At 35.6% G+C, this 144179-nt stretch overlaps 5 protein-coding genes across 8 annotated transcripts; 2 read left to right on the top strand and 3 right to left on the bottom strand.

Moving 5' to 3' along the window:
- Positions 1-1448: 1448 nt before the first annotated feature.
- KCS1 (3-ketoacyl-CoA synthase 1) lies at positions 1449-3564 on the bottom strand. Its single transcript, XM_022033965.2, has one exon. It carries the CDS (start codon positions 3280-3282, stop codon positions 1693-1695), a length of 1590 nt encoding a protein of 529 aa, XP_021889657.1. The 5' UTR covers positions 3283-3564; the 3' UTR covers positions 1449-1692.
- Positions 3565-43614: 40050 nt separating this feature from the next.
- CIPK9 (CBL-interacting protein kinase 9) lies at positions 43615-48888 on the bottom strand. 3 transcript variants are annotated; one of them, XM_088220377.1, is made up of 15 exons: positions 48540-48885; positions 48133-48195; positions 47470-47541; positions 47217-47324; positions 47009-47089; positions 46512-46565; positions 46298-46423; positions 46117-46206; positions 45850-45972; positions 45550-45657; positions 45120-45236; positions 44928-44984; positions 44350-44424; positions 44070-44140; positions 43615-43958 (listed from the first exon to the last, which is right to left on the bottom strand). In XM_088220377.1, the coding sequence occupies exons 1-15, from the start codon at positions 48714-48716 to the stop codon at positions 43952-43954; spliced, it is 1329 nt and encodes a 442-aa protein (XP_088076503.1). In that variant the 5' UTR covers positions 48717-48885; the 3' UTR covers positions 43615-43951. The 3 variants fall into 3 exon arrangements, with proteins under 3 accessions (XP_088076503.1, XP_088076505.1, XP_088076504.1); XM_088220379.1 differs by having other exon boundaries at positions 48487-48626; XM_088220378.1 differs by lacking the exon at positions 43615-43958 and having other exon boundaries at positions 43965-44140; positions 48540-48888.
- Positions 48889-63005: 14117 nt separating this feature from the next.
- LOC110808465 (DHHC-type zinc finger family protein) lies at positions 63006-86028 on the bottom strand. The gene is made up of 7 exons (XM_022033964.2): positions 85549-86028; positions 84917-85169; positions 84321-84412; positions 64474-64600; positions 64291-64376; positions 63905-63970; positions 63006-63388 (listed from the first exon to the last, which is right to left on the bottom strand). The coding sequence occupies exons 1-7, from the start codon at positions 85735-85737 to the stop codon at positions 63272-63274; spliced, it is 930 nt and encodes a 309-aa protein (XP_021889656.1). The 5' UTR covers positions 85738-86028; the 3' UTR covers positions 63006-63271.
- Positions 86029-96602: 10574 nt separating this feature from the next.
- LOC110808471 (GRF1-interacting factor 3) lies at positions 96603-102391 on the top strand. 2 transcript variants are annotated; one of them, XM_022033970.2, is made up of 5 exons: positions 96603-96730; positions 96835-96972; positions 100833-100909; positions 101652-101736; positions 101850-102391. In XM_022033970.2, exons 2-5 carry the CDS (start codon positions 96895-96897, stop codon positions 102243-102245), a joined length of 636 nt encoding a protein of 211 aa, XP_021889662.1. In that variant the 5' UTR covers positions 96603-96730; positions 96835-96894; the 3' UTR covers positions 102246-102391. The 2 variants fall into 2 exon arrangements, with proteins under 2 accessions (XP_021889662.1, XP_021889663.1); XM_022033971.2 differs by having other exon boundaries at positions 96607-96730; positions 96818-96972.
- A 1031-nt stretch (positions 102392-103422) lies between these two features.
- On the top strand, positions 103423-104664 carry LOC110808470 (S-adenosyl-L-methionine-dependent methyltransferases superfamily protein). Its single transcript, XM_022033969.2, has one exon. It carries the CDS (start codon positions 103561-103563, stop codon positions 104545-104547), a length of 987 nt encoding a protein of 328 aa, XP_021889661.1. The 5' UTR covers positions 103423-103560; the 3' UTR covers positions 104548-104664.
- Positions 104665-144179: the final 39515 nt, after the last annotated feature.

Here is a 144179-nt window from a genome sequence, read left to right as displayed (position 1 = left end):
TATTATTATTTTATTAGTAAATTATAGTTATTTCATAAATAAAAATTAGTTATAATTTATACATTTAGACCATAATGAAATAAACTCTACTTATAATTAAATAAACTTTATTTATTATTGAATCTAAAGATCTTGACTAACTTATACTTATACTAGATGACTCTTAGAAAATACTGAGATCAAGAGAAGGAACTTTTTCATGTACAAATTTAATGTACATGAACCTAGGATATGCATAATATCAAACTCTATTTTTAATTTCTATGATTTAATGATATTTACAACAATCTTTTTAAGAAAATTTATTTTTATATTATTATCATTACCATAAATTTTATAACTATCTATAATACATAATATAAGATATTATTTGTCTCATATTGAAATTATTAGCTATCATTCGAATAATTAATAATATGGTAAAAATATATGAAATTATCACTGATCTCTTAATATTTTATATAAGTCAATCATGATAGAATTAAGGCAAAAGAACAACTTTTATATTATAATTAAATTTTTGTATTCACATAATATAATAATTGAAAGAATTTATCTGTTCAAGTTAATTTAATTAACTTTTTCTTATAATATATATATATATATATATATATATATTCAACCGCACTAATATTTAAAAAGATTTAAAAAACATACGAGTTAGGTAGAAGAAAACTAAAGTTTCTGTCTTTTGACTCCTTAAGCTTTATATGTTTTTAGAACTCGAATTCTTATGTCTATTCATCATGGAGAGAAACTGACAATAAATAATTGGTAGAAGGAAATATAATTTTATTAACTTACATACAAATTTTATCATAGTAATTAAAAAGGAAAAAAAAAAAAAACAGAACAAAGTTATTATTGAAAATTTAAAGCTAAAAAGATGTTAAAACGAAATTTATTAATGTAGACCACAAAATATTAAACAACATCTTGAGCTTCATGATGGATTACTTCAAATATTTTGGCCCTACTTCTTTTTAGTTCTTTTTTTTTTTTTTTGTTGGGTCTAAGTTAAATAATACTTTCCTTATATATCAATTTCACCATTCGATTTCAAAACATATATATGATCAAAAATTTGCATATTAAATGATACACATCCCATAAACATTATTTCAATTACAAATTTTCTCAAAGAGAGAGAGAGAGAGAGAGAGAGAGAGAGAAAGGATCCCAAAGCTTTTTCATGTTGTGGGTAACGTAAAATATAAACTTTCTTGTACGTAGTATAATTACTCTTGGGCTATTATCTCATTTTGTTTTTATTAATATCTTCAATTACTTTCAATATTACATTAATCTATTAATTTTAGAAAATTTTAACTACATTTTAATTTTGTGAACATTAAAGTAGCTAGAATTTTTTCAGTTAATTCTTGGGAACATTTATATAGATTCCATAATACATCTTTCAAATTAATAGGAAAAAGTAAACAATTCAATTAAAAACAAAAAATAATGATAAAAATTAGGGGAATCGTACAATATTAACCCTTAATTTTGGAATTACAAAATATATATATATATATATAAACAGTGATATATTCATCAACAATTAATTGCTTTTCTTTTTCTTCCCAACCACTTGAAATAAATTTTTTCTTTTTAAAAAAAGAAAAATTAAAAGAAAAGGATCCACAATCACGTCACCGTCCCCATGCTCCATGTTGTTCCACGTGGTCACAATCAAGCCTGGGGAACTTTGACCGGATACTTATCAACTGAGTCAGACCACGGGTTGCCTCGCGACTCACTCATGGGAATTACCCTGAGTGCTTTCCACACTGCACTGTTACACTTGAAACCGGACCCAAAAGCAATCTGCCAGACCCGGTCTCCACCCGAAACCCGACCCTTAGCCTCGGCGTAAGCCAACTCGTACCAGAGCGAGCTACTAGACGTGTTACCAAATCGGTGCAGAGTCATCCTGGACGGTTCCATGTGCCACTCAGTGAGTTGCAGATTCTTCTGAATAGCGTCCAACACGGCTCTGCCTCCAGCATGTATACAAAAATGCTCGAAAGCAAGCTTGAAATCGGGTATATAGGGTTTAACCTTGGCTTTAAAAACCTTCTTCCGAACAAGGGTAACGAAGAACATGAACTGTTCCTTTAATGGTAGAACCATAGGACCTAGAGTGGTGATATTAGTCTTGAGTGCATCGCCAGCTACAGCCATTAGTTCTCTCGCGAGAGAAACCCCAATTGTACCTTTATCGTCTTCTTTCTGGTACACGCAGTTATAACTTTGATCATCCGAGCCTTTGTGGGTCCGAACCAGGTGTACCAGCTGATACTTGGATCGGGCTCTGTCTCGTGCCTTGTTGGACAAAAGAACAGCTGCGCCACCCATGCGAAAGATACAGTTGCAGAGCAGCATTGAGCGGTCATTACCGAAATACCAGTTTAGGGTAATGTTCTCTGTGCTCACCACAACGGCGTACGTGTTAGGGTTTGCTCTGAGGAGGTTTTTAGCGAGTTCGATGGATATGAGCCCCGCACTACAACCCATGCCACCAAGATTGTAACTCTTGATGTCTTCACGTAGCTTGTAGTGGTTGACGATCATAGCGGAGAGAGACGGGGTGGGATTGAATAAGCTGCAGTTCACGATAAGGATCCCTACGTCCTTGGGTCTGACTCCAGTTTTCTCAAAAAGCGAGTCTAGTGCTCCAAACATGACGAGCTCGGCCTCTGCTCGGGCCTCCTCCATGCAAAGATTGGGTGGTCTTGACGTTATCCCTATGGGTAAGTACGTTTCATCTCCCAAACCGGACCGGGACGATATCCTCTTTTGAAACTGAATAGTGTCGTCCGCAAATGCACCGTTCTCTTCTGTCATCTTCAAGAAGGAATCGACTGAGATTTTACATTCATCTTCTGGTTTGTAACAGGAGAAATCGACGAGGTAAACGGGTTTGGAGCGCTTGGCAAGGTAGAGGCCAAAGAGGAAGCAAAACACGAGAGAACCGGCTGCACGTGTGGCTACGTCGATGTTTCCGAGGATAACAGCGTGGTTGGACCATAGCTGTGACATCGGGTCAAGTTTTAAGCCGGTGATTCGAACCAGTGTTGATAGAGATAAGGGTAGGATGAGAGCGAACATGAGGATAGTAGCCGGGTTGCATGAGTAACCGTTATAACCCAACTTGACGTACTTGAGCTTGACGGACTGAAGGAAATCAGGCAGCCGTCGGCGGATTTTAATGACGGCAGAGGAGGAGTCAAACGCCATCTCCGCCGTCAATCTCTCCTTATCCATGATCTCTATGTCCATTTCTGTAATATAGTGACAGTGAAGAAGATTTTAGGTTTTGATAAATTTATAGACAACAGTGTGAAAGAAGCTAGCTGAACTAAATCACCATCCAACGATAAACAAACGCCAAATTCAAAGCAATCAAACCCTACACGCTTTCATAGAAAACAGTTGGTTGGGTGTGAAAGGGAAGGAGCAAATTAATAAAGAGAGATTTTAACCCAAAACCATGGGGGAAGGGGAAAGTAAATATATATGTACGCTCCAGCAAGAAATGTAGAATGATATTCTTGAAAATTAATTGGTAGGTAGTTCCTGGAAAGTATATATAGCTCAACAAACCCAAGGAATTGTGTGCTATTACTATATATAATAATTATATATAATCTTTTTTTTTTTAAATTGATTAAATTTTTAAAAGGGACCCATTAAATTTGGTTCTGATTAATAATTAAAGATTTAGTTTGGGAAATATTTGTTACATCAAAGTTGTGTTGATGCGGGGAGAGTGGCCTAATCATGTGATAAGATGGAGAGGTTTCTTCCAAGAAAGCTAACTAGTCTTTTATCCCTCTTAACATTGCATGGATAGCGCTTGTTTCCCACATGCAAACCCTTTATAATCAACAAAAATGGGTCCACGTCATGAACTTATAATTATATGAACACATACTTACCTAATTATCTCACTATATATATATATATATGTGTATATATGTTCACACTGATCACTTAATTATATCTTGGTAGCTAGCTCGCTAAGAGCTTGAATTTTTTCTTTTAGTAGGTTGATAGAAGAGATTTTTAAATATGTCCGAGATTAAATTAATTTTTTGGGATCAAAACTATTGAAGATATATTTAACATTTTATTTTCTTTAAGTAAACTATTTGTTTTCTTAATAAGAGGTTAAGTATTTTGTATGAAAAAAAGAAGATTTAAATAATTGAAAATGCATTCATGCATGTATATATACAGCTCTCTCTGACTTTGTAATTGTGTAAGGATGGGCAAGTGAGGGACTGTTGGTATATTTGTATACATATAATTGTACAGTGCAGCAATTGATCAACTACAAAAGGAAATAGAAGTATCCAAAGGGAAAGTTTTATAAAAAGTCGGTGGGGGTGGGTAGGTGACTGCCCATCAAGTAACAATTAATGAAATGGAAATAGAGTTGCCGCTAACCAAATTATTATATGAAACAGGCATATGTTTCTTTCCATTTTCATTTCTGTACACGTGGAATATTTAAGTTTAATTAGGTGAAAATTTGGTGTACTCTTCAACAACCAACGCATCCTTGTGTTATCAAACCTATTGCTTAGAATCAAGTCAATAATTAAGAATATTATGTCAATTAATATATACCCTAGTCTGTATACATGATATATTGGACATCATGTTTAGTAATTTATTAAATTTCTTAAACAGAGGTGCTTATTTTTTTTTTGTTTTGAGAGAATGAGGCCTTTATTCATATAATAATTAAATCAAGTATTAAACAAAATATAATTGTATCAAATATATTTAAAAATTCAAGTACTTTGTTAACATTTATAAATATATTTAAGTTACTAACACCTCCTTAAGGAATCGATACAACCTATTGTGGAGTGAATTAAAATGGTTCTCAACCATCTATTTTAGGAATGCCAACAAATACAAATTAGAGTATTTTGTATGTTTTCCCAACTAGTGCCATTAAGATCAAGATTAATATTGATGCATTTTATAGTGCCTTCTTCTTGGATGGGGTCAAGAAGACAGGGTTACCTTAAAAGCCACTATGCATATTTCAAAACAAATTTGGTGGAGCATAACCAATATTATTTTGGTCATGTCATGACTAATTAGATTCTCATTAATGGCAATTGTCGATTTGCTACCACTGAATATTATTGTTAATTCTTTTTGTTTCTCACCAATATCTTCTATGATCCTTTTTAACTAGACTGCTTATATGGCAATACGAGCTGTTGCTACATACTCAAGTTCAATTGATAATAAAGTTACTACACTCTACTTCTTTGATGACCATGAGTAAATACTCAATCTAAGTGAGGAAGCATATCCTAATGTATTTTTCATGTCATCAACACATCTAACCTAATAACCTTCTATATAGTCGATCAATTTTGAGTTTGTGTTAAAAGTGGTGTTTATGATGGCTGTCAAGTCAGTAACATTATTTGTATTTAAATTTAAAATTTTCAAAGTAGTGCTTCCCATGTTTTAGGAGTTTAGTATTTTTTTAATTTATCATGTATACTCATGACCTATTTTTAGGATCATGAACTTAGTAGTTAGTTACTTTTCAAATATATATAATGTAAGTTTTGAATTCAATGAAAAACTAACTTATCTTCTAAAGTTGTTTTTGTTTTTTTTTTTGCTATAACTTCACAAATAACAACAATTGGTATCAGAGCATCTCTTCTTAAGAGATTTATGAGTATTTTAGATTGATTTTCAAGTGATTGTCATGGACGCAGAAACCAGCCTCTCATCAATCACTCCTCCTACTTTTGATGGTAAAAATTATCAAATCTGGAATGTGAAGATTGAGGCCTATCTGGATGCACTAGACCTCTAAGAAGTAGTAGAAGATGATTATGAGATTCCTCTACTACTAAACAATCCCATAATAGGTCAAATAAAAAATTATAAAGAAAAAAAGACAAAGAAGTCGAAGGCAAAGGCTTGCCTATTTGCAGCAGTATAATCAATCATTTTTACTCGAGTCATGTCACTCAAATAAGCAAAAGTAATATGGGATTATCTTAAATCAGAGTATGAAGGTGATGAGAGAATCAAAGGGATGCAAGCGCTAAATTTGATCAGAGATTTTGAGCTACAGAAGATTATCAGAAACGATTAAAGAGTATTCTAACAAGCTTCTCAACATCAGTAATAAAGTGAAATTGCTCGGTTCTGATCCACCTGACTCGAGGATTGTTGAAAAACTAATAGTAATGTTACTTGAAAAATTTAAGGCTACCATTAAAATCTTAGAAAACAAAAGGAACCTGTCAAAAATATCTCATGTAGAGCTCTTAAATGCTTTATAAACACAAAAGCAAAAAAGGATCATGAGGCAAAAAGGAGCAATTGAGGGAGCCTTATCTATGAAGCATAAAGATAATATGAAAATTAAAAGAAGAAAAACAAGAAGAGAAGTACTGATAGTGAAGCAGGTGCTAACAACAGTAAAGGAAAAGGTAAAAATACTAGTAGAAATCTATCATCGTGCCATCACTGTGGCAAAGAGGGCCACCCTCCTTTACGATGTTGGAGAAGACCTTATGCAAAATCCAGTAAATGCAATCAAACCCATCATACTCAATAGCAAAACATGGAAGCACAGGTTGCTAATCAAAAGGAGGAGGACCAGCTTTTTGTTGTAACATGTTTCACAAGTTGTGAATCGATTGAAAGCTGACTTGTTGATAGTAGTTGTATAAACTACATGACCTATGACAAGAATTTTTCAGAGAATTGAGAAGTATAGAAACCACAAAGGTCAGGATTGAAAATGGAGATTACATTGCAGTCAAAGGAAAATGAGTGATTTTAATCACAAGGTGTGTTGGTACGAATTTGATTTCTGATGTACTTTATGTTCCCAACATTAACCAGAATTTACTCACTGTCAAGCAGCTAATTGAGAAAGGCTTCAAAGTGTATTTTGAAGACAATCATTACTTGATTAAAGATACAACAAATTAAGACATGTTCAAGATCAAAATGATAAAGAAAAGCTTTATGTTGGATCCTATGAAGAAAGAAGAATCAGTTTATCCAGCAAGGGAAAGTGTGACTAAAATTTGGCACAAGTGGTTTGGTCATTACCATCAAGGAATGCTCAAGCTAAATTTGAAGCAAATGATAAGGAATTTACCTGCTCTTGATAGTGATTTACCCCACTGTCAATTTGGAAAGCAACATAAATATTCATTTCTAAAATCAACCTGGAGAGCAACAAAAAAATTACAGGTGATACATACAAATCTTACAGGCCCAATAAAGACTTCCTCTCTCAATAGTAGCTTATATTACATTATATTTATTGATGATCTAACAAAAATATGGTGGATTTTCTTTTTGAAACTCAAATTGGAAGTTACTAGCTTATTCTGGACGTTTAAAGCAAGAGTATAAAATGAAAGCGGCTGTATAATCCAAAGTCTAAGGTCAGACAATAGCACTGAGTACACATCAAATCAATTTAATATTTTTTTCAATAAAGCAAGAATACAACATCAGTTGACAGAACCATACACTCTATAACAAAATGGTGTTAGTGAAAGAAAGAATCAGTTCATTATGGAAATGGCAAGATGCATGCTGCATGACAAAGATTTACTAAAGTGTTTTTGGACAGAAGCGGCAAATACAATAGTTTTTCTCCAAAATAGACTTTCAACTATAGTTATAAAAGACATGACACCATTTAAAGCATGTTTTGGTTATAAACCCACTATGAGCTTTATAAAAGTATTTATGAGTCTTTGTTTCACTTATATTCCTCAAGTGAAACATGACAAGCTAGATAGAAGATTGATACCTGGAAGTTTTGTTGGTTACAGTACCGTTTCAAAAGCTTATAAGATCTTTCATCCTCAACAACAAAGATAACCATAAGCCGATATGTATACTTTATGGAAAATGAAAAGTGGAATTGGTTCGAAAATAAGAACACTCATCCAATCTCAACTAAGATGAAGATCCATTATCCTATCCAAGAAATGGAGAAATAGCGCATAAATGAATAGGAGTACGAGTTTGTAGATGATGTTCCAATCAGAGGCACTAGTTTACTCTCTAATATTTATCAAAATTGTAATATAGTTGTATGTGAGCCACCAAGTATTGATGAAGCAAAACTGGATCAAAACTGGATGGTTGCAATAAAGGAGGAGCTGTATATGATTGAGAAAAATAATACGCGACAGCATGTTAACAAACCTCAAGATAGAAAAATCATTGGGGTCAAATGGGTTTTTGAAACAAAGCTCAATGTTAATGGCTCCATCAACAAGCACAAGGTGAGGCTTGTGGTTAAAGGTTACGCTCAGATTTTTGGAGTGGACTACTCAGACACATTTGCACCAGTGGCCAAACTAGACACCATCAGATTGATACTTGCTATTGCAACACAAAAGGGTTGAAAAGTGTACCAGTTGGATGTTAAATCAGTATTTCTAAATGATTTCTTGTAAAAAAAAATCTATGTTGAGCAACTTATATGAGTATAGACATGGATCAAGTTGGCAGAGAGGATATCTCATTACCAAGTAAGCCCATTATAAGGGAGACAACTAAAAAATTACAACAAATCTTTCAACTTTTTGTCCAAGCATAGATCAATGAGGAAGATGGGTTTGGACCCATTAAAGAAGCATAAGAAAAGAAGACAACATGACCATTAATTCAAGAATATCATAGTATATATTATTCACCCCAAGTGCAAAAAAAAAAAAATAAATAAACAAGAAAAAAGAAAATTTCTGCAAGACATAAAAAAAGAAAATTCTCATATAATTTTATTTCCTAATAATGTAGAAAATCTTCACAATTAAAGATCAACCAAGAGAGAAAATTGCTCCTAAATTGCAAGCTATCTTGAGAAAGAAGTAAACTCCTTAAATGCTAAATCTCACGAAAAAGAAAAATATTTTAGAAAGAGAAAAATATTTTGGCAAAATCTCTTCCCTTAAATCAATCACAATTAATTAAGATATTACCTATTTAAAAAGTTTTCTTCATAAGGAAATCATATTTATCATATTTTAGTTGTAATTTTTGCTATTTTTTTTTATTCTAGTCTGGATTTAATTTTCTATTTAATTTCTACTATTATTAGGAAATTATTTTTTTTCTTATTATTCACATAGCCTACACTATAAATAAGCATTTAATTTAGAGTTGTAATTTAATTCAAAAATTTTAATTTATTAATAAAATTTAGGTATTTTTGTTTTAAGCTTTCAAGAGTGAATTGGTGAATTTTCGACCGACTTGTTGTGATAAGAACTGGGATCACTTATCGAGATAAGTCTCATGACATATTTTCAATTCTAGTTCTTTATTTCTTTCCCAATTATCTTGGTTTTTACTCCCATGTTAGGTGCGGGTCAAGTAGGGAGGGTTTGCTAAGAATTTTGGATTTTTGATTATTGATGTATATGCAGAGTTTTGGATTCCATTGTTGATCTTGGGTTCTGCATCAGTTGGTATCGGAGTGTACGTTTTTTATTATTGATGTATATGCAGAGTTTTGGATTCCATTGTTGATCTTGGGTTCTGCATCAGTTGGTATCAGAGTTTACACTCCGATAAATCTATTGTCTTTCTTATTTATTATTTATATTTATTTTCTTACATAAAATTAGTACTTGTTACATAAAGTGCTAATTCATTTAGTTTGTTTTCAATAATTTTTTTTCGATGTTATTATAATTAAAAAAAATAGAGAGAGAGATTCTTAAAAAAAAAAAACAGAATCTGTGAAAAAAAACAAAGCAGTAAAAAAAAACAATAGAAAGAGAGGTGTGTGATGTTGGATTTTTTCTAATATGTGCGCTTAATGTGGGTTTTGATATGCATATCAAACTATCAATTTAATTAATTTCTTTAAAAGTAATCAAATATGGTTAAACAGTATTGTGTCTTAATGTATCGGATTTAAGTACGAGTGAAATGATAATTACAAAAATTTGTCGATATAAAATACGGTTATGGTCCATGAATAACAAAGTTACCATTCTTATTTTTCTGAAATTCCGTCACCAGAAAAAATTAATTTTGAGGCATCATGTAGATTCAGAAGATTTTACTACCGGATGTGAATAATTCTTCTGCGATAGATTCAATTACGCTTTTATTTATATTTTTCATTAATTCAGTACGAGATTGTGTGTTTAGTTTTTATAGATCAACAATTTTGAAATGTATTTTTTATTCCAATAATTGATATTAGAGCAATTCTCATATTAGATTTTTTAGAATTTTTTTTATTTTACAATTTTAGATTTTGGATTCAGAATTTTGGATTTTGAATTTTATTTTTTATTTGGCTGAATTCATATATATATATATATATATGCAAAAATATATGCAAAATAAATAGATGTATGTATATATATATAAGATTAGAAATATATATATGAATATTAGAAATATATATATATATATATGCAGAAGATTAAAATATATATATATGCAGAAGATTAAAAAATATATATGTATATATATGCAGAAATTTAGAATTATATATATATATTAAGGACGTATATATATTTATATATATAAAGCAGAAAACAAGAAGAAAAGCAGTGACTGACCGCTGCTGCATAAAGAAGAAAGTCCAGCGGTCACACGACTGTTCGATAGTCGTTCGATTATCGAATCTCGCGCGTAACGGCTGGAAATTTCCAGTCGTTACTGTAGCAATTAATTTCCAGCCATTACAGGCTGCATGGAGAGAGAAAAATACAGGAAAAAATTAAGTTTTGGGCTTATTGAGTTTTATTTTTTGTGTTTAAAATTTTTTAAGTTATGTGGGCTTGATCCACAAGAATAAAAAGAAAGGAAAAAAAGAAGGAAATGGACAAGCTCAATCAGCTAAGCCAAAGGCCAGACGGGTTTGGACTGGGCCAACCCAACCTAGACCCAATCCAGTCTAGGACCCGACCCGGTCAATGGTCAATGGTTGGTCGATCAATGATCAACGGCCAATGTTGACTTTGACCGATCAACGGTTAGCTTTTGACCCAAAAAAAATTTAAAGGTATTTATGGCAATTTTGTGGTTAATTTTCTTCATAATTCAGTTTTTATTTTAATTTTCAATTTTAATATTAGTTTGTGCATTATACATACTAAAATAAATTAATTTTCATAACATGCTACCAAAGTGACATCTTTTGTGAATAATTTATTTATTTTATAATATATATAGTTGTATGAGTATAATTTATGTGAATATTAATTAACTCAAAGGAATGTTAATATTTAATACTATTTTATTCTATTTTTATAGTAATGAATACGTGACAATTATTCAGTATAACATGTGAACTTTAAATCAGCTTAAAAAAAAGTTTATTATTTGATGTGTTTCTACTATTCGTATTTAATTACTATTTTAGGATACCACTTATAAGTTAATATTTTGTCTAAAGATAGAGTGTTCGGTATCTTGATATGAGAATATATCTTTATTTAAAATTCATTATTAAATTTTATGATTTACAGTTTTATGTGAGTATTCATTAATTTATTTATTTTTTGTATGTTCTCTGTTCAGCTTCCTTTTCTACTAGAAGTATCACCATGAATGTAAATTCTATCTCGATGTTGAACAACACAAACTTCAAGCAATGAAAGAACAGTGTTCGACTTGTATTTGGAGTTATGGGTTTGGATTGGGCTTTACAGATTGATCAACCTGATCTGATTACTCCTAACAGTATCTCTGAGAAAAAGAAAGAGTTTGAAAGATGGGATCGGTCAAATTGTATGAGTATATTGGTTATAGAAAAAGACATTCTAGTGATTTTTCGGGGCACTGTATCCGATGAGATCACAACAGCTAGAGATTTTCTTCATTCTCTAGAATAACATTTCACCATAAATTATAAGACTGATATATGTACACTTTTGTCGACTCTTGTTTCCATGAGGTATAAGGAAAACAGAAACATTAAAAAGCACATAATGGAGATGCCACATGTGTATGCAAAGCTTAAGGTACTTAGAGTGGAATTATCAGAAGAAGTACTTATGTACTTTATTTTGATTTCTCTTCCACCGTCGTTTAATCATTTTAAGGTGATATACAAATGTCAGAAAGAATTATAGAATCTAAATGAGTTCATTTCGCAATGACATCAAAGGATAAGAAGAATAAGTAAATCTGTTGCGGTTCTAGCACAATATAAGAAGCAACAAAAGGTTCAGACCGAAAATATTTTTTTCTTCTGTAAAGCTACGGGACACCAGAAGAAACAATGCACTAACTATCATGCGTGGTGCACAAAGAAAGGTATACTTCTTAATTTTGTTTGTTCTGAGGTTAATTTAACTTATGTACCTATACGCACCTGATGGATAGATTCTGGTGCCACAACTCACATCAGTGTGTCTATGCAGGGTTGCTTCTATTGTTGCAAGCCAAGTGATGGTGTTAGATTTATTTATGTTGGTGATGGCAAACGAGTCAAGGTGGAAGCAATTGGCAAATTTAGACTATTGTTAAGAATCAGATTTTATTTGGACTTAGAATAGACTTTTATTATACTATCATTTAGATGGAATGTGATTTTTGTTTCTGTATTGGATAAATTTGGTTATTTATGTTTATTTAGAAATGAAAAATTTAGTCTTTTTCTTAATTCAAATTTGGTTGGTTCTAATTCTTTATCAACGCATGATAATCTTTATTTACTTAATACAATTGCTTCGTATAATGAATTCTTATATGTTGGTAGAAGAAGTGTAAAGAAAAAATTAACCAATGAGAATTCTGCTTCATTATGGCACAAGAGATTAGGTCACATCTCTCAAAGGAGAATTGAGAGACTTGTGTCAGAAAGAATTCTAGATCCCCTTGATTTTACAGATTTTGACACGTGTCCATTATATCAAGGAAAAACAGAGAAACATTAAGAGATTATGTGTTAATAGGGCTATGGACGTATTGTAAATCATTTATACAAATATTTGTGGATCGTTTCTTACGATTTTTTTGGAATGGTCAACAATATTTCATAACGTTCATACATGATTATTTCATATATGGCTACCTATATCTCATTCATAAGAAGTCCTAGTCTCTAGATGTGTTCAAGAGTTTTAAAGCATAAGTTAAAAACCAACTCAACAAAAGGATTAAGGCTATTAGATTTTATCGTTGTGGTGAATACTATGGTAAATTTGACGGATCAGGAGAACAACGTCCAAGGATGTTTGTTCGATTCCTAGAGGAATGTGGTATCATCCCACAGTACACCATGGCAAGTTCTCCTAGCATGAATGGTGTAACTGAAACCCAAAACAGAACACTTAAGGATATGGTGAGGAGTATGACTAGTCATTCTACCTACCTGAATCCCTCTAGGGAGAAGCATTAAAGACTATAACATATTTACTCAATAAAAAAGGTCTAATTAAATCAACTACAAATACCCCTCATGTACTTTGGACGGGCAAGAAGCCTAGTTTGAGATATTTTCGTATTTGAGGATGTCCAGCTGAGGCTAGGCCTTATAGGCCACATGAAAAGAAACTGGACTCTAGAATAGTTAATTTCTATTTTGTTGGCTATTTTGAGCGATTCAGGGGTTATAAGTTTTATGATCTCACTGCTAAGATAATTTTTGAGATGGAAAATGTCCAATTCTTTGAGAATGGTGAGTTTACAGGGAGAGAAAAAGTTCGAGAACTTGTCTTTGAAAATGAATAGGTCGATATTCCTATTCAATCAGTTGCTCTTGACAATGATCAAGATCAGGTTCTTATACCTAGCATTGTTCAAGAAGTAACTCCAGATCAAAATAATGTCATAGTATCTCTCATTCATGTTCAAGAAACTGTTCTTAAAGCACAAACTTTACACCCTTAAGAACTTATATAATTAAATAAATTCACTAGAGAGAGAAAAAATGTAATTCCAAATGGTTATATTATATATATATAAGAACATGAGTTTGACATATGTACGGTGGAAGATGATCCTATCAACTTTCGTCAAGTCATAAAAAGTTCTAACTCTCAAAAGTGGATTGATGCCATGAATGAAGAGATAAAGTCCATGAAGGACAATGATATTTGGGATCTTGTCCTATTGTCTAAGGATGTGAAACTCATTGGTTACAAATAGATATTTAAAACTAAGAGGGATTCGAAAGATAATGTGGAGAGGTACAAGGCCCATCTTGTCATTAAGGACTTTACACAGAAAGAAAACATCGATTATGAAGAGACTTTCTCTCTGGTTTCGTCAAAAGACTCTTTCAGGACTATAATGGCTTTAGTGGCACATTTTAATCTTGAGTTACATCAGATGGATGTTAAGACAACATTTCTCAATGGTGACATTGATGAGACAATTTATATGGTGCAACTAGAAAAATTTATGTTTGAACATGCACAGCAAATGGTTTACAAACTAAAAAATCCATCTATGAATTTAAGCAAGCTTCCCATCAATAGTATCACAAATTTTATCAAGTCGTCATCTCGTTTGGTTTTGAAATGAATTTAGTGAAAGATTGTGTATATCGCAAGTTTAGTGGGAGCAAGTATATTTTTCTAGTTTTATATCTTGATGACATACTGTTTGCCAATATTTTTCTAGTTTTATATCTTGATATAAGTTTATTGTGCGAAATTAAAAGATTTTTATAAAGAAAATTGATATGAAAGATCTTAGGAACGCCTCTTTTGTATTAGGGATCCAGATACACTGGAATCACTATTGGGATATTGTTGGATTATCACAAAAGAATTATATGAAAAAGATTCTTAAAAGGTTTAACATGCAGAATTGTAAACTAGGTGACTCCGCTATGTCTAAAGCAAGCAGGTTTACTCTAAATCAATGCCCTAAAAATGATTTAGAGACTACAGAGATGCAAAAAATTCCTTATGTTTCAGCTATAGTGAGTCTTATATATGCACAGGTTTGTATACGTTCAGATATTGCGTATATTATTGGGATATTAGGTAGATATTTAAACAATCCAGGAATGAATCATTAAAAAACAATCAAACGTGTCATACAGTATTTATAGAGAATAAAAGGTTAAATACTCATATACAGGAGGTCAGATCACTTAGAGATCATTAGTTATTATGATTATAATTTTGTTGGATGTCAAGACAGCAGAAAATCTATATAAAACTATATTTACTTGCTTGTTGGAGGAGCTATTTCCTGGAAGAGTGTCAAACAAACACTTGTACCCTCTTCTACTATGGCAGCAGAGTTTGTAACTTGTTATGAGGTATCCAATAATGGAATATGGCTGCGAATTTTTATCAATGTGCTGCATATTGTTGATGGAATAGAAAGACCATTAAAAATATTTTGTAACAATAAGTATGCAGTTATATATTTCAAAAATAATAGGAGCTCGACGAAGTCAAAGCATAGAGATATCAACTTCCTCATTATTAAAGAAAGAGTTCAAAGTAAGCAGATATCGATAGAGCATATTGAAACAAACTTCGTGATTGCAGATCTACTCACTAAGGTATTACTACCTAAGGTCTTTTATGACCACACTACTCATATGGATATTATATCCCTAGATGATGTGTAGTTTCAGTATGAGTCTTGTACCATAGTTGTATTTATTTTATAAGACATGTCATAAACTTTGTACTTTATTTTTGTTTATGTATATATATAGTTTCATTCTAGCTTTTGTGTTTTGGTTTTGTTTATATATATTATCTTTAAGTTTTCTTACTATTGATCTCACTAAGGTTAAGGTAGGACCAATTAGAAATAGGCATGCTTAGATCACATAGCATGTAATTTCCATGCTGCTCATCCATGTTTGATCCATGTCATTCGGTTATACTGATATACGTGACCATTGATGGGTTTAGTTATGTTAGTTGTAGTGAAGGCCTCTTTGATCTTATGTCTTTGTGATCGATGAACGAGATTATTTGGTGATGCATTCAAGTATTGATAGCACAGTTCTGAATACTCCTATGGTTATTTAACGCATAGTTAAGGTTTAACATAAAGCCCAAGTGGGAGATTATTGGATTTTTTTTTTACATGTGGACTTAATGTGGGACTTGGTATGCATATTATGCTATCAATTTAATGGACTTATTTAAAAGTGATCAAATATGGATAAACAATATTGGGTCTTAATGCATTGAGTTTAAGTATGGGCTTGTAATGTGCATATACCATTTTTGTAATATTCTCATTTTACGATGAGCAAAATAGAAATTACAAAAGTTTGTCGATATAAAAGCGGTTATGGTCCCCGGATCACAAGGTTATCATTCTTATTTTTCTAAAATTCCATCACCAAAAAAATTAATTTTGAGACATCATGCTGATTCGGAAGATTTTACTACCGAATGCAAACAATTCTTTTGCGATGGATCTAGGTATTCTTCCGCTTACATTTCTCATTAATTCAGTATGAGGTTGTGTGTTTAGTTTTTATAGATCTACAGATTTGAAAAGTATTTTTTATTTTAACATGTGACTCCTTGGTTCTTTTTACAACATTACATTCAATATTCTGCATTAGCATCTACATCACATAAACTCAAGTGAGTCATAGAGCACAGCCATCATTGGAGTAGAATAATCAAGTATAACATTTTGTTTATATCTATAGGGATTAATCGGATCCTTGATTCTTTAAGTCTATAATTGTATTTTTCTACTCTTAGTTTCACTCTTTCTTAAGTTCTATTATACATTTAAATGGTTAATTGCATCCTAACTACTTAACTATAAGCATAAGAGCATCACATATTCTTCTTTTATGTGCTTACTTATGAACTTTTAAAGAATAAGATCCATTTTTAGGATTCTTTGCAGAGTCTTAAAAGACAACCTTGCTTGCCTTGATTTAAGAGATCCAATTCCAACACTCAACTTGACGGAAAAAGACATGAGAGGTAAACATGAGTGATTGAAAGGGAGTGATTTCTTTTTTCATTAACAACTTTTTGCAGATATGTCACAGCTTAGTGAAACTAACCGACCTATGACCTTAGAAGAATGCATGGAGGCTAGGATAGATGACATGTACAATAAAGTAAGCTTAGTCATTGAAGGTGTAGCAACAAGAATGGATGAGAGAGATGGAGGAAGGAACCATAGTCATCCCAGACACCGACACCGCAAGGATAATGATGAGCCACATAGCAACAATAGTGAAGTCAGTAGAAGAGAAATTCGGAGAAGATCATGACATCAGATCCATCAAGATACAAATACCCTCGTTCAAAGGAAGGAATGATGCAGAAACCTATCTGGAGTGGGAACAAAAGCTAGAGTTGATTTTTGACTGCCACAACTACAGTGAAACCAAGAAAGTAAAGCTAGCAACAATCGAGTTCACAAATTATGCACTTGTTTGGTGGGATCAAGTGACCGCCCTCAGGAGAAGAAATGGAGACCAACCTATATCTACTTGAAGAGAGATGAAGTCTATTATGAGAAAGAGATTTGTCTCATCTTATTATGACAAAGAATTGCACCAAAAGCTCCAAAGATTGACCTAAGGATCCCTCTCGGTGGAAGGTTACCACAAGGAGATAGAGATGGCAATGATCAAGGCTAGAGTTTATGAGAGCCTAGAAGCCACTATTGCTAGATTTCTGAGTGGTCTGAACAAGGAGATTGTCAATGCTATGGAACTGCATCACTACATAGATCTCGATGAGATGGTACACATGGCTATGAAAATTGAAAAACATTTAAAGTATAGAGGTTCCTTCAGAAGTAATTCTCATCTACCTCTCAATTTAGTTCCAAATGGCCTAAAAAGGAAGAAAGAAATAAACTTGAAGAAATGATGGACAAGCCCAACTCTAGTGAATCTAAAGGTAACATTAAACCACCTATTGCTACTTAAAGACCAAGTTCTATTAAGTTTTTTAAGTGCCTTGGAGTTGGACATATTGCGTCACAATGCCCTAAAAAAAATCTCATGTTACTGTGAGACAATGGCGAGATAGAGACTACTAGTGAGTACAACAGTGATGATGATAGTAGAACCTCATTAGATGATTGCGAAGATAATTTACCAGTCCTAGTACAGGATGAGATATTAGTTGTTCAGAGAGCCCTAAATATACAATCTAAAGAGACAGACAATAATCAAAGAGAGAATATCTTTTACACCAGATGTCATATGAATGAAAAGTATGCAGTCTGATCATAGACGGAGGCAGTTGTGCTAATGTCATCAATATTTTGTTAGTTGATAACTTAGGGTTATTTTGTACTAAACACCCTAACCCTTATAAACTACGTTGGCTCAATGAGTGTGGAGAAGGCAAGGTACACAAGCAAGTCAAGATTCCCCTCTTCATAAGTAAGTATAAAGATGAGGTATACTATGATGTCATTCCCATGCATGCCAATCATGTCCTACTTGAATGACCATGGCAGTATGATAGACAAGTACATCACGGCGGGTTCAAGAATCAATACTCTTTACGTCTAGATGGCCTAAAACATATTTTGACACCTCTATCTCCAAAAGATGTCTATGTTTATCAAATTAAAATCAAGAAATCCTTTAAAGAATATTAAAAAAAAAAGGTTGAAAAGAAAAAGAATGGCCCACTAGGAGAAAAAGAGGTTGACAAAAATAAAGAAAGCCCACTGAGCATTAAAGAGGCCCAAAAGAAAAATAAAAAATGCCCAACGAGAGTAAGTGAGAGAGAGAAAAGAAAAGAATATTTATATGTGAGGGAGAGAAAAGTGAGGAGGGCGATCTATGAGAAGCAAATCTTAATTGTACTTTGGTACAAAGAAGCTTATCTAACTTTTTCTTACCTTGACACTTCATTATGTAGTTCTGTTTTCTCTCTTTTATAGGAATATGAAGATGTGTTCTCGAAAGAGATTTCGGATGGTCTACCACCTTTATGAGGGATTGAACATCATATTGACTTTATCTCTCGAGCTTTAATTCCTAACCGTCCAGCCTATCGAAGTAATCCTGAGGAGACAAAGGAACTTCAGCTGTAAGTGGAGGAGTTGTTAGGTAAGGGACATTTAAGAGAAAGTTTGAACTCTTATGCTGTTCTAGTATTACTTGTGCCTAAGAAAGATGGCTCTTGGAGGATGTGTGTGGATTGTCGACCCGTCAATAAAATTATGATAAAGTATAGACACATTCTCCCTAGGTTAGATGATATGTTGGATAAATTGAGTGGATCTACTATTTTCACTAAGATAAATTTAAGAGTGGTTACCACCAAATCAGGATGAAACCTGGAGATGAGTGGAAAACTGCATTTAAAACTAAGTATGGGTTGTATGAGTGGCTAGTAATGCCTTTTGGGTTATCAAATGCCCCTAGCACCTTCATCAGACTTATGAATTATGTTTTATGACCTTTTCTAGGTATATTTGTGGTATTTTACTTTGATGACATCCTGATTTACAGTAAGTCTTTAGATGATCACCTTCAACATATCTGATCTGTCCTTGAGGTCCTTAGGAAAGGACAGTTGTATGTGAATGCCAAGAAGTGTAACTTCTGCAGTGAAAAATTAATTTTTTTGAGGATTTATAGTTAGTTGCACAGTGCATTGAGGTGGATGAAGATAAGGTGAAAATAATCATAGAATGGCCTACTCCGACATTAGCCAGCAAGGTAAAGAGTTTTCATGATTTAGCGAGCTTCTACCACAAGTTTGTTAGAGATTTTAGTTCCATAGCCACACCATTGAATGAATTGGTAAAAAAAATGTAAAATTTATATGGACTGAAAAACAAGAGCATGTTTTTACTTTATTGAAAGATAAATTATGTTCTGCACGTATTTTAGCTTTACCTGACTTTAACAAAACTTTTGAGCTTGAATGTGATGCTTCAAGTATTGGTATAGGAGCAGTTCTAATGTAGGAAGGGCGTCCCGTGGCTTATTTTAGTGAGAAACTTAGTGGCGCGCCGTTGAACTACTCAACCCATGATAAGGAGTTATATGCCTTAGTGAGAGCATTAGAGGTATGGCAACACTATTTATTATCAAAGGAGTTCATGATCCATACAGACCATGAATCCCTAAAACATCTGAAAGGTTAAAGTAAACTCAACCCTCATCACAGTAAGTGGGTCGAGTTCATAAAATCTTTCTTCTATGTAATCAAGTATAAACAAAGTAAGATAATATTATAACTGATACATTATCTCGTAAGTTTGCTTTGATTTCTACACTTAGCTCTAAGTTGTTAGGATTTGAACATATTAAAGAGATGTATGCTAATGATAAAGAGTTTTTCACTGTTTATCATACATGTAAGCATTCTACATTCCAGAAATTTTATAAGCATTATGGTTTCCTCCTTAGGGATGATAAGTTATGTGTGCCTAACTATTCACTCAAGGAATTACTAGTGCGTGAGGTTCATAGTAGGGGATTAATGGGACATTTTGGGGTAGCTAAAACTCTATATATATTAAATGAGCATTTTTATTGACCTAACATGAGAAAAGATGTTAAACGCATTTATAGTAAGTGCATTGCATGTAAGCAGGCCAAATCTAGGGTTCTACGTCATCGATTATATACACCTTTACATGTGTCTACAGCATCTTGGATAGATATATTTATAGATTTTGTATTATGATTTACTAGGACCATGAGAGGCAGTGATAGCATATTTATCATCGTTGATAGATTTAGTAAGATCACACACTTCATTGCATGCCATAAGACTGATGATGCAACCAATATCATAAATTTATTTTTTAAGGATGTTATGAGACTTCATGATATTCCTAAGATAATTGTGAGTGATAGGGATATGAAATTCCTTAGTCACTTTTAGAGAGTTCTGTGGGTAAATTAGGAACTAAGTTGTTATTCTCTACTGCATGTCACCTCCAAACTGATGGTTATACTGAGGTCGTTAATAGGACCTTAGGATCCTTGTTGAGAGGTATAGTTGGCCGAAACTTGAAAACATGGGAGGATTATTTGCCTGTGATAGAATTTGCATATAATAGGAGCATTCATAAATGTACAAGGTTATCACTTTTTGAGATTGTTTACGATTTTAATTTTTTAACTCCATTGGACCTCATGCCTTTACTTTGGTAGGAAATTCAGGATACCAATGGTCAGCGAAGAGAAAAACTTGTTAAAACCATACATGAAAAGGCTAAGCAGCATATCCAGAAGAAAAATGAATCCTATGCATGACATGCCAACAAAGGAAGAAAACGAGTAGTGTTCCAACTCGACGATTAGGTATGGGTTCATATGTGAAAGGAAAGATTTTTTAATCAGCAAAAATCTAAGTTGGACCCCCGAGGAGATGGACCTTTTCAAGTTCTAGAGGGTATCAATGATAATGCCTACTATTAGAAAATATTAGGACTAACCTTAATATGGAAGCAATAGGATAAAATAATTGATTTTCTGCCCACAAAGAACAATTGTTGATGCCCTTTGTTTTCTCTTAGATACTACTAGAGTTCCGGGTAATCTTCATAACCCAAAACCCAAGTTTGCTTATGATTTAACTTAACATGAGAGAGATAATGGTAATATATTTTTTCTGAATGTTATCTATTTTCTTCAATTAAATAGAAATAATTTTTTTCTTCCTTATATACTCACCAAGAGTCATCTCTTTTACAAAAAGAGTTTTTATTTTATAAATTTACGAAGGGTTATGTCTTTTTATAATGAGTATTGTGAACATTTCTAGTTTTATACAACATTTCCCACTCGGTCACACAAGCTACATTAACCACAATATACTACCACATCGTTATATCTCTCACGCTTCATACAGGATATGGGGTGTGCAATTAAAAGGCAATAAGTAGTGTTATATTAAGTCATCATATAACTAATATAACACTTTCATATTTATAATACTCCAGATCATTTGAACATCATCATTAGTATACACTATCCCTCTATGCTATAATTAAATTACTTAGATATACAAAATATAACTGCTCGGATTTATGTGATGGTGTCAGAAAGATTCTTCCTTAGACACTTATAACAATCCATCTCAACTTGACTATTTTCTTAACATGCTCCGCTGGACCGTATAAGTCGTGGCCCTTAGAAACATATTAAAGTAGCAACATCAAATCTTGACTTCATGTGATAACTCTAAGTCAAAGGTATCATACAAGGAGGACCCAAGAGTCCATAGGTTTCACACAGTGATAAAGTAGGAAATTATTTTATCACTCCCTATATCGGTCATCATATAACACATACAGCATGATATGTATGTCACAACATAGCTCCCACTAAGTTGGGCATGTCACTCTTCTATGTCGTGCGAATCACAAGTCCAGATACTACTCAAGTATCTAACTCGAGCCACTTGATCAACATAGTCAATGTATGACCTGATACTCAATATTCAGCTCTAAGACTTTAGTATTAAATCGGATATATTTCATATTTGACTCTATAAAGTCTCATCTTAGAATACTAAAGCGACTATAAAATTTTAATATTTTGTCATTAATACAACACAAGTATAAAGACAGTCCATATTGCACATACTTAATGCCAATATGATTTAGTCTTATCCTACCTACTACTCAAGCATTAGGAAGCTCACCCGTGTGATAAGGTCGATCATAAATCCTGGTGACATTATTATGTGCCTAATCATGCAATTATATTCATGAACATTTTATAAGAAAATAAAAACTTTTATTTCATTAATGATCAATACACAAAAACATATGTCCATTATATATCAAATCCCACTTGAAAATTAAAGCCTACACAAACCTAAACTCTTCACATGACCCCAAAAAGCATCTCTAGGTATAGGCTTAGTCAAAGGATCAACAACCATTTTACTAATGGATATATACTTAATAACAACTTCTCTTTTTTTTATGGCACCTCGAACAAAGTGATAATGCCTCTTAATATGCTTGGTTTTTCTATGGAATTTCATATCCCAAACATATTAGATAGCAGCAATATTGTCATAATGCATTTCTACAGGTTCATCAACTTTGGGGGTGATATTGAGATCCTATAAAAAGCTTCTCAACCAAATTGTCTCTTGTACATCAAGACAACTAGCAACATACTCTGCTTCCATTATAGATAAAGCAATGTAGTCTTACTTTTTACTACACCAAGATATGGCACCACCACTAAGGATAAAAACATATCCTAAGGTCGATTTAGACTCATCCCAGTCGCCACCCCAGTCTGCATCTACATATCCTTCAACCTTAAGTCTGCTCCTTGATAACAGAGGACTAGGTCACTTGTACCACCAAGGTCGTGCAAGATTCTCTTGACAGTTTGCCAATAAGCAAGTCCAAAATTGCTTTGATAACAACTTACCAAATCAACTGCAAAATAAATGTTCGGCTGTGTACACAACATGACATACATCAAACTATCTATTGCACTAGCATAAGGAATGTTGCTCATTTTCTTTTTCTCTTCATCTATCTTTAAGCACTGCTCAAGACTTAAGGTTAGACCTTTTTCAACAGGAGTGCCAACGGGTTTGGAGTAATGCATCCGAAATCGTTCTAAGACTTTATTAATATATGCTTCTTGGTACAGTCCTAAAAGCTTCTTGGGACAGTCTCTCATTATTTCCACACCAAGGATAAACCTGGCTTCACCCATGTCTTTCATTTCAAAAACATAGGATAACCACTACTTAGTGGCATTAATCATCTCCATGTTGTTTCTAGCTAATGGTATGTCATCAACGTATAAGGAGAGAAACATAATCCCTCCCATTGTTTTCTTGACATACACACAATGGTCTTTATCTATCATGGACAAGCCAAACAAAGTAATGGATTCATAGAATTTGAAATACCATTATCTGAAAGACTGCTTGAGAACATATATGGATCTTTTAAGACGATAAACTTTATTTTTTTGACCTTTTCAGACAAACCCAATAGGTTTATCTATATATATTTCTTCCTTAAATGTACCATTGAGGAAAGCAGTTTTAACATCCATTTAAAATAACTCCAAGTCCAAATGGGCAACCAAGGCTAGAAGGAGGCGAATAGAGCCAAACCTTACCACATGAAAAAAATCTCTTCATAGTCTATACCCTCAATTCGGGTAAAATCTTTTGCCACTAGTCAGCCCTTAAACTTTTCAATTGATCTATTTGCTCCACGTTTTATCTTGAAAACTCACTTGTTTCCAATTGACTTACGTCGAGGCAGGAGATTAACTGGTTCCTAAACTTTATTTCTTGTCATTGAGTCCATCTCATCCCTCATGGCATCAATCCATTCTTTACTATTTGGTGAATTCACAGCCTCTTTAAACGATGTGGGTTCCTCAATTTCTAAATGAGTACATAAGAAAATTTCTCCTTCGATTTAAAAATATCATCGAGAAATTTTTCCACATTCACTCTTTCGGATTTTAGTCCCTTCATCATCTGGCTGACTAGATGATAAATCTTTTTCACTGTCCCTTGGCATTAGATTTGGAACTTAAAAATTAAGCTCATGTTCCAAGCTTGGATTTTGAGGACTAACCCCATGTTTCAATGGATTATCATTTGTAGGCAAGTTTTCACATTTAAAATAGTAGGATCACTCCCATTATCTCTTTCATTTAGTAGAATGTCACTATCCTTGGTGACTTGGTAGGTTTTCAATACCTCCCTTTCACCAATAGATAGTTGTATGTCCTCTTGTAACTCATACAGTTCATAATTCTCTTTTATTTTACCAATGCTTGGGAACTCATCCTTAAGAAAATCAACATTGTGGGAGTCTATTTTAGTCATGCCACCCTTTGGGTGTTCTCCAAATATTACATATGCTTTTAAATATTCAGAATATCTAATGAACACCATCTTAGTTGCTTTTGGATCTAGTTTTTTGTGCTTGTGGGTTGGATTATGCACATAGTCTGTTAACCCACAAGGACGTAAATGATCCAAAATGAGTTTCTTGTCGTTCTATAACTCATATGAAGTGACGGGTACACTTTTACTTGGTACATGGTTAATGATGTAAGTTGTCATAAACAATGCATCTCCCCAGAAATTATTAAAAAAGTTGGCATGTGCCATCATCGATCTAACCATGTCTAGTAATGTACGATTCTTTTGCTCTGCAACACTATTTTGTTGCGGAGTATGGAAAATTGTAAGTTTCCTACGTATACCCTTTCTCACACTATTCTTTGAGCATATCAGAAAGGTATTCACGACCATGATCGATTCAAAGAGTCTTTACTCTTTGATCCATTTAATTTTTTACTTCTACTCTAAAACGTTTAAATATATCTAACAGTTCATAACAGTGAGAAATTAGATACACATATCCATATCATGAATAGTCATCTATAAAAATAAGAAAGTATATGGCACCATGACGTACTTTGATATTTAAAGGTCCACAAATATTAGAATGGATTAATTCTAAAGGACTTGACGCCCTTGAAACCTTACCAAAAGGCTTCTTACTCGCTTTACTGGCTAAGCATGACTCATATTTAGGTAACTTAACCTTATTAAGTCAATTTAAAAGACATTTTTTAGCCAGTCTACTCATTTGGTCTTGGCCAATATGGCCAAGTCTAGCGTGCCACTTAACAGATTCAGAATCACAATCAAAGTGAGAAACATAAGCAAACATAGAATTATTATATATATTATCTTCCAAGTCAAGAACAAAGAAATTATCTCTTAAAGACCCATGACCAAATACAACGTCATGATATAAAATGTCTGAAGTACCAGGCTTAAAGTTAAAAGAGAAACTCAATCTCAATAAGAAAATAACTGAAGGTAAACAACATCGCACCCCGGGTACATAGAGAGTATCATAAAGGAGTAAAGTATTTCCTCCATGTAGTTTGAGTTAGTATGTTCTGATTCCAAGGACATCCTCTTCGTTGTCATTGCCTAATACAATAGTTTGCGAACCCACTAGGACACAATGATAGTCCACGAATCCAGCTCGATCTTAAACTACATGTTTGTTTACTCCCATGTGTACAATCGAATTAGGAAAAGAATTAGCAACTAATGCATGGGAACAAACAAATAAATCAAGAGGCAAAATAAAGAAAGGTACCTTATTCGGCTCGAAACAATCATGAGTGAAATGAACCATGTTGCCACAGTTGTAGCACTTCATATGCGCTACATTTTTCTCTCTATGGCCATTAACCTTATGTTGTTTGGCCACACCACCTTTAGGTCCATTTGCTTGGAATGGGCGCTGAACTTTCTTAAATATTTTGGCACGATTAGGTTTTTTTCCCTTGGGTCTGACCCCCTGGGCAACAAGTGTCATATTGGACGGATTAAGTGCCTTTTGATGCTCAACTTCTATCTCAATGTGCCTAGTAATTTCAGAGAAAGTATTAATGTGTTCACTATGAACCATCAGGAGTTTAAACTTTTTCCAACATTCAGGTTCATCTAAAAGTAAACGATTCACATTCAGAACTACTCTTGATCTCTTATGTCACGCCCTCCAACCTTAAGGCCACGAACTATAGCACTCATGACACGTAAGTGTTCAGATATACTGTGCTTTGGATCCATTTCATATTTCATCCACTTTAAATCGAAGGCACGGAGCCTTATAGCGGATATCTGGCCATAAGTGACCTTAAGCTTGTCGCACATGTCTTTAGCCGTGGAACAACTCTCAAACTCTCCAATGAGATTGTTATACATGCAATATAAGATAGTATAGCACGCAGAACAATCCTTCTTGGACCATTTCTAGTATGCAGCTAGATCCTCATTGTACCAATCACTACCAATAATTTTTTGGTTCAGGTACAATAGTGGTCAAGGTTTCCAAAATCTCGCGATCATTAAGAAGATACTGAATCTTTCTATATCATATATCATAATTTATCTCATCCAACTTCTCGTTGGTAGACAAATCAATAATCATGTTCTTGGTTGTCATTTCTACAAGTATATAAAAAATAAAATGAACATTAGACACGAATTTTATAATTAAATTATCAAAATTTTATTATTTATATCACATGTTCGAAAATTTCGCTAGGCTCATAACTATCACATATGATACACGGAATACTATTAATTTAATTATTGTAACAAAAAAAATTAAATAGAACATATCCATATAACCCTTTAATTTTGCCAAACTAATTAGCGTAAAAAAATATCACATAAATATATGTAGTTATCTTAACTTAACAAAAAAAATACATAACTAACTAATATACATAAACTAATTAATATACATTAGTACAGTGATGATTAAAACAACATTACAAAATACTAATATGACGTACAAATAAATAAAATAATGTGCATACACGGAATACTATTAAAATACTCGTATTGCCAACCAACATGTATCCTCAAAAATACAAACATGCATCTATATGTTGAGTTAGCCCAATGGTGATGAAAGTGCTAAATTAAGAGTAAGGTTGGAGAGGTAAGAAAGAAAAAAATAATAAAATAAAAAGGCTTCTCTTCTTTTGCAAGAATCGACTATATATATATATATACATATATATCTATATATCTCATCTTCTTCTTTCTCTCCCCTTCTTTTCCTTCTTCTTTCACGCACACACAATACACTTTTTTTTTAGTTCGCACATCACAGCGCATAATCCTCTTCCTTTTTTTTTCGTTCAAGCACACATAATACTAGTCCTCTCTCTAATTTTGTTTTTTTTTCAGTATTATATATATATATATATGCACACATATATATATATATCTTCAACATTTTTCTTTCTCTCCCAGTTTTTTTCTTCCTTCATGCATACACTGCACACACACCCCTTTTTTTTATTGTTCCACCGACAATAAAACAAAGTATTTGGGGTTTTCTAGTTTTCACTAATTATACTAATAGTGTTTGACACAGAAGAAAAAAATGGGAGTTACTGATTCTAAATGAAAAATATATACATGTGAAAAAAATATATATGTCATCTGGATTCATCATAAAAAAAATCAACAAATTTAATTTAGATTGAGCATGATTATTATGGGGACAGATACAAGTAATTTGGCTCTAATACCATTGTTAGAGAATATTAGGACTAACCTTAATGCGGAAGCAATAGGATCAAATGCTTACTTTTTTTGCCACAGAGAATAATTGTTGATATCTTTTGTTTTCTCCCGGATATTACTAAAGTTCAGGGTAATCTTCACACCCTAAAATTCAAGTTTGTTTATGGTTTAACTTAATGTGAGAGAGAGAATGGTAATATATTTTTTCTGAATGTTATCTGTTTTCTTCAATTAAGCAGAAACAATTTTATTCTCCCTTATATACTCACTAAGAGTTATACTTTTTTATAAGAAGTGTTTTTATCTTATAAACCTACGAATAGTTGTCTTTTTACAATAAGTGTTGTGGACGTTTATAATTTTATACAACACCAACAAAATTAATCTCCCAGGTGAGTGCAGTGTGTTTACTACCTTTAATATTTTTGACCTTTTCTTTTTTTATATAGGTCCAGATTCGAGGATGAATCTTTTTGAAGAATGAGGGGATGATGTGAGTATGGACATGGATCAAGTTGGTAGAGAGGATATCTCAATGCCAAGTGGGCCCATTACAAGAGAGAGAGTTAAAAGATTACAACAAGTTTTCTAACTTTCTATCCAAGCGTGAATCAATGAGGAAGATGAGTTTAGACCCATTAAAGAAGCTCAAGAAAAGAAGATAACATGGCCATTAACCGAAGGGTATAATAGTATATACTATTCACCCCAAGTGCAAGAGAAAAATAAACAAAAAAAGGAAAATTTTCTGCAAGACATGAAAAATAAAAATTCTTATGGAATTTTATTTCCTAATCATGTGAAAAATCTTCACAATTAAAGATCAACCGAAAATTGCAAGGTATCTTGAGAAAGAGAAAAACTTTTTAAATATCAAATCTCATGGAAAAGAAAAATGCTTGAGAAAGAGGAAAATATTTTGGCAAAATCTCTTCCTCTAAAAAGTTTTTCTCATAAGAAAATCATATATATCCTATTTTAGTTGTAATTTTTGTTAGTTTTCTATTCTAATCTAGATTTAATTTCCTATATAATTAGGAGGTTTTTTCTTCTTTATTATTCACATAGCCTACACTATAAATAGGCATTCAATTTAGAGTTATAATTCAATTCAAAATTTTCAGCTTATTAATAAAATTTAGGTATTCTTAGTTTAAGCTTTCAAGCTTGCAAGAGTGAGTGAGTATATCTTTGACCAACTTGTTGTGCTAGAAATTGGAATCACTTATCGAGATAAGTCTCATGGCATCTTTTCAATTCTAGTTCTTTATTTCTTTCCTAGTTATCTTAGTTTTCACTCTCTTGTTGAGTGCGGGTCAATAGAGAGGGTTTGCTTAGGATTTTGAGTTTCTGATTGTTAATGTATATGCAGGATTTTGGATTCCATTGTTGATCTCAGGTTCCGCATCATCAACCAAACGGATCTGTGAAGAAACGTGAAGAGGAAAAAGTTTCCCTCTTCAATAAGGCTTTCTATGGCTTAAAACAAGCTCCAAGAGCCTAGTACAACATAACTGATGATCATCTGCTCAATTTAGGCTTTGTAAAAGTCTATCTGAGTCTACTTTTATGTCAAGCAATTTGAGGTTGATATTCTTGTTATTTCTCTTTACGTAGATGATCTTTTGGTGACTGAAAATAATGCAACTCTAATCGATGAATTCAAGATAGAAAAGATGAAAGTTTTTTAGATGACTGATCTTGGATTGATGATTTATTTTTTGGGAATAGAAATCAAGCAAAGTCAAAATAAAGTTTTCATTTGTCAAAAGAAGTATGCAAAGGAAATTCTCAAGAAATTTCATATGGAAGATTTGTAACACCCAAATTAATTTAATTATAATTTAAATTAATTTATAAATATAATTTTTGAATTTTTTAAATTTTAATTTAATGTAAAAATGAAGAAAAATAGGAGGGGGATGAAATTGAAAACAATTTTAGAAAAAATGGATTAAATTTTGGCTTCTTGAGGTATTTTTGAAAGAAAAATTAGAAATTAGGAGTCAAAATATAATTTAAGATAGTTGTGCCACATAGGATGCCCAGTCAGCAGCCCCGACAAATCAGAACGCGTTGTGTGGCAACGGACACTGACGCGGTGCCACGCAAAAGGCCATGCGAGCAATCCTTGTGCCCATGATCGGACAGTCTAGATTCACTCTCGCGCGCACGGACGGCCCGGATGCGTTCCCTCCCCAAACATGATCAGACGGTCAGATTTAAACGCGATCAACAGTTCAGATCTACTTCCTATTTAAACGCGATCGGATGGCCCATATCAGATCATGATGAACTGTCTATATTTACTCCCTATTTAATCGCGATCGGACGGTTCAGATCAAATGTGATGAACGACTCAGATTAAAAGGGCATGAATATAAATAACCCTCTTTACACCCTCAGGGGTGAAGAAGACCCAGCCTTTGGGAAGGAGAGCCGCCGGCACCCACCACTGCGCCGGATCCACCTCCGACAGCCAAAATAGGTAAAAAAAATTTCCCTCTACTCGGAATTCAATTTCAAACAACCATGGCCAAATCGGAGCAAAAAGTCCAGTGGATTAGCCGAAAACAACGAGAAAAGCCTGACAGCGCCGCCGCAGGAAATTTTAAAAATGCCTCCAATGAGGCCCTTCCCGATTCGCATTTTGCATAATTCTTTCACCATTTTAACCACTGTTTTCTTCTCTACAGGTTGACCAAAGTAAAACACCCAACCGCAAAGGTGAGCTGGCGGACCTGCTGCACCGGAGAACTCCGTCACCGGTGAGTTTTGATTTTTTTTTTTTTACTCAACCAAGGCCCCTTAATGTGTTTTCTCACAGGAATTGATGCAAAATCGATCGAAATCGACTGAAAATGGCCAAAAACAGCTGACTCAAGGCAAACTACCGCCATGGATAGCACCGCTGCCGCCAGAGCACGGCGGAGACGCGGTGCTGAAATTCTGAAATTGGCCAAAAAGAGGTCTTCATACCGATTTTGGATTTTTGGGATATTTGTAGGTACTTGTAACGCGTTTTAATTTCTAAAAAAAATTCAGGAAATCCGGGGACCGCCAGTAGGCGCAGTCAACAAGTTTAGCTTTTCGGATATCAATTTGAGTAAGAATCCTTCACCTTATTCTCTGTTATGAAATTGAAGTCTAATTAACAATAATACGGTATTTTGTGTAATTTAGAAAAATATCTATAATTAATTATGGGTTACTAATGGAGCCAAAACCGAAAATTATTCTCTGTTGATTTATTTTACAGTTTGAATGCATAATAATATCCGATTGATTGATTTTATGGTTTTGAATGCATGTATTACTGCCTTATGTGACTACTGTTAAATTGAAAAACCTTGATATGATTGCATTTCCTGATGCAAGTTGTGTTTGTTTTATATGATTACGGTTGAATTGGAAAATTGGAGATTAAAGTTAGATAGAAAACTGTGTGACTATGTGAATGGACAAAACAACAGCCTTACTGGATATCTTGGGAGATGGTGAATGGACTGGGTACATAGAAAATCCTACCGTGAACGTTGCATCATACTGGACGGGGTATTGAGGTTTGGTAGTTTGGCGCTCGTACCAGACGGGGTATGAGGACGACCCATTTCACCCTCATACCGGACAGGTATTGAGGTTTTGTAATTTGGTGCTCATACTAGACGGGGTATGGGAATGACCCGTTAATTGAAAATGTTAAAGGAAAGAGTTCACACATTGTGGAGACATTCCTATGAACCCCCATGGATACCAATAGTCTGATAAAAGAGAAATTTTTGTTCCATCCAATTGCATATGAAATCATGATATGTGTTATGTTATTGACTCTACAGGTTGTTTTTGTTAATCTCGCTATGGTAAGTAGACAGTAAATGATTTTGTTATGATAAAGGAATTTGATTTATTAAGAGCTCCATTAGTTATTTTGATTTTTCTACCAACCTCCATTTCTGTGTCGGTGAGTAGCGTGATATTCTTACTATGCTAGTGTAGCTCATTCCTTTATTAACCATTTCAGATCAAGAGAACTAGGATCCAAAGCCCGATCCACAAGAGGGTTGCAAGTAGGATGCCAGTTTTATTTATTTTTCGTTTATTTCCTTAATTTTTTGTATTTTTCTTCAAATGATAATTCCCATAGCACTATTTGGTACTTTAAGTTTTTGTGTAAGGAATGTAAACCCTAATTAATTATTTCACTTCCACATTTAATTTATAATTTATTTCTTTTGAAATTTTCAGGGTCGCTACAGTTAGTATCAGAGCTACGTTTCTCGAACCCCATTCCTTACACAAAATCCTTAGGAAACACCAAAAATAATGAATTACACTCAACCGTTCCTTGTGAAATACAGGTACATATAGATGAAGAGAGGAAGACCCCCACTAAATCGAACATCCCGGTAGAGTTTGCTACGAAAGGATGTTGACCAATTATTTGAGATGTTGAAGAGACTCATCACTGCCCAACAGGCCTGGGAGGAAAGGAGGGAGCTACTTGAGCCTCCCCCGCTGTCACAAGTTGAGCCACCCCTGCAGCGAGAGGATCTCAAACCACCTTAGTACGACCCTGCTCCTCCACAGTACCACCCTGCACTACCACAGTATGATCTGGTGTCTCATCCACAATACCACCCGGCACCACCATAGTATGGTCTGATGCCCCAACCGCATCACCCAGCACCACTACAATACAATCCTGTACCTCCACCGTATCATCCAGTACCACTGCAAGGTCACCTAATCCATCCTCAGCACAGTCCAGTCCCTCTTCCATGGGACCTCGCTCTTTCCATGATGGACTCAGGCTACATCGAGAGGTATAAAAGACTAAACCTATCTACTTTTATAGGGAAATCCTCCTTTGAAGATGCCGAGTACTGGTTAGCTAAGATAAAAAAAGCCTTCATGACGTTTGGGGTGATTCCTGAACATAAAGTCATCCTTACTACCTACATGCTAGTGGGAGAAGCAGGTCGCTGGTGGTAACTCAAGCAAGTCACCATGCCTGTTCTAGTCACTTGGGAATAATTCTTAATGGCCTTTCATGCAGAGTACCTTCCAGAGCATCTCCAACATCTGAAGGAGATGGAGTTTGCACACTTGGTCCAAGGGGACATGACTGTATCAGAATATGCTCGCAAGTTCCTAGAGTTGGGCTAGTATTCCCCTGAGAACATGACAGATGAAGGCAGGAAGGCTAGAAGGTTCGAGTGGGGTCTCTGTCTTGATATCAGACAGCATTTATATGTGCTCGAGCTCAGAACTTATTCGACTCTTCTGGCCAAAAAATAGTTAGTGGAGAGGAACCTTTGCAACTTCCCTCCAGCAATAGGGAACCTCAGGCCCTCGGCTCCACACCATAGACCAGCACCTACTACACTTGTTCAATAGAACAAGAGATTAAGGCCAATGACTCAGGCTTCTCCTCAGGTTCCAGCAGCAGGGCGCAGTAAGACCTGTCAGCACTACGGCAAGGATTATGGGGACTGACCCTGCTATCGCCTCAACAACACCTGCCACATATATGGTAGCACCCAACATTATGTAAGGGAGTGCCTGAGGAAGCAGAACCAGACCAGACCTCCTATCTAGGGTAGGGCTTACAACCTCACTCAGCAGGATACAGAAGCCAACTCGGATGTGGTACAGGGTATGTACACTATCTGTAACCATTCTGCTCATGTTTTGATTGATACTGGTGCATTGTATTCATTTGTTTCACATGTTTTTACATAAAAGATTAAATATATTACCTGAAAAACTTGATTCTGTGTTGTTTGTGTCTATTCTTAGGAGTAGACACTTCTAGGAGAAGTTGTATACAGAGCTTGTGTCATAGATATAGCAGATAGAAAATTGAGTGTGGAACTAATAGAAATTGATACAGGGGACTTTGATGTAATTTTAAGAATGAACTGGCTAGCGGTGTATCACGCCACCGTAGATTATTTTCGCAAGAAGGTTGTATTCAACCCTTCTAATGAGGAGTCATTTACAAATTAATAAAATTTTTTAACAGTTTTTTTCCTCATGAAAAATTCTCTTATTATCAAGTACTTTAACCAGACTGTTTTTTTAACTAGGCAAACCCAAGAAAAAAATTTGTGTTCAAGAAATTTCGGTAGTACAAGACTTTCCATATGTGTTTCGGGATGAACTACCTAGACTGCCAGTGGACAAAGAAGTCGAATTCACCATAGACCTTCAGCCAGGCACCTAGCCTATTTCGGTTGCTCCTTACCACATGAGTCGTGTTGAGATGAAAGAACTGAGAAAACAGATCACTGAATTATAAGACAGTGGATTCATCCGACATAGTGTGTCTCCTTGGGGTACCAAAGTCACATTTTCAAGAAAGGGAGATGGGACATTGAGGTTATGTATTGACTACAGAGACCTGAATAGGGTCACGGTCAAGAACAAGTACCCCCTCCCCAGGATCGATGACTTTTTCGATCAGTTGTAGGGTGCCTAGGTCTTTTCCAAGATAAACTTGCGTTCAGGTTTCTATCAGGTACAGATCAGGGCAAAAGACATTCCCAAAATAGCCTTTCGAATCAGGTACGGACACTATGAGTTCCTGGTCATGCCATTTGGACTAACCAACGCTCCAGCCATCTTCATGGACTTGATGAATAAGGTTTTTAGACAATTCCTGTATCAATTCATCATTGTGTTCATAAATGATATCTTGGTTTATTCAAAAAGCAGAGAGAAACATGCTCACCATCTAACTCAGGTTTTGCAGGTTCTTAGAGAGAAGAAGCTGTATGTAAAGTTAAGTAAGTGTGGGTTCTGACTTGAGGAGACTACCTTCCTAGGGCATATCATATCAAAAGATGGAGTGTCAGTGAACCCCGAAAAAGTTAAAGTAGTGCTCGATTGGAAAAAATTGACCTCGGTTAAGGAGATCTGTAACTTCTGGGGATGACAGGTTATTACCGCAGGTTTGTGGAAGGGTTTTCTAGCCTAGTTGCTCCTCTGACTTGGCTCACAAAGAAGAACGTCAAGTTTGAGTGGAACAAGGACTGTGAAAGAAGTTTTTCAGAACTAAAGAAACGGTTGACTACAGCAACTGTGTTAGCCTTGCCATGCGGATCGGGTAGATATACAGTTTATAATGATGCCTCCTACCTAGGGTTAGGTTGTGTATTGATGCAACATGGGAAGGTCATAGCTTATGGGTCCAGGCACTTGAAGAGTCATGAGAAAAAATACCCCACTCATGACTTAGAACTGACCGTAATTATCCACGTCTTGAAGACTTGGTACCATTACTTGCATGGAGAGACCTTTCAAGTCTATAGCGATCATAAGAGTTTGAAATACATATTCACTCAAAAGGATCTCAACATGCGTCAGAGAAGGTAGATAGAACTCCTCACAGATTATGATTGTAACATCTTATATCACTCGGGTAAGGGTAACGTGGTAGCCGATGTACTCAACAGAAAAAGTGCAGATATATTAGCTCGTTTGATAGTTTCAGAATGTAGAGTAATAGGGGCTGCACAACAGGTACAACTTCAGGACCTGAAGAGAGTCACATGTTTGGCCCACCTGATCATTCAACCTGGGTTAATCTAGAGAATAAAAGAAGCTCAGTCTGTCGATTCCATCCTAGCAGCCGTCAAGAAAGATGTAGAACAGAGAGTTAATTCAAAATTTTGATTCTCTGCCGATGGGTTGCTCAGATTCCAAGACAGAGTGTGTGTTCCAAGTGACAGTAAGTTTAAAAGGAACATCATGACAAAGGCCCATAGCTCAAATTTTTCTATGCATCCCGGAAGCACTAAGATATATCAAAGTATGCGACCCCGATTTTGGTGAAACAGGATGAAAAAAGATGTGGCTGACTTTGTTTCTAAGTGTTTGGTATGCCAGCAGGTCAAGACAGAGCATCAACGCCCCAGTGGACTACTCCAACCATTACCAATTTCAGAGTAAAAGTGGGAACATATCACTATAGATTTCGTGACAGGATTGCCTAGGGCACACTCAGGACATGATGTCATCTGGGTAATTGTTGACCGGCTTACCAAGTCTTCCCACTTCTTAGCCATTAGGATGACCGACCTCTTGGACAAGTTAGTAAGAATATATATCCGGGAGATAGTCAGATTACAGGAGTACTAGTGACAGTAGTGTCCGACAGGGACCCCAAGTTCACTTCTCGGTTCTGGTCTAGCTTTCAGAAAGCCATGGGAACAAAACTATCAGACCGATGGACAATCAGAAAGGATGATCTGCACACTTGAGGATATGCTCTGAGCTTGTGTCCTTAACTTCGGGGGCCATTGAGATGACCATCTACCCCTAATAGAGTTCGCCTATAATAACAGCTACCAAGCAAGTATTAGCATGGCTCCGTATAAGGCGTTGTACAGCCGCCCATGCAGGTCGCTGATATGTTGGGAAGAAGTGAGTGATAGGAAACTGTTCAGCCCAGATCTCGTAGAGGAGACTACAACTAAAATAGTTAAGATCATGAAGAACATTCAGACGGCCCAGAGCAGGTAAAAGAGTTATGCGGACACCCAGATGAGAGATTTAGAATTTGAGAAAGGCGATCGAGTGTTCCTTAAAGTCACATCTTTCAAGGGGATCCGTAGGTTTAGCAAGAGACGGAAGCTGAATCCTCGGTTTATTGGACTATTTAAAATCTTAGACAGAATTGGTATCGTCCCTACAGATTGACACTACCTCCAGAACTTTACAGGGTCCATAATGTGTTTCATGTGTCCATGCTACGCAAGTACAACCCGAACCCCTCTCACATCTTGGCCCACGAGCCTCTTTCACTCCAAGAGGATCTATCCTACGAGGAAGTACCGGTCGGTATTGTGGATCGAAAGAGCATATTACTCTGCAACTGGAAAATTTCCTTTGTTAAGGTCCTATGGCAGAATCACACACCGAGAGAAGCCACATGGGGGATAGAATCAGACTTCAGAGCCCAATACCCCCCAATTGTTTGATTGAGTGAGAAAGAGACAAATTTGAGGAACCAAATTTTTTTTAAGGAGAAAAGAGTTATAATACTGAAATTAATTTAATTGTAATTTAAATTAATTTTTAAATTTTTTGAATTTTAATTTAATATAAAAATGAAAAAAAAAATAGGAAGGGGATGAAATTGAAAATAATTTTAAAAAAATAGGTGAAAATTTGAATCTTGCGGGTATTTTTGAAAGAAAAATTAGAAACTGGGGATCAAAACATAATTTAAAAAAGTTGTGCCACGTAGGTTGCCCAGTCAGCAACCCAAACAAACCAGAACGCGTCGTGTGGCAACAGACACTGAGGTCACATGGGCGATACGCGCGTCTGCGATCGAACAATCCAAATTCATTCCCGCGCACAGGAACGACCCAGATGCATTCCCTCCCTAAACGCAATCGGAAGGTCAGATTTAAACACGATCAACGGTTCAAATCCACTTCTTATTTAAACGCAATCGGACGGTCTAGATCAGATCGCGATGAATGATCCAGATTCACTCCCTATTTAATTGCGATCGGACGGTCCATATCAAACACGATGGATGGCCCAGATAAAAAGAGGACGGATATAAATAACCCTCTTCACACTAAACCCTAACCTTAGCTGCCAAACACCCTCGCTGGAGAAGAAGACCCATTCACTGGGAAGGAGAGCCACCGCCGCGCTAGAGCCACTTCCGATCGCCAAAAGTGGTAAAAAAATTTCCCTTTGCTTGTAATTCAAATTTAAATACCCCCATGGCTAAATTAGAGCAAAAAGACCGGCGGATTGGCCAAAAATTGCGAACAAAGCCCGGCGGCACCGCCACAGGACATTTTTAAAAAATGCCTCCGATGAGGCCCTTCCCAATTCTTGTTCTGGATAATTCTTTCACCATTTTAACCACCATTTTCTTCTCTGGAGGTTGACCGAAGCAAAACACTCAACCGCAAAGATGAGCCGGCGAAGCCACCACACCGAAGAATCCTACCGCCGGTGAGTTTCGATTTTTCATTATTTTTTTTTTTTGCCAACCAAAGCCCCTTAACGTGTTTTCTCACAAAGATTGATGCAAAATCGGCCAAAAATAGCTGACCTAAGGCAAACTGCCGTCGCGGGCGACAGTGCCATCGCCAGAGCACGGCGGAGCCGCTGTGCTGGAATTCCAAAATTGGCCAAAAAGAGGTCCTGACACCGATTTTGGGTTTTTTGGATATTTGTAGGTACTTATAGCGCCTTTTAATTTTTGAAAAAAAAAAGTTCAGGGAACCCGGAGATTGTTAATAGGCGCAATCAACAAGTTTAACTTTTCAGGTATCAATTTGAGTAAGAATCTCTCACCTTATTCTCTGTTATGGAATTGAAGTCTAATTAATAATAATATGGTATTTTGTGCAATTTAGAAAAATATCTATAATTAATTACGGGTTACTAATTGAGATAGAACTAAAAATTATTCTCTGTTAATTTTTGTTGATTTATTTTACAGTTTGAATGCATGATAATATTTTATTGAACGATTTTATGGTTTTGAATGCATGTATTGCTGCCTTATGTGACTACTGTTAAATTAAAAAACCGAGATGTGATTGCATTTCCTGATGTATGTTGTATTTATTTTATGTGATTACGGTTGAATTGAAAAACTGGAGATTAAAGGTAAATGGAAAACTGTGTGATTAAGTGAATGGACGAAACAGCAGCCTTACTAGATATCCTGAAAGATGGTGGACGGACCGGGTACATAGGGAACCCTACCGTGAATGTTGCCTCATACCAAATAGGGTATCGAGGTTTGGTAGCTTAGCACTCGTACCGGATAGGGTATCGGGACGACCCGTTTCACCCTCATACCGGACGGGTATTGAGGTTTTGTAATTTAGCACTCATACCGGACGGGTATGGAGACAGCCCGTTAATTGAAAATGTTAAAAGAAAGAGTTCACACGTTGTGGGGACATCCCTATGAACCCCCCATAGATAACAGTAAGCTGATAAAAGAGAAATTGTTGTTCCAACTGATTGCATATGAAATCATGATATGTGTTATGTTATTGACTCTACAGGTTGTTTTTGTGAATCTTGCTACGGTAAGGAAATGGTAAACAATTTTGTTATGATAAATGAATTTGATTAATTAAGAGGTTCATTAATTGTTTTGATTTTTCTACCAACCTCCATTTCTGTGTCGGTGAGTAGCGTGATTAATTGTTTTGATTGTGTAAGGAATGTAAACCTTAACTAATTATTTCGCTTCCGTACTTAATTTATGATTTATTTCCTTTGAAATTTCTGGGGTCGTTACAAGATTGCAAGTCAATAAACATCCTATGAATTAAAAGGAAATACTAAATAAGGAAGATGGAACTAAGAAAGTGGATGAGGCACACTTTAGAAGTCTGATTGGGTGTCTGATGTATATTACAGCAACAAGGCCTGACATCTTAATTGCTATGAGTATTTTATCTCGGTTTATGCATTATGCAAGTGAAATGCATTTAAAAGCTACTAAGAGGGTGGTTAGATATATCAAATGTACAATCAATTTTGGCATCAAGTTCAAAAAAGCCAATGAGTTCAAGCTGTTTGATTTTTCTGATAATGATTGGACATGATCCATTGATGATATGAAAAGTACCTATGGGTACTGCTTTAGTTTTGGATCAGGAATTGTTTTTCATGGAGTTCGAAAAAACAAGAAATAGTGGCTCAATCTACTGCTGAAACGAAATTTATTGTTGCAACTGCGGCTGTAAATCAAGCCTTGTGGCTGAGAAAAATATTAAGTGATATTCATATAGAGCATAAAGAAGATACAAACATCTTGTTTGATAATCAAGCTGCAATAGCTGTCTCTCACAATCCGGTTTTCCATGGCAAAACTAAACATTTCAACATAAAGTTATTTTTCTTGAGGCAAGTGCAAAAGAATGGCTTTGTCACTTTAGTTTATTATAGAACTGATGATCAAGTAACATATGTATTTACCAAACCTTTTTCAAATAGTAACTTTGAGATAATTAGAAAGAAACTTAAGAGTTTGTAGCATCTAAATAAGGAAGAGTGTTACAAGTGGTGTTTCGGATGGCTGTCAAGTCAGTAAAAATATTTGTGTTTAAATTTAAAAATTTCAAAGTATCTCTTATGTTTTAGGAGTTTAGTATTTTTTGAATTATTATGTGTAATCATGACCTATTTTTAGAATCGTGAACTTAGTAGTTAGTTACTTTTCAAATCTATATAATGTAAGTTTTGAATTCAATGAAGAACTAACTTCTCTATTAAAGTTGTCTTTATTTTTTCTACTGTAACTTCACAAATAACAATAGCTTGCTACTAGTTTGTACCATACGTCATAGTTTGTTGTATTATATTGGAGCATCCTTTTTGTAGCAATGAAATCTAGTTAACTCGGGTTATTAATGTATCTTGATGGTGGATTGAAAGTAAACATGATGTTTGGTCACATCACAGTCAAATATAACAGACTCTCAACTAAACTTCTTTAAGTAGTTTCATCTATCTTTTTTGTTTTATCCTCGTTTTGCAACTTTTTGTTTGTCAATAGCAAAGTCACTATTGACTTGCAACCTTGCATCTTGAATTTTGTTCAAAATATTTTTTGTATGTCTATTATTTGATATACAGACGTCTATATTATCTTAACATACTTCAAGACCCAACATATAATGTAACAAGCCAAGATTAATCATTTTGTATGTCTATCATATCTTTCTTAAACTCCTTTACCATCTTCTTATTTTTACTAGTATAAATTAAACCATCAACATATAATGAGACAATTAAAATATTAGTAACTCTTTATTTGACATATAAAGTAAGCTTACTCTTGCTTTTCTTAAATTCTTTCTGCGGAAAGTATTTATCTATATGACTATACCATGTTCTTGGTGCTTACTTCAAATCGTATAATATTTTATTTAGCTTGTAAACCTTGTTATCTCTCCCTTCAACTATAAATCCTTATGGTTGCTCGATATAAATTTTTTTTAAAGATAGTCATTCAGAAAAGCTTATTTAACATCAAGCTTATATGACTGCCATCTTTTTTGAGCTGTTAGAGCAATAATAATTTTCATTGTCTCTAGTCTTACTACAATACGTCTCGTTATAGTCTATACCATATTTTTGCTTGAAGCCTTTTGTCGCGAGTCTTACTTTATATTTATAAACTAACCCGTTAGAATTCAGTCATGTCTTGTAAGTATATTTAACATCGATTACTTCACGATCTTCGTATCAATTTACTACCTTCCAAGTATTATTATTTTCTATTATGTAGATTTCATCTTTAATAACTTTAACCCAATTTTGTTATTTTTCAGCTTCTTTAAAGATTTATGCCTCAACTAACAAGAAATTACATGATTCATGAATTTTTGTTAAACTTCTTACCCATCTTGAAGCTGACTCTGGAGTAGCAAACTTTTCTCAGCATTTTTATTGGAACTTGAGCTTGAACTTGGATTGGAAGTTGAGCTTGAACTAAACTCATCTTGCCTTAGAGTGTTATCTTGATCATGTGGGTCTATTATATAATAAGTTGGTTGACTCAATGAAATAATAGTTAGTGACGTTTGTTTTCTTAAACATTCTCTTATTCCCAATTCCATGAAGTATTCTCTTCGAACATGACATATCTATTAATCATCACTTTTTTCCTTCTAAATTATATACCAATCCTTTTGTGTTATCAGTATAATCAACAAAAATGTATCTTTCACTTTTGTTATCAAACTTTGATCTATTATTAGTTGGTATATGAGCATAACATATACAATCAAAAATCTTCATATGAATGATCACTGATTTGATACTACTTCATGCTTCAGTTGAAGTTCAATTCAAAATATATTTTGCTAGACTCCTACTTAAGATGTAGACTACCGTATTTACTGATTCCACTAAAAATGTGTTAGACATGTTTTCTTCCTTAAGCATTAAGCTATCTATCTTAATAATCATCATGTTCCTTCTCTTAGGAATATCATTTTATTGAGGAGTATAGGTCATTATCAACTATGTTGAGTACAGTGTTCTTCATAAAAGCGATTAAAGTGTTTTGAGGTGAACTTACCGCTTAGATTATTTCATCATACTTTAATTTTATAATCATTTTGATTTTCCACCATGGTGTTAGACTTCTTAAACACTTCAAATGTCTCTAACTTCTCTTTTAGCAAATACATCCATGTCATTCTTGTATAGTCATCAACAAAAATTAAAAAATAGCAGTTTTGACCTTGTCATGGTGTCTGTTTCTTTTCACATATGTCAGTGTGAACTAACTCAATAGGTGCACGTGTTCGTTAAAATCCTCCAAATAGAAAAGATGGTTGATGTTGTTAGCTAAAAATACATCCTTAACAAGTGCTCGAATTTGTGCTGATGAAGGTTTTGAACTATGTTTTTAACTCTTAGCAACTTGAAACAATTATAGTTGAGATAGTTGAGAAAATGGAAAAGATGTAAAAGATGGTTATGATGTTGGGACTAAAATAAAGATTACAAATTGTTGTTGATGAAAATTTTTTAATTGGAGGGATATGTTAAAAATTTTCAACAAAGAACATCATACTTCTATTTGATAAAAAAAGGAATACAAATATGCAATAATACATTACTTATATATAAATAGTTATAACTGTCTATTAATTTTACTCTTTGTAACAGCCTATTAATTTTATTTAATTGCTAAATTAAATTTAATATTATTTTATTTTAATTTTTTCATAACTGTCCATTTATGATTTTCCCTTATAATTGCTCATTTATGATTTTTTTTTTTCTTCATAAATGCTAATTTATAATTTTTCATTAAAAAAATTAATTAACATTCTAATACCTGGCTGCCGCCACATGCAACCACCAGCCTCCATTATCAATTGCGGGTGCGCCACTAGCAGCCTTCTCCATACCAGATATAATTTTTTTCGGCTTTCTTGTGTACCTCTTTTATATATATATATATAAAGTATGTATATATTTTGAGAGAATTATTATGCGCAAATTCAAGATCGTTACCCAGCAAATTAGGCTAGGAACTTCAATATATATACTTTTCAGTTTATATTTTCTTCTTTTCGGATGGTGTTTTTTTTTTTTTTTGTAAACCTTTTTCCTAATTTTATAAGGTAAATTTTTGTTTTATATAATAATACATGCTATTATATATAAAATATATATGTATTATATTTATAAATTTATATCTATAGATAATATACATAAAATTTATTTTAGTATATGCAGTTATTTTAATTAAAAATCTAATACTTTTGTTTATTCTTTTTTTATGTTTTTTAATAATTTTAGTATCAATAATTACTTTTACTAAATTCGTAATTTCAGTTCAACACTTTTCACTGTTATTTTTGTTAAACATCAAATAATTTTTAACTAAAAGTAATTTAATTTAACAACTATTTTATTATTATTTTTAAAACTTACATGCGACAAAGAATCTAAACTCTCATTTTTTTCCAATTAAGATTACCAGTATTAGTATTTTTAAAAAATAAAAATAAAAAGTTCATGAATTAATTTTGTAATAAAAAAATATATAATGCTAAAATGAAAAATAGATCAAAAATTAAAGATTAGAATGATAATTTATCCTAAATTATATATTAAAAGAAAAAAGAGAGATCTCTGTGTTACAGAAGTAGGGAAGACGTCTTCAATTCATGTCAGTAATCTAAAACTCTCAGTATTTAATTCGAGAGATATGGAAGAAATTTTGGGCTAATAAACAACCACATTCCGGCCCACCTTCGTGGGCATTGTAGGTCATACAACTTCCTTCCTCCATTGTTTCTACATTATATAAATTTTACTATTTCTCAAATTTCTGTATTCACAGTGCCAGAACCTAGACAAGTAGATTTATAAAAAGAATTCCAGAAGAGGGGACAATGCCATCGTTCATCTTATGAACTGTTCAAAAAAATTACCAGAAAAAATTTAAAAAACAAAAAATAAAAGAGATGAATAATTCACAATACTAGTTAGTTGAAGACAAGGTTATATAGAGGGGAGAGAGATCACCTTGGCTCTTCAGGTACCTCTTCAGCTTTCCAGACTACATCTTTTAACCCACATGAAAAATTTTTGTAGAACTGCAACACGACAAAAAGTCAGGATTTTGAAAATGGCTCAGTGGTAAACTTGGCTCCCGTGTTTTTTATTTAACCCGTTTCTTGAATACTTTAGTGATTATATTAGCATATGCACGTTTTGTAGAATTCTCCAATTTCATGGAAATGAGACATGTTGAAATGCACTTTCCTATAAACCAAACTAATTGCAAATGAAAATGCTTATATACCTTATGAAACTCTAATGTGTCACCACCAGTTTTCCTAAGCTCTACCATGTGCAAGGAGGGAGCAACTTCGAACACCTGAAATTAGAAAGCAGTGGATTACCAATGCCATTGCTAACACCATTTGAGATTAAGGTTGAAATTGGTTTTTCAAGGTTGAAATTGATTTTCAGCATGACTCTCCCCATTTCAATGAAACAAGATATTACCATAGGTTATAGTTCCACAAAACAAGTTATTTAGCTAGCGACCACTTTGGCATATAAATCATATAAAGTTTTCCAAACTCTGTTCCTAAAAATGTGTCTTCTGAGTTATGCAGAATCAACTTTCAAATAGGTTGGAAGTGCACATACAGCTCTGATTAATTGAATCTTTCCAACTCTAGAATCCCCATTTACGTTGCTAATAAAAAATCTCAACACGAGGAGACAAAACTAAACACCTCTGCAAAATTATTTGCTATATGTGCTGATTTAAAAGCCATTAGGGCCTAGAAATCTAAAAATAAGGTGGATAAACCCAGGGCAAGAAAATGTTACATGCCTGGATTTTGGATTCAATGAGAAATAATAGAGTACCTCTGTAGCAACTGAAAGCTGGCCCTTCCTCCCAGTTTTATCACCTTTCAACTTCATCTGCAATGATTCAAAAGGAACAAAAACCATTCAAACCAGAAGTTTCAGATGTACAAGCACACATCTTCAATTGAGGAGAACTTATTATCTCAAAAGTCAGATAAAGAAGCATGTATTGGGGAAAAAAGTAAGAACCTTATAGTTATGTTTGCAAACATTAAATCCTAGTGGCTTTGCAGCTTCCTCAATTTTAGACATGATTTCATGTGCTGGCCGTTGAGAAGTAAAACGGGTTTCTCGCTTCACGAGCCCCTGTATTTCAATTTTTTAGACAAATGGCAGAGATAAATATTCAGCTAGTCATAGGATATAAAATTATTTAAATTTTTATACATTTTTAACCATTTAATTTCATACTAGTTAATAGTGTAGATTGGCCAGCGGTTAAAGTCAGATAGTCAATTAAAACACTCTTGGGCAAGCAAATCCACTGATCTATCTTAAACTTTCCACAGTTTTTAAAAATTTCCAGGCTCATCCAAAGCAATAGATTACTTCAAGATTCCAAACAAGTAGCCAGTAATATTTCCATAAGTTGAAATCCTTAACTATCTAGAACACGTACCGTCTGCTTCTCAAACAAATTTTCAAGGCTGAATTCCCGTGATCTGGAGATAAGCTCAAAAGCATTCATTGATACAGGTTTCTCTTTCCTTTCTGTTACTAGGCATTCCTACACAGATAAATAACGAGAGATTGCTGTTGGAGATTTGTTTACTGTTTCATATTTTTCCTTTCAGCTAGATTACAACTGCCACTATCAGAAGCACAGTAAAAAAATTTGGAGAATGAAAAAATGGAGAATCTTATCATCCATATATAGTATGGCACACAATAGCATAAACATGTGATGGGAAGGCTTTACCTTAGAATCACTGAAAACAGCATCTACATCATCAAGATTTACATCCTCTTCTGCCTCAAAATGGGGTGGTTGATACCCTTTCCTGAACCATTCATCTTGTAAGATTTCAGGAATAGTTATCCTCTGAAAAAAAAAAAGAAAAAAGGAAATTTTAACCAAAAAAAAAAAATGCAAGCACTACGATGTGAAATTATCACAATAAAGAGTATCTTACAATATATGAAGGGCAGGCCCAAACTTACAATAGTTAAGGGTTTCAGTACTTACTGTAAGAGGATTTGGATCAAGAATTCTGCTTATCAATTTCTTAGCACCAGATGAGAACCATGGTGGATAGGTGAAATCAGCTTTTAAAATCTGAAGTTTATATCACAAGGCATTTAGTGCATATATACATATATAACAAGATTCTTAATCACCTAAAAGAAGGAAGTGCAAACGTACTTACTTTTCTGTACAGGGCCATAAGATTTTGCTCGTCAAATGGCAAGTATCCGGCCGTAAGTACAAAGAGAATGACTCCACAAGACCAAATATCAGATGATATGCCATCATAACCTTTATCGGTAAGCACCTGATAAGAAGAATGTTGAGGATGAGAAACAACACTCTGTACTTATATTCTTGTAGTCTGTTATCTTCATGGACTCATAAATAAATACCTCAGGAGCAACATAATTTGGTGTCCCACAGGCAGTGTGAAGCAGTCCATCCTCCTGTAAGTAAAAAAACAAAAGGAGGTTAATAAAGCTTAGTTAACCAAGTGCACAGAAGACGTTTCCCAGTGTCACTATACAAGGAATATGGCTACTCATATAAGACAAGGATGCTGAGCCTTAGGAGTTAAAGGGGTTGTAATAGCTGTCCTGAGTCTGAGGACATTCTGCCCCTTTTCATAGATCATCAGCTCCAGAAGTTCCTAAGCTTAGAGAGCTAGGCAACCAATCTTGACTGGATCACTTATCTGTTGTAACTATTGGGCAACTCTTGCTGAGTTGGTCTGCATTTTTTTTTCCACATTGCAACCCATACAATTATGATATCCAGGGTACTGTATAAGAATTCAATTTCTTGCAATCAAATCCTACTCCAAGAAAGCTACCCTCCCAAGATATAGTTCTTTAGCATATAATTTTGATTACATTCACACAATGCTTACCCGAACTTGCTGTGACAATGCACTCAATCCAAAATCTGAAACTTTTAGAACACCAAATTTGTCCAAAAGAAGGTTCTCAGGCTGCAGCAACATGGGGTGACATATGAATCACATGTTAGACTCCTGAATGACACATTGTTAGCTAAAACCAAAATAATCAAATTTGAAGACTTGTTAATAAACTATGCGCAAATTGAAAATTTTAAACCTTTAAATCCCTATGGTACACGCCTCTACTGTGGCAGTAATCTACAGCATCAATGAGCTGCTGGAAATATCTCCTGGCTTCCTCCTCTTTAAGTTTTCCATGCTTAGCCTAGGCATCAAAATCCAATAAGAGAATGGATAATAGATGCCAACTGATTAAACATAATTAAAGATTGCATAATTTAAATAGAAATATATACTTGAAAAGAGTAAATAAAAATCCTGTGTATATATGTTAAAAAACCATTACTTACGATTTTATCAAACAGTTCACCTCCATCAACAAATTCAAGAACAATATAGATCTTTGTTTTGCTTGCCAAAACCTATATATCCACAAAAGAAAGGACATTTAAATCCAGCCATATATAATAAATGATGTTTCAAAGTCCAAAGACAATGATAAAATGAAGCCATGTAAAACAAAGATTCCGTTATAAATTAGTTTATATGTATATTGTATCACGGAAAGTCTCCATAAACCCACAAAGAAGAGAAGTCCATTCCATAACTGTATCATATTTATAATATCTTGCGAGATGAACATTGTGTTAAAATGTTAATGAAAATTGTGTAGTTGGAAATTTGAAAGAGAATCGGGGAATCATGTGCTTGTGCTGGTGGGACTTCTCCAATTACTTTACTGAGTGACACTATACCATCGAAACCCCAAACAACCCCCCCCATCCCCCCAACATTATCTATAAAAGACAGAGATATAAGAGATTCATCCGCGGCTAGTCGCATAATAACAAGAAATTAATCTTTAATTTTCAATCTTCTTTAGTCACTGTGGAGTTATACACAAGTTAGACTAACAGGACCAACCAATTGCACCATAGCTTACAACCCAAATCTCCAAAGAGGCTGAAGACTACAAATGGTTTTCATTAATTAAAACAGGGGAATATATATACCTCAATGATTTTAATGACATTTGGATGTTTGATCAGCTTCATCGTTGATATTTCTCTTTTAATCTGCCAAAAGAGCAACAAAAGAAAATTATCTAGATATCTTATGCTTCAACTAATAAACTATTTGATTAACAATTGGTAGGCAGAGAGAAGACCCAAGTAATTAAGTTTTAGTAAATTAACAAAAAGTATTATAATCTCATACTTAATGTGGGTCCCACATCCACATGATGAGTAGAAGCAAAATCAAACAACAAAAGTGATTCGTGATTTAAACCGAAAACATATTTTTTTAAAAAAAAGAAGAAAAATACCCATCGCTGACCTAATTCTTATAGAAAAGAAGATACATACATGTGTGCGTGGCGTAAATGTAGATACAAACAGTACACATCTGTATGCTGTACCTGTTCGACCATTCTGTGCCGGAATACTTTATCGCGATCAATGATTTTGATGGCAACGAAATCGCCGTTCTGTGTATTTTTGGCGAATTTAACCTTAGCAAAAGAACCTTCACCGAGAGTCCTACCTAACTCATATTTTCCAACACGTGTCCTGGTGGCAGGCGTTTTGGCGCTCATCCTTCCCCCTTCGTCCTATGAAGTATTCTGATAGAAAAATAGAAATAAGATATAATGGTAGTGGGGAGAAGGACGAAGAAGAAGAAGAAGAAGATGCAGGAGAGAGGAGGTATGGAATTATAGGGGCAGAGGAGGGAAGGGATGTGGGGTCCAGATGATAGTGTGCCATATACTCCTATCCAATCATGGAATGCCGTGTTTCCGTGTCTGCCCTTCTTTCTGTTTCGAAATTTTTGCAATTCGCGATTTCGGGAACGACAGTACTGTACGAGAACTGGGTCTCGCCTTTGGAATTACCAATTTACCCTCCCATTTTCCCAATTTTTTCTCAAAAGAAATTCCCAACTTAGTATTATTATTATTTATTTAATTTTTTTTATAGATATTGATAATTTCAACCTTCTCTATAAGGTATGAATTGAGTTTTGTATCCTATATAATTTATAAAAAAAAAAAATTAATGAGTTTTATGAAAAAGATGATATTTATTTTCAAGTGTACATTTGAAAATTACTTAACTTACGATATTGAGTTTTAATAAAAAAGTTTGTTGAATTAACGGTTCAACATTATATTTGGTTCAAACTGCATTTATTATATTTTATTTAATTTTTCAATTTTAGTTATTTATATATTTTTATTTGATAGAATTAATTTTTTATATATTTAATTTTACAATTAAGTATTTACACTCCAGATCACTAAAAAATAAAATATACTTAATTTAGATTCGACATAAATTTGATTTATTTTTACCTATATTACCTTATTTAATTAAACTTTAAATTAAATTTAGTTTAAATGTGTTTTAATTTCAATAGCTTGAAAAAATGAATTTTGAGAGGATGAAATAGGGTAAAAAAGAACTTTAACATCGTCCAGTATAAGCCGCCATTTGGGGGGAAATAGTAATTGAACAAGGACAGAGGTCATCAACAGGGAGGAAACGGAAAGAGATAAGGGTAATTACGTCATTTCAAGCATGATTCAGTTCGAATATATACAGAAGCTCCCAAAAAAACAATAAACCAATGGGGCCCTTGGACGTCAAGCCACGTTGCTAATCATGCATTCAAAAGTAATATAGAATTTTGTGGACTATGAGCTCATTTTGAATTTGATTTGACAATTATACCCCTGCAAGTGCCATTGTCAGGCTCATTGCAATACTGAAACTAGTGGTGGTAGTGGTTATATAAAATTGGTTGACCGGATCTATCATGTTTATCCAGATGATTTGATCGTGATACCCTTCTGTCGTTGTAGTGTGTGTATGTAACACCCAAAATATTTTTTTTATATTATTTTTATTTTTATTTTTATTTACTTTTTTTTTATATTTAAATTTTTTAAGTTTTTATTTAATTTAATTTAATAAAAATAAAAATAATAATAATGATAAAATTGGATTAAAATATTATTTAGATTTAATTGAAATTAATTTGAAAAAAATAGGTGAAAATTTAGATTTTGAGAATATTTTTGAAAAGAAAATAAGAAACTAGGAGGTCAAAATGCAATTTAGAAAAGTTGTGCCACGTCAGCAGCCCCGGCCAACCAAGACACGTCGCGTGGCAAGAAAACGCTGACACGGGATGGGCCACGTGGGTGATCCGTGTGCGCGCGATCGGACGGCCCAGATCCGTTCATGCGCGCACGGACAGCCCAGATTGCATCGCGATGGACGGTCCAGATTTAATCCCAATTAAATCGCGATCGAACGGTTCAGATTTAATCTTGATGGACGGTTGAGATTAAAAGGCAAATGGTATAAATAACTCCACCCACACCTGACCACAAAACCCAAGCCGCTAGTGCCTCGTCGGATAAGAAGAACCAGACGCCGGAGGAGCCGGCGGCCGCCACCCGCCGCCGCACCGGAGAAGTTTCTGACCGCCAATCGAGGTAAATTTTCTCCTCCTGGCTCGTTTTTCGATGTTGAATCCGCCTATGGCCAAACTGGAGCCAAACCACTGGCCAAACAGTCGGAACAACCCCGCCGAAGTCCTGCGGCGCCGCCGCGACTCCCCTATGTTTTTGCCTCCGATGAGGCCCTTTCCGGCCTCCGTTCGATGCTAATTTTATACCACTGTTATCACCGTTCATTTCTCTACAGGTTGATCGGAGCCAAACATCAAAACGCGACTCACGCCGGAGGAGCCGCTGCATCCGAAAGCACTGCCGCCGGTAAGTCTCGATTTTTCGTGATTTTTTTGCCCACCGAGGGCCCTAGGGTTGTTTTATCGCAGGGACCGATGCAAGTTTTACCGAATTCGGCCGGAAACGACCGAAAACGACCAACCCGAGGCGGATCGCCACCGGTCGTCGTCGGAGCACGGCGGAGCCGCCGTGCCAGAATTTTGATATTGGCCGAAAGGGGCCCTAGGTCTGATCTGAAATTTTTTGGGACACGTGTAGGTACCGGTAGTGCGTTTCAGTTTTTCGAAAAAAATTCAGGGAAATTAGGGACAGCCCGTAGGCGTACTGTAGAGTCGATTTCAGACCCCGAAACAAGTAAGGACCCCTCACTCTATTTCCTATTACGGTATTAAAGCTTAATAAATAATTAAACGGTATTTTGTGACTTTATAGATATATAATTGATTAAGGTTGCCAATGGAGCCTGAGTCTGATACATTGTTGGTCAGTTGTCGTTTGATCTATTTTTCAGTATTAAATGCAGCATGATGTTTGATGTATTCATTTTATGGTCTCATATGCATGAATTATGGTTTCTTTTATTATGGTTTATACTATGGTGAACCCGATACTGTGTTATCTTGTTTGGTGTCAATTACTAGTTTACATATTTGTGTATGATTGGATGAGTGAGACCAAAGAAAAAGGCAAAAAAGTTATGTGAATTGATGAGTGGATAATGTGGACAGCCTGACTAGATATCCTGGGAGATGGTGGACGGACCGGGTCTGTAGGGAACCCTACCGGGAACGTGGTCTCTCATACTGAACGGGGTATGGAGACCTTATGTATTTTTGCGCCCATACCGAACGGGGTATGGGGACGGCCCTGGAATCAAGTTATAAATATTAATGGTTCACGTGTAGCGGGGACCCCCTATGGATCCCCATGGATACTAGTATGCTGGTAAAAGAGGAAAATATGTTGTTTAATGATTGAAATGTAAAGGCATGGTAAGTGTTATGTTATAAAATCTATATGATTTCATGATGATGATAATGTTATTGTTTTCATATGTTGTTTTCATGGATCTCACCGAGGTAAGTGGACAGTAAAGGTTTTTATGTTAATAAACGAGTTTGTTATAAATTATGCTCCATTGGTCATTTTTATTTTCTACCCACCTTTACTTCCGTGGCGGTGAGATAGTGTGAAGTCTTTACTGGGCTGGTGTAGCTCATTCCTTATTTAACCATTTCAGATCAGGAAGACGTTGTTCCCGAGCCTGTTCCGTAGAAAGACGGCGAAGGGGATGCCTAAAGACTTCATAGTTATATTTATAGTTCTTATTTCGAGTATCATTTTTAGTTAGTTTGTTCCTTCATGTTTTGAGTACGTTTTGGTTATTGTGTAAGGGATGTTAATCAAAATTTTTATTACGTTTCCGCATTTGAGATTTTAATACATACATTTTATTTAAATTTCCGGGGCCGTTACAGTTGGTATCAAAGCTGCATTCCTCGGACCCATCCCTTACACAATAATGCTTAGAGAAATATTCACCAATAAATCGTTACTTAACCATTCCTTATGAAATGCAGGTACAGAGAAATGAGGAGAGGAAGACCCCCACTAAACCGAGCGGCCCGGGATAATTCGCTTCGGGAGGATGTAGACAGGTTATTTGAGATGATGGAAGGATTCATAGCTGCCCAGCAAGGGCGAGAGGAGAGAAGGGAGTTACCTGACCCTCCTCCACTACCTTAGGTTGAGCCTCCGCTACAACAGGCTAATCCCGAGCCACCCCGGTACGAGTCTGCCCCTCCACAGTACCACCCAACACCACTGCCGCAGTACAACCCGGTGCCCCAGCCACGGTACTACCCGGCACCGCCACACTACAGCCTAGTGCCCCCATCATATCAGCAGGTGCCACCACAGGACCCCCAGTCTATCCCCAGCCGGGTCCAGTCCCTCTTCCACGGGATCCCGCTCCTTCCTTGATCGACCCGGGCTACAGAGATGGGGATCCTCTTTTGAAGAGGCTCAGTACTGGCTGGCGGAGACTGAGAGAGCTTTCAGGACCTTGGAAGTAGTTCCTGAGCAGAGAGCCGCCCTTGCTTCCTACATGCTGGTAGGGGAAGCAGGACGTTGGTGGGAGCTCAAGCAGACCACCCTGCCTACACCAGTCACTTGGGAGTAGTTCTTAGCGGCCTTCCATACCGAGTATCTCCCTGAGCACATCCGACACCTAAAGGAAATGAAGTTTGTTCAACTGGTCCAGGGAAACATGACAGTATCAGAATATGCTCGTAAGTTCCTAGAGTTGGGCCGATACTCCCCAGAGACATTGATGGATGAGGGTCGAAAGGCCAGGAGATTCCAGTGGGGTCTCCTCCTGGAGATTAGGCAACACTTGTTAGTACTGGAGCTTAAGACATATTCAGCAGTCCTAGCAAAGACACATATCGTGGAAAGGAGCTTCAACACCCGTCCTTAGCCAGGAGGGAGTTCCCGACCCTCAGCTCCGTTCCGCAGGCCAGCACCTACTGCGCCTGCCCAACCAAATAAGAGGCCCAGACCAGCCATCCAGGCCCCTCCTCGGGCTCTAGGGGCAACACGTGGGAAGATCTGTCAGCACTGCGGTAGAGATCACGGGGACTGACCCTGCTACCACCTCAACAACACTTGTCGCATATGTGGCAGTGCCCAGCATTATGCAAGAGAATGCCCGAGGAACTAGAATCAAGGAAGGCCTCCTATCCAGGGTAGAGCTTACAACCTTACCTAGCAGGATGCCGACGCCGACCCGGATGTGGTACAGGGTATGTATACTATCTGTGACCATATTGCTCATGTTTTATTTGACACTAGTGCATCGCATTCATTTGTTTCACATGTTTTTGCTTCCAAAATTAATGTATCACCTAATAAACTTGATTCATTATTATTTGTGTCTACTGCCGGAGGTGAAACACTACTAAGGGAAGTTATTTACAAGGCTTGTGCCGTGGAGATAGCAAATAAAAAACTGAGTGTAGACCTGATAGGGTTAGACACGGGGAATTTTGATGTAATCTTAGGGATGGATTGGCTAGTGGCATATCAAGCCACCATAGATTGCTTTAACAAGAAAGTTGTATTTAATCCTCCTAACGAGGAGCCATTTACAAATTAATAAAATCATTCAGTACTTATTCCTTGATGACAAGTTTTCTTAATTTCTAGTGCCTAAATTTTGTTGTTTTCTCTGACTAGGCAAGCCCAAGAAGGAAATTTGTATTCAAGAGATTCCGGTAGTCCGAGACTTCCCAGATGTGTTTCTGGACGAACTGCCCGGTCTGCTAGTGGACAGAGAAGTCGAGTTCACTATAGACCTAAAGCCAGGTACACAGCCCATTTCGGTTGCTCCTTATCGCATGAGCCGCATTGAGATGGAAGAGTTAAGGAAACAGATCACTGAATTGCAAGGCATTGGTTTTATTAGACACAGTGTGTCCCCTTGGAGTGCCGGAGTCACTTTTACAAGGAAGGGAGATGGAACATTGAGACTGTGCATTGATTACAGAGGATTGAACAAGGTTACGATAAAAAATAAATATCTCCTTCCCCGGATTGATGACCTCTTCGACCAGTTGTAGGGTGCACAGGTCTTCTCTAAAATAGACCTGCGATCAGGTTACCATCAGGTGAAGATAAGAACAGAAGACATCCCCAAGACGGCCTTCCGAACTAGGTACGGACACTATGAGTTCCTGGTCATACCATTTGGGCAAACCAATGCCCCGACAATCTTTATGGATCTGATGAACAGGGTCTTCAGAGAGTTCTTGGATCAATTTGTTATCGTGTTCATTGATGACATCTTAGTCTACTCAAAAAATAGAGAAGAACATGCTCACCATCTTGCCCAAGTTTTGCAGGTCCTCAGAAACAAGAAGTTATATGCAAAGTTGAGTAAGTGTGGATTCTGGCTTGAGTAGACCTCCTTCCTAGGACACATCATATCGAAGGAAGGGGTATCAGTGAATCCCGAAAAGGTTGAAGCGGTACTTGGCTGAGAGAAGTTGACATCAGTTAAGGAAATTCGTAACTTCCTTGGGATTGCAGGTTATTACTGCAGGTTTGTTGAAGGATTCTCTAGTCTAGCAGCTCCTCTAACCTGACTCACAAAGAAGAATGCCAAGTTTGAGTGGAACGAGGACTGCGAAAGAAGTTTTTCAGAATTAAAGAAGCGGCTGACTACTGCACCCATGCTGGCTTTACCGAGTGGATCAGGAGGATATACAGTTTATAGTGATGCCTCCTATCTAGGCCTGGGTTGTGTTCTGATGCAGCATGGAAAGGTTATAGTATATGGGTCCAGACAGTTAAAGAATCATGAGAAGAACTATCCCACCCATGACTTAGAGCTTGCTGCAATCATACACGCCTTAAAAATCGGGCGCCATTATTTGTACGGAGAGACCTTTCATATCTATACCGATCATAAGAGTTTGAAACACATATTCACTCAGAAGGATCTTAACATGCGTCAGAGAAGGTGGATGGAACTCTTTAAGGACTATGATTGTGATATCTTATACCATTCGGGTAAGGGCAACGTGATAGCAGATGCTCTCAGCAGGAAAAGTGCAGGTATCTTAGCCCATTTGATGGTTTCAGAATGCAGACCAATTAGGGCCACCCAACAGGTTCGACTACAGGATCTGAAGAGAGTCACATGTTTGGGCCGCTTGACAGTCCAGCCCGAGTTGATCCAGAGAATAAGGGAAGCCCAGTCAGTCAACCCTGCCCTAGTAACCCGCAAGAAGGATGCAGAACAGGGAGTGAGCTCAGAATTCCGAATCTCTGATGATGGATTACTTCGTTTCCAAGATAGAGTGTGTGTCCCAGATGACAGTGAGTTAAAAAGAGACATCATGACGGAGTCCCATAGCTCGAAGTTTGCCATGCATCCAGGAAGCACCAAAATATACCAAAGCATGCGACCCCGGTTTTGGTGGCATGGGATGAAGAGAGACATAGCCGACTTTGTATCTAAATGCTTGGTATGTCAGCAGGTCAAGGCAGAGCATCAGCGTCCAGGTGGGTTACTTCAGCCTTTACCGATCCCGGAGTGAAAGTGAGAACATATCACTATGGACTTCATATCGGGGCTACCCAAGGCACGTTCAGGACATGATGCCATATGGGTAATCGTTGACCGACTTACCAAGTCTTCCCACTTTCTAGCCATCAGGATGACCGATTCATTGGACAAGTTGGCAAGGATGTATATCCAGGAGATAGTCAGATTGCATGGGGTTCCAGTGACAGTAGTATCCGACAAGGATCCCAGGTTCACTTCTCAGTTTTGGAGTAGCCTCCAGCAAGTTATGGGAACAAAGCTGTCTCTTAGTACTGCCTTCCATCCCCAGACTGATGGACAATCAGAAAGGACAATTCGTACGCTTGAGAATATGCTCCGAGCTTGTGTCATAGACTCTGGGGGCCATTGGGATGACTATCTACCCCTGATAGAGTTTGCCTATAATAACAGCTACCAAGCAAGCATCGGCATGGCTCCATATGAGGCGTTATATGGGCGCCCGTGTAGATCACCCATTTGTTGGGAGGAAGTGGGCGATAGAAGATTGTTCGGCCCGAAGTTGGTAGAGGAGACCACGTCCAAAATAGTTAAAATCAGAAAGAACATTCAGACAGCTCAGAGTAGGCAGAAGAGTTATGCAGATACCCATAGGAGAGACCTAGCGTTTGAGAAAGGTGACCGGGTATTTTTTAAGGTCACTTCTTTCAAGGGAATTAGTTGGTTCGGCATGAGGAAAAAATTAAACCCCCGATTTATCAGACCTTTTGAAATCTTAGACAGGATTGGTACTGCTGCCTACAGACTAGCACTGCCTCCAGAGCTCTCCAGAGTCCACAACGTGTTCCACGTATCCATGCTACGTAAGTACAACCCAGACCCTTCTCATGTCTTGGCTCATGAACCGCTTCCACTCAAAGAAGACTTGTCTTATGAAGAAGTACCAGTCGGTATCACGGACCGAAAGAGCAGGATACTTCGCAACCGGAAAATATCATTTGTAAAGGTCGTGTGGCAGAACCACACACCCAGGGAGGCTACCTGGGAGCTAGAATCGGATTTTAGAGCCCAGTATCCCCATTTGTTCGACCAAGAGTGAGGGACAAATTTGGGGGACCAAATTTCCTTAAGGGGGGAGAGTTGTAAAACCCAAAATATTTTTTTTATATTATTTTTATTTTTATTTTTATTTATTTTTCCTTTTTTGTGTTTGAATTTTTTAGATTTTAATTTAATTTAATTTAATAAAAATAATAATAATAATAATAATAAAATTGGATAAAAATATTATTTGGATTTAATTGAAATTGATTTTGGGAAAAAGGGGTGAAACTTTGGATTCTGGGGGTGTTTTTGAAAAGAAAATCAGAAATCGGAGGTCAAAACGCAATTTAAAAAAATTGTACCACGTCAACAGCCACGTCAGCAACCCGGTCAGCAGCCCCAGCCAACCAGGACACGCTGCGTGGCAAGGAAATGCTGACACGGGACGAGCCACGTGGGCAATCCACGTGCGCGCGATCGGACGGCCCAGATCTATTCCCACGCGCACGGACAGCCCAGATTCACGCGTACGGACGGTCCAGATTTAATCAGGCACGGACGGCCCAGATCGCATCACGATGGACGGTCCAGATTTAATCCCAATTAAATCGCGATCGGACGGTTCAAATTTAATCTTGATGGACAGTTGAGATTAAAAGGCAAAGGGTATAAATAACCCCACCCACACCTGACCACAAAACCCTAGCCGCTAGTGCCTCGCCGGAGAAGAAGAACCAGACGCCGGATGAGCCGGCCGCCACCACCTGTCGTCGCACCGGAGAAGTTTCCGAACTCCAATCGAGGTAAATTTTCTCCCTCTGTCTCATTTTTCGATGCTGAATCCGCCTATGGCCAAACCGGAGCCAAACCACCGGCCAAACGGCCGAAAAAACCCGTCGAAGTCTGGCGGCGCCGCCGCGACTCCCCTCTGTTTTTGCCTCCCATGAGGCCCTTCTCGGCCTCCGTTCGATGCAAATTTTATACCACTGTGATCACCGTTCTTTTCTCTACAGGTTTATCGGAGCCAAACATCAAAACGTGACTCACGCCGGAGGAGCCGCCGCACCCGAGAGCACCGCTGCCGGTAAGTCTCGATTTTTTGTGATTTTTTGGCCCACCGAGGGCCCCAGGGTTGTTTTATCACAGGGACCGATGCAAATTTAGCCGAATTCAGTTGAAAATGGCCAACCCGAGGCGGATCACCACCGCAGGTGGCGGCGCCGTCGCCGGAGCACGACGAAGCCGCCGTGCCGGAATTTTGATATTGGCCGAAAGGGGCCCTAGGCCTGATTTGGGATTTTTTGGGACACGTGCAGGTACCGGTAATGCATTTTAGTTTTTCAGAAAAAATTTAGAGAAATTAAGGACAGCCCGTAGGCGCACTGTAGAGTCGATTTCAGACCCCGAAATAAGTAAGGACCCCTCACCCTATTTTCTATCATGGTATTAAAGCTTAATAAATAATTAAACGGTATTTTGTGACTTTATAGATGTATAATTTATTAAGGTTGCTAATGGAGCCCGAGTCTGATATATTATTGGTCAGTTGTCGTTTGATCTATTTTTCAGTATTAAATGTAGCATGATGTTTGATGTATTCATTTTATGGTCTCGTATGCATGAATTATGGTTTCTTTTATTATGGTTTATATTATAGTGAACCCGATACTGTGTTATCTTGTTTAGTGTCAATTACTGGTTTACATGTTTGTGTATGATTGGATGAGTGAGACCAAGGAAAAGGGTAAAAAGGTTATGTGAATTAATGAGTGGATAATGTGGATAGTCTGACTAAATATCTTGGGAGATGGTGGACGGACCGGGTCCGTAGGGAACCCTACCGGGAACGTGGTCTCTCATACCGAACGGGGTATGGAGACCTTATGTGTTTTGGTGCCCATATCGGACGAGGTATGGGGACGGCCCGTTTCACCCTCATACCAGACGGGGTATTGAGATTCATGGTTTTGGTGCCCATATCGGACGGGGTATGAGGACGGTCCTGGAATCAGGTTGTAAATGTTAATGGTTCACGTACAGCGGAGACCCCCTATGAATCCCATGGATATTAGTAGGCTGGTAAAAGAGGAAAATATGTTGTTTAATGATTGAAATGCAAAGGCATGGTAAGTGTTATGTTATAAAGTCTATATGATTTCATGATGATGATAATGTTATTGCTTTCATATGTTGTTTTCATGGATCTCACCGAGGTAAGTGGATAGTAAAAATTTTTATGTTAATAAACAAGTTTGTTATAAATTACGCTCCATTGGTCATTTTTGTTTTCTACCCACCTTTACTTCCGTAGCAGTGAGATAGTGTGATGTCTTTACTGGGCTGGTGTTGCTCATTCCTTATTTAACCATTTCAGATCAGGAAAACGTTGTTCCCGAGCCCGTCCCGCAGGAAGACGACGAAGGGGACGCCTAAAGACCTCATAGTTATATTTATAGTTCTTATTTCGAGTATCACTTTTAGTTAGTTTGTTCCTTCATGTTTTGAGTACGTTTTTGTTATTGTGTAAGGGATGTTAATCAAAATTTTTATTACGCTTCTGCATTTGAGATTTTAATACATACATTTTATTTAAATTTTCGGGGCTGTTACAGTGTACATATATCTATTGGACGTATATAAGCAATAACTATAGTTTGGTTATGGGCCCTTTTTATGAATTGAGACTTAAAATTGGACTTGGCCCTATTTTATTAATTGTTAGGCTGAGGGATTGGAGAGAGCAATAAGACAGAATCAGCAAGCAAACTTTTTTTTTTTTCATGATAAATTTTTTTCTATATTTAATACTTTTTTTTCATAATTTCACTAGTTTTTTTTTTAGAAATTTATAAAGAAAATAAAATATCTTGTTTTTAAATGAAATGAAATAAAATACAAATAAAGCAAAAAAAAAAAGTGTCGATTTTCTGTCAAAACTTTTAGCATCAAGTAAAAATATCATAAATCCAAACAATTTTAAACAAATTGTAACTAATTATAATATAAGAAAAATTCAATGAGTAAAGTAATAATTTTCGTAAAGCCATTTTCATTTGCCAGCTGATCTACAAGAACAATGTAATTATCATTATAATATGTATACACAAACACACACATATACATTGTATATATTAAAGAAATTTGCATCAATTTTTACCCACATATTTAAGGACCAAATATTCCTATACATGGTGCCATCTAAAGTCAACTGAATAATTTAGTTATTTATCAATTACATTGATTTTTTAAAAAAAAAATTATTTAAATTAAAAAAATCATCATAGACATAGCTTTTAGTATTAGAATAAGATGCGACAAATAAAGTGTTGTTTCATTAAGTATTTTATATCCTAAATATTTATTTCTGTTATGTTTATGAAATATTTAAATATTGACTCACTTTATTTTAATAGTAGAAGTACAATTTACCCAAATGATATTAAAGCACATTTTTTCTCTCAGTGTGTATTAATTGGTCTAAATATTAAATTAGTATATATATTATTTTTAAATATTTGAATTTGTATCTATACTAATATGTTTATTCTTTTAGTCTATCTGTTTTTAGATAAATATCTGTATTAATCTTTATCAATTAAATATCATTAATATTGTCAATAAATTTGTCACATGATAATAAGTTGGATTCGTAATTATTTCTGATTAAATAAATTTTATATCACATTTTATATGACATTTAATGTATAAAAAAATATTTTAATTTTTAATATATAAAAATTAAAAATTAAATACATAAACCTTTGCACCATGTGGCTGATAAACAGTCATGTGTTCATGACAAATTCGGTAACAATATTAATGACATTTAACAAATATAGATTATTATAAATATTTTTAAAAAATAAAAAATAAAGAGTCCAAAAGAGAGAAAAAAAAAATAGTAAAAGAATTAATTCAAATATTTAAAAATAATATAAAAATTAATTTAATAGTCAAGTCTATTTCATATATACATCGATGAATATAAATACTTTATTATCAATTAGACTAACTATTATTTAGATGATAAATATTTTATTAAAAAGAGACATAACACTTGTCAAATGAATCTTATGTATAATTATATAAATTAAATAAAAAGGAAATAACTTACCCCCAGATGGTTCCATCAAGCACACTTGAAACGTAACTTGTTCCTTCTTTACATGTATACATTGTATTAACTCATACCAACTTTGACAAAAAGGCACGTTGATGTGTTGCTGAATAAGTACATATATATTTTGTTGTTAATACAAGGCCTCCATTTCGGGGTATCTTGCTTTCATCCAATTCAGCTTATTATCCGTTTCTCTGCCATATATATATATAAATATAGACACACCTCCATCAGCCTTTTTAGCTCTCACTTGTTTTCTTCCTTTGCATCTCGTTCAGGGTATGCTCCCTTCATTAATCAAACGTTGTTTTTATTATGTCTGCCTCTGTGTGCGTGTGTATATATATATGTATGCGTAGGTGTGTTTTAATTCGTGATTTGGTTGTTTTGGTGGGGTTTCAGGGCAAACCCAGATAAGTCCTTTTGATGATGAGTGAAGATCAAAAAGAGACGTTTATAGCTTGGTTATGGTCACTTCTGGTGAGCATGGCAGGAGGCCTTGTTTTGATATGGTGGGAGTACGAGTACCATCCTACTTACAGTCAGCTATGGATGGTGCCTTTTGGTCTCATTCTATTCCTCACTCCACTCTTCATTTGGTTGGCCGTTCTTATCTCCGATCTCTGCAATTCCACCAACGGTATCAATCGACTTAGTTGTTCATTTCATGATCTGGAGAAATGATTCACCGACTTCTTTTTATCTAACAAATGGATATATAACTTTGAAATAATTTTATAATTTACCAGTGACTTATAAAATATACATGTATTATGTTGTTATAATATATATATATATATATATATATATATTATGAAAATAACATAAATAATCATCATGGGCACATATGTTTTTTTCCTTTTTTTTTATTATTGAAGTTTTTAACCAGAAGATGGATAATTAAATTATTGTTAATTCATCATGATGTAATGATAGGCGACTAGTCGACTTGTTTAATTTTTCATTTGTAGGGGAGGGAATAACCCTGCCTTCTGGGTTTGTCATCTAATAATCATTGCATTATTTATTCATATATTCTGAACCATCTTCTAAATGAATCTCTACGTCCACAAACACCCTGTGCTTTGGTGTGTGTGTGTATATATATACATACATATCTAACCAAAACCTATATATATATATATATATATATATTACTGCCTGGTGCTTTCTTTTTCCCCAAAGCCGACAACGAGGTGGCTATACATTGATTCTTATGTAGTAGATATATCATATCCTTGGTTTACTAGATTCAAGGACATGCATGGCGCATGCCATCCGCATTTTGAGATATATATCTATATGCATATGTATGTAATGAAAAAATTCATTACATACAAGAACATAAGTTAGCAATATTTCACATTACTGAAAAAAAAATTTAAAAAAAAAAATGTATGCCAAATTTTATCTTCAAAATAATAAATTGTAATTTTAGGTCGCAAAATTATTAATTTAAGGAGCATAATTTTAATGGCTCCGCTGCTGTTGAAAAATTTGCAAGAACAGAAAGAAAGAAGATTATAAGAAAAAAGAAAAGGAAAAACCCAAAATTGGTAACTGGATATGGGCAAAAATCAAAGAATCATCTAGGGAAGTAATTTTGATAGCGTACATAGTCACAAGAAATATTGCAAATGATTGTGATCAAGATACCCAGTACAAAAACAGTCGGTAAAACAAGTGTCTGAAAACTGATATCTATAAGAAGAGGAATGGGTTGGAATTCTTTGGGACCAACATATTCAAGACAGTCTTTACCTGTGCATTCTCAGTAAGCATCAACAACCGAGATTAAAAACACCCAACAACATTGAATAATTGCATGTACAAGTAATGTAACTGGCAGTGAAATAATCATCCAATTCTTGCACCGATCATTCACAACGCAATAGTATGGCTCAATCCAAAGTTTTGGGCCGAATGGGGATAGTTTTTCTCAAACCAAAAATACCTCCAACAGTTCCCGTGAAAAGGAATTGTAATTCATGGCAAAATCATCTTATATACACCTTCCGATCACCAACATTATGATATAATATGTTCAAACACTTGAAAAAAAGAATATTGGCCAAACTTTGTACCCAAGCTCTATATTGTTAACACAAAAGGATACATAATAGCTACAACAACCAGAATGAGCAGGATATTTCAAGTCTCACGTCAAGCCTCAACATCTGAACGTGTTGGAAAATCAAGGCCATGGAGTGCTGGAGTGTTCTGTAAATCTTCTTCTGAAAACAACGGGAAGAACCATAGTACCTTCTTTTTGCCAAAAACCTTCAACAAGACAAAATAAAAGTTATAGGGATGGTAAAAGAATTAAGCAATGAAACCATTTGAGTTTATCTAAAAGGAATAGGAAGAGTCTGTTTAACATCAGATTAAAATAGAAAAATCACTTTATCCGGTGAATTGGTCTCAGTTGCTAAACTAATTTCAGAAATCGACAGATCAGCAGACAAAATTGATCTCAGATTCAGTAAGAAACAACATTTCTGTGCATTACATTTTCACAATGATCACATGTTCTATGGAAAAAAGAAATCTTGCACCCATCAGGAAGATGATCAGGAATATGATTTTACCTTCCTTTGCAATCAAAAAACAGAACATCCCAAGCACTTCATATATATGCCATTGGTGCAAATACCAGATACTTTATATAAGGTAGAGAAAAACCTAACCATACTTGCCTGAAGCTTAAGTTCAAATAATCACTCAACTCTCAGATAGAGGTCAAGAAACTGAATAAGAGAGTGAAAAAAAAAGTCAGGTAGCACACACGGTGGGTACCTGTTCAAAATTCTTCTTCCGGCCCAAGTCATACTTCCACCTTACTGTTCCTTTCTTCTCGTATACCTGAAATATTATTCCCAGAAGGTAATATACAAATGATGAGGGATGACCCAACCTAGAAAATGTTTGTAGATTGTTCAATGCTCCCGTAGAAGATGATTAACCTTCACAATGATCAACTTATTTGTAGGGTGTTCTCATAAGGTTTATATGTGATTGGAATCACAAATGGCCATTACATGTGATTCAGCTGTCACAACTTAACATTCTGAGTTTCATGTCCACTCTAAGCAGCAGGAAGATGCGAGACCAGGAGGAACTTCCCCCAGAAAGCAATAGTAAATATGTCCAGAAATAGGCACAAAGGAAAAGCTAGTCATTACCTCTATTGAAGTGGTATTGCTCGAAAGAAGAGAAGCATGCAAGACAATGAAACAAAGAAGACTCAGCGCAAAAGCTAAATTGAGAACTGCATCAAGGTATACAATCTGTAAGAAACATGAAAACAATGAGAATGAAGATCTATTTCTGATGATATTGCAAAACCAACAAGAAAGGCAACTTACCAAAAGCCAAGAAAGTGACTGCTAAGTTGCCTGGAGATCCAGAATGATTCTTGGCATGGCCAAAGAACTTGATAAAGCCAGGCAGCAAGACAAGGGTATCCAGTGTTGTCTCCAAAAATGTATAAATCTTTTAAGGGCAGAAAATGAATGTGATGAAACAAGTGGCAAAATAACATATCAAATTGTACAAATTTAGATAAAATACTTCCATTAGATATTACAACTAACTCGTATATATATAAGAATTCTTAACTACAAATAGAGAAATTTCTCTTATAATAAAGATTTTAAATAATTACATCATTATATAAAAAAAAACAGTAGGACTATATAAGAAAAAATATTATGATCATTTAAACAACAAAATATTTGTATCAATATCCTCTCTTAAGTTAGTGCAAAAATATCATGCATGTTCAACTTGCATATCAAGTTCTGAAGAATTTTGTTGCAGAATTCTTTAATGAAAATATTTGCCACCTGATTGCTAGAAGACATATGATGTAAGCATAAGGAGCCATCAACCACTTTCTTTTATAAAGTAACGGTCAATTTCAATGTGTTTTATCCGATTATGTTGAACTGGATTTTGAGTAATATTAATAGTTACTTTATTGTCACAAAATAATGATAGATTTTCTTTTTTAAACAATTTTAATTTCTTCATTAATTTTTGCACCCATAATAATTCACATACCCCATAGTTTATTATTCTATATTCTTCTTCAGCACTAGAACAGACAACTATACTTTACTTCTTACTTTTCCATGTAACCAACTTGCCTCTAACGAGTGTACAGTAACCAGTAATTAACTTTCTATCATCAGGAGATCCAGCCCAATCGGCATTTATAAATATTTCTATTTTAAGGTGGTCATTTCTAAAGAAGAGTGAACTTTTTTCTGGTACAGATTTCAGATATCATAATATTCGAAAGACATGCATGTACTGACTCACCAAGTTAACTGCATATGTTACATCTAGTCTAGTATGTGAGAGATAAATGAGTCTTCCAACTAATCTTTGATATTTTCCAATATCAATTGATATACCACTTCTTGTTTGTAATTTGTTATTACTTTTAATAGGAGATTCGGCTGGCTTGCAACCCATCATACCAGTCTCTTCTAACAAGTCTAGGATATACTTTTTTTAGAGATAAAAATTTATTTATTAGATCTAACAATATCAATTCCCAGAAAGTACTAAAATTTTCCAAGATCCTTGATTTTAAATTCTTGAGCAAGAGGTCTCTTTAATCGAGTCATCTCCTTTATATCATCTTCAGTTACCACAATATCATCTACATAAATAATGAAAAGAGTGATCATACCCTCACAATACTTGATAAATATGGTATGATCAGCATTGCTTTTCTGATATTCGAAAGATATCATAATTCTTCTGAATTTTTCGAACCATACTATTGGAGATTGCTTTAATCCATACAAGACATTCTTTATTTTACAAACCTTCCCTTGTATTCTTTGATCTTCAAATGTAGATGGAATTTTTATGTATACCTTCTCCTCTAAGTCCTCACGAAGGGAGACATTTTTTACATTAAATCGGCGTAAGTCTCAATCAAGATTAGTAGTGCAAGATAGTAATATTCTGATTGTGTTCATTTTTGCTACAGGTGCGAAGGTTTCCTAATAGTCAACTCCATAGGTTTGAGTAAACCCTTTAGCCACTAGTCTAGTTTTGTATCTTTCAATCGACCCATCTGCTTTATGTTTTACACTGAACACCCACTTACAATCAATCCTCTTATTTCCTTACGGAATTGAAACAAGCTTCCATGTTTCATTTTTTGTCAATACTCTCATTTCTTCAATCATCGTTTCCTTCCATTTAGGATCTCTTAAACCTTCTCTCCAATCGTGTATAATAAACAGAGACGGAAAAAAACAAAACAAATGCTCTACACGAGGGAGATAGAGAATCATAGGAAACAAAATTAAACATACGATGCTTAGTGTAACACCCCGCCAATCACTGTACTAAAATGTTTTGGAAACTCTATTTATTTGGGTCTTTGATCGTTTTAAACTTAAATTAATTTACGCTGTTTAATATTTTTTGAGATTCGTGATTTTGATATATTTTTATTTTATTTTAAAATATTTTATTTTATTTCAAAGAAAAATTTAAAAAAAAAAACTAGAAAACGGTGAAACGAAAGAAAACTTGCCCGTGGGAAAAATCCCACTAGAAAGCAGTTTGCCCGCGCAAGTGCTTGGCACTGTGCGCACGGTGCGGGGTCAGGATCTGTGCGCGGGTCCTGTCGCGTGCAGGCGAGCTGTCCACCCATCACTTCGCGCATGGACTGGTGCCGCACACTGTGCGCGCGCCATCTGCACAGCAGACCTACTGAGACAAGCCCTGTGTGCCTGGGGCTTGCGCACGTGGCGCCTAGTACACCTAGGCCCTGCGCGCGCAGCAGTAGGCCTATGCCCCGTCGCTGCCTTGGGCGGTGTGCCGCCGCCGCCAGTGGAGAAAATTTTTTCCCTCGTTTTTGGTGTCAAGAATCTTTCCTCCTCTCTCTTCACCGAATTTCACCACGGTGCGAATCCAACGGTTGCGAAATTTTATAAATTGCTCTTCCCTTTCACTTCCTCTCCACACTTCCATTCCTTCCATTTCTTAAAGATTTAAAGAGAGAGATAGTAAATTAGTGAGAGAAAAAGAGAAAAAAAGAAAAACGGTAAAAAAAAAATCAAGGTTTCGGTATGGAATCTAGTATTACTTTCGACGTCTTAAGTAATATTTTTTTAAATAAATAAATTTAATATGATTGTTATTTTGTCTGTTTTGCATGCCTCTGTGTTCAAATGAGTCGAATTGTTCTAATTTTCAAACATGTTATGTAAATTACTGACACTTAATGAATTTGCATGTAATATATGTAATATTTAGTCCATAATAGCAAAAGTAAAAAAAAAATAAAAGGAGAAAAGTAGAATGAAGCTTGTATGGTCCGAAATGTATATGTATTGACATGCATATTGCATCAAAAGTTTCGTTAAACTTTTTATCTCGGAGGGGTATATGTTCCCCTTACCCTTCGGGGTATCTATTTCTCACTCCCCTATTTGGTCTGAAAAGCCGTGAGAAAAACCGCTCCTAGTGGATGACTGCGTGCCCTCTGATGAGAGTGGTATCGCACTATCTACAGGGGTCACCTGTGGCTAAGTAAAGTTGTGACTATAGATATATGTTAGGCCCACTATACTTAGTACGATCGTAGTCATATATTGTACCATGATTTGACCAGCCGGAAGCAGGTCTGAGGAAATTGTTGTATCTGTATCTGTATTTAATCTGGTCATTCCACTTGGACAGTTAGAAATCTGTATTTGCCCTCAGATATGAAAGTTTGTAACGACTTCGTAAAACATGACATGAAATATCTGTGCATTTCATGATTTATTTAATTTTCTCTATTATTTGGCATGATATATGTATATTTGATTTTCTGTACTAACGTACTGTTTTGATATTCAAATAAATGGTTTCTTTTTCCAATGATGAGTTAGGTAAACAAGAAAGCTAAACGGTGAGATAAAATAATAAATTTTTAAAATATCACGATATTAATTTAATTATGTTTTCTTACTGAGCATATGAAGCTCACTCTTTCCATCTTCCCCCCCACCCCACCTCCCTAAATGAGGAAGAAAATGAGTAACCGCAGGCAGACCTACCCTTGAAAGTTTATGAGGATCCTGTGGATCCACAAATCTGAATGCATGACTATTCCCGCACTCTAATGAATTCCAATAGCATAGTGAAAGAAGTGACCTTTATGTTTTGTATTTTGTTGTCACTTCTGACTTCAGTGATATATGTATTTAGAACATTATATATATATTTGTAAAAAATTTGTTAAGGTTTGATTCCGCTGCATAAATATTATCATGCACTCGTTATTCTAAATCTGAATCTAACACCAATTTGGCTTAATTAATACCTGGGATGTCACACTTAGTGCAAGTTCTGATTCATTTCCTAAGAGCAATTGGTTTATCAGATAATTCACAAGGTAAAGATGACTCACCAGTATCTTCAGGAACTAAAGAAGATTCTTAATCTGGGATAAACTGCATGATGGCTTTTTCTGTCTTATCTTTTCTTGAATACTTCTTCAAGTCCAACGTATCCAATCGTCCAACATTTTCTTCTTAAATAAGATCTTCTGATGTAGAGTTCTCCTCCTAAATATGACTGTTAAGAGTTACAAAACTAAACATCAACTCTTCTGTAATATCCGAACCCAAAATTTGACCATAAGTTAATTTTAAAAATTAAAATTAATATATAGGAATATAAATTTTAATTTTATAAATTTTTATTTACTGTAAAATTTGAAAAAAAAAATGTGGAGGATGAAATCAAATACAATTTTGAAAAAAAATTGTGAAAATTTGAGTTCGGGGGTGTTTTTTAAAGAAAAATCGAAAATTGGCGGTCAAAACGCAATTTAAGAAAAATGTATCGCATACGACCGCCCAGTTAGCAGCTCTGATGAACCGAAGCGCACCGCGTGACAAGGCACGCTGACTCGGTGCCACACGGGAGGCCATGCTAGCAATCCGCGTACCCACGATCGGACGGTCCGAATTTATTCCCGCGCGCAATCGGATGGTCGCGATTAAATGCAATGAACGACCCAGATTCGTTCTCTCTTTAAATGTGATTGTACGGTTCAGATCGAATCGCAAAGAAGGGTTCAGATCGAATCGCAAAGAATGGTCCAGATTCATTTTCTCTTTAAACGTGATCGGACAGTCGAGATCATACGCGAAAAATGACCCAGATTAAAGGGAGGCAGATATAAATACCTCATTTCACACCGAACCCTAACCTTAACCGCCAGCCCCCCGTCGGAAAAGAAGAACTAGACGCCGGAGAAGAGAGCCGACCACCGCCCGCCACCTCCGGGCGCCAAAAAAAAAATAAAAATTTTCTTATTCGCTCAAAATTTGATTTTCAACACCTCCATGGCCAAATCGAAGCAAAAAGACCGTGGATGAGCCGAAAACCGCGGGTAAAGCCCAGCGACGCCACCGCGGGAAAAACAAAAAATCGTCTCTGATGAACCCCTTCCCGATTCCCGTTTCGTACGATTTTTCCACCATTATATTCACCATTCTGTTCTCTACAGGTTGATCAAAGAAAAACTCCAACCGCGAAGGTGAGCCAGCGGAGCCACCGCACTGGAAAATCCCGCTGCCGGTGAGTTTTTAATTTTTGATTTTTTTCGGCCAATCGAGACCCCTTAACATGTTTTCTCGCAAGGATGAGTATAGAACCGTCCGAAATCGACCAAAACTGGCCGAAAATGGTCGGTCCGAGGCAAACCACTGCCGCTGGCGGCAATGTCGCTATGCTGGAATTCTAAAATTGGTCGGAAAATATTTTTAACACTGATTTTTGAATTTTTGTAGTACTTTTAGGTATTTGAAACGTGTTTTAATCTCCAAATGAAAATTTAGGGAACCCGAGGACCACTAGTAAGCGCAGCTGAAAGTTTAGTGTTTGGGACATCGATTCGAGTAAGAATCTCTCAACTTATTTCATGTTATGGAATTGAAATTTAATTATAAATAATACGGTATTTTGCGTAATTTAGAAAATTTCGATAATTAATTACAGATTACTAATAGAGGCGGAACTGGTTATTTATTACTGTTTATCCTGTTTTAACTGATTGATTGATTTCACAATTTTAAATGCATAATAATACACTGGAGTTAGTAAGATAATTCAATTGTGTTTTCTTAGTGCATGTATAGCTTGTTTTGCGTGATTTACAGTTAAATTGTAAAACTATAAATTAAATGTAAATGGAAATTGCTTGATTAAGTGAATGAATTGTAGCCTTACTAGATATCCTGGGAGATGGTTGACGCACCGGGTACATAGAGAACCCTACTGTGAACGTTGCTTCATACTGGACTGGGTATCGAAGTTTGGTATTTTGGCGCTCATACTGGACGGGGTATGAGAACGGCCGTTTCACCCTCATACCAGACGGGATATTGAACGATAGTATTTTTGGCGCTCATACCGGACAGGGTATGGGGGCGACCCATTTTACCCTCATACCGGACGGAGCATTGAAGGATGGTATTTTTGACACTCATATCGGACGAAGTATGGGGATGACCAGTTAGTTGACAATGTTGAATAAGGATTCACACGTAGTAGGGACATTCTTATGGACCGCCATAGATACCAGTAGGCAGATAAAAAAGAAAAGTTGTTCTGGTTAATTAAAAATGAAATTATGATATTGTTTGTATTATTGTCTCTATAGGTCAGTTTTGAAAATTTCGCTACGGTAAATATGTAACAAATGCTTTTATTTATAATAAATGAATTTACTTATATTAAGAGTTCCATTAGTTGTTTTTATAATTTTTACCAACTTTCATTTTTATATCAGTGAGTAGAGTGTGGCATTTTTACTGAACTAATGTAACTCACTCTTTCATTAACTATTTTAAATCAAAAGGACCAATATCCAGATCTCGATCCATAAGAAGGTTGCGAATAAGATGTTCAGTTGTTTACTTTCTATTTATTTCTTTAATTTTTTGTTCGTTCTTTTAGAATGGTTATTCTCGTAACCCTATTGAATATTCTAAATTATTGTGTAAGGAATGTAAACCCTAACTTTATTATTTCGTTTTCGCATCCAATTTATGGTTCTATTTCCTTTTAAGTTCCGGACTGTTTCATTTGGTATTAGAGTCGCGTTCCTCGAAACCATTCCTTACACAAAATCCTTACAAAACACCAAAAATAATGGATTATCACTCAACCATTTATTGTGAAATGCAGGTACAGATAGATGAGGAGAGGGAGACCCCACTGAGCTAAGCAGCACGGGAGGGTTCGCTTCGAGAAGATGTGAACCGACTATTTGAAATGCTGGAGAGACTCATTGCTGCCCAGCAGACCCGGGAGGAAAGGATAGAGCTACCTGACCCTCCCCCGCTGACACAGGTAGAGCCACTCTTGCAACGGGAGGATCCTGAGTTACCTTGGTACGACCCTGCTCCTCCACAGTACCATCCGGCACCACCACAGTACGGTCCAGTGCTCCAACCGCATCACCCGGCACCACCACAGTATACCCAACCGCATCATCCGGCACCACCACAGTACAATCTGGTGCCTCTACCGTATCATCCAGTACCACCACAGGGCTATCCAGTCCATCCCCAGCACAATCTAGTCTCTCTTCCAGGGGACTCAGTTCCTCCCATGATGGACCCAGGCTACATTGAGAGGTATAAAAGACTAAACTCATTTACTTTTACAGGGGCATCCTCTTTTGAAGAGGCCGAGTACTGATTGGGTGAGACAGAGAAGGCCCTTACGACTCTTGGAGTGATTCCCAAACAGAGAGTCATACTTGCCACCTACATGCTTGTGGGAGAGGCAGGCCGCTGGTGGCAACTCAAGCAGGCCACCATGCTCATTCCAGTCACTCGGGAACAATTCTTGATGGTTTTCAATGTAGAGTACCTCCCAGAGCATCTACGACATCTGAAGAAAATGGAGTTTGTACACCTGATCCAAGGTGATATGACTGTATCAGAATATGCCCAAAAGTTCCTAGAGTTGGGTCGGTATTCTCCTAAGAGTATAATGGATGAAGGCAGAAAAGCAAAAAAGTTCGAGTGGAGTCTCCGTCCTGAGATTAGACAGCAGCTGTATGTATTCGAGTTCAGTACTTACTTGATCGTTCTGGTCAAGGCACAACTAGTGGAGAGAAACCTTCGCATTTTTTATCCAGCAGTAGGGAACCTCAGGCCCTCGATTTCACACTGTATACCAGCACCTACTGCGTCTGTTCAGCAGAACAAGAGACCTAGACTAATGACTCAGGCTCCTCTTCAGATTCCGACAACAAGACGCGGTAAGACTTGCCAGCACTATAGCAAGGATCATGGGAACCGACCCTGCTATCGCCTCAACAATACTTGTCGTATATGTGGGAGTATACAGCATTACGCGAGAGAGTGCCTGAGAAATCAAAACCAGATCAAACCTCTTATTCAGGGCAGGGCTTACAACCTCACTCAGCAAGATGCAGAAGTCAACCCAGACATAATACAAGATAAGTACACTATCTGTAATCATTTTGCACATGTTTTGATTGATACTGGTGTCTCACATTCATTTGTTTCACATGCTTTTACACCAAACTTGAATGTGTTACCTGAAAGACTTAATTCTATATTGTTTGTGTCTACTCCTATGAATAGGACACTACTGGATAAGGTTATATACAGAGCCTGTATCATAAATATAGCAGATAGGAAATTGAGTGTGAACCTAATAGAGATTGACACGGGAGACTTTGATGTAATTCTAAAAATGAACTGACTAGCGGCATATCACTCCACCGTACATTATTTTCATAATAAACTTGTATTCAACCCTTCTAATGAAAAGTCATTTACAAATTAATAAAATTCTTTAAATATTATTTCCTTTTGACAATTTTTCCTATTATTAAGTGGTTTAACTCGGCTGTTTTCTCTTACTACGCAAACCTAATAAAGAAATTTGTATTTGAGAGATTCCACTAGTTCAAGACTTCCCGAATGTATTCCCGGATGAACTATCCAGACTGCTAGTGAACAGAGAAGTTGAATTCATTATAGATCTTCAGTCAGGCACCCAGTCTATTTCGGTTGCCCCTTACCACATGAGTCGTGTTGAGATAGAGAAGCTGAGGAAACGGATCAATGAATTGCAGTATAGTATATTCATCCGACATAGTGTGTCTCCTTAGGGTGCTGAAGTCACATTTGCACTAACTAATGCACCAGCCATCTTTATGGATTTTATGAACTGGGTTTTCAGACAATTCCTGAATCAGTTCATCATTGTATTTATCGATGACATCCTAAACTATTCAAAAAACAGAGAAAAATACGCTCACCATCTGACTCAAGTTTTGCAGATTCTCAGAGAAAATAAGTTGTATGCAAAGTTGAGTAAGTATGGGTTCTGACTCGAGCAAACTACATTTCTAAAGCACATCATATCAAAGGATGGAGTGTCAGTGAACCCCGAAAAAGTTGAGGCAGTGCTCGGTTGGAAAAAATTAACATCGGTCAAAGAGATTCGTTACTTTCTGGGAATGGTAGGTTATTACTGCAAGTTCGTTAAAGGATTTTCTAACTTATCTGCTCATTTGATTCGGCTCACAAAGAAAAACGTCAAGTTTGAGTGGAACGAGAACTGTGAAAGGAGTTTTTCACAACTAAAAAAACGGTTGACTACTGCACCTGTGTTGGTCTTGCCGAAAGGAACAGGGGGATATACAGTTTATAATGATGTCTCCTACCTGGAGTTGGATTGTTTTCTGATGCAATATGGGAATATTATAATCTATGGGTTCAAGCAGTTGAAGAGTCATGAGAAAAACTACCCCACCTATGATTTAGAACTTACCGCGATTATCCACGCCTTAAAGATTTGGCGTCATTACTTGTATGGGGAGAGCTTTAAGATCTATACCGACTATAAGAGCTTGAAACACATATTCACTCAAAAGGATTTCAACATGCATCAAAGAAGATGGATAGAAGAACTCAAGAACTACGATTGCAACATCTTGTATCACTTGGGTAAGGGTAATGTGGTGGCCGACGTACTCAGCAGATAAAGTGCAGGTATATTAACTCACTTAATGGTTTTAGAATGCAGGACAATAGGGGTTGCATAACAGGTACGACTCAAGAATCTAAAGAGAGCTACATTTTTGGCCCACCTGACTATTCAACCTGAATTGATCCAGAAAATAAAGGAAGTCTAATCCGTCGATTCCACCCTAACAGCCCTCAAGAAAGATGCAAAATATGAATTAAATTCAGAATTTCGAATCTCTACCGATGAGTTGCTTAGATTTCAGGATAGAGTGTGTTCCATGTGACAGTAAGCTGAAAATAGACATCATGACCGAGACCCATAACTCAAAGTTTGTTATGCATTCCAAAAGCATTAAAATGTATCAAAGTATGCGACCTCGATTTTGGTGGAACGGGATGAAAAGAGGTGTGATCGACTTTATTTTCAAGTGTTTAGTATGTCAGTAAGTCAAGGCAGAGCATCAACACTCAAGCAAGCTACTTCAGTCATTACCAATTCCAGAGTGGAAGTGGGAACATATCACAATGAATTTCGTGACATGCTTGCCTAGAGCACGCTCGGGACATGATGTCATTTGGGTAATTGTTGACCGGCTCACCAAGTCTTCCCACCTCTTGCCCATAAAGATGACTGATCCCTTGGACAAGCTAGCAAGAATGTATATCCGGAAGATAATCAAGTTACGTGGAGTGCCAGTGATAGTAGCGTCCGACAAGGACCCCAGATTCACTTCTCAGTTTTGGTCTAGTTTTAAACAAGACATGGAAACGAAACTGTCTCCTAATACTACATTCCATCCTCAGACCGATGGATAATCAGAAAGGACGATCCGCACACTAAATGATATGTTCTTGATTTCGGAGACCATTTAGATGATTATTTACCCTTAATAGAGTTCGCATACAATAACAGCTACCAAGTAAGTATCGGCATGGCTCCGTACAAGACGTTGTATGGCCGCCCATGCAAACATTGATCTGTTGGGAAAAGATGGATGATAGAAAATTGTTCGGTCCAGATCTTGTAGAAAAAACTAAAACCAAAATAGTTTAGATCAGAAAGAACATCCAGATGGCTTAAAGCAAGTAGAAGAATTATGCGGATACCCGAAGGGATTTGAAATTTGAGAAAGGTGATCGCGTGTTCCTTAAGGTCACTCCTTCCAAAGGAATCAGTAGGTTTGGCAAGAGGGAGAAACTAAATCCCCGGTTTATTGGGCCATTTGAAATCTTAAACAGAATTGGCACCGCTGCTTACAAACTGGCACTACCTCCAGAACTATTCAGGATCCATAATATGTTTCACATGTCTATACTACGCAAACACAACTCAAACCCCTCTCTCACGTCTTGACCCACGAGCCCCTTTCACTCCAAGAGGATGTCATACAAGTAGGTACCGATTGGTATTGTGGACCGAAAGAGCAGAGTACTCCGCCACCGGGAGATTCCCTTCGTTAAGGTCCTATGGCAGAATCGCACATACACAGAGGCCACATTGGAGCTGAAATCAGACTTCAGAGCCCAGTATCCCCAACTATTTAATTGAGTGAGAGAGACAATTTGATGGACCAAATTTCTTTTAGGGGGAAAGAGTTGTAATACCCAGACCCGAAATTTGTTCCGAAATTAATTTTAAAAATTAAAATTAATATATAGGAATATAAATTTTAATTTTATAAATTTTTATTTAATATAAAATTAAAAAAAATAAGTAGATGATGAAATTGAAAACAATTTTGGAAAAAATAGGTGAATTTAGGTTCGAATGGTGTTTTTAAAAGAAAAATCAAAAACTGAGGGTTAAAACACAATTTATAAAAAATGTGTCATGTAGAACCGTTCAATCACAGCCCCGACAAACCGGAACGCACTGCGTGGCAAGGCACGTTGACTCAATATCACGCGGGAAGCCACGCTGGCAATCCGCGTGCCCGTGATCGGACAGTCCAGATTTGTCCTCGCACGCGTGGATGGTCTGGATCCATTCCCTCCTTAAGCGTGATCGGACGGTCACGATTAAACGCGATGAACGGCTCAGATTCATTCCCTCTTTAAACACGATCGTACGTCCGGATCAAATCGCGATGAACGATACAGATTCATTTCTTCTTTAAACGCGATCGGACAGTCGATATCAAACGCAATGAACGGTTCAGATTAAAGGGAGACGAATATAAATACCTCACTTCACGGCGAACCCTAACCCTACCTGCCAGGCCCCTACCGGAGAAGAGAGCTGACCGTCACCCCCCGCCGCACCGAAGCCACCTCTAACCACCAAAAAAGGTCAAAAAAAATTCATTCGCTCAATTTTTGATTTTAAACACCACCATAGTAAAATCGGAGCAAAATGACCGGCGAATGAGCCAAAAACTGCGGGTAAAACCTGCCGGCACCGCCGTGGGAAAAATTAAAAATCACCTCTGATGAACTCCTTCCCGATTCCCATTTCGTGCTATTTTTCCACCATTGTATTCACCATTCTATTTTCTACAAGTTGACCGAAAAAAAAAAAAAAAAAAAAAAAAAAAAAAAAAAAACCAACCGCGAAGGTGAACCGGTGGAGCCACCGCACCGAAAAATCCCGCCACGGGTGAGTTTTTGTTTTTTGACTTTGTTCGACCAACCGAGATCCCTTAACGTATTTTCTCACAGGGATGAGTATAAAACCGACCGAAATCAGCCAAAACTAGCTGAAACAGTCAGTGCAAGACAAACCGCCGCCGTAGGCGACGGTGCTGCCGTGCCGGAATTCTAAAATTGGCCGGAAAAAATTTTTAACACCGATTTTGGAGTTTTGGGATATTTTTAGGTACTTCAAACGTGTTTTAATCTCCGAATGAAAATTCAGGGAACCCGGGAACCACCAGTAAGTGCAGCTGAAAGTTTAGTATTTCGGTTGTCTTACACTGGAGTTGATAAAATGATTCAGTTGTGTTTCATTAGTGTATATGCTGCTTGTTTTGCGTGATTTACAGTTAAGTTATGAAACTAGAAATTAAATGTAAACGGAAATTGTTTGATTAAGTGAATGAATGAATGGTAGCCTTACTGGATATCCTGAGAGATGGTTGATAGACCGGGTACATATGGAACCCTACCGTGAATGTTGTCTCATACCGGACGGGATATCGAGATTTGGTATTTTGGTGCTCATACCGAACGAGGTATGGAGATAGCCGTTTCATCCTCATACTGAACGGGATATTGAGGGATGGTATTTTTGGCGCTTATAGCGGACGAGGTATGGGAATAGCCGGTTAGTTGATAATATTGAATAAGAATTCACGCGTAGTGGGAACATCCCTATGGACCCCCATGAATACCAGTAGGCAGATAAAAAGGGAAAATTGTTGTTCGGGATAATTGAAAATGAGATTATGATGTTTGTGTTATTGTGTCTATAGGTCGGTTTTGAAAATCTCATTACGGTAAGTATGTAATAAATATTTTTATTTATGATAAATGAATTTACTTAAATTAATAACTCCGTTAGTTGTTTTTATGATTTTTACCAACTTTCATTTCTGTATCGGTGAGTAGTGTAGCATTCTTACTATACTAGTGTAACTCACTCTTTCATTAACCATTTTAGATCAAGAAAACCAAGATTCAAATCTCGATCTACTAGAGGGTTGCGAATAGGATGTCCAGTTGTTTACTTTCCATTTATTTCTTTAATTTTTCGTCTGTTCTTTTAAAATGGTCATTTCCGTAATTCTATTGAGTATTCTAAATTATTGTATAAAAAACTTAAACTCTAACTTTATTATTAAACGGTGAGATAAAATAATAAACTTTTGAAATCTTACGATATTAATTTAATTATGCTTTCCTTACTGAGCATATGAAACTCGCTCCCCCACCTAAATGAGAAAGAAAATGAGGAACCGCAGGCAAATCTACCCTTGAAAGTTTATGAGGACCCCGTGAATCCACAAATCTGAGTGAATAACTGTTTCCGCACTCTGATAAATTCTAATAGCATAGCGAAAGAAGTGACCCTTATGTTTTGTATTTTGTTGCCACTTCTGACCTCAATTATATATGTATTTAGAACATTATATATATATTTGTAAGAAATTTGTTAAAGTTTAATTCTGTTACATAAATATTATCATGAGTTATTCTAAATCTGAATCTAACATCCATTTGGCTTAATTGGCACCTGGGATGTCACACTTAGTGCAAGTTCTGATTCATTTCCTAAGAGCAATTGGTTTTTCAGATAATCCACAAAATAAAGATGACTCACCAGTATCTTCAGGAACTAAAGAAGATTCTTGACCTGGGATAGACTACATGATGACTTTTTCTATCTTATCTCTCCTTCAATACTTCTTCAAGTCCAACTTATCTAATCGTCCGACATTTTCTTCTTGAATAAGATCTTCTGATGTAGAGTTCTCCTAAATATGAGTGTCAAGAGTTACAAAACTAAGCATTACCTTTTCCATTTCACTCTCCCCCTGAAGAGGTGTTGAAGTGGAGCTGAAGTATGATTCAGATTCTCTAAATGTAATATCCATACTCACAAAATATTTTCTAGATAGCGGATAATAACACTTGTAATCCTTTTGAGTTGGAGAATATCCAACAAATACACACCTGAGAACTCTAGGTCCCAGCTTGCTCACATTTCTACCATGGATAAAGCAAATACATCCAAACACTTTTGGGGGAACAATATAGGAATTTGTACCTTACAAAACCTCCAGAGAACTTCTAAAATCAAGAATCCGCAAAGGCATTCTATTAATAAGGTAGGTAACTGAAAGAACTGCATATCCCTAATAACTTTTAGGTAGGTTCATGGCGAACATTAGTGATCGAGCTACTTTCAGTATGTGTGTGATATCCTAAGTGCTAATTAAGCCAAATGGTTGTCAGATACAGATTCAGAATAACGAATACATGATAAAATTTATGCAGCAAAACAAAAGTCTTACAAATCCCTTACAAATATATGAGTTCCAATACATACATATACTGAGTCCAGAAGTGGCTGCAAAATACAAAAAAAAAAAACAAAACATAAGGGTCACTTCTTTCACTATGTTAATGGACTCATTAGAGTACGGGAATAGTCATACACTCAGACTTATGGATCCACGGGATCCTTACAGACTTTCAAGGGTAGGTCAGCTTGCGGTTCCTCACTTTATTCCGTATATGGGAGGGAGAGTATGAAAAGAGTAACTTCCATATGCTCAGTAAGGAAAACAGTATTAAATTAATATCATAAGATTTCAAAAATTAATTATTTGAACTTATCATTTTACTTCCTCGTTTATCTATCTCACATTATGGAAAACCATTTATTTATTAAGAAAACGATATGTTAATATAAATAATCAAACATACAACATGTCAGATAATATAGAAAATCAAATAAATCATGAAATGCTTAGATTTTCGTATAATATTTCACGAAGTTACAACTTCCATCTCTGAGAGCATATACAGATTTTCAACTATTCAAGTGGAATGATCAAATAAGATACAGATACGACAATTTGCTTAGACCCATTTCTAGCTGGCCAAACCATGGTACGATCTATGATCATGGTCGTACTATAATAGCCCTAATAGATATCTACAATCACAACATTACTTAGTCACGGGTGTTCCCTATAAAGAGTGCGATACCACTCTCGTCAGATGATACACCGTCATCCACTGGGAGTAGTCCTCTTGCGTCTTTTCATATTAGATAAGGGAATGAAAAATAGATACCTCGAAGGGTAAGGGGAACAGATACCCTGAAAGGCAAGGGGAACAGATACCCCTCAAAGATAAAAAGTCTAACGAAATATTTGATGCAATATGCATTTCAATATAGATATACTTCGAACCATACAACTTTCATTTCACTTTTATCTTTTTCTTTTCTTTTATAATTTTTACTGTTACCGATTACATATTATATTTATTACATGCAAATTCATCAAATGTCTACAATTCACATAACATCCTTGAAAACAAGAACAATTCGACTTATCTGAACATAAAGGCATACAAAACAGGCAAAAATAACCATCATATTAATTTAGTTTATTTAAAAATACTGCATAAGACATCGAAAGAAATACTAGATTACTTACTAAAACTTTAATATTTTCTCCTTCACCATTCTCCTTTCTTTCTCTTCTTCTCTCACTAGACTACTATCTCTCTCTCTCTTTTTAAATCTTTGAAAAATGGAAGAATGAAAGTGTGGAGAATAAGAGAAGAGGAAGAGCAATTTATAGAGTTTTGAAACCGTCGGAATCGCGCCAAGTGGCGAAATCCGGTGAATAGAGAGAAAAAATGGTCAGCATGAAAAACGAGGGAGGAGGACCTCTTCCATCGACAGCGGCGGCCTGTCGCCCGAGGCAGTGGCAGTGCACTACCCGAGGTGACAATGCCCCAGCCAGCGGACTACATGCTAGCCTGCAGGCGCACAGGCCTCTTGCCGCACGCACAAAGCCTAGGCACGCTGGGTGCTGCACGCAAGCCCGAGGCGCACAAGGTCTATCTGCGCGCGAGGTGACACGCGCAAGTCTTGGCCCCGCGTTGTGTGCGCAAATGGGACGTGCGCACAATGCCCAGCACCCGTGCGGGCAACTTAACTCCCAGCGGGATTTTCTTCCCGATTCACTGTTTTCTGATTTTTTTTCTCAATTTGTATATTTAATTTAAATGAGATATACTTAAAATTAAATAAATTAAATTAAAATTAAATTAAATTAAAATTAAATAAATAAAAATCAATTAAAATTATGAAATACGATAAATATTAAGTAACGTAAATTAATTAAGTTTAACGTAGCCAAAGACCCGAATAAATAGGGTTTTCAAATCATTTAAGCACAATGAAGGGCGGAGTGTTACAATGTGTCTATTTTTTCTTTCAGCAACCTTATTCTGTTCACTGGTGTAGACACAACTTATCTAGTGAATTATCCCATTTGATTTCCAAGTATGGAACCCACTATCCATATATTCTGTATCATTGTCAGTTCTTAGGATCTTAACTTTAGAATCAAATTGTGTACATATCATTTTATGAAATAATTGGAAGAATGAAAACACATCATTTTTTTGTTTTCAACAGGTAAATCCATATCAATCGAGTACAATAGTCAATAAAGGTAACAAACCATCAATGACCAAATAAAGAAATATTCTGATTAGATCCCCACACATTAGAGTGAATAGTTATAAAAAGACTAAAACTTCTATTATTACTTAAATGATATGAACTCCTTTTATGTTTAACAAATGCACATGCATCACAAAATAAAGAATCCATGGAAGTTCTTTCTTAAACAAACTAGAATATAATTTTTCTAAAATAAAAAAGAAAGAATGTCCCAACCACCGACGCTATTGTAGTATTTCCATATTGACTTCTTTGTTCTCAATGGTGACTTGATTCCCAATTAGGTTATGACTTCTTTTCAAGATATATAAGTCATCTTGTAATCTACCAGTGTCAATCATCCCCCCTGTTCGAAGATCCTAAAAGATACAATAATCATAAAAAAATTCAATTTTACAGTTTATATCTTTAATAATGACACTAATAGATAAAAGGTTATTAGGAAATCTAGGCACATGTAAAACTAAGGACAATGTAATATCGGGGTACAATTAATGGAATCTCTTTCAAACACAGGAGTGTATGACTCATCTGCTATACGAATATTTTCTCCTTTAGTATAAAAAAAATAAATTAGAAATTCAGTGGAAGAATCTGTTATCTGTCTGTTAGCTCCAGAGTGTATAATCCAAATATCAGGAATGGAAATAAGGAGAGAAAGAATACATGATTTTACCATATGTGATGCACCAATAGTTGTTGAAGAGTTAAGTTGAGACAAAATGTGCATTAGACTCTGAATATCTTCGGCGGAAAAAGTTTCAATTGTCAGTGTGTTAGATGTTTCACTTGCCTCAACCAAGTTTGTTTGAGCTCTCATAGGCCCACCTTTCCTTCCTCCAACGTCCTTTAATGGGTTGTCTATGCAATTTCCAGCAAGTCTCCTTAATGTGTCTCGGTTCCTATAATAGTCACAATTCCGTTGGTTTTTGAAGTAATCAGATTGAGCAATGAATCCACCTTTCTCAACTGGTGCTACGTGGAGCATGGCAATTTTTCTACTTTTTTCTTGCTGAACGTAAGAATAAGTTTGTTTTAATGAGGTAATGGGCTCATTTCCAAGTACTTGGACCCGTATCTGATCATATTCGGCATTCATACCAGCCAAAAAATCATAATCCGCTCATTTTCTATCATTTTCTTAAATTTGACAGCATCCCCTGGGCAATCTGCTTGAAAATCCTGATAGTAGTCGAACTTCTGCCATAGTCCACTGATTTCAGAAAAATATTGAGAGATAGTCAACTTTTCTTATTTTGTGTTGTGAACCTTATTCGGGAGTTCATAAATTTGAGTATCATTACCCACTTGTGAATATGTAAGAGACACTACATTCCATTTTTTTGCGGCAGTGTTGATCAACAAATATGTTCGGCCAATACGAGTTTGCATGGAGTTAATGAGCCAAGATATGACCAAAGAGTTTTCATAGTCTCATATGTTATATTTCAAACTACTGATTTCTGGCTTCTTTACATCACCAGTAATATAATCCTGCAAACTTTTGACTTTGATAAACAGTAAATAGGATTTGGATCAGACAAGATAATTAGTTTCATCAAACTTGACAAGATTGATTTGTAGTGATGGGTTATCATAGTTGGGAACAATCATCTTTTTTGCTTCTGTCATTTTTGAATACTAGAAACAACAATAATACCCAATAATATATCTCTCAAGGATATAATACAATTCCTAATTAGCACCACAAAAAAGCCGAAAAAGTTCTGAGATAGGAGAATATTACCGGAAGCAAAACCAAATCTGAGGAGAGAATAACTAAGATAGCAAACCTGGTCCAAAAATAACCAGCAACCTGAGAAGGCTGAGAAAATCATACCCTAGTTACAACCTGAGAGGAGAAGGTGCGACAATCGCACAGCTGAGAAGGCTGAGGGTGCGCAGCTACGTGGAACCCAAAAACCAAGTTGCGCGGTGAAGGAAACCGAACGAAAGAAACCAAAAACCACTGTGAAAAGCTAGTGCAACCCAAACGGAGGAACTAATGCGACCCAATCTGTGAAGCTTCTTCACTATCCAAAAATTGATGCGCAAAACACAAAATGCTACGAAGGGACGACGTGAATCAGTGGTTACAAGAAGGCAGCGCGACACGCGAACCAATGAGCTGTGAAGAAGTGATGCGCGAACCAATGAGTTGCGGAGAAGAAGAACAACACGAATCAGGAGGTTGTGTGTGAAGGGCAGCGTAAACAGCCACATGCGAGCGGAGTAGGCAGTCGGGTATGGCGGAGAAAGTCACCGGAATAAGGCAGCCGGCCACCGGTGAGATCAGTACTCCATTTGGGTGGGTGTTGAAAAGATTCTAGAGTTTTGAAATAAACTTTGAAATTGAAACCCCAAAATATCCTTATTTTACTCTAATAACATGTAGAAATTTGAGAAAAATATTTACACTTTATTTTTCACTTCCATTATCTATTACAACTGACTCGTATATATATAAGAATTCTTAAGTACAAATAAAATTTTCCTTTCTAATAAATATTCAAAATAATTACATCATTGTGGAGAAAATAAATGGTAAGACTATATAAGAAAAAATATCACGATCATTTAAGCAACAAAATATTCGTGTCAACACAAATAATTGTCAAAACTTTCCAGATAAGATGAATCAAATCATGCATAAGCATTAACAAGGGAACTGCTTCACAATACATAAAACAGAAACATTAAGTTTAGTCACATTAAGAGTTACCCAATCTTAGCTAACACAAAACTAAGGCTGCACCTCCAAAAAAGCTGCCAAGAACATGATATAAGACCTTGTATTTTTAATTCTAAAACAAGATTGGGAAGAATAAGTTACCAATGGAATTATTAGCCAACTCACATGCAACCAAAAGAAGATTGCTGAGATCTCTCCTCCAGGCTAGTTTAAAAATCTAGCCTCTAAAGTTCAAACAACCAAAGAGAAATGCAATACAGAATGGTACACATACAGCATCAACTGTGATTATAGAAGCAATAAAGAGAAAAAGGAAAGATGTCACAATACCAGAAAAAGAAGAAAAAACTTGTAGTTGCATGCTCCAACACAATTCACAACCCAGACACAATGGTGGTCCATCTTAAGAACACATCTTTGACCTAAAAAAATTACAAAAAACTTTTAAAGAAAGTTTTAATTATAGTGTCGCACTAGTACATCTTATAATTCCAACTGTAGTTAATTAAGTCAACACCTATAAGAACACAACCTTGGTCTTTCAGATGTAACTATGAATGATAAAAAGCATGCAGACTCCTGCTACAATGACATGAAGACAATAACTATCAGCTACTTTAACAGAAACTAGAATACCACAGACCTTAACTGATTTGAAGACCATGTCTATAAGAGTAATTAAATATTCCAGACTGAGTGGAAGCATTCAGAAGTTCCTAACATAACAAGCCTGTATAAGGAATTACTTGAACTGAAAATTAGCTTTGCAAGAAGCTAAAACTTGATTCCTTGTAACATCAATAGCATGTTCTAAAAATAGATGGAAACATTTGACTCCATCCCAAAGAAAAGCCACGCAGGAACAACACTACCATTATGCGAAACACCAGATAAAATTAGTGGGGGAAGATTAAAAGTTGGCTTACAAACAGAGCAGTGGTGGCAACGTGGTGGCTTGCCATTTTGACAATGTATGCAGTAACCTGCTGGCGGTCTTCTTTCTGAACCATCAGGAGATGACCATGAAGATCCGGAAATCTCAGGACCTCCACCATCTGGAATTATCGTGGAACTTCCAGCCTCCAAACTTTCATATGATGAAACGGGTCTCCAATTTTCCGGGACAGAACCAGGATCCGTAAAGACCACCATAACGTAGCTCCACATCAACAGTACAAGCTGCAATCCACAACCCATTTTTCAGAATAAAAAGTTCCATGAAAATGCTATACCCCAAAATTATAATGAAATATATCCACTTTTGGTTTCAATGAACTGTCGTAACTGTCGAATATCTGCAAGAAAAACAACTCTAATTTTAAAATGCTAGCAGGATATTACCAAGTCGAGTATCTCATCGGTAATTACAGGTAGGATACTGGTAATTACAAAATTGCCAACATAGATAAATTGCCCCATGTTATGGATTTAAGCTAGTGATTTAAGTTGTTCTAGTTCCGAGAAAAAAGCAAATCACAAAATTATAAGCAATTAATGTGAAACCAAATAGCAAAAAACCGACAGTGGCAAAAGCAAAGGGCGAAAAAGAGAAAATAACCAGAACATGAAACAGTAAGATGATTGACAAAGCCAAAAAGGAGTGGAATCCTCCACGAAGCAAGCGGGGGCCCCAGGTTAGGACGACGACGGCGTAGTAGGAGACAGCGATTATTGCGGCGACAAGAAGGATCATGAAGTAGCCGAGGACCTTGAGTCCAGAGCAAAGCTTGAAGAGGTTTATCTGCATCCCAGGATTAAAATGACGACGTATCCCGAGTTGAGGGAGGAAGGAGACGGATCTTCGTGTTCGCCGGGAGAATAAGCGTTTCCAAATATCTGAAGCCAGGTTTTTGTCACTCAAGTTTCCTTTGTTACCGACGCCGGTGGTGGCGATCGGCGAGAGACAACAAAAGCAGCGTAGCAGGAAAATGACCGATGAAATGGGCGTGCTTGGCTTCGTGTTTACCTCAGTCCTCGTCCAGGAGACTGCGGTTCAAAATCCTGTTTGGGGAGTATGCAATTCGGGGGACTTTTTTTTTTTCATTGGCTTAATCCGGTGCGATCCGTTTGCCGATGAAAAAAAAATTGAACCGGGTCGGGTAAAAACAGTTCCGAATTTAAGTTTTACCTATTTGTATCTTTTTCTTTTAAATTATTTTTCTATTTTGACCTATTTGTGTTATTTATTGTTATCCAGATTCTCCATATGACATTCCTATAATTCTCTTTTTACCCACTTTATTATATCAAACTATAGATTTCTATTTGACTCAATTTCTAAAGATATTTATGTTCATTTATTTTTAACTTTATGTTTTATTTAATATAATTCATACATGAATTGTTATAATATAATTATCACACATAATGCATATTTTAAGAAGACAATTAAGGACAAACAATAAATAGGAGGCTAATTATAATGGCCAGGTAATCTATGTATAGTATGTAAAGGGCTAAAATTTAAAGAACATGAATTTGTATTTTAAATGCAGAAGTAAACAATAACGTTAGAATTTACATTCCTTACATAGTAAATTATAATACCCAATAAGAATACGGGAATGTTCTTTCTACAGTGGTTCGTAAATAAAAACGAATAAATAATTTAAAACAAGTAAATAAATGTTGTACGGGACTAGCACTTGACGAGGCCTGGGAGGTTAATCTACTCATAACCCTCATACTGATCAATATCTGGATCTTAGTCTTTTTTATGTGAAATGGTTAATAGAAAAGTAAGCTACACTAACCGAGTAAGAATATCATGCTAATTATTGAGATAGAAAACTAAAATTTTGTAAAAATCATAAAATAACTAATGGAATTCTTAATTTGAGTAAATTCATTTAACATAAAAAAAATCGTTTATTCCATACTTATTATTGTGAATTTTTCAAAAACGATCTATGAAAACAATAAATTTGAATATCATTCTTATGATACATTTATATGAACAATAATAGTAAACTTATCTCATTCCTTACTTACCGGTACCTCTGGAAGTTTATAGGAATATTTCTCTACTCGTGAACCCAATATATAGATTTATCAATTAATCCGGTCGTCGCCATATCCCGTCCGGTAATGGAAGCCAAACACATCATCATCTCAATACTTCGTCCAATATGAGGTGAACCATATCTCCCAAACTCTTCCGGTATGGGACTTTTTAGCTCAATCCGACTGAATTAATATCAACAGTAGAGTTCCCTATGTATCAGATCCACCCACCCTTTTCTAGAGTACCTAGTAAGCCTTTTATATATAGATCTCTACTAACAAAACAACCACCAATTGTATACCAACATTTTATTTTATATTCACATATCAATCAAATGATATTTAAGCAAACAATACAATTTCATACATCAACAATTAAGAACGTAATTAAGGTCTTTATTTCAAATCGGTCAATCAAATAAAAATCACGATTAGGCGATCAATAAATGAGAAAGCAATTTAAAAGTAATAATTTAAATTACATGGTGAAACAATAAGTAATGTAAGCAGTATAAAAAAATAAATAGGCAATACAAACGAGTTAGAACAATTGTAAACTAAGCAATGTCTGGCTTCACTAGTGACTTGTAATTATTTTTAGGATTTTTTCTAATTTTTCACAAACATAAAATATTCGATTATTAAGCCTCAATTTATCGTAGTAGGGCGTAGGATGAAGGATTCTTATTTAGATCAATATTTTGAAATATCGTACTATCTACTACACCTCCTAACGGATTCCAGATTTTCTGAATTTTTCTTATAGAAATCAAAATACTCATCGCGTATTCAAAAATATCCCAAAAATCCAAAATCAGTGTTGAAAACTTTTTCAGCCAATTTTAGGGTTCTGGCACGCCAACGTTGTCGTGCTCTAGTGTCAACTCTGTCGCCACAGCGGCGATTTACTTCAATCTGACCGGTTTTGGCTGGTGTTACATGTATCCCTGTGAAAAACACGTTAGAAAGCCTTGGATGGCCAAAAAAATTAAAAAATCGAAACTTACCGGCGGGGTGTCTCCGAGTGCGGTGGCTCCGTTGGTTCTCTTTCATGGCTGGAATTCTTCTCTGGCTAACCTACACCAGAAAGAGACGATGAACACAATGGTCAAAGAATCGTGTAAAATGAAAAAGAGAAGGGGGTCATCGGAGAGGGTTTAGGATTTTGGTCGCCGCAGCTCCGTCGGACTTTACCTGCAGTTTCTAACTCACCCGCCATCCCTTTTACTCCGATATGGCCATAAGGAGACTCAAAATTGAATTTTGAGTGGAGAGGAAAAAATTTTACTTTTTTTGGCAATCGGCGGTGGCTCTGGTGTAGCGGCGGTTGAGGGTCGGCTTCCTTCTCCGGCGTCTGGTTCTTCTTCTCTGGCGAGGGTTAAATAGCTAGAGTTAGGCTCTCCTACAAAGAAGAGTTTAAATACTCCTCTCCTCTTCAATCCAGGCCTTCCATTTGTGTCGACATGGAGCGAGAAAAATAGTTCGATGATTTCTCATTTAGGCTGATGGCGTGGATGAATCCGAACCATCAATCGCTATCCATCTCATCTGTCCGATCGCATCTAAAAAGAGAATGTATCTGGGTCTTTCATGCGTGCGGGATGAGGTCTGAACCGTCGGATTGACATGCACGTGGATCGCTTGTTTGGCTTCCTGCGTGATGCCGATGTTAGCTTACTTGCCACGCAGCGTGCTCTGGTTCACTCGGGTTGTTGACTGAGTCATTCCACATGACCAAACTTTTTTTTTTATGATTTAACCCCCTGTTTTTAATTTTTCTTTCAAAAACACTCTTCTGATTCAAAAGTTCACTCATTCTCCCCAAAATTATTGCCAATTTCATCTCTAATTCATTTTTTCTCAAAAATTCACTAAGATTAAATTGAAATAAAATAAAATTAATTATTTATATAATTTTTATAAAAAAAAAAATTATCCCAGACTGATTTTTGGGTCTGGGTATTACATACTAACTAGCACATTTTAGAAAATAATAAACTTTTGAATCATTAAATAGTATATATTGTATGGTCATCCTATAAAATATTGAAATATATATATGCATAATTTTATTTAAAAGATAATTTCTTTTTTTATTTATTTTTAAAAGTTTATGTTGTACTTTTTATAATGATATACATTAACTAAGAGTTACAGTTAACTGATTGTTTTTTCTATCTTCTCTTTTTCTCCACATATAGAGTAGAAGTGTTATTGTTACAACCCTCCTTAGAGTTATCAAAAGTGAAAAAAAAATAGAGTTTAACGAATTCGAAATCAACTAAAATTTTGGATATATGATTACCATGGGATATATTGATTAAAGTTTTATAATTATTTGTTATTATCATATTGTTTTATTATTATCCTAATTGTTTGTATTGAGTGTTTCTATACATATTGCATAAATTTTTTATTGATTTTTATATAAGGGATAAATTATATTGGAGCTCTAAGAAATGAGAATTAGTTATAAGGAACCCAAGTTAATGTTATCATAAATTTTAGATATTGAAATTGTAAAAGCTTACAAATTTTACATCCATGGATCTTTGGAATGAATATGATATTTATTTAAAGAAATATTTGCAATAGTTTTAACCATATTATATGTAATATTTAGGTCCAAAAATTGGCCAGGGATAATTTTTTTATTATTTTATTTATAAAATATTTATATAAATAATTAATTAATTTTATTTAATTTTTGAGAAAAAATGAATTAGAGACGAAATTGAAAACATGAGGTTAAAACACAAAAAAGAAAAGTTCGGCTGTAACACCCAACTATTTTTATTATTTTTATTTTATTTCATTTTTATTAATTTTATATAAATATAAAATATGTATTAATTTAATTTATTTTATTTTAATAAAAATAATAATAATAAAAATTGGTAAAAATTGTTTAGGAATTTAATTGAAAATAATTTTGGGAAAAATGGGTGAAAATTTAGGTTCTGAGGATATTTTTGAAAGAAAAATTAGAAACCGGGGGTCAAAACGCAATTTAAAAAAGTTGTACCACGTCAGCTGCCCGATCAGCAGCTCCGACCAACCAGGACGCACCAGGTGGCAGAGACGCTGATGCGGGAGGTCACGCAGGAGGGAGCTACGCGGATGATCCGCGTGGGCGCGATCGAATGACTGAGATCTGTTCCTGCGCGCACAGACGACCTAGATCAAAAACGCGCACGGACGGCTCAGATTGAATCGCGCATAGACGGTTCAGATTGAATCGCGATGAACGGTCCAAATTCACTCTCTATTTAATCTCGATCAGACAGTTTAGATTAAAAGCGATGAACGGCTCAGATCAAAAGTGGATGGGTATAAATAACCTCATCCGCACACAAACCCTAACCCTAGCCGCCAGAGCCCCTCGCCGGAGAAGACAGCCCAACCGCCGGGGAGCCGACCGTCGCCACTCGCCGCCGTACCAGAGCAATTTATGACCGCCAAACGAGGTAAAAAATTCTACCCTTTGCTCAGAATTTAATTCTAAACCCACCTATGGCCAAATCGGAGCGAAAGTAGCGGCCAATTGGTCGGAAAACACCGCTGCGGGGTGTTTTAGTTTTCGCCTGCGATGAGACCCTTCCCTATTCCCATTCGATGTGATTTTTCCACCGTTGTGATCACCGTTTCCTCCTCTACAGGTTGACTGGAGCAAAACACCCAACCGTAACGTGAGCTGGAGGAACCGCCACACCAGAGAGCCCTACCACCGGTGAGTTTCGATTTTTTACATTTTTTCGGCCCACCGAGGGCCCTAAGTGTGTTTTCTCATAGGAACCGATACAAGTTTGGCTGAATTCGACCGAAAACAGCCAACCCAAGGTTGATCGCCGCCGGAGCACGGTGGAGCTGCCGTGTCGAAATTTCGAAATTGGTCGAGTAGGCCTTGGGTCTGATTTTTGGGTTATTTGGGACATGTGTAAGTACCGTAAACGCGTTTCAATTCCCGAAAAAAAAAAATTCAGAGAATCTAGGGACTGCCTGTAGGCGTAGTGACAATCTAGTTTTCGGCATCGAATCAAATAAGGACCTATCACCCTATTTCCTATTATAGATGTGAAGTTTGAATAAATAATAATAATATATTTTATATAAATTAAATAGATATGCATAATTAATTATGATTGCTAATGGAGCCCGAACCGGACATTATTCTCTATCGATTCCTGTTTGATTTATTTTACAGTTTAAATGCATTATGGTATTTGGCTTATCTATTCTATGATTTTAAATGCATGTATCACTTACTTCACTACTGTTGATTTGGTGACGGAGATTAGGACAAATAGGAATGAGATGTGATATGATAAATGAATAAAGTGACAGTCTCACTAGATATCCTAGGAGATGGTGGATGGACCAGATTCATAGGGAACTCTACCGTAAACGTCATCTCATACCGAACGGGGTATGGAGACTTAATCATTGGCATTCATACCGGACGGAGTATGGAGATAGCCCGCTTCACCCTCATACCGGACGGAGTATTGAGGTTTAATGTCTTGGCGCTCATACCAGACGAGGTATAGGACGGCCCTGGAATTAAGACTGTTAAGAAGAAAGGTTCACGTGTAGTGGAGATACCCCTATGGATCCCTATAGATATTAGTAAGCTGGTGATACAAGAAACGGTTATGATTTAGTTTATTGTTAATGAATATGAATTTATGATTTGTTCTATATTGTTGATTGTGTATGAAGTTATGATCTGTATGATATTATTGCTTCTGTAATTTATTTCCATAAATTCCCTGATAGTAAGAAAAATGGTAAATGATTTTATTTTAAATAAATATATTGGTTTAAATTTAGTGCTCCATTAGTTATTTTGATTTTCTACCAATCTTTACTTATGTGCTGGTGATGTAGTGTGATGTCCTTACTGGGTTAGTGTAACTCATTCCTTATTTAACCATTTCAGATCAGGAAGACTTGGTTTCCGAGCCTGATCTACAAGAAGATGGCGAGTAGATACTAGATACTTTATAGTTTCCTTTATTTTTTTCATTTCTCGTATTTCTTTTAGAAAACTTATTTAATGATATTGTTTAGTACTTTTAAGTTACTGTGTAAGGGATGTTAACCTTAATCTTTTATTTCGCTTCCGCACTCAGATTATTATATCTATTTCCTTTTGAATTTCCGGGGCCGTTACATCGGCCATGTGGGATGACACAGTTAGTAGCTCCGACGAACCAGAGCACACCGCGTGGCAACCCTACTAACATCGGCACCACGTGGGAAACCACGCGAACGATCTGCTTGCCCAGTGATCCGACAACCTAAATCTCATCTCGCACACGTGAACGACCCAAATGCATTCATTCTTTAGGCGCAATCGAATAGTCAGATTCAATCTGATCATGCAGCCCAATCCCTGAATAGGATAGATCCAACGAATGAGAGAGGGGCACATCTTTCCAAATGAACGACCTACATCAACAAAGGATGGGTATTTAAGCATCGCATTCCAGGAAACTCTAGCCATAACCGCCCTGCCTTCGTAGGAAAAGAAGAACTAGATGCCAAAAAAAAAGGTCGACCACCTGCTGTCGCTGCACTAGAGCCACCGTCGACAGTCAAAAGAGGTAAAAGTTTTTCATTCCCACTTGGAATTAAATTCTAAGTCTCCCTGTGACTATATCGGAGCAAAAGGGACGGCAAGTGTAACAAAAACTGATGGCAAAGCCTCGCGGAGATGCCGCGGTTAAAACTTTAAACCCCCTCCAATGACCCCCTTTCTGTTTTTCATTTCATACGATTCTTTGACCACTATGTTCACCATCCCTTTCTATGCATGTTAGCCGAAGAAGAAATCCCAACCGAGAAGGAGAACCGGCAGAGTCGCCGCACTCGGAGACTCCCCTCGCAGGTAAGTTCAGTTGTTGGATTTTTTTTACCAACCGAAACTTCCTATCATATTTTTTACCAGGGATATGTGTAAAATCGGTAAAAACTGGATAAAAACAGGCCAAAACTGGTCAGGTCGAGGTAAATCGCTACCGTGGGCGGCGGAGTCAATGTTGGAGTATGGCCGCGGCGCCGTGCTGGAACCATAAAATTGATCGGAAAGGATTTTCGACATCGATTTTGGAGTTTTTGGAGTATTTTTGGATACGTTACGAGTATTTTAATTTCTTGAGGGAAAATTCAGGAAATCCAAGCCTCGTAAGGAGGCATAGTTGGTAGCACAATATTTTGAAACATCGATCTGGGTAAAGATCCCTTACTCTATTCTCTGTTACGGTAAATTGAGGCATAATAATTAATAATATCGTATTTTGTAAAAATTAAAAAAAATTTAACAATAATTACAGGTCATTAGTGGAGCTAGAAAACTGATCAGTGTACGAATAACTTTAGTTTGCCTATGTCTATTTATTTTCATATACTACCTAAATTGCTTATTTTTCTGCCATATGATTTAAATTATTACATTTAATTGCTTCTTCATTATTGATTGTCTGATTATGATTTTTATATGATTAATTGATTTAAAATAGAGACCCTGATTACATTTCTTAATTGTTAAGGTATAAAAAAATGTATTGTTTGCTTAAATATCGTTTGATTGATCTATAAATATAAAATAAGATCTTAGTAGGTGATTGGTAATTGTTTGTTGATGGAAATTTATATATAAAAGACTTATTGGGTACCCTGAAAAAGGGTGGACGGACCCGGTACATAGAAAAAATTATATCGTGGACAATATCTCAACCGGACAGGGCTGAGGGGTCACATACTGAAATGGTTGGGAGATATAGTTCACCCTCATACTGAACGGAGTATCAAAGTGATGGTGTGTTTGGTGCCCATTACCGGACGGGATATAGAAACGGCCGGGTAAATTGACAAATCTAGATATTGAGCTCACAAGTAGAGAGGGATCCCTATAGACCCTCAATAGTCTCAGTAAGCAGATAAAAATGGATAATGACCGACTTTACTCACTTGTGCATGAAATTATAAATGTTATATAGGTGTTTGTCTTATAGGTTGATTTTGAAAAAACTCGTAGCAGTGAATATGGAAATAACGTTTTGATATTAAATGAATTTACTCAAATTATGAGGTTTATTAGTTGTTTGGTGAATTTTACTAATCTTTATTTTTCGTATAAGTAATTAGTGTGACATTCTTATTAGACTAGTGTAGTTTACTTTTTTATAAACCATTTCATATCAAGAAAACCAAGATCCTGATCCCAATCAGCTAGAGGATTGTGAGTAGTTCACCTATCGGACTCCTTTCAAGTGCTAGTGGAGGTTAACTCTATAAGAAATCTATTTATTTATTTTTAATTATTGTTTGTCTTTTTTATGAACTAATGCAGAAGGGACATTCTCGTATCCCTATTCGGTATTTCAATTTACTGTGTAAAGAATGTAAACCTAACTTTATTGTTTACTTTCGCATTTAGATGATAAATCATTTTCTTTTAGTTTCGGACCTTTACAATATCTAATTAACAATATGAATACTAAAAACATTAATGACACATGCCATATCCGTCTTATATGCATGATCGGGCATAATATTTACACTTATACTTTAAACAAATAGCATAATTTTAACTTTTATTGATATAAAAATGCATAGAATTACTGCATCCATTAAATGTACAACCGATACATATCATATGAGACTATAAAATTCTTATTTTTTATTTTACAATATAAAAGTACAAAATAAAAACTTTGATTATAACTTTAGAAGGTTATTATCTATATTACTACTTACTTCTCAGGAATCATCTCAGTATCTGAAAAATAATAAATGAGTGAGATCCACAATCCTAATAAAATAAAAATGATGCCATCACAACTTAATACATGCGATATATATAATTTTCACATATATCTTATACAGTTCAACATCTTAAATCCACGAAATTAGGGTTACAATGATGCATTAAACAATGAGCCACACGAACCATCACTATTATAAAATGAGTCCCATATCCACTCACTACATGATGCTATCAGAGTACAATTTGAATGTACCATAGGAACATAAACATATGAGTATACCATAAGGATTAAGGTGGTTCACAATCAATAGGTTCACAATCAACTTAGTGGCCTCACCATTAGGTTAAAGAAAAACCTTCAATCAATCATATGTAGAAAAAAGTAAATTATGAGACCATTAATGGCGGGGATAAAGATTTCAAACTATACTTGCATAGATAAGAAATTTGAATGTTTGTTTAACAGTCTCTACCTCTTCACCATACACAAGACACGTGACATTAGCCTTATTGCCATTTTGTTTTATATATTTATATATTTATTCATCATTGTCATGAATAAAATATTTATTGCTAAAATAACTAATATATATGTGTAAACTTTTGTCTAGCAAAATTAATTAATTCATATATTATTACATCTTTACTGGTTAAAATAATGATTTGGTTCATTTACTATTTATTTTTATTCAAATTAATTTATTCCTTCATTTTTGATCAAATTAGTCTCTATACTTTTGAAATTTTTTTGATTTAGTCTTTTTTGTTAATAAAAATTGACACAATTAACTTTTATTAACACATAACATATTTTGATTGATTTGGGTATTAATTGAATGTCATGCCATATACTAAATAATGTTTAATATGATATTAATTTTTTTTAGATATATACATCTTAACAATATAAAAAACTATTAATGTCTCAACTTATTAACCAATATATTAATTTTCTTTCTCAATTTGAATTGTTCAATATTTTGCTCGAAAGCTTCGCATTAAGCACACATAGTCATCAATTCCCTTTTTCAGGAGAACGGAGATTTTGATCCAAGTTTTCTTGTGAATTTTTTTCTACTTCGTTCTTCTACATCTTTTGCTCCAAATTGTTACATTCTCATTACTTTATAGATTAATTATAATTTTTTATGAAAATATTTTTTATATTTTTAAATGAAAAATCCTTCAAAACTTGTCACCTCTTTTTTTTTTTTGTCTAGTAATAAATTTAATACATAATATTTAAGTTAAGATTGTTAATTTTTATTAATAAAAAATTAAATTAAATTTTTTAAAATATAAAAATTAATTTAATCAAAAATTAAGTCACAAATTAATTAAAAAAATTAAATATCAGGCCAAAACAAATTATTATTTTATCCCATATTTGTTTCATGTCATAATAAAATATCTATTGATAAATAAGTAATATATAGATAAAATTTTTATATAGTAAATAAATGATTTGACATAATTAATTGGCAGATGGATTTAGGTTTCTTTAAATAAAAGTATCATTATTACATCCAAATAGGTAGATCTGAGCATTTTTATAATAATTCCAAATTCATTTACAATAAATCTAAATTTCATTTTTTTAACGAACTTGTTTGGTAAAATCATAATTCCCATCTACTATTTTTCTATTAAAAAAAAAAAAAAGATAATCTCTATCTACTTAAACTTCTATCGCAGTAGTAATAATGAAAATAAAAATTAACTATTTGAGGCACGTGAGGTGAATGAGGCCAAACTAAACTACAAGACAAAGTGACGTAGGTATTCGTGCAGCATTTAAAATTTATAGAAAAATGTTTATATAAATAAATATTTCTTTAATTTGTCCTTACATCATACAGCAAATCTCTCTCCTCTTTCTCTGGTAAAAAAAGATTTTAAAAGCCATTGCCACACTGCTGTTCATACTTCCATCTATCTTCTTCCCTCTCATAGCTGCTTGCCGTCGGTACACCATTCTCTCTGTCTCTCCAATCCTCTGTGCTTTTCTATCTGTATCTATATCTCATCATCTGTTTATAATATGCATTTTTAGGGTTTTTTTGCTTTCAGAAAAGTTTTATCGGCGAGGATCAGGGTTAGGGTTTTCACCCTCCTAATTAATACTCCAAGATGCAGCAGCCACCGCAAATGATTCCTGTTATGCCTTCATTTCCACCAACAAACATCACCACCGAGCAAATTCAGAAGGTATATCATTTTCTCTGTCTCTGTACCTCTCTTTTATGGTATATCGAGATTTTTTATTTCATATTATTTCTCGGGACTATTTATTTATGCTTTGCTTTAAATGATCGGGAAATAAAATAGGTTCTTTAGAACGCCCGGGCATCTTTCATCAGGCAAATAATTGATACAGATTTTAAATAAACTTTTAAGTAGGAGGAGTTTAATTAATTAGGTTTTCCCTAATTAGATGCTGGAATCCTTTTAAAGGATATTAAAGTCTTCAGTTTTAACAGATGATCAGGCCTGTAACCAGTAGAGGATCAATATCAAACAAGTTTAATATAGATTTGAAAAAGGATGCATTTGGCATTTTTGACATTGCGTGTCTCGGTATAGTTTTCTGCGGACTAGAACTGTTGTGCTTTTCATTTTAATATCCCAGAAGGTTGGAGAGGGCCGTAAGGAGATTAGTTGTTTTCATTCTTGATTGATATATCTAGACAAATGTACTAAACAAAGTAGTGGGATTGCACTCCCAAACATGTAATATTTATCTCTCCTAAATTGATGGCCGGAGAACAAAATTTTACAGTTTAAGTGAGCGAATCAATGAACTAGCGGCATGATCTCTATTGATGAATTCCACTGGTATTATATTTAGACTTTGATACATGTGGTTTACAGGAGGCAACTGTGAGTGCTGTGTTCAGGGCAAAAAAGAGGCTTGTTAAATCCTGGTTAAATATAGATATATATGATGGTTTCGCCTGTGGTGGGACAATGTCCTCTGTGTTTAGTATTAGGGTGAATTAGTTGTTGTTGGTCCACAAGCTATACTTTTTTTTTTCTCCTTTTCAAGATAAGGTGCTTAACAGTTTGATATAATAATGATGTTAAACTTCCATTACTGAATCTTCTGGTGTTAACTCTCTGCATCATACCTGAGAATGGATACAACGCAATAAATGTTGACATGATTGACCTTTTTTTACATGGTACTAATTTTAGAACTCATCATGTGTCAAAGTAAAACATATGGAGTTTTGAGGCATTTCACATCATCTTTTATGAGAAGCATATTAAGCTTACAATATTTTTTGTAAAAGTAATGAAGATTCTTGATTTTTACCTCTTACCTCTTTTGTTGCCATGTTTTTGGGGTTGAGTAAATATTGCATAGTTCATCATTTTCCCACCCAAATAACTTTAGACTGGAAAAAAATAGATGCTGAAGCAATATACACCAAATTTAGCAATAGTCATAGTTTTCTCGACCTAAAGTGGTTCAGATGAACTTTTTGGTTGTTGGTTTTTTGGGTGTGTCAGGTGGTTTTCATCTGATAGTTTAATTCTTGAATTGAAACAAATGGTAATATTGTCTGCTACTATTGTCATGAATAAGAACATATAAAGTGGTATTACAAGAAATTACAGAATCAGACAACACATACCGCTAATATTGCTGCTTCTGCTACTAGCTCATCTTTTAGGAAAACTATTTTGATTTCAGCTGATGAGTATGTTAAATTCTCTTAATATCAGAAATTTTTAAGAGAATTCTCTGCTTTTGCTGAATCAGAGAAAAAATGTCTTATTTTTATCAAACAGATGAGTGATTGATTCTGATGCTACAGATCACATGACAGATAATTCTAATATATTTTCTAGTTTTCGACCACACAAAACATTTTTTTTCTGTAACCATTGCTGATGGGTCGACCTATAATATTGTGGGTTTCGGGACCACAAAATTAACTTCATCGATTCCCCTGTCATTTGAATCAACCTAAATTTGTTTTTAATATGATTTTTATGAGTAAACTTATTAAAAATATAAATTGTTGTATTACGTTCTTTCATGATCATTGTGTTTTTCAAGATTTTATGACGAAACAAATTATTGGTAAATGACATTTATCAGATGATCTCTACATTCTTGATTCTTGAGTGTTTCGATCGGTTGCCTGTTCTAGTGTTGTTTTTTCATTTGAAGCATATTGTCAATTGAGACATCTTTTTCTCCTATGTTGAAGAAGGTATATTCTCAGTTTCATAATGTACAGTCACTGGATTGCGAGTCATGTTAATTTGTGAAACATCATTGTAGTCCGTCAGGTTCAAGAGTTAATAAAAGAGTTTAGTTTGCTTTTAAGTTAGCCCATTTTGATGTCTAGGGCTCATATCATGTTCCGTCTAAAATAGAGTTTAAATATTTCGTTACTTTTGTGAATGATTTTATTCGAATGAATTGAATATATTTTATGAAAAATTATTTTGTAGTATTTTCTCACTTTTGTGGTTTTTGTGCTGAAGTCAAGAACTAATTTAGTATTTTCGTGCATGTATTGAGAAGTGATAATGTCAAGAAATATATGTCAGACTCATTTTAGAATAATATGACTCAACACGGGATTCTTCACCAATCCTCGTGTGTTAATGCATCATCTCAAAATGGAATCGCTGAGAAAAAGAATAAACATTTACTTGAGACAACTCAAACCCTGTTGTTCCAAATGCAAGTACCTAAGCAATTCTGAGCTGATGCTGTTTACACGATTTTTTTATTGATTAATCGTCTGCCATCTATAGTACTTTATGGAAACATTCCTTACAGTCTTCTTTTTCCAAACAAGTTTTTGTATCCGGTACAACTTATGATATTTGGTAGCACCTGTTTCGTTCGAGACATGCGACTTAATGTGATAAAATTAGATCCAAAGGTCTTGAAGTGTATCTTTTTGGGATATTTTCGCCTTTTGTAAGAGTACTGATGCTACTCTCAAGATTTTAATAAATATTTGATGTCAATTGATGTGATTTTTTAAAGAGAATATACCATTCTTTTTCTCATCGTCCAATTCTACAAGTTAAGGGATGGATGATTGGTGACTCATCTATAAATTTACACAAAGTGTTTATACTAAGTAAACAGATAATAGTATTTCTTCAAATGATGTGCTTCCAACTCTATTTGAGTAAACTGATGATAGTGTTGGTGTGCCTCCGACCCAAGTACTACCACAAATTGTTCATGTTTATTCCAGAATATCACAGACTAATAATACATGTCCTGCATCATCTCTCTCGTCATTTGATTTTGCATCACAGGCCTTTGATCTTTCCATTGGTCTTTGCAAAGGTAAAGGGTCGTGCACCATTCCTAACCCAACTTATCTCATTACTAATTTTATTTTATATTGAATATCTTCATAACAAGCTGGGTATGATTAATATTTATGTTTTAGCTTGAGGGGGAGTGTTACAATATTATAAAATATATTACGGAATATTCTCACGTAATAATTAGTTGATTTTCTATATGTATTAGTATTAATAGAGTGATTTATGTTACTATATATAGGTTCCTCTTTTATGTATACATATCCCTAACCATTTAGAATAAAACGACAAGAAATATTCAATATTTTCCTAACTCTTTACACTTATAAAGATACATTCTTTCTCAGTTTTATTTATACTGAAAGTTTCTTTTTTCCCTTTTTCTGGTTAGCAAGTTTCTGTTTAAGGTGTAGTCAGTTTTATGGATATTGAAGTGTTTGGAAGTTCAAGATCGAGGGAAGTGTTATGAGTACTTTAGGAAACATTTTTTTAAAAAGAGCTTCTCAAATTCTTCACATAGAGTTGGAATGCATCCTTGTTTTTGCACTTTAGTTTTCTGCTCTTTTTGCCTTGATTACTTTGTCGATAAGCTTGTAGTTTTTGTTCGATTTTGTTACTTAGACATGATTTAATTTTATTGGTGTTACTTTTCATGATCTTTCTTACTTGTTTCATCATGCTATTACATTTCTGAAGATTGATTTTAGGTTTCTATATATGGGTTATTACTTGTCTAAAAATTACTTTATTGCTTGATGCAGTACCTGGATGAGAACAAGAAGTTGATTTTGGCAATATTGGATAATCAGAACCTTGGAAAACTTGCTGAGTGTGCCCAGTATGTGGTTTTTCTCTCTCACTTTCTCTGGGCGACTGAATACCCTTGTGAATTGCATTTTAGCATGATGGAACTTTTTCTGAACATTTGAATCAGTATCCATGATTAGTCTTAAGCTCTTTCCCAAGAAAAAAAGATAATGAAAAAAGATAGTATTATAGACAATGGCAGGAAGTTGGTGCTATGTACAGCGAGAAAAAGCGAAAAACCACAAAAGTGAATCTGCCAAAATATCTGTGAAGTCTACAAGATTTTCTCCGTTTGGTAGAGGATTACCTTTAAAAATTACTTTTGCCTTAGAATGACAGGAATAATTATATTTATTAGTTTAATAAAATAAAATAGATGAATTGAGTTGTTGAGTCCTTTAGAGTTTGTTTTTCCATATACATGGTAAAGCATGCTTCAGTCTTACAGCATTCATATAGTCATAAAGATGATCCTATCTGCCTTCTTGTGGAGTAATCAGTTTCAATTGTTCTTATCCATTCACAGGAGCAACACACAGAAATTACAACTATTGTAATTCTTTTCTATTCTCAGGAATAGGAGGAAATGAAGTATCACAATTTTCTTTATTCTGGTTTTAATAGATGGTGGGTGGCGGCACTGTCTAGACATCTGTTGAAGACACTTTTATATGTTTATTGGTGCTTGCACATTGCATGCAACAAGTTTGCTGTTAACCTTTTCGGAATATTTGAAATTTTTCAACATAATTTTTTCTTTTTGATCATTTTAGCTATCAAGCTCAGCTTCAAAAAAATTTGATGTATTTAGCTGCCATTGCTGATGCACAACCACAGACACCAACAATGCCTCCCCAGGTATGTTGCAAGCATCAATTATCTTATGCTAAATTTTGCTTACGTTGCAAGCATCAATTATCTTATGCTAAATTTTGCTTACCCTCCTTGCTTACTTATATCAACATTTTTAGATGGCTCCACATCCTGCAATGCAACCTGGGTATTTCATGCAACATCCTCAAGCAGCAGCAATGGCTCAGCAACCGGGTATTTTCCCTCCACGGGTGCCATTATCGTTCGGTAGTTCACATCAGATGCAGGATCCACAGCAGCAGCTACAGCAACATCAAGCGGCAATGCAAGGACAAATGGCGATTAGAGCTGGGGGTGTCAACAATGGTATGCATCAAATGCATACTGAGGCTCCTCTTGGAGGCAGCAGTGGTGGCCCTTCAGCTGCAGGGCCAAATGATGTACGTGGTGGGAGCAAGCAAGATGGTTCTGAAGCTGGTGCCAGCGGTGCTGATGGGCCAGGAAGTTCAGCTGCTGGACATGGTGGTGGTGAGGGAGGTGAGGACGCAAAGTGACGGTTGCATGATCAGGTTTCTTTGAACATGTATGGCTGTTGATAATAGATCTCTCATACAGTAGAACTGTGCTGCTCTTTGTCATGTTTGATAGATGGAGCGAAGAACTGAAGTTTTCTTGTGTTTGTTTAGTTTAGCAGATTAGGCAGGTAGGTAATTGAGGAGTCAATGTGTCAGTGCCAAAGCATGTGAAAGAATGATAATCTCAGTATGAAGAGGTTTGAGTATATGGTCTTTACCGGCCATGGTCAAGATTTTGTAGAACCCCAAATGCGTGCTGGGTATTCTAAAATTGTGATTTATTGGGTTGATTGCTCCTTATAAGTCAGACACAAGAAAAATCATATCATCCGAAGTTGAAAATGAGGTTCTTAGTCTTGGCAGTTAAGTACATGTTGGTCATGGGGTTGAAACTTTCTGATAGCACAGAAGAGCTGCACCAAATGGCATTGGTTTCATAAATGAAAGTAAAAATGCTCTGTAATTCTTCATATGTCATGTTAGAAACGGATGTCAGTTGGAATTAATTGTTAATGGAATCATGATTACCGAATCTCTTTTGAAAGACATGGGTAGATAAGTTTATACTGAAGCGAATAGAAGAGAATGAATAAAGAAAAGAGAAGCAAAGCAAAAGAAGCACAAAGGAAAGCTTATCTCGTCCAGAATCTGTAAAAAGAAAAAGCGATGAGGTTAAGTAGCTTTTTTCTGAGAAACCCGAACGGGGGAAGTAATGAGATTGACGGGTTTAAAACTAAAATGGTCGCTTTTGAAGTTGAAAAGGAGGTTGTACTTCTCCTTCAAGCCAACTGCCAGTGACGTTCAACCTCAACCACTTCAAATACGACCAAACATTTATTTATTATGATTCCCAAATAATCTTCTCAACTATTCTAATAACATATTGATGTTGTTCTTGTAAGAAGAAAGATTTTATAATTTTAGCAAAACGAAATTACAGACTGTCTTCATCCTACGTAGTCCTCAAGCATTACCAGAACACAAAGCCTCAAGTTTCCCCGCAAAACAACAAAATCAATAAGATTTTAGACTTTCTAATTAATAATCACAACCGTCGGTCATTTTCGAATTTTAATATTATCTTCCCCGGCCCCCACTCACCAACTTAACATCTAAACAACTGTTGCATAACATCATCGTCGTCCTCTGGAAAACTTACTCTGTTTTCTGTCTCTCATCTTCTTGTATCCTCTTTCTAGTAAACCAACGACCCAAAATTCCTTCTCTTGAAAAGTATAGCAACCCTTTGCCCTTATTTTCTTTCTAAACAAACCCAATAATTAGTTGCCTAGAAATGAAAGAAGATCAACGGCAACGCTCTTCTTACCACCACAAACCTACCCTCTTCTCTTACCCTGCAGCTTTTATAGTTCTCATCCTCCTCAGTTACGCTTTGGGTTACCTGTCCGCCTCTTACTGCCTCTACCCAAGATCGATAGAGTCGTCACCACCACCGATAACTGTAACGAAAACAATAAGAGAAGAAGCAGAAGCAAGAGCAAAGACTCCTTCACTCGGACCGACAAAATCTCGTTCAACCGATCTCCGCTCTCAACTCGACAACTTCCAAATCACTACTCGCTGCGCCAACCCGCTTCCGCCCGAGCTCATCCGTCAAACAATTCTTGATCGAATCTTCAACGGGACCTCTCCCTACGTCGATTTCCCACCGCCCCATGTCAGCACCCTCCTACGCAGCAAACGCATCAAGGGATGGGGCTCTTACAACGCCGTTTTCAAGGACCTCATACAACGAGTCAAGCCCCGCACCATCATCGAGGTCGGCACTTTCCTAGGTGCGTCGGCTCTGCATATGGCTGAGCTCACCCGCGAGCTCGGTCTCCAAACCCAGATCCTCTGCGTTGACGATTTTCGCGGGTGGCCCTCTTTCCGCGACAAGGTCAAAGACATCCGCATGGTAAACGGCGACGTTTTGCTTCTGTACCAGTTCATGCAAAACGTTATCCACTTGAACTCTACCGGGTACGTTTTACCCGTTCCGTTTTCTAGCGGGTCGGCTCTGGAGGCTTTGTGCGAGTGGGGCGTGTTGGGCGATTTGATAGAAATCGATGCGGGTCATGATTTTCAGTCGGCTTGGGCGGATATTAACAGGGCTTATCGGATGCTGAGACCCGGGGGGGTAATTTTTGGGGATGATTATTTTACCTCGGTAGATAATAGAGGTGTAAGAAGAGCAGTAAATTTGTTTGCCCAAATCAATGGCCTAAAAGTTCGAGCTCACGGTCGTCACTGGGTCATCGACTCGGCTAAGCTCAGCTGAGCTCGGCTTATGCGCTTTAGTCAAAGTTTTGTAATAAGTAAAATCAGTATACTAAATTAATTTGTAAAATTTACAAACCCTTACTTAAGGAAAAAAAAAAGTTTATACCTTGTTCTATTTTTGTTTTATATTTATTTAATGCTGTAATTTTATTCATTTTGTCATTATATAAGTTTTTCTTCATTAATCAATATGATCTCTTCTCATATGGATTGTATTAATAAGATTTACTTTAATAATTCAGAAAGTCATATATAAATATGATTTACGTATAATACACCCAATCTTATTTTAAATAATTGCATAATAGATATATTGACAGTATCAAAAATTCTTTAAATATCTCCATAAAAATTATTAATAATGTTCATAATCTATTAATATATGTCTTGTGTGGTATAATTGACTCTTCATATATGAATTTGTAAAATTTAATATGTTTATATATAAATATGTAACAGAGAGATTGAAATATTCTGACTTGTTACTAATAATTGTAAATTGCAAACAATTCAAATATTCATTTTTATTTTTATTTCTTTATGAACTGTTTGTTTTTTAATTTTAACAGATTAATAGCTTAAAAATTCAAAGATGCAAACATCATATGTAAGCCAAAGAACAAATATAATGGTAATTCAGTGCCTATCTCATCTCTCTCTCTCTCTCTCTCTCTCTCTATACATATATATATATGTATATTTGTAAATGCAAAATAACAGTTTAGCGATATAACTTACTATGCAAAGGATAGACCCTTCTCATGTGTTTTAATGTAGTACGCACATAATGTGATTTTTATGATTATATAAATAATAACATAAATATAATCTTTTGTGAATAATATTATATGAAAGTAATAAAATTTTTAATAAAAATATAAAAAAAATTATTTGTAGAATGAATAAGATTTGGGAAAAATCGTATGATGAAAATTTTATGTAGTGTATAAGTTCATGATTTGTAACCAACAAAAAATAAATCATATATAAATGTTATCATACTTACATTTTGTTTTATGTTTAAAATATTTAAATACATAACTATTATATATCATCACATTAAATAAATAGTTATAATGTTTTCTATATTACCACACTGGTTTCCAACTATTATCATAATTCTTTTAGATTTTTAGATAAAATTTCTTATTAACTAATGATTAAAATAATTAAATCATTATTTTAAATAATAAAATAAAATTATTTTAAAAATGGTAGAATTGACTTATGTCAATTCCTTCTATATATATATATATATTGAGAATTAGAGGTGTGCCATTGGTATGGGCCCAGCCCAGCTTCCATTAGACATTTATGAGTTCATTGCCTTGTTGTCCATAGCTATAAATGGAAGGCTTGTTATCTTCTGATCTCGGCCCATTATAGTTGTTCAAATATTTTAAGGAAACAATATGATTAGACTATTTTAGTTATCTTTTGGAATTAAAAAAATTATAAAAACATCATGAAATTCATTTCAAAACTAAATTTAATCATGAGAAACTTTTTCAACATAAATTTTTAATTTTAAATGAATATAAATAAAATTAAAATAATTAATTTTAATTCTATTAAGTTCTTAAAATTTAAAAATGCAATATGGTGATCTTAAAGAAAACATCTTTCTTATAGAAACATATATATATATACGCACTTATATTTTTCTGCTCATTAAACCTGTCACAATCATCAATTTTTTTTTTTAAATTTAAAAATGCAATATGGTGATCTTAAAGAAAACATCTTTCTTATAGAAACATATATATATATATATATATGTATGCACTTATATTTTTCTGCTCATTAAACCTGTCACAATCATCAAATTTTTTTTTTAAAATTAAATAAAAATCTAATGGGACCATTTGTTTTTTTGTTTTTTGTTTTAATTATTATTAGTATTATTTTTATTATTATGTTAGAAGACTGGAACACCAAGAAGAAAATAAGTTAGGAGGCAAGGAATTATAATAGGAACATAGAAGTAAAAATAGACAAAAAAAAAAAAAGAGAATTATAATGGATAGGAGCTAGTAATAGGAGTAGGAGATCGCCATGAACGTAGGAAGAAAAGGATAAACCAGGGCGCATGAGAACATATAGATTAAAGTGAATCAAAGGAGATCTAAATGCATGACATCATCCAAGGCTTGAAGAAAGATACACAATTACCCGATTGAGAAGGAAGATATATGACATATGATCTTCATCTAGGGATATGTTAATGCGAATCCAAGTAGCACAACTTACAACTCACAACCAATACATAATTTAAGCTCATATGAGAAGTCACATGAGCTTAAAAGCCCACGATCATAAAGAGAATATGGCTATATAAGCTTAAGTCCTCACAACCACAAAGGAAATTATGGTTACATGAGCTTAAAAGATTGTAACCACATTAAAAGAGAGCAAGACATAACCCACGAAGGAGTTTACAGCCTCGTGAGCTTAAGAACTCACAGATTAAGCATCATGAATGATGAAAGTTATGACAAGGTTCATTTTAAGGGAGATCCTCACAGTTTGGTCCATATAAGGGGACATGAACAACACTTACATGGAGATAAATAAGGTTTGGGCATAACACATGATGGACGTGGGCCATATTGAAGGAATATCTTAATGTCAAGTGGATCAAGCACAAGATCATATACCAATAAACTTAAAGAAGACTTACATTTATTTTAAGGGATGGATCCATGAAGAAAGAAGTTGTGGGTAAACCTTAGAAGGCTTAAAAGGGAGAAATTGGGCCCCTCAAGTCAAAGAGAGAGATGGATAGCTTGGATTTCCTCATAAGGATGGTTCTCCCACCCCATGAGAGAATTTCCCTCACAAGAGATTTTTTTCCCTTTTCATCTCACCTCAAAATGATAACCAAATCATAGATTCTTAGGAATCAATTCAAGTAAGAATCCAATCACATCTTTTTCCAAGTTTCATAGCCAAATATTTCTTTCCAAAAAAATATATTAAATATGTAAAGAAATAAAAAACATTTAATTCGTGAGATCATAGATGGATTCACAAAATCATGGATGAATTCTCAAGATTATGAACAAATTCACAAGATCTTCTATTTTAAGCATGACAGAACATTATCAACTAAAGAGTCCTTATTTTCTTATTTTCTCATGTCCTGTTCAAATTTTCAATAATAATGCAATAAATTTAAGTATAATTAACCTTTTGAAATAATTGTATGATCAACACTATTGACAACTCACTTGACATTTTAGAATTGTATGATTGCACAATTGAGGACTTGAACAGTATACAGAGAGGGTTTGCTTGAAAGTATGCAACAATCTAAGATCAGTCATATCAAACTCAAACATTATTGACCTTTTAATATTCTCAAACATAAGCCTATCATTTTATGTATAAATCAAGTTATCTATATATAAACACATGATCATCAATTTTCCTCCATCTTCATATTTTGTATGAAGAGTATGTTCATATTACATATTTAAAAACCTTTTTATGGAAATAAACATATATACGACTATAATAAGCTTTAGGTGTTGGTTTTAGTCAGTCTATAGCATTTTTTAATTATAAACTTCATGTTCTTCACCAACTTTCGCATAACCAGGAAGTTATTTAATAAATACCTATTTTTATAGACTCTTATAAAAATGCTGATTTGATATCCAATTGAAAAATAGACTAAATATATTGAGCTGTCAAGGCAATTACCACCTTATTGTTTATCTCCAACATACTGATTTGATATCTAACTTAAAAATTGACCAAACATTTTGTCAAAACAATTACCACCTTATTATATCATGTCTAGCAACTGGTGTAAAGACTTCTATATAGTCGATTCTATGTTCTTTTTTGTATCATTTAGCCACCAACCACACTTTATACTTATCTATTTCTCTATTTTCTCTAAGTTTTATTTTGAAGACCCACTTTACACTAATGGTTTTGTATATTATTGGGAGATCTACTAGTTCTTATGTATCATTTCTCTCAGCAACTTCAACTTCATCATTTATCACCTTTTACCATTTTGTATCTTTGATAACACTTTTAAAAGTTGTTGGATCATAGTATGAAAACATAACAAAATAAGTTAGAGGATTTTCCAATTGATCAATTCTAATAACCTCATAATCTGATATCCATGTGGCCTTCTTCAAACATGGTGTGAATATGAATAATCTATTATTTTAAATTATTTTTCCACTGCTATGTAATTTTAGAATTTAAAAGGTTATCATTTTAGGCATTTTTAGATTTTACAATTATTGGAACATACTGCTATTGGGCTGATTTGCTTCACCATTTTTTAAATCAAAATTTATTGGAATTTTTTCTTTAATGGCATTTTTCCCATGAGTAAAACTGATTTTCATCAAAAATAACATCCAAACTAATGTAAATTTTTTTAGTGTTAAAATTATAGAGTTCATAAGCTTTTGATTGGTCACTAGCATTAAGAAAAACACATTGTTATCTTTTTTTGTCTAGCTTTTTCCTCTTTTAATGAGGAATATGGGCATATGCTACAGATTTGAAAACTCTAAAATGAGCTATAACTGGTTGTTGTCCATTCGATGTTTTTTATGAAGTCATGTTTTGAACTACAAAAATGTGACTTTTATTCAGAATGTAAATACACCAATTGGCTGATTCAGATCAAAATGTATTTGAAGTAACGCTGTTTCTCAACAAAATCCCACTATATTCATAATACTACGACTTTTCCTCTACAAAACTCCATTTTGTTGGGGGGTAGGTTGCTGTAAGTTACTTTTTTGTTCCATGAATCTCACAAAAATTTACAAATATTTATGAATTATATTCTCTTACACATTTCAAGCGAAGAGCTTTTACTGAATTGCCAACCTCTTTTCTAACATGCGGTTTAAAATTTTTAGAAGCTTCAAAGGCTTTAGATTTCTCCTGCAAGAAATATACTTATATTTTTCGAGTATATTCATTAATGAAGATAATTACCTAACTTTAACCTTTATTTGAAGATGATGTTAAAGGTATGCAAATATCGAAATAAATAAGTTTCAATGTCTTCTTTGCTTTTCGTGATTTTTCTTGTAGAAATGAGTTAAGATATTATTTGTCAATGACACACTCTTCACATATTTATGAGAGACATGAAATTTGAAGAAGACCTGTTACCATATTTTTTGTTGTAAAATCTTTAATCTACCAAAACTAAGATGCCCATAATTAAAATGCTACAGTCAAGTTTCATCCTTACTTTAGTGAGAAACATGATTGTTGCATGTTATTGATATAGAGAGAGAATGTTCCATTAGCAATCATTTTAACTTAAGTAATTAAGCCTAAATTATCGTCTTGAATTCGACATACTTCATTTTAAATGAAAATCTCATCCATTTCTCTTGTAATTGGCCAATACTTAGAGGATCAGTCTTCAAACCTATAACGTAAATGACATTAGAAATTGTTTAAGCGACATTTATTTTCTGGCTTGAATGATCACCTGTCAGTTTTTCATGACTGAGACTTTAGAGTTGTCTTCAAACTTTACTGAATCTCGGTGTAACTCATCTAAAGTAGAGAAGCCTAACTTGTTCCCACACATAATGTTGCTGCATATAGAATTTAAGTACCGCAAATTCTGGTGAGTTTTTTTATTCCCCTACCTACTTTTTCACTTGATAAGCCAATAATAAAGAGATAATTAGACTTTTTCCACTATCTTTATTTAAGTTAGTTTGACATTATAATTTATAATGACCATACTTATGACATTTATAGCATTTAATTTTAAATTTGACTTTTGAATTTGGCTTTGAATGAGCTGAATGGTTATTGTCATAATCTCTTCCTCTTTATCTTCCTTGAGTATGAGAATATTGATTTGTTCATATTTATGATGCAAGTTTCTACCATCATTGCTGATTCATCCTCTTCATCTTCTTTGACCATATCTTTTTAGTGTCATAGATTAATTATAAGATGAGACTTGCAGAGCCTACTCATCTTTATCATATTGCTTTATTTTCAGTTTGTTAATTACTAAAGAACTTTGTAATTATCAATCAAAAGTTCATCAGTGTCTTTAGACTCTTTAATTAAAAGATAACATAATTGAACTTTACTATTATGGAACGAAGTATCTTCTTAAAGATAATAATATCTTCCAATTTTTCACCATTAATCCTATAGTAATAGAGTAATAGAAGAATTGAACAAAACTAAAGTAATTTTTTACTGATGAAATCAGTCTATTTAAATAGGACAAAAAGAAACAAAAGTTACAAAAAATAAATAACCACTAACCCATTAAGAAAACTGCTAATCCACTAATTTATAATTGCTGATATTAAGAGATCACTACTCCGTGACCACTACTTCATGGTTAAGACACCACTACTCCATGATTAAAATACTAATACTCCACTACTCCATAACTACTAAAGTAAACAACCACTAATCCATAATTAACAACTCTCAAATACATAATCAAATCTTAAGATTCCCTCCCTTAAACTGAATATTATATAATTAGTTTAAATTAGAAATCAAACAAACACCAAATAGAGTACACAGCTTCACAAATGCAACCAACTTGAGAGGCTTGGTTAGAATATCCACTATCTGGTCTTCACTGTGACAATAAACCAGTTCAATAATTCCTTCATTTATGAGATCACGAAAGAAATGATATCTCACATCTATATGTTTTCTTCTATCATGTAAAACTAGATTTTTTGAGAGTTTAATAATTGTGTTATCGTCATAATAAATATGTATATGCCTCTATTTGAAAAATGCAATAACTCAAGTATTTTTTTCAACCAAATAGCTTGACATGCACAAGAAGCTGCTACTATAAACTTAATTTCAGTTATGGATAGAGAGACAACTTGTTGCTTTTTTGATGCCCATGATATTGCCCTTGAACTCATTATAAATACATAACCATAAGTACTTTTTCTATTTTCTAAGTATCCTACATAATCACTGTCACTAAAGCCAACAAAATCTGATACTTTTCCTTTCTGATAAAAAATATCAAAACTAAGTGTACCTTTTATGTGGCACAAAATTATCTTTACTACAAGGAGATAGAGATTAGTTGGACATTCCATAAACCTGCTAATAAGACTTACAACAAACATAATATCAGGTCTTATTGTCGTTAAGTACATCAAGCTTCCAATAATTTACTTGTAAAATGTACTATTAATTTTCTTTCCTTCAGAGTCCTTTGTGAGCTTCAGACCCAGTTCAATTGGAGTTTCAACTGAGTTGTAATCTAACATTTGAAATGTACCCAAAATCTCTAAAGCATACTTCTTTTGGGTGATGAAAATATCAACTGTTGACTGTAGTATTTCGATATTAAGAAAATAATGCATCATTTTCATATCGATCATCTTGAATTTTGCCATCGTAGGTTTTTTAAAATCTTCAATTATTGCTGGATCATTTCTTGTGTAGATCAAGTCATCATGTAGAAAAGCTGATTTCATGTCCAATTGCTAAATAGACTAGGAATTCTGTGCTGCTAAAGCCATCACCATTGGGATTGTATCATGCGTAACAACTTAGACAAAAACTTCTTTATAATCAATGTCACATTCTTTCTTGTATCCTTTTACAATGAGCTGAGCTTTATACTTGTCAAATTTGCCATTTTTGTTCAACTTAGTTTTATAAACACATATAACACGAATTTAGATTTTTGCCATTTTGAAAGTTATGTCAGTTTCTATGTGTTATTTTCTTTCAATAGATCTGTTCTCCTCATCCATTGCTTTCCATCATCTTATATCTTTGATAGCTTTTTAGAACATTATTGGATTGCAAAATGATAATAAAGCGTATGAACAAGAGTATCATCAAATTGAACACCACTAACCTCGTAATTATTTATCCATACTGGTCTTTTTCTGATTCGTTGAGATCATGAACTTTCACCTATTATTTAGGTCCCAATATTATAAAGTGGTTGCTGATGCAGCTGGTGAACATCAGAGAGAGTTGTTTGCCATATATTTCTACTTCTTTTTTTTCTTTAAAATTCATAGGTATTTGTTGTTCATCTGCATCTTTTCCAGTCTAGTTCCATGTATTTCTTTCATAAAAAATAACATCTTGGCTGATGATAATTTTACCTTTGATGGAATTAAATAGTTTGTAAGCTTTTGACTGTTTACTTATTCTAAGAAAAATATGCTTTTCACCTTTTTCATCTAGCTTCTTTTTCTTCTCATATAGAATATGTGTATATGCAATGCACCCAAAAATATGAAAATAATCATTTTTTTGTTTATGTATACTTTAAGCTTCTTCATGTGTCATATTTTGAACACCAAGTATGAGACATCTATTCAAAATATGAACACTCCAATTTATTGCTTTTGGCCAGAATTGCTTTGAAACTCTTTCATTTACTACTATGCTTTTAACCATGTTTAGAATGGTTTGATTTTTCTTTTCTACTACACCATTTTATTGCCTCCAAATTCCCTGCTCATTGCAAACTTTTAAGAATTCATGTGACATATATTTACCACCACGATTAGTGCATAGTGTTTTAATGGTTGTCCCAGCTTTATTCTCCACTTGAGCTTTAAAATTTTGAAATGCCATTAAAGCTTAGGATTTTTCCTACAAAAAGTATACCCATGTCTTTCGACAATAATCATCAATAAAAGAAATACAGTATTTTTTTTTTCATTTGATATAGGCTTAATAGGACCACAAATGTTAGAGTGAATCAACTCCAGTTTTTTTAGCTCTCCTTGGCTTTCTTTTTAGGAATTACTCTCGATGTTGTTTGCCAACAACACATTCTTCACATATTATGGAAGGAGGAATAATAAGAGGTAGGCCACTCACTATGTTATTTTGAGAAAAAGTCTTTAATCCATTGAAGTTTGGGTGGCCATAACGAAAATATCATAGCCATGTTGGATTGTTCATCTTGGCCACAAAACAAGCCTCGATAGTCTAGATTCGTAGCAAAAATAACCTGTTTACTGTCATCTTGACATGATCAATTAGACCTCTTTTAGGATCGTAGATTTTAACAAGTTCATCCTTTTATTGTAATTTTATAACTTTTTTCTTGCAGCTATCCCACACTTAGCAAGTTGCTTTTGAAGTCAGGAATGTTAAAAATATTTGATATAGTTTCAATATTGCTTTATTTAGTCCTAATTTGAACATCACCTTTTCCAATAACACTAAATTTGGAATGATCACCAAAACTCACATTAATATGAAATTCTTCATTTAAATGAGAGAAAAATGGCTTATTGCCGCACATATGATTGCTGTATTCTGTATCCAAATACCAAATATCTAGTCCATGTTGGTCTTCCTTAATGTAAAACACCATCAAGAGTGTTTCTTGTTCTTCTTTCTCTACAAAGTTAAACTGCTTCTCTTTGTTGGAATGTAAATTTGTAGTGCATCCAAACTTATAATGACCAACTTGTGACAGTGATAACACTAAATATTGAACTTATTAAATTTTATTTATAATGATAATTTCCTTTACCTATATTTTGAGATTCTAATGTGTTAGAACCTTTACCTCTTCCTTGTTCATGACCACGACCTTGACTACGATCATTTAATCTTTTTTCTGTAAATATTTCACCATGAGTTTTACCTTCAAGGCTTGCTCCTCGGTTAAAGCTGTTGTCATTCTCTACTCATGCAATAGTAATGAACTTTGCAATTCATCAGTAGAAAGCTCATTAAGATCTTTTGATCCCTCAATGGAACATACAACATAGGAGAATTTTGGAGCCATAGATATAAGAATCTTCTCCACCACAGAGAATTTTAAATTCTCTGCGAAGGGTTTGAAGCTGCTGTCGTTTGACCCTTGTTATGCCTTGATATTTTTTTCATAGAATCCCAAATCTATTTACAAGTATCTTTTTGGAGAATCGTCTCCAAAATGGCTCGATCAGATGCTTGAAACAGATAAATTTTTGCCTTGAGATCCTTCAGTTTTCATTCGTCTATTCTCTTCTATTGAGCTTCTGTCAACATCACTCTAGTGGTTGGTTTAGACACTCTTGTTTCCACGACACTCCCGTATTATTTGGAGCGGAGAAAATTCTCCATCAACATGCTCCAGCGATCATAATGGCCATCAAAACGAGGGATTGCAGATTGTACATAACTATTCTTCAACGTCATGTATGTCTACTTTTGTTGCAGAATAAAAAACTAAAGTTTTTTCTTTTTTATTTCTGGCTCTGATAACAAATGTAGAAATAGATTAATAGAAGAAATGAATTGAATTCAAGTAATTTTTATTGATGAAATCAATCCGTTTAAGTAGGATAAAAATAAATAAATATTATAAAAAATAAATAACCACTAATCCACTAATTTATAATTACTAATTTAAGAGACTATTATTCCATGGTTAAGACACCACTACTCCATGAGTAAGACATCATTACTCCATAACTACTAAATTAAACAACTACTAATTCATGATTAATAACTCTTAAATACATAATAAAATCTTAACAAATCTGCGTAGTATTTGCAATTGCTATGAACTTTGAGAAATAATCTGAAACTGATTCTCCTATTTTTCATGTGTAAAGTCTTGAAATTAGTATGAAGAGCTTGAAGTTGTGCTCGTTTTGCTTTTGTTGTCCTTGATACTTCTCATAGAGTCCCAAATTTGTTTTGAAGTATTTTTGTGAAGAATAATTTTCAAAATTTAGTGACCAATAAGCTGGAAAAGGTAGATTTTGTTTTTAAATTTTAAGATCTCTTAATTTATGTACTTCAATATGAAGGTTCGGAACTTAAATAAAGATAAATTTATAAATTAAATGCAGAAGCGAATAATAGAATCAGAGTTTACATTCCTTACACATTAATTTAGAATATCTAATAGGGATACGAGAATGTCTCTTCTAAAAAAATAAATAGAAATTAAAGAAATAAAATAAAAAATGAATAACTAAGCATCCTATGATGACCTTCATCGGCATTTGAAGGGAGTATGAGTAGTGGGCTACTCATAACCCTTTTGTTGATCCGGATATAGATCTTAGTTATCTTGATCTGAAATAGTTAATAAAATGGTGAGCTACATTAGCTCCGTAAGAATGTCACACTAATCACAGATACGAAGAACTAAAGATTGGTAAAAATTAAAAAAATAACTAATGAATCCCTTAATTTGATGAAAATTTATTTAATATAAAGAAAGCCATTTATTCCATATTTACGTAATGAATTTTTTCAAAAATAACTTATGAAGACCTATATTCATACACTTTTTATTTTTATATATAATATAACAAGAAACAATAACTTTCTTTTTTTTACCGTTTACCGGTGCCCCTAGGGGTCCATGGGAATGTCCCCCTACTCGTGAACCCAATATCCAATTTAAACAATTAACCGGCTATCCCCATACCCCATTTGGTAATAGGCACCAAACATTCCACCACCTCGATATACCGTTCGGTATGAGGGTAAACTATATATCCCAAACCTTACTGGTAAGGAACTTTCCAGTCCTATCCGACTGAGGTAACGTTCACGGTAGGTTTTTCTATGTACCTGACCCGTCCATCCTTTCTCAAGTACCCCGTAAGTCTTTCTCATATAGATTTTCATTAACATAAAAACTTACCACGCAATACCAATATCTCTTTGTATATTCACAGGTAAATAAAATGACATTTAAGTAAGTGATTTAACTTATCATAACTAATAACCAAGTAATCAGATAACCAGATAAATTATGCAGGAAGGGACCAATTAACTCAGATAATCAAGAAGACTATAAAAACTACCAATGTAGTATGCACAATGTAATAATAAGTAATTTAGGCAGTACATTAAAATAAATTGGGAATCAGAACAAATGTGAATTAACTGGTTCCAGCTCCAGTAGTAACCTTTAATTATTTTTAGAGTTTTTAATTTTTCATAAGAACACAAAATTATACATTGTTAAGCCTTAATTTATCGTAACGGAGAATAGTGTGAGGGATTACCTGGATCGGTGTTCGAAGACGTCGAGCTATCTACTATACCTCTTATCGGGTACAGGGTTTCTTGAATTTTTCTATGAAATCTAAAACACTCGTCATATACTTAAAAATACATTAAAAATATAAAATCGGTGTCTAAAACTCATTACGGCCAACTTTGGGGTTTCGACATGGTGGCGCCACCGTGCTCCGATGTTGGCTCCCCCGCCCACAGCGGCGATTCACCTCAGCCTGGTCGGTTTTGACCGATTTTGGCCGTATCCTTGCAAAAAAAAAAAACACGTTAGGGGCCTCAGTTGGCTGGAAAATCATAAAAAATCGAACTTATTGGCGGGAGAAACCTTCGGGTGCAGCAGCTTCGCTGGTCCTCCTTCGGGCTGAGGTCCTTTCTTCGGTTAACCTGCACAGAAAAAGACGATGAACATAATGATCGAAAAAATCACATGAAACGAAAATTGTGAAGGGGCTCATCAGAGGAATTTTGGGATTTTGGTCGTGGCAGCTCCGCTGGGCTTTTGCCACAGGGGTGCTTGGAATCGAATTTCGAGTGGGTAGGAGAAGGTTTTACCTTTTTTGGCGATCGACAGTGGCTCGAGTGCGGCGGCAGTTCGCCTCCTTCTCCGGCGTCTGGTTCTTCTTCTTTAGTGGGGGCTAGCGGCTAGAGTTTGGGTTCCCGTGTGATGCGAATTATTTATATCCATCCCATATTAATTTGGACCATCCATCACGATCGATCTCATATGTTTGATTGCACCTAAGGAGGAAATAAATCTGGACCATCCATCACAATTTGATCTCAACCATTTGATCACGCTTAAGGGAGAAATAAATTCGGGCCGTCCACGCGCGCGGGATTGATCCTAGGTCGTCTGATCGCGGGGCACGTGGATCGCTCACGTGAAGTCCTGCGTGGCACTAATGTTAGCATGCCTTGTCACGCGGCGTGCTCCAGTTTTTCGAGACTGCTGATTAGGCGTTCCTACATGGCACAATTTTTTATATTTGCACTTTGACCATCTGTTTCTAATTTTTATCTATTTTTTCTAAAATTATTTTTGATTACATTCATAACCTATTTTTTTCAATAAATTCAACAAAATTAAATTAATTAATTAATTAATAAATTTCTATTTATTTTAAAATCGCTAAAATTGATTTTGGGCTAAATTTCGGGCCTGGGAATTACAACTCTCCCCCTTTAAGAAGAAATTTGGTACCTCAAATTTGTCACTCTTTCACGAGTTAAATAGTTGGGGATATGGGCTCTGAAGTCTAATTCTAGCTCCTATGTGACATCTTTCTATGTGTGATTCTGCCATAGGACCTTGACGAAGGGAATTTCTCTATTTCAGAGTACTCTGCTTTTTCAGTTTACAATGCCCACTAGTACCTCCTCATAGGATAGATCCTTTTAGAGTAAAGGGGGCTCGTGGGACAAGATGTGTGAAGGGTCTGAGTTGTACTTGCGTAGCATGGATATATGAAACACATTATGAACTCTAGATAGCTCTGGAGGTAGTGCCAATCTGTAGACGATCCTACCAATTCTGTTTAAGATTTCCAAATGGCCAAATGAACCGAGAATTTAATTTTTTACTCTTACCAAACCTACTCATTTCCTTGAAAGGGGTGACCTTGAAAACACTCGATCACATTTCTCAAATTCTAAATCTCTCATTTAGGTGTCCACATAACTCTTCTGCCTGCTTTAAGCTGTCTGGATATTCTTCTTGATCTTAACTTTCTTGGTTGTAGTCTCCTCCACAAGATCTGGGCCGAAAATTTTTCTATCACCCACCTCTTCCCAATAGATCAGCAATGTGTATGGGTGGCCATACAATACTTCATACAGAATCATGCTGATACTTGCCTGATAGCTGTTATTGCAAGGGAGCCCTATTAAAGGTAAGTGATCATCCTAATGACCCCAAAGTCTAGAATACAAGCTCAGAGCATATCCTTTAGTGTATGAATCGTCCTCTCTGATTGTCCATCGGTTTGAGGGTTGAATGCGGTACTAAGAGACAGTTTCGTTCTCATGCCTTGCTAAAAACTTGACCAAAATCGAGAAGTGAACCTGAGGTCTTTATCGGATGCTACTGTCATTGGCACCATATAACCTGACTATCTCATGGATATATATTCTTGCTAGCTTGTTCAAGGGGTTAGTCATTTTGATAGCCAAGAAATGAGAAGACTTGGTGAGCCAGTCGACCATTACCCAATGACATCATGTCCTAAGCGTGCCCGAGGCAACATGTTATGAAATTTATTATGATATGTTCCCACTTCTACTCCGGATTGGTAATGGCTAAAGTAGCCCGCCTGAGCGTTGATACTCTGCCTTAACCTGTTGACATATTAAGCACTTGAAAACGAAGTTGGCTACCTCTTTTTTTATCCTGTTTCACTAAAATCGGGGTCACATACTTTGATACATTTTAGTACTTTCAAGATATATAATGAACTTTGAGCTATGAGCCTCTGTCATGATGTCCCTTTTCAGTTCATTGTCACATGGAATACACACTCTATCCTGAAATTTGAGCAACTCATTGTCAGAGACTTAGAATTCTGAATTTACTCCATGTTCTACATCCTTCCTAAGAGCTGCTAGAGTGGAATAAGCGGATTAAGCTTTATTTATTCTCTGGATCAATTCATGTTGAACAATTAGGTGGGCTAAACATGTAACTCTTTTCAAGTCTTGAAGCCGTATATATTGTGCGAACTCTATTACCCTGTATTTTAAAACCATTAGGTGAGCTAACATACTTGCATTTTTTCTGTTGAGCGCGTTGGCTACCACATTGCCCTTACCCAGGTGATATAAAATATTACAATTGTAGTCATTGAGGAGCTTTTCCAACGTCTTTGATGCATGTTGAGATCCTTTTAAGTGAATATATGCTTCAATCTCTTATGATCGGTAGAAATCTTCAAAGTCTTCTCATATAAGTAGTGGCTAGGTCTTTAAAGCATGGATAATAGCGGCAAGTTTTAAGTCGTGGGTGGGGTAATTTTTCTTATGACTCTTTAACTGTCTAGACCCATAGATTATGACATTCCCATGCTACATCAGAACACAACCCAACCCTAGGTAGGAGACATCACTATAAATTATATATCCACCTATCCCACTCGGTAAAGCCAATATAGGTGCAGTAGTCAACCGCTTCTTGAGTTCTGAAAAACTCCTTTCACAGTTCTCGTTCTATTCATAACGGTTTTCTTTGTGAGTCGGGTCAAAGGAGTGGCTAGACTAGAAAATCATTTCACAAACCTGCGGTAATAACCTGTCATTCCCAAAAACTACGAATCTCCTTAACCGAGGTCGATTTCTCCTAATCAGGCACTACCTCAACTTTTTCAGGGTTCACTTACACTCCATCCCTTGATATGACATGCTATAGGAAGGTAGTTTTCTCGAGCTAGAACCCACATTTACTTAATTTTGTATACAACTTATTTTCTCTGAGAACCTACAAAATCTGAGTTAGGTGGTGAGCGTGGTCCTCTCTGTTTTTTGAATAGATCAGGATATCATCGATAAATACAATTGACAAACTGATTCAGAAATTGTCTGAAAATCCTGTTCATCAAGTCCATAAAAATGGCTGGTGCGTTAATTAGTTCAAATGGCATGATTAGGAACTCATAGTGTCCATACCTGGTTCTAAAGGCTATCTTGGGAATGTCTTCTGCCCTGATCTCTACTTGATGGTAAGCTAAATGCAAGTCTATTTTGGAGAAGATCTGGGCACTCTGCAACTGGTCAAAAATGTCATCAATCCTGTGGAGGGGGTACTTATTCTTGATCGTGACCTTGTTTAATCCACTATAGTCAATACATAACCTTAATTTTCCATCTCCTTTCCTTACAAATGTGACTCCAGCACCCCAAGGAGACACACTATGTCAGATGAATCCACTATCCTGCAATTTATTGATATGTTTCCTCAGCTCTTTCTATCTCAACTAGACTCATGCGGTAAGGGACAACCGAGATAGGCTGGATGCCCAGCTGAAGATGTATGGTGAACTCAACTTCCCTGTCTATTGGTAGTCTGGGTAGTTCATCAGAAAATATATCTGGGAAGTCTCGGACTACCAGGATCTCTTGAATGCAAACTTCTTTCTTAGGTTTGTTTATATAGGGAAAATAATCGAGTTAAAGTGCTATGTAATAAAAAAACTGCTATGAGGGAATAATATTCAAAAACTTTTATTAGCTTGTAAATAACTCTTCATTAGGAGGCTTAAATATAAGTTTCTTATGGAAACAATCCACGGTGGCATGATATGCCGCTAACTAGTTTATTCATAGAAATACATCAAGGTCCCATATGTCAATCTCTATCAGGTCCATCATGGGTGAAACTGAGTCCTGTGGAAGAGGGACCATGTGGCCTTGTGGCAGTGCTAGATGATATGGTGGAGGCTCTAAATTATATTGTGGCAATGCTTGATGATACGGCAGAGGAGCAGGGTTGCACCAGGGTGGCTCCAGATCATCCCACTGCAAGGGTGGCTTGAACTATGGCAGTAGGGGGGGGTCAGACAACTCTCCCCTTTTCTCTTGGGCCTGCTAGGCAGAGATGAGCCTCTCTAGTATATCAAAGAGTCAATTAACATCCTCTCGAAGTGAATCATCCTAGGCTGCTCCATTTAATGGAGATCTTCCTTTTCTTATATCCTTATACCTGTATTGCACAAGGAATGGTTGAGCAATAATTCGTATTTGGTATTTTTTAGTCTTTTTATAAGGAACAGTTCCGAAGAACGCAGCTTTGATACCAATTGTAAAGGCTCGGAACTTAAATGAAAATAAATTCATAAATTAAATGTGGAAACGATTAATAGAGTCAGGGTTTACATTTCTTACACAATAATTTAGAATGCTCAATAGAGCTACGAGAATGTCCATTCTAAAAGAATAAACAGAAATTAAAGAAATAAAATGAAAAGTGAATAACTAAGCATCCTAGGACGACCTTCATTGGCACTTGAAGGGAGTCCGGTTAGTGAACTACTCACAACCTTCTTATTGATCGGGATATGATATTAGTCCTCTTGATATGAAATAGTTAATGAAAGGGTGAGCTACACTAGCTCAGTAAGAATATCATACTAATCACAGATATAGAAAACTAAATATTGGTAAAAATTAGAAAAATAACTAATGGAGCCCAATTTAATATAAATTCATTTAATATAAAGAAAACTATTTATTCCGTATTTATGTAACGAGTTTTTTCAAAAATAACCTATGAAGACCAATATTCATACACTTTTTATTTTTATATATAAGATAATAAGAGACGATAACCTTTTTTTTTATTTGCTTATCGATACCCCTTGGGGTCCATAAAGATTTCCCCTTACTCGTGAACCTAATATCCAATTTAAATAATTAAACGACCATCCCCATACCCCATCCGGTAATGGGTACCAAACATTCCACCACCTTAATACCCTGTCCAGTATGATGGTGAATTATATCTCTCAAACTTTACTAGTAAGGGACTTCTTAGCCCTGTTCTAGTGAGGTAACGTTCATGGTAGAGTTCTCTATGTACCGGACTTGTCTGCCCTTTCTCTGGTAGCCAATAAATCTTTCACATACAGATTTTCATCAACATAACAATCTACCACGCAATACTAATATCTCTTTGTATATTCACAGACCAATAAAACGACATTAAAGCAAGCGATTTAACTTATCATAAGAAATAACCGAGTAATAAGATAATAAGATAAATCATGTAGGAAGGGACCATGTAACCCAGATAATCGAGAAGACTATAAAAACTATCAATGTAAGCATGTATAATGTAATAGTAAATAATTTAAGCAGTACATGAAAATAAACTGAGAATCATGACAAATATGAACTAACAACCTGTAGAGACTTGAAATTTAAGAGGAAATAAAGTCATAAATTAAATGCGGAAGCGAAATAATAGAGTTAGAGTTTACATTCCTTACACAATAATTTAGAATTCCCAATAGGGATACAGGAATATCCATTCTAAAAGAACAAACAAAAATCAAAGAAATAAACGAAAAGCAAATAACTGAGCATCCTAGGGCGACCTTTACTAATTTTTGAAGGGAGTTCAGGAAGTGAACTATTCACAATCTTCTTGTTAATCAGGATCTGGATCTTGGTCCTCTCAATCTAACATGGTTAATGAAAAGGTGAGCTACACTACCTTAGTAAGAATATCACACTACTCACCGATACAGAAATTGAAAGTTTGTAAAAATCATAAAAACAACCAATGAAACTCTTAATTTAAGTAAATTCATTTATCATAAGGAAAATCATTTATGTATATTTACCTTTGTGAGAATTTCAAAATCAACCTATAAAGACAATAACTCAAAATAACATTATAATCTCATATTCAAGTGAGTAAGAACAACAACTCTCCTTTTTTATTTGCTTATTGGTATCCCTGGGGGTCTATAGGGATGTCCCACTATGCGTGAACCAATATCTAAACTTGTCAACTAACCGACTGTCCCCATACCTCGTCTGGTATGAGTGCCAAAAATACTATCCCTCGATACCCCGTCCGGTATGAGGTAATGTTCATGGTAGGGTTCCCTATGTACCCGGTCCGTCTACCATATCTTAGGATATTTAGTAAGACAACCATTCATTAATTTATATAACCAAGTAATTTTTTGTTTGCATATTAATTTTTAATTTCATAAATCAACCGTTAATCATGCAAGACAAGCAATATATGTATCAAGAAAGCACAACTGAATCATTTGACCATTATAGTATTTTATCATGTATTTAAAGCTGTAAAATCAAACAATCAATTAAACAGGATAAATAAATAATTAACCGGTTCTGACTCCATTAGTGATCTGTAATTCTTTTTAAATTTTTCTAAATTATACAAAATACTATATTATTGACTATTAAGCTTTAGTTCCATATCAGAGAATAAGGTGAGGGATCCTTACCCGAATTGGTGTCCGAAATACTGAACTTTCTATTGTGCCTACTGGCAGTCCCTGGGTTTTCTAAATTTTTATGTGGAGATTAAAACATGCTTCACCTACCTAAAAATACCCCAAAAATCCAAAATCGGTGTTAAAAATCCTTTTCGGCCAATTTTTGGGTTTCGACACTACGGCACCGCCATGATTCGGCGAAAGTGGTTTGCCTCAGCATCGTTGTTTTCTGCCGGTTTTAGCCGGTTTCGGCCGCCTTTATACATATTCATGTAAAAAAACACGTTAGAGGGCCTTGGTTGGTCGAAAAAAAAATCAAAAAACGGAAACCTATCGATAGTGGGTTTTTCACTGGCTCACCTTCGCGGCTGGGATTTTTTCTTCGGTCAACCTGTAGAAAAAAGAACAATGGACACAACGGTGAAAAAATCACACGAATCAGAAAATGGGAAGGAGCTCATCGGAGGAGGTTGCGAGTTTTGCCCGTGGCAGCTCTGCAGGGATTTCCTTGCAGTTTTTGGCTCACCCGCCATTCGTTTTGCTCTGATATGGCCACATGGGTACTCGAAATCGAATTCCGAGCGGGTAGGAGAATTTTTTACCTTTTTTGGCAGTCGAAAGTGGCTCTGATGCGGTAGCGTCGATGGTTGGCTCCCTTCTCCGGTGATTGGTTCTTCTTCTTTGACCGGAGGCTGGCGGTTAGGGTTCGGGTTCGGTGTGATGTGAAATTTCTATACTCATCTCTTATTAATCTAGACTGTTCATCGCGTTTAATCTCGACCGTTCGATCGCGCCTAAGGAGGAAACGAATCTGGACCGTTCATCGCATTTGATCTTGATCGTCCGATCACGACTAAGGGAGAAACGAATCCAGACTGTCCACGCGTGCAGGATCACTTCTGGGTCATCCGATCACGGGGCATGCGGATTGCTAGCGTGGCCTCCCGCGTGGAACTGAGCCAGCGCATCTTGCCCCGTGACGTACTCTGATTCGCCGAAACTGCTGACTGGGTGGTCTTACGTGGCCAAATTTTCCTTACTTGTACTTTGACCCCTAATTTCTGATTTTTCTTTCAAAAATACTATCCGAACCCAAATTTTCACCAATTTTTCTCAAAATTATTTTCATTTTCATCCATAACCTATTTTTATTCTATAATTCCACATTAAATTAAAATTTATTAATTTTAAAAAAATAGTTTTATACATTTTAGAATGTTAAGATTAATCCCGAGCAAAATTCTGGGGCTGGGTATTACAACTAACTGGTTCTAACTTCACTAGTAACCTGTAATTATTTTTAAAGTTTTTTAATTTTTCATAAAAATATGAAATTCTATATCGTTAAACCTCAATTTACTGTAACAGAGAATAGGGTGAGGAATTCTTACCCGAATTGGTATTCCGAGACGTTGAACTATCCACTACACCTTATATTGAGTATCGAGTTTTCTGAATTTTTCTTGTGGAATCCAAACCACTCGTCATATACATAAAAATACCCTAAAAATCTAAAATCGGTGTCCAACACTCATTATGGCCAATTTTGGGATTCTGGCACTGCGGCGGTTCACTTCGGCCTGGTTAGTTTTGGTCGGTTTTAGCCGATTTTGGCCGTATACCTGTAGAGAAATACATTAGAGTCCTTGGTTGGCCAGAAAATCACAAAAAATTAAACTTACCGACGGGAGAAACCTCTGGGTGTGGCGACTCTACGAGTCCTCCTTCGCTGCTGAGGTTTTTTCTTCGGCTAAGGTACACAGAAAAGGACAGTAAATATAATGATAAAAAAATCACGTGAAATAGGAATTAGAAAAGGGCTCATCGGAGGAATTTTGGAGTTTTGGCTGCGGCTGCTCCACTGGGCTTTGTTTGCAGTTTTCAGCTCACCAACTATCCCTTTTGCTCTGATTTGACCACATGGGTACTCGAAATAGAATTTTGAGTGGGTAGGAGTAATTTTTATCTTTTTTTGGCAGTCGACGGTGGCTTCGGTGCAGCGGCGGTCAGTGGTTAGCTTCCTTCTCCAGCGTCTGGTTCTTCTTCTTTGGCAGGGACTGGCGACTAGGGTTTGGGTTCCCGTGTGATGTGAAATATTTATACCTATTCTGTGTTGATCTAGACCGTCAATTGCGATCGACCTCGTCCGCCTGATCCTCTATAAGGAGGAAATGAATATGTGCCGTCCATCGCGATTTGATCTCGACCGTCCGATCGAGTTTAAGGAAAAAATAAATCTGGGCCGTCCACGCGCACAGGATCGATCCTGAGCCGTTTGATCACGGGGCACGCAGATCACCCACGTGGCCTCCCGTGTAGCACTGACATCAGCGTGTCTTGCCACGCAGCGTGCTCCGGTTCGTCGGGGCTGCTAATTAAGTAAAAAAAAATATAAATTTATTTAACAATTTACCTTCTATAGTAGCAAATTTTCTTGTGCATTGAATTTGGTTTCCAAAAGTTGGAAATAAATCATCATTACCAATAATCTTCTTTTTTGGTTATATTAATAATTAACATTCGTACAATTAGGTTGTTAGATTAGATTGGACATGTGTTTAATAATTTTCAACCATGCTTAGAAAAATAAAAATATGAATTGATTTATTCTTGTGAATTTTAAGATTAAATTTCGTAGGATAATGAAAAATGTGGATTATTTGATTCTCGTGAATTTCAAGACTAAATTTTTTAAGATAATAAAAAATGTGGATTTTAAGTTTTTTTTAGGGAAAAGAACAGCCGTGCTTTTATCTTTAAACGAAAAATGTTACATATTTGATTATCCTCAAATATTATTTTAATCCCTCTCTTGGATTACAGCCCATTATTTTTCTCTTTATTTTCTGCTTCTACATGTAAATAATATACATACATATTAGGTCTATAAATTATGGAATGTTCTAAACTGTATAACACAAATAATATACACAATTCTCAGATATTCAGATAAATTAAGCCTAAGATAATATTCCTTTTAACTCTAGTTAAAACAATTACTGAATTTTGTTATTTATTAAAATTAAATTAATTAAATAATTTAATTTAATTAATTCAATTAAATTATTGATTAATAAAATTATAATAGCATTAGCTATTTTTTTATTTTATTTATTTGATTAATTACTTAAAATTATTTTTTGAGTTATTTTTTAAAGTATTTAAAAACAATCTAATTATTTTAAATTTTTTATTAGAAAATGGAAGGAAATTACACGTTTGAAAAAAAATAGAAATATTAAAGACCAAATTAAAAATTAAATTATAATAAATACCAAATGTTGGTGACTAATAAAATAATTTGCCAGAAGTAAAAATTAAATAATGGGATCAGTGCTTTTTACCAAATAAAAGAAGAAAATGGAAGTACATATTTCTAAATTATTTATAGTAATTATATTTATAAAGATGAGAAGAAATAAAACTAAGACGACAAAAATTAAATTGAAAAATATAATTTTTAATAACATAAATAGAAAGCAAGATGTGTGAGTATATATATATATATATATATACATAATGAAAATGTATGAAGAGGAAGGGAGTTAAAATATGCAAATTAGTATTGAAGATAAATTGAAAATCGGAAAAATTGATTAAAGAAAAAACATAAAGTGGGTAGATGCTATGGGAGGCTTTTCTCTACTACTGATTATGTAAATAAATTTTTTTTTTTTTTTTTTTTTTTTGGGGTTATAGATAATCATTGTTTCAAACTAACAAATTAAATTCAATAATATTGTATTAAAGAATTAGCCAGTCATTGTAAAAGAGCAAGAACTTTCTATGCTTTAAATATATTAATTCTCAAGTATACGTCATGAAAATAAATTGTGAAATTATATTTAATATATATATATATATGCTGCATAATTTGTTTCGAATGATTCTTATAAAACGAAATGTAACATCAGAGTAGACAGACACAAGGAAAGCTACAATTTTGTTGATAAAAATAGATATATACAAATCATTTGTGTAAGTTAAGACCAATGAGCTTTCGTTAACAGACATATTTTGCAAATACGAAAATGTCTTAATAAAACGAATAAATTTTTCTGTTACTAAAAATTATTTATACTCTCGGTTCAAAATCTATTTTCTCCTTTCCTGTTTAGTCGAGCAAGCTTGGTACATGATGCGTATATGTTTTTCCCAATTAACTCTTTATTTTCAGCCACATACCTTTTCTTATTAATTAGGATTTTTCTGCTTTTTTTCTTTAGCCATAGTCCCACGTTTTATTTTGCACTGCCGCATTCCTTATTCCTTTTCTTTGGAAGAGTTCTGTCATCTCCTTTCCTCTGCATAGCCACCAAACTTTATTTTTTCCTTCTTTTCTTTCCTCTAAAGAAGCATATAGCTCCTAAATAGAATGTATTCGGATTGATTTTCGCATAAGCCAATCTCATTTACTAAAGGTTTTAGGTAGATAATCTTATTTGAGTACATAGAGGAGGAGTATGAATTTTATAATCTAAATGTTCATGACATAATCCACTTTATGATGGAGGTTCTTCTGAATCCTACAGTTTGCTTCAATATAATTTTTTTTTTCCTTTGCTTTGTTGATCTATTTTAATTATTATTGCTTTTGCTAAATGTGTTCTTCCCTTGGTTGCAGCTGAATATGGTTTCAAAGACTAAACTGCATTAGTGTTGAAATTACACAAAAAATGCTCAATGAGATGCTGAAATCAATTTTTCTTTGATTTATTTGTTAAAAAAAAAAAAAGTCTACATTGAAGTTTTAGTTAGATATATATGGTTAAGTGGCTGGAAATGAAATATAGTTTTTAGGTTAACTTAAAAGTCATATTTTATGATGTAAGAATTAATTTATATGTATTTGAATTTTTGCTCATATGATTTGCCTACCCATAGATTTTAAGGTCGAAAAATTTCAGTGAATAGATAAGTATATTTATGTGTACCTTCATAATATTTGATGAATAATTCTTTTGTTTTTAACTATTGATTGAAGTAAATGGTGATGGTGCTCATTATGATTTCATATTATTCTACTTTGTCTTTTGAGGACCAATTGGAAGTAATGAGGAGGGTAGTCAATTCTGAGTTTGATTTCCTTTTGCGTATTTTTGTTTCTTTTATTAACTTACATTATGGATAATTTATTTATGAAGTATCTATTTCACTATATTAATTTATGTATGCTAATAACAGTATCTGATTATTAATAAAAATTTAAAGAAATTACATGGCAAACCATAGTTTATTCTCTCAATGTGATCAAGGAGAATACCATTGATCTCATGTAAGGTATGGTCTTATTCACCTATTTTAGATTATCTCGAATCTACATAATTTATATTATCATTATCGACTTCTAGTTTTTTACTATTCTTTCTTCAATGATGATGCATTTACTTCTTTTAATTTTATCTTATTAATTTAGTTATGTGGCTTTAATCTTATAATTTACTTGTTGTTTGGTTCATGAATATTATTTGTAATGACTCCGGAAATTTAAAAAGAAATATATAATAATTTAAGTGCGAAAACGAAATAAAAGATTAAAATTTACATATCTTACACAATAACTAAAAGTACTAAACAAACATCACGAAATAAATTCTCTTAAAGAAACACGAGAAATGAGAAAAGTAAAGAAAAATATAAAGTATTTAGCATCTACTTGCAATCTTCTCACGGATCAGACTCGGGAACCAGATCCTCTTGATATGAAATAGTTAAATAAAGGATGAGCTACATTAGCCCAGTAAGGACATCACACTATATTATCGGCACAGAAGTAAAGGTTGGTAGAAAATCAAAACAACTAATGGAGCACTAAATTTAAACCAATACATTTATTAAAAATAAAACCATTTACTCTTTACTTACAATTGGGGAATTTACGAAAACAAATTATAGAAGTAATAATATTATACAGATCATAACTTTATGCACGATCAGCAACATAGAACATATCATAAATTCACATTCATTAACAATAAACTAAATCATAACTGTTTCTCGTTTCACCAGCCTACTAGTATCCATGGGGATCCATAGGTGTAGTGACTAGAGAAGAAAAAAAAAAGGAGTAAACAACATCGTTTTAAAGAGGGGGGGAAAAACAACGTCGTTTTGGAAGGGGGAAAAAGACGTCGTTTTGGAAGGGGAAAAACGATGTCGTTTTGAGTAAGCTGGTAGAGTATAAATAGAGGTCGGGAAAGGGAGAAGAAGAGGAGAAAAAAAAGGGGAAAGAGAGAAAAGCAGAGAAGGAAGAGAGCGGGAAGGAGGAAAAGAAGAGGGGAAAGAAGGTTCCAGAAAGAGAGAGAGGGGAGTCGGAGCGGAGAAGAGCGAGAAGAGAGAGAGAAGAAGGCCGCGGACAGTGACGACAATATCGGCAGAATGAAGGAAGATGGAAATGGGAGGTACGGTGAAAATTTCGATTGTGTAGGTGTAGTGTGAGTTGTAAATTGTTTGCAGGTTACGGAGTCCGTAGGTGGCGTGACAGAGCTAAGAGGTGGAGGTAGGCAGTAGAGTGTGTGACTGTTCCATACGTTTGCGGAGTAGGCCGTGGGAAGGGAGAGGGTGACGATGTTTGGGGCATACGGAAAATCCGTGGGAGAGAGTGGAGGTTGTGTGAGGAGAGTGTGAGCATAGAGGGAGGGCCTCTGAAAGGAAGAGTGAGTGAGAAATTTAGTGTGTGTGGGGAATCTGAGATGACAGAGAGAGTTGTGTGCGTGAGTGGAGGTGCGGAGTGAGTCGCGAGCGGAAGGAGAAGTATTCGGTGAGTGTTCAGTGGGAGGGATGAGTGTAGTGATTGTGACGGAGTGAGTCGGGAGGCTTCGAATAGCCCTGGGGAGGCAGAAGAATAAAGGAAGCGTGGGGAGACAGAAAAATAAGGGAAGCGGAGTGTGAGGGCTGTGAGGGAGAGAAGAGTTCTGGATTATGCGATGGAGGGGACTATGATATAGGAATCGGGGTGTGTGATGAGATTCGGGTGAGGGAAGAGGTGTATCATAACAGTAGAGAGAGGTAAGTTTGGAGGGGGCGGAGAACGTAGTTGCTTGAGATTGGGATGGCACCGGAGGTGATGGTAGAGTGTGGTTTAGGATGGGAGAGTAGGGGCGTGTCGGTAGTTGTGTAGTGTGAGTGTGTGGAGGGAAATATATTGGTATAGTTGCTGTAAATTTAGAGGTTAGCGAGGGAACCTTGCCGGCGTATGCGTGTAATGGTATTTAGGTGTGTGTCTGGCCTAATAAGGTCGAGAGGTAGAGGAGAGTGTATGAGTCGCCGATGTTGGTGATGTTGGATAACGGTACTTGTGTGTGTGTGTGTGGCCTTATAAGGTCGAGAGGTAGAGGGTGAATATGGGTCGCCGATGTTGGTGACATGAGATTGATGGTACCTGTGTGTGTGTGTGTGGCCTAATAAGGTCGAGAGGTAGAGGAGTGAGTACGAGTCGCCGATATTGGTGACGTGAGATAATGGTACTTGTGTGTGGGCGTGACCTAATAAGATCGAGAGGTGGAGGAGTGGGTATGAGTTGCAGATGTTGGTGACGTGAGATAATGGTACTTGTGTGTGTGTGTGGCCTAATAAGGTCGAGAGGTGGAGTAGTGAGTATGAGTCGCCGATATTGGTGACGTGGATTAATGGTACTTGTGTGTGTGTGTGTAGCCTAATAAGGTCGAGAGGTAGAGGAGTGAGTATGGGCGCTGATATTGATGACGTGAGGTACTGGATTTGTTGTTGTTGTGTGTGCTATTGATAACCAGAACTGTTCTTTTGGGGTAGGATCTTGATGGCTAGTTGTAGGGAGGTTCTACAGTATGATTTGGGTAGGATAAATGCATATAGACATTTCTGAATTTCTTGTCACTGCATACTATACCTGCAACTTGATTTTTATTGTATTGAGTTATGTGAACTCACTTCTTATCATTAAAAGATGAAGTAGGAATGGAGCTGGGATTCGACTTGCTGGTTACGGAGCCTAGTCTTTAGCGCCATAGGGCACGAGTTTTCTTTGTGGTGGGTTATAGTTTGTAAAAGTTATTTTAGTATGGATACTGATTACTGGAGATGTATGATATGGTTTTGCTATGTGTTGTATATGTAGAATTGTACGTACATTAGGTTTAAACAATAAACTGTGGACGAATTTCTTTTATGTGTGATTAAATTGGCAGGGGATTTGCGTGTCGGGTCATGGGATTGTTTTATCTTATGCCGTTGAAAAAAAAGGGGCGTTACAATAGGGGTGTCCCTGCTACACGTGAATCATTTCCCTTAACAATCTTAATTATAGAGTCGTCTTCATACCCCATCCGGTATAAGCACTAAGATATTAAACCTCAATACCCTGTCTGGTATGAGGGTGAAGCGGCCGTCCCATACCCCGTATAGTATGAGCACCAAATGACCAAGTCTCCATACTCCATCCGGTATGAGACAACGTTCATGGTAGGGTTCTCTATGAATCCGGTCCGTCCACCATCTCCCAGGATATTTAGTGAGGCTGTCATCTTATCTGTTTATTAGATCACACCCCTTTCATGTTTTTCCTTAGTCTCTGTTACCAAATCAAACATAATCACATAAACAAATAAACATGCATCCGCTAATGCAATCATATCTTAAATCCCAAAATCAAACAGTTGTCAAGTAAGGAAGTAATGCATGCATTTAAACCATAAAATATATAAACCAGATACCATCATGCTTTTACACTGTAAAATAAATCAACAGAAATCAACAGAGAACAATGTCCGATTCGGGCTCCATTAGCAATCCGTAATTAATTATGCATATCTATTTAATTTGTACAAAAGACCGTATTATTATTTATTCAAACTTCAAATCTATGATAAGAAATAGGGTGAAGAGTCCTTACTTTATTTGACACCGAAAAACTAAATAATTTACTGCACCTACAAACGGTCCCTAGGTTCCCTGAATTTTTCTTCGGGAACTGAAACGTGCTTACGGTACCTACAAATGTCTCAAATAAACCTAAAAATCAGTCCCAAGGCCTACTCGACCAATTTTAAAAATTCGGCACGGTGATTCTGTCGCCTGTGGCGGCGGTCCACCTCGGGTCGACCGATTTCGGCTGAATTCGATCGATTTTACATTGATTCCTGCAAGCACACACGCTAAAGGGCCTCGGTGGGAAAAAAAATACGAAAAACTAAAACTCATTAGTGGCGGGGCTCTCCAGTGCAGCAGCTCCTCCGGCTCACGTTGCAGTTGGGTGTTTTGCTTCGATCAACCTGTAGAGAGGAAAACGGTGATCACAACGGTAGAAAAATTACACGAAACAGGAATCGGAAAGGCCTCATCGGAGGCAGTTTGTGAAATTCCCCTAGCCTTCGATGGTGTTTTTCGGCCAATTAGCCGGTTCTTTCACTCCGATTTGGCCATGGGTAGGTTTAAAATTGAATTTCGTGGAAAAATTTTTTTTACCTTTTTTGGCAGTCGAAAAAGGTTCCGGTGCCGCGGTGGTCGGCTCCCCGGCGGTTGGGTTGTCTTCTCTGGCGAGGAGTTCTAGCTGCTAGGGCTAGGGTTTGGGTGAGGATGGGGTTATTTATACCCATCCACTTTTGATCTGAGCCGTCATCGCTTTTGATCTGCACTGTCCGATCGCGATTAAATAGAGAGTGATTTTGGGTCGTCCATTCGCGATTCAATCTGGGCCATCCGTGCGTGCAGAAACGAATCTCAGCCTTTCGATCGGGCGCACGCGGATCACCCACGTGGCTCCCCCCTGCATTGCCTTCCGCGTTAGCGCCTCTGCCACTTGGCGCATCCTGGTTGGCCGGGGCTGCTGACGTGGTACAATTTTTTTAAATTGCGTTTTGACCATCGATTTCTGATTTTTCTTTCAAAAATATTATCAGAACCCAAATTTTCACCATTTTTTTCTAAAATTGTTTTCAATTTAATCCTTAACAAAATTTTACCCATTTTTTCATTAAAATAAAATAAAATAAAATAAATAAATAAATAATTATATTTATCAAAAAAATAAAAAATAAAAAAAATAAAAATAAAAACTAAAATTTTTGTTGGGTGTTACATTATTACTAATTTTTTGAAATATTACAAGAATGTACTGAAAATACTCATGTTTTCATTATTAGTTAAAAATTAAAGGTAAGAACTATTTTTTTTCTTGTTAGTTTGAAGTATGATCTAATTAATAATATTGATGTTTGTTTCTCGGGTTTATGTTCAAGTTTTTAAAAAATTATGAAGACTACTAGTTATGAAATAAAAGCTTGCGTGAAAATAGAATGAATAGATGATTTGTGTACAAAAACATAAAATAAATTGATATAGATGTACTTTCAACCTGAAAATTTATAAGATAATACCAATAAAGAAATATTATCGATAATTTAAAACGTCATAAATACTTGTTTTATAAATTTAACATGCATAATTTTAATAGATTTAAAATATAATACTTTTAATTTAACAATACAAATATTATCTTTGGAATTTTTGAAAGTGAAGAGACACTAGAAAAACATAATAAAGGTTTTTAGCAATGAGCAAAGCGTTAGTAAAAGCTTTTGGAGAGATACCTGTGCAAAATGCGTTGGTATTAGGTTGATAATTCGTATCATCGCCAGTTATATATACTGAAAGCTATACCGACAATTGAACTGTGTTGGTAGAAGCTGCATACAAAAGTAACCGAAGATGATCCTGTAGTAACACCCAGGTCACTAAAAATTATTTTTTCTTGTAGTGAAATAGTTGTGCCAAAGAAAATATTCGCTTACGTTTTATACTAAAATTTAATTACTATTTGTCTTTTTACTTATCTTAATGAATAAATAAATATGCATAATATATAAAACTTGTAGATTATATATATATATATATATATATATATATGGATCTATTAAGGCTGTAATTTGGACATATATCCTTAAATTTCTCTTTTTATGAGGATGAAAAAAGAAAATTGTTTATATTCCTCGTTTGCAGGTTGAGATATGATGTTTCCCTTCAATTCATCTAATTATAGTACTGTCTTTTTTTTTTTTTTTTTAAAGAAAAAAAATCCAGAAAGCTGGTTGATTTGCATCCAAAAAGTGAAGCAATCATGATATCATGATATCACGATATTATATGGGTTTAATCTTGATGCTCAAGTTCTCTCTCTCTCTCTCATTTAAATAGTCAAATTAAAAAGTTTTTGTTCTGTGGAATCAAAGGCAGTGAAAAGCAGAGATCAAGTAGATACTGTATTGTCCTACGTGCATTATTATTTTCAAAAGAGAAGTTCTTTTCCCTCTACTTCTTTTTTGAATTACAAGGTTCCATGCATAAAATCTTTCAAAAAAGAAAAAAGCTAAAAAATTTACTACAAAAACTTTTCCTTTGATAAAGGCAGTTATGATGATGATATATATTGTACATATGCATATGAAGTATACGCCGTAGAAGATAAGGTCTGGATTAATAACCCTGCAGTAGTTGAGGAGGTAATTTTTTATACCCCACTGAAAAGTTGGTGAGTAGTAACAAGTTTTCAGGCTAAGGTATGCGCATGAGTCCCTTTTTAATTGGCATAATTAAGAACGAAAAGAAAGCATTCAAAGATTTTATATGGTGGAATAATGTAAAGATATAATTTTCTCACATCCATGGGCAAGTGGTATCTTAAATAATCTTCCAAAGCATAGTGTGTTTGTCTTCGAGCCAGATACGATTATAGGACAATATAAAAAAATTGCACCTTTGAATAAATTAGAAGACACTTTTTCTACACAGAGGAATGAAGCCTCTTTTCTTGTTCATCATATTCATATCAAAAATCAATGAAAGATACATTCATCTTGCTGAACAAAAAACAAAGAGAAAATATCTTTAGAGAAAATATGAGTTGTTTGATTACAATTACGAAGAGAACCAAATAGAGGAGAACAAATCAAAAGTTGCACTAATTCCAATTCATTCTTCGACCAATATACTGACCTCATAATTCACCAACGAGCATATTAAGATGGAGTCTAAAACACACTGCCCATCACCTTTCATTATTGATAATACTGATCTACCGTTTAAAAATTTTAGTATAGGAAGTTCAATAATTTTTCTTAAAATAATCTATTATTTTCTAGGCCACTGAAGGTCTTATACAATGAATATATACCAAATTCTTTAAAGAAAAAAAAAATCTAAAAACTTCATTTTTGAGTCGCTAAGGAAAAGTTAATTTGGGGGGTTCATCCCTTACACATGGACTATTTTTTGCCCTGTACTCGGGAAACTAAGAGTCATAACTTTTTTTTCATTAAAGAAGCTTAATCCTAAGAAATAAGGCCTACCAGTTTATCATGTCTTTTCATCTTATGTGATATCAATTCTTTATAGTGTAGTCCCCATTTTTAGAGTAAGTTCAAACTGTAATATTCGGGTCCCGAATTTGTCTCGAAATCAATTTTCGTAGTTATAAAAATATTATTTTAATTTAATTTTATTAAATTATTTGAGAAAAATAGGTTATTGACGAAAATGAAAGCAATCTTGGGGAAGATGGGTGAAATTTTGAGTTCGGTGGATATTTTTGAAAGAAAAATTAGAAATAGGGAGTCAAAATATAAAAAGAAAAAATTCAGCCACGTGAGACGACCCAGTCAGCAGCCACGGTGAACTAGAGCACGCCGCATGACAAAATACACTGACATCGGTGCCACATGGGAGGCCACGCGAGCGATCTGCGTGCCCAGCGATCCAACGACCCAGATTTAATACCGCGCGCGTGAACGACTCAGATGCATTCCCTTCTTAGGCGCAATCGGACGGACGAGATCAATCGCAATGAATGGTCTAAATTCGCCCACGTAATCGGTCTAAACAGACAATAATCGGACATCTCTCCTCGCTCCATGTCGACGCAAATGGACGACGTAGATCGACGCAGGATAAATACATGAACATCATGTCGCAAGGGAACCCTAACCTTAGCCGCACTTGCCCTCATCGGATAAGAAGGACCAGCTATCGAAGAAGGAGACCAACCCTCGGCCGCTGTTGCATCGGAACCACCGTTGATCATCAAAAAAGGGACGGTGGGTGAGTTGGAAACTGTGGGCGAAGCCTGGCTGAACCGCCGCAGCCGAAACCCTAAAAGCCTTCCAATGAGCCCCTTCTCGTTTTCCGTTTCACACAATTTCTGACCATTGCATTTACCGTCCCTTTATGTGCAGATTAGTCGAAGAAGAAACCCCAGCCACGAAGGAGAACTGGCGGAACCACCGCACCCGGAGACTCCCCCGCCAGTAGGTTTGATTTTTTTCTGATTTTTACCAACCTTCAATTTTTTGTATAAGTGATTAGTCTAATATTCTTACTGGGCTAGTACAGCTCACCCTTTCATTAACTATTTGAGATCAAGAAGACTAAGATCTAGATCTTGATCAATAAGAGGGTTGTGAGTAGTTTACCTCTCAGACTCTTTTTAAGTGCTAGTGAAGGTTACCCTAGGATACTTATTTATTCGTTTTTCTTTAATTACTATTTGTCTTTTATGAACCACGTAGAAAGGACATTACCATAGCCATATTGGGCAATTCAATTTATTGTGTAAGGAATGTAAATCCTAATATTATTATTTGCTTCCGTATTTAAATTATAAATTTATTTCTTTTAAGGTTTTATACCTCTACAGTTGGTATTAGAGTCGTATTCCTCGGAACCATTCTTTTCATAGAGACTTAAAAACACCAAATACAAACTATTGCTCAATCATTTCTTGTGAAATGCAGGTACAAAAATATGAGGAGAGAAAGACCCCCATTAAATCGAGCAACCCAAGATGGTTTATTTTGAGAGAATGTTGATCGACCATTTGAGAGACTGGAGAGACTCATCTCTACCCAGCAGGCCCGGGAGGAAAGGATGGAGTTATCTGACCCTCCCTTACTGCCATAGTTTGAGCCACCCTTGCAGTGGGAAGATCTGGAGCCACCCCGGTACAACTTTGCTCCTCTATCGTATCATCCGACATTACCACAGTTCAATCCAATGCCTCCACCGTATCATCTAGCACTGCCACAGGGTCATTGGTCCCTCTCTAACACAATCTAATTTTTCTTCCACGGGATTTAGTTCCACCCATGATAGACCCAAGTAACATTGAAATATATAAAATACTAAATCGATATACCTTTGTCGTGACATCCTCTGTTGAAGATGCTGAGTATTGGTTAACTGAGACAAAGAAGACCTTCGTAACTCTTAGAGTGGTTCCTGAACAGAAAATTGTACTTGCCACCTACATACTCGTTGGAGAGACAGGTCGCTGGTGGGCAGCTCAAGCAGGTCACCTTGCCAATTCCAGTTACTTGGGAACAGTTCCTGATGAACTTCAATGCAGAGTACCTCCTAGAGCACCTTCGACATTTGAAGAAAATTGAGATTGCACACCAAATCTAAGGTGATATAACTTTGTTAGAGTATGCCCGAAAGTTTTTAGAATTAGGTCGGTATTCCTCTGAGAGCATGATGGATGAAGGCAAGAAGGTAAGGAAGTTCGAGTGGGGCCTCCATCCTGAGATAAGACAACAACTGTACGTATTTGAGCTCAGCACCTACTTAGCCATTTTAGCCAAGGCACAACTAGTGGAGATGAACCTTCGTATCTTTCCTTAAGTAGTAGGGAATCCCAAACCCCAGATTTTATATTGCAGATCAGTACCTACTACACCGGTTCAGCAGAACAAGAGGCCTAAGCCAGTAACTCAGGCTCTTCCTCAGGCTCCGGTAATAGGACGCGGTAGGACTTGCTAGCACTGTGACAAAGATCATGGAGACTGACCCTGCTATCATCTCAACAATACCTGTCGCATATGTGGGAGTGCCTAACACTACACGAGAGAGTGCCCACAAAATCAGATCAGGCCAGACCTCTTATTTAGGGTAGAGCTTATAACCTCACTCAACAAGATGCTGAAATCAACCTGAATGTGATACGGGGTATATACACTATCTGTAATCATCTTGTACATATTTTGGTTGATATTGGTGCTTCACATTCGTTTGTCTCATGCTTTTACACAAAACTTGAATGTATTACCTAAAAGACTTGATTCTGTATTATTTGTGTCTACTCTTAGAAGTAGGATACTATTAGGGGAGGTTATATACAAATCTTGTATCATAGACATAATAGATAAAAAATTGAGTCTGGATAGGATAGAGGTTGACATGAGAGACTTCGATGTAATTCGAGAAATGAATTGGTTAGCAGCTTATCACGTCACCGTAGATTGTTTCCAAAAGAAACTTGTATTCAACCCTCCTAATGAAGAGTAATTTACAAGTTAATAAAATTTTTAAATATTATTCCCGCAATTTTCTTATTACGTAGTGTTTTAACTCGATTGTCTTCTCTATATTAGGCAAACATAAGAAAGAATTTTGTATTCAAGAAATTCTAGTAGTTCAAGACTTTCCGGATGTATTTCCTGATAAATTACCCGGACTGCCAGTGGATAAAGAAGTTAAGTTCACTATAAATCTTCAGCTTGACACCCAGCCTATCTCGGTTGTCCTTTACCACATGAGTTATATTGAGATGGAAGAGCTGAGGAAACAGATCAATGAATTGAAGGATAGTGGATTCATCTGATATAGTGTGTCTTCTTGGGGTGCTAGAGTCACACTTGCAAGGAAGGGGAATGAGATATTAAGATTATGTATTGACTACAGGGGATTGAACAGGGTCACGATCAAGAACAAGTACCCTATACCTAGGATTGATTCCTTTTTGACCAGTTATAGGATGCCCAAGTCTTCTCCAAAATAGACTTACGTTCGAGTTACCATTAGGTAAAGATCAGGGTAAAGGACATTCCCAAGATAGCCTTTAGAACTAAGTATAGACACTATGAATTCCTTGTCATACCATTTGGACTAACCAATGCACCAACTATTTTGTATCACCCGAGCAATGACAATGTGGTAGCCGACACACTCAGCAGAAAAAGTACAGGTATGTTAACTCACCTAATGGTTCCTAAATGCAGAGTAATAGGGGCCGCACAACAGATACGACTTTAGGACTTGAAGAGAGTTACATATTTGACTCACCTGACTATCCAACCCGAATTGATCCAGATAATAAAGAAAGCCTAATTAACTGATTCTACCATAGTAGATCTTAGAAAAGATGCAGAACAGGGAGTAAATCCAAAATTTTAAGTTTCTGCCGATGGGTTGCTCAGGTTTCAGGATAGGGTGTATGTTCCAGATGACAATGAACTGACAATGGACATTATGACAGAGGCTCACAACTCAAAGTTCGTCATATATCCCAAAGGTAATAAAATATATCAAAGTATGTGACCCTGATTTTGGTAGAGCGGGATGAAAATAGAGATAACCGACTTTGTCTCCAAGTGTCTGATATGCTAACAGGTTAAGACAGAGCATCAACGCCTAGGCGGACTACTTTAGCTATTACCAATTTTGGAGTAGAAGTGAGAACAAATCACAATGGACTTCGTGACGTGATTACCTAAGGCACGCTCGGGACATGATGTTATCTAGATAATTGTCGACTGGTTCACTAAGTCCTCTCACTTTTTGGCTATCAAGATAACCGACCCCTTAGATAAGTAAGCAATAATATATATCCGGGAGATAGTCAGGTTACATGAAGTTCTAGTGACAGTGGTATCCAACATGACCCCAGGTTTACTTCTCGGTTTTGGACTAGCTTTCAGCAAGCCATGAGAACAAAACTATCCCTTAGTACTGTATTCCACTCTCAAACCGATGGACATAGAACAATTCGCACACTAGAGGATATACTCTTAGTTTGTGTTCTAAACTTCGGGGGCTATTGGGATGATCACCTATCTTTGATAGAGTTCGCCTATAATAACAACTACCAAGTAAGTATTGGCATGGTCCCGTATAAAGCATTGTATGGCTGCCTCGACAGATCAACTATCTATTGGAAATAGGTGGGTGATAGAAAATTATTCAGCCCAGATTTTGTAGAAAAGACTACAACCAAGATAGTTAAAATCAAGAGGAACATCCACACAGCTCAAAGGGGACAGAAGAGTTATACAGACACCCAGTGGAGGATTTAGAATTTGAGAAAGGTGATCGAGTATTTCTTAACTCATTTCAAGAAAATCAGTAGGTTTGGCAAGAGAAAAAAATTAAATTCGCGATTCATTGGGCTATTTGAGATCTTAGACAGGATTGGTACGACTGCCTATAGATTGACATTACCTCCAGAGCTATCCAGGGTTCATAATGTGTTTCATGTATCCATGTTACGCAAGTACAGTCTAGACCCCTCATACATTTTGTCCCACGAGCCCCTTTCACTCCAGGAGAATCTATAATATGAGGAGGTACTAGTAGGTATTATAGACTGAAAAAGCAGAGTGCTTCGCAACAGAGAAATTTTCTTTGTCAATGTCCTATGGCAGAATTACACACAGAAAGAGGCTGCGTGAGAGATAGAATCGGACTTCAGAGCCCAGTACCCCTAACTGTTTGACTAAGTGAGATGGTGAAAAATTTGAGGGACTAAAATTTTTTTTAGGGGAGAAAGTTGTAATATTTGGGACCGAAATTTGGTCCGGGATCAATTTTTATATTTATAAAAATAATTAAAAATATTATTTTAATTTAATTTTATTAAATTATTTGAGAAAAATAGGTTATAGACAAAATTGAAAGTAATTTTGGAGAAGATGGGTAAAATTTTGGGTTCAGGAGGTGTTTTTGAAAGAAAAATTAGAAACAGGTGGTCAAAATAGAAAAAAGAAAAAATTTGGCCAAGTGGGACGGCCCAGTCAGTAGCTATGGCGAACCAGAGCATACCGTGTGGAAAAACACGCTGACATTGGTGCTACGTGGGCGATCCATGTCTCCAATAATCTGACGACCCAGATTCAATCCCACATGTGTGAACGACTCAGATGCATTCCCTCCTTAGGCGGGATCGGACAGACGAAATCAATCTCAATGAACGGTCCAGATTCTCCCACACAATTGGTCTAAACAGACAACAATCAGATGACTCTTCTCACGCCACATCGACGCGAATGGACGACCCATATTGATATAGGATAAGTATATAAACATCGCGTCGTAAGGAAACCCTAACCCTAGTCGCACCTGCCCTCGCTGGAGAAGAAGAACAAGCCGTCGGAGAAGGAGACCGACCCCCAGTCGCCGTCGCACCGAAGCTACCACCGACCACAAAAAAAGTAAAATTCTTCCCTATATGCTCGAAATTCAATTTTGAGTCTCCTTGTGGCCATATCAGAGCAAAAGAAATGGTGTGCGAGCTAAAAATTATGAATAAAGTCCAGCAGAGCCCCCGGGGCCGAAATCCTAAAACCCCTCCGATGAGCTCCTTCCCGTTTCCTGTTTCACACAAATTTTTTGACCATTGCATTCACTGTCCATTTCTGCGCAGGTTAGCCAAAGAAGAAACCCCAGTCGCGAAGGAGAACTGACGGAGCTGCTGCACCCAGAGATCCCCATGCTGGTAAGTTCAGTTTTTTTTTGTGATTTTCTGGCCAACCAAGGCTCCCTAACATGTGTTTTTGCAAGGATACGTGTAAAATCGGCCAAAACTGGCCAAAACCGGCCAAGCTGAGGTGAACTACCGCCGTGGGCGGAAGAGTCGGCGCCGGAACACGATGGTGCCGCTGTGTCGGAACCTTAAAATTAGTTGGAAAGGGTTTTCAACACCGATTTTGGGTTTTTGAGGTATTTTTAGGTATATGACAAGTATTTTGAATTCTCGCAGGAAAAATTCAAGAAATCCGGGACTTGTTAGGAGGTGTAGTAGATAACACGATGTTTTAAAACACCGATCTGGATAAGGATCCTTCACCCTATTCTCGGTTATGGTAAATTGAGGATTAATAATCGATAATTATGTGTTTTGAAGAAAAAAATAAAAAAACCCTAAAAATATTACAGGTCTTTAACACCCGAATAAAAATAAAGAATTTTTATTTATTTATTTTTATTCTTATTTATTTATTTTAATTTTTTATTTAATTTAATTTAATTTAATTCAATAAAAATAAAAATAATAATAATGATAAAATTGGGTAAAAATATTATTTGGATTTAATTGAAATTGATTTTGGAAAAAAGGGGTGAAAATTTGGATTCTGGGGGTGTTTTTGAAAAGAAAGTCAGAAACCGTGGGTCAAAACGCAATTTAAAAAAGTTGTGCCACGTCAGCACTACGTCAGCAGCCACGTCAGCGGCCCGGTCAGAAGCCCCGACCAACCAGAACGCGCCGCGTGGCAAGGCAACTCTGACAGGGAACGGGCCACGTGGGCGATCCGCGTGCGCGCGATCGGACGGCCCAGATCCGTTCCCGTGCACACGGACAGCCCAGATCAAACGTGCGCACGGACGGTCCAGATTCACGGGCACGAACGACTCAGATTGCATCGCGATGAACGACCCATATTTAATCCCAATTAAATCGCGATCGAACGGTTCAGATTCAATCTTGATGGACGGTCGAGATTAAAAGGCAAAGGGTATAAATACCCCCACCCACACCTGACCAAAGAAACCCTAGCTGCCAGTGCTCGCCGGAGAAGAAGAACCAGACGCCAGAGGAGCCGGCCGCCGCCACCCGCCGCCGCACCGGGGAAGTTTCTGACCGCCGATCGAGGTAATTTTTCTCCCCCTTGCTCGTTTTTCGACGCTGAGTCCGCCTATGGCCAAACCAGAGCCAAACCATTGGCCAAATGGCCAGAAAACCCAGCTGAAACCCAGCTGCGTCGCCGCGCCCCTCCTCAGTTTTTGCCTCCGATGAGGCCCTTCTCGGCTTCCGTTTGATACAAATTTTATACCACTGTGATCACCATTTTTTTCTCTACAGGTTGATCAGAGCCAATCATCAAAATGCGACTCACGCCGGAGGAGCCGCCGCACCCGAGAGCACCACCGTCGGTAAGTTTTAATTTTTCGGCCCACTGAGGGCCCTAGGGTTGTTCTATCGCAGGGACCGATGCAAGCGTGGCCGAAAACGGCCAACCCGAGACGAATCGCCTCCGTTTGCGGCGGCACCGTCCCCAGAGCACGGCGGAGCCGCCGTGCCGGAATTGCGATATTGGCCGAAAGGGGCCCTAGGTCTAATTTGAGATTTTTTGGGGCACATGCAGGTACTAGTAGTGCGTTGCAGTTTCCCGGAAAAAATTCAGGGAAAATTAGGGACAGCCTGTAGGCGCACTGTAGAATCGTATTCAGACCCCGAAACAAGTAAGGACCCCTCACCCTATTTCCTATCACGGTATTAAAGCTAAATAAATAATTAAACTGTACTGTGTGACTTTATAAATGTATAATTGATTAAGGTTGCCAATGGAGCCCGAGTCTGATACTGTGTTGGTCTGTTATTGTTTGATTTAATTTTTATTATTAAATGCAGCATGATGTTTGAGGTAATTACGTTATGGTCTCGTATGTATGAATCATGGTTTCTTTTATTATAGTTTGTATGATGATGAATCCAGTACTATGTTGTCTTGTTTGGTGTCTATTACTGGTTTACATGTGTGTGTGTGGATGATTGAAACCAAGAAAAAGGGCAAAAAGGTTATGTGAATTAATAAGTGGATAATGTGGACTAGCCTGACTAGATATCCTGGGAGAT

This window comes from Carica papaya, chromosome 5 (assembly GCF_054855325.1).
Source record: "Carica papaya isolate Zhongbai chromosome 5, ASM5485532v1, whole genome shotgun sequence".
NCBI classification, from domain to species: Eukaryota; Viridiplantae; Streptophyta; class Magnoliopsida; order Brassicales; family Caricaceae; genus Carica; species Carica papaya.
This window is presented reverse-complemented; position numbering and strand designations above follow the sequence as displayed.

Bases quoted from the DNA above. Each gene is read 5' to 3' on its own strand.
- LOC110808470 (XM_022033969.2), top strand. From the start codon at position 103,561: ATGAAAGAAGATCAACGGCAACGCTCTTCTTACCACCACAAACCTACC.
- CIPK9 (XM_088220377.1), bottom strand. From the start codon at position 48,716: ATGAGCGCCAAAACGCCTGCCACCAGGACACGTGTTGGAAAATATGAG. The intron at 47,542-48,132 runs GTATATATATTC...GTGGATATATAG, and splicing joins ATGTCATTAAAATCATTGAG to GTTTTGGCAAGCAAAACAAA. The intron at 44,141-44,349 runs GTATATAAGCAT...GTCGTGTTGCAG, and splicing joins ACACATTAGAGTTTCATAAG to TTCTACAAAAATTTTTCATG.
- LOC110808471 (XM_022033970.2), top strand. From the start codon at position 96,895: ATGCAGCAGCCACCGCAAATGATTCCTGTTATGCCTTCATTTCCACCA. The intron at 100,910-101,651 runs GTATGTGGTTTT...TGATCATTTTAG, and splicing joins AAACTTGCTGAGTGTGCCCA to CTATCAAGCTCAGCTTCAAA. The intron at 101,737-101,849 runs GTATGTTGCAAG...CAACATTTTTAG, and splicing joins CACCAACAATGCCTCCCCAG to ATGGCTCCACATCCTGCAAT.
- LOC110808465 (XM_022033964.2), bottom strand. From the start codon at position 85,737: ATGCAGATAAACCTCTTCAAGCTTTGCTCTGGACTCAAGGTCCTCGGC. The intron at 64,601-84,320 runs GTATTGTGACAT...TGCCCTTAAAAG, and splicing joins AGTTTTTTCTTCTTTTTCTG to ATTTATACATTTTTGGAGAC. The intron at 64,377-64,473 runs GTAAGTTGCCTT...ACCTTGATGCAG, and splicing joins AGTCACTTTCTTGGCTTTTG to TTCTCAATTTAGCTTTTGCG.
- KCS1 (XM_022033965.2), bottom strand. From the start codon at position 3,282: ATGGACATAGAGATCATGGATAAGGAGAGATTGACGGCGGAGATGGCG.